The 123,237-nt window shown below is 36.8% G+C and overlaps 26 protein-coding genes and 1 long non-coding RNA gene across 35 annotated transcripts in view; 10 read left to right on the top strand and 17 right to left on the bottom strand.

The window, feature by feature from the left end:
* Positions 1-3,147: 3,147 nt before the first annotated feature.
* Positions 3,148-5,161, bottom strand: LOC9329484 (3-ketoacyl-CoA synthase 5). Its single transcript, XM_021014443.1, has 2 exons — positions 3,958-5,161; positions 3,148-3,832 (listed from the first exon to the last, which is right to left on the bottom strand). The coding sequence occupies exons 1-2, from the start codon at positions 4,985-4,987 to the stop codon at positions 3,384-3,386; spliced, it is 1,479 nt and encodes a 492-aa protein (XP_020870102.1). The 5' UTR covers positions 4,988-5,161; the 3' UTR covers positions 3,148-3,383.
* Positions 5,162-6,333: 1,172 nt separating this feature from the next.
* On the top strand, positions 6,334-9,576 carry LOC9326751 (tetraketide alpha-pyrone reductase 2). The gene is given in 7 exon segments (XM_021013943.1): positions 6,334-7,888; positions 7,984-8,159; positions 8,240-8,428; positions 8,514-8,676; positions 8,767-8,924; positions 8,926-8,957; positions 9,046-9,576. Coding segments are annotated over 7 exon segments (966 nt in total). The 5' UTR covers positions 6,334-7,782; the 3' UTR covers positions 9,188-9,576.
* Positions 9,577-9,585: 9 nt separating this feature from the next.
* LOC9329483 (ethylene-responsive transcription factor ERF116) lies at positions 9,586-11,732 on the bottom strand. 3 transcript variants are annotated; one of them, XM_021013944.1, is made up of 3 exons: positions 11,632-11,732; positions 11,022-11,290; positions 9,586-10,928 (listed from the first exon to the last, which is right to left on the bottom strand). In XM_021013944.1, the coding sequence occupies exon 3, from the start codon at positions 10,737-10,739 to the stop codon at positions 9,870-9,872; it is 870 nt and encodes a 289-aa protein (XP_020869603.1). In that variant the 5' UTR covers positions 10,740-10,928; positions 11,022-11,290; positions 11,632-11,732; the 3' UTR covers positions 9,586-9,869. The 3 variants fall into 3 exon arrangements, with proteins under 3 accessions (XP_020869603.1, XP_020869605.1, XP_020869606.1); XM_021013946.1 differs by lacking the exon at positions 11,632-11,732 and adding an exon at positions 11,477-11,625 and having other exon boundaries at positions 11,022-11,295; XM_021013947.1 differs by lacking the exon at positions 11,632-11,732 and adding an exon at positions 11,477-11,625.
* A 9,227-nt stretch (positions 11,733-20,959) lies between these two features.
* LOC9329482 (aluminum-activated malate transporter 4) lies at positions 20,960-23,846 on the top strand. Its single transcript, XM_002893375.2, has 6 exons — positions 20,960-21,434; positions 21,645-21,782; positions 21,892-22,161; positions 22,263-22,399; positions 22,493-22,639; positions 22,967-23,846. The coding sequence occupies exons 1-6, from the start codon at positions 21,095-21,097 to the stop codon at positions 23,636-23,638; spliced, it is 1,704 nt and encodes a 567-aa protein (XP_002893421.1). The 5' UTR covers positions 20,960-21,094; the 3' UTR covers positions 23,639-23,846.
* Positions 23,847-23,955: 109 nt separating this feature from the next.
* Positions 23,956-27,872, top strand: LOC9326750 (serine/threonine-protein phosphatase 2A 65 kDa regulatory subunit A alpha isoform). The gene is made up of 13 exons (XM_021013171.1): positions 23,956-24,072; positions 24,437-24,867; positions 24,963-25,209; positions 25,418-25,530; positions 25,663-25,742; positions 25,966-26,107; positions 26,209-26,289; positions 26,473-26,577; positions 26,666-26,848; positions 26,938-27,030; positions 27,196-27,335; positions 27,433-27,499; positions 27,590-27,872. The coding sequence occupies exons 2-13, from the start codon at positions 24,475-24,477 to the stop codon at positions 27,710-27,712; spliced, it is 1,767 nt and encodes a 588-aa protein (XP_020868830.1). The 5' UTR covers positions 23,956-24,072; positions 24,437-24,474; the 3' UTR covers positions 27,713-27,872.
* Positions 27,873-28,245: 373 nt separating this feature from the next.
* On the bottom strand, positions 28,246-31,084 carry LOC9326749 (CTL-like protein DDB_G0274487). Of its 2 annotated transcripts, none has more exons than XM_002890641.2 (7): positions 30,710-31,084; positions 29,811-30,268; positions 29,540-29,723; positions 29,201-29,428; positions 28,999-29,115; positions 28,671-28,904; positions 28,246-28,580 (listed from the first exon to the last, which is right to left on the bottom strand). In XM_002890641.2, the coding sequence occupies exons 1-7, from the start codon at positions 30,773-30,775 to the stop codon at positions 28,401-28,403; spliced, it is 1,467 nt and encodes a 488-aa protein (XP_002890687.1). In that variant the 5' UTR covers positions 30,776-31,084; the 3' UTR covers positions 28,246-28,400. The 2 variants fall into 2 exon arrangements, with proteins under 2 accessions (XP_002890687.1, XP_020868831.1); XM_021013172.1 differs by lacking the exon at positions 30,710-31,084 and having other exon boundaries at positions 29,811-30,108; positions 30,189-30,240.
* A 950-nt stretch (positions 31,085-32,034) lies between these two features.
* LOC9329481 (protein ASPARTIC PROTEASE IN GUARD CELL 1) lies at positions 32,035-34,267 on the bottom strand. Its single transcript, XM_002890640.2, has one exon. The coding sequence runs from the start codon at positions 33,737-33,739 to the stop codon at positions 32,279-32,281; it is 1,461 nt and encodes a 486-aa protein (XP_002890686.1). The 5' UTR covers positions 33,740-34,267; the 3' UTR covers positions 32,035-32,278.
* Positions 34,268-34,941: 674 nt separating this feature from the next.
* Positions 34,942-37,442, top strand: LOC9326748 (GDT1-like protein 4). Its single transcript, XM_002893373.2, has 13 exons — positions 34,942-35,182; positions 35,282-35,350; positions 35,649-35,708; positions 35,802-35,849; positions 35,946-36,037; positions 36,125-36,161; positions 36,246-36,293; positions 36,373-36,441; positions 36,511-36,555; positions 36,635-36,696; positions 36,795-36,867; positions 36,956-37,038; positions 37,142-37,442. The coding sequence occupies exons 1-12, from the start codon at positions 35,165-35,167 to the stop codon at positions 37,025-37,027; spliced, it is 693 nt and encodes a 230-aa protein (XP_002893419.1). The 5' UTR covers positions 34,942-35,164; the 3' UTR covers positions 37,028-37,038; positions 37,142-37,442.
* Positions 37,443-37,456: 14 nt separating this feature from the next.
* LOC9326747 (lysine histidine transporter-like 6) lies at positions 37,457-40,004 on the bottom strand. Its single transcript, XM_002890639.2, has 7 exons — positions 39,901-40,004; positions 39,675-39,820; positions 39,001-39,384; positions 38,200-38,699; positions 37,998-38,089; positions 37,810-37,878; positions 37,457-37,706 (listed from the first exon to the last, which is right to left on the bottom strand). The coding sequence occupies exons 1-7, from the start codon at positions 39,931-39,933 to the stop codon at positions 37,608-37,610; spliced, it is 1,323 nt and encodes a 440-aa protein (XP_002890685.1). The 5' UTR covers positions 39,934-40,004; the 3' UTR covers positions 37,457-37,607.
* A 1,811-nt stretch (positions 40,005-41,815) lies between these two features.
* LOC9329480 (mediator of RNA polymerase II transcription subunit 25) lies at positions 41,816-47,309 on the bottom strand. The gene is made up of 15 exons (XM_021012759.1): positions 47,001-47,309; positions 46,468-46,498; positions 46,237-46,300; positions 45,986-46,116; positions 45,577-45,780; positions 45,417-45,482; positions 45,052-45,268; positions 44,868-44,935; positions 43,770-44,567; positions 43,642-43,695; positions 43,461-43,489; positions 43,260-43,328; positions 43,080-43,164; positions 42,662-42,748; positions 41,816-42,553 (listed from the first exon to the last, which is right to left on the bottom strand). Exons 1-15 carry the CDS (start codon positions 47,102-47,104, stop codon positions 42,062-42,064), a joined length of 2,499 nt encoding a protein of 832 aa, XP_020868418.1. The 5' UTR covers positions 47,105-47,309; the 3' UTR covers positions 41,816-42,061.
* Positions 47,310-49,222: 1,913 nt separating this feature from the next.
* LOC9326746 (transcription factor HHO3) lies at positions 49,223-50,792 on the top strand. Its single transcript, XM_002893372.2, has 4 exons — positions 49,223-49,531; positions 49,617-50,168; positions 50,252-50,328; positions 50,404-50,792. The coding sequence occupies exons 1-4, from the start codon at positions 49,384-49,386 to the stop codon at positions 50,647-50,649; spliced, it is 1,023 nt and encodes a 340-aa protein (XP_002893418.1). The 5' UTR covers positions 49,223-49,383; the 3' UTR covers positions 50,650-50,792.
* A 4,571-nt stretch (positions 50,793-55,363) lies between these two features.
* Positions 55,364-56,987, bottom strand: LOC9326745 (AP2/ERF and B3 domain-containing transcription repressor TEM1). Its single transcript, XM_002890637.2, has one exon. The coding sequence runs from the start codon at positions 56,644-56,646 to the stop codon at positions 55,573-55,575; it is 1,074 nt and encodes a 357-aa protein (XP_002890683.1). The 5' UTR covers positions 56,647-56,987; the 3' UTR covers positions 55,364-55,572.
* Positions 56,988-65,853: 8,866 nt separating this feature from the next.
* On the bottom strand, positions 65,854-69,562 carry LOC110224987 (putative leucine-rich repeat receptor-like serine/threonine-protein kinase At2g14440). Its single transcript, XM_021013324.1, has 9 exons — positions 69,280-69,562; positions 68,145-69,194; positions 67,879-68,029; positions 67,567-67,638; positions 67,362-67,430; positions 67,070-67,138; positions 66,818-66,895; positions 66,463-66,671; positions 65,854-66,373 (listed from the first exon to the last, which is right to left on the bottom strand). Exons 1-9 carry the CDS (start codon positions 69,356-69,358, stop codon positions 66,264-66,266), a joined length of 1,887 nt encoding a protein of 628 aa, XP_020868983.1. The 5' UTR covers positions 69,359-69,562; the 3' UTR covers positions 65,854-66,263.
* Positions 69,563-70,756: 1,194 nt separating this feature from the next.
* LOC9326744 (SUPPRESSOR OF GAMMA RESPONSE 1) lies at positions 70,757-74,333 on the bottom strand. Its single transcript, XM_002890636.2, has 6 exons — positions 73,679-74,333; positions 72,885-73,026; positions 72,607-72,793; positions 72,003-72,517; positions 71,196-71,669; positions 70,757-71,108 (listed from the first exon to the last, which is right to left on the bottom strand). Exons 1-6 carry the CDS (start codon positions 73,684-73,686, stop codon positions 71,055-71,057), a joined length of 1,380 nt encoding a protein of 459 aa, XP_002890682.1. The 5' UTR covers positions 73,687-74,333; the 3' UTR covers positions 70,757-71,054.
* A 1,295-nt stretch (positions 74,334-75,628) lies between these two features.
* Positions 75,629-76,406, top strand: LOC110225398. The gene is made up of 2 exons (XR_002329746.1): positions 75,629-75,871; positions 75,977-76,406. It is a non-coding gene; the product is annotated as an uncharacterized LOC110225398 (long non-coding RNA).
* Positions 76,407-76,936: 530 nt separating this feature from the next.
* On the bottom strand, positions 76,937-78,664 carry LOC9326743 (probable splicing factor 3A subunit 1). 2 transcript variants are annotated; one of them, XM_021015047.1, is made up of 3 exons: positions 78,542-78,664; positions 77,389-78,085; positions 76,937-77,293 (listed from the first exon to the last, which is right to left on the bottom strand). In XM_021015047.1, exons 2-3 carry the CDS (start codon positions 78,075-78,077, stop codon positions 77,242-77,244), a joined length of 741 nt encoding a protein of 246 aa, XP_020870706.1. In that variant the 5' UTR covers positions 78,078-78,085; positions 78,542-78,664; the 3' UTR covers positions 76,937-77,241. The 2 variants fall into 2 exon arrangements, with proteins under 2 accessions (XP_020870706.1, XP_002890681.1); XM_002890635.2 differs by having other exon boundaries at positions 76,937-78,085.
* A 673-nt stretch (positions 78,665-79,337) lies between these two features.
* On the bottom strand, positions 79,338-81,686 carry LOC9329479 (coiled-coil domain-containing protein 130). Its single transcript, XM_002890634.2, has 6 exons — positions 81,586-81,686; positions 81,019-81,161; positions 80,553-80,661; positions 80,246-80,405; positions 79,950-80,113; positions 79,338-79,868 (listed from the first exon to the last, which is right to left on the bottom strand). The coding sequence occupies exons 1-6, from the start codon at positions 81,586-81,588 to the stop codon at positions 79,506-79,508; spliced, it is 942 nt and encodes a 313-aa protein (XP_002890680.1). The 5' UTR covers positions 81,589-81,686; the 3' UTR covers positions 79,338-79,505.
* A 160-nt stretch (positions 81,687-81,846) lies between these two features.
* LOC9326742 (uncharacterized protein At1g26090, chloroplastic) lies at positions 81,847-84,271 on the top strand. Its single transcript, XM_002893371.2, has 7 exons — positions 81,847-82,239; positions 82,464-82,607; positions 82,704-82,778; positions 82,880-83,073; positions 83,164-83,335; positions 83,415-83,825; positions 83,988-84,271. The coding sequence occupies exons 1-7, from the start codon at positions 82,006-82,008 to the stop codon at positions 84,117-84,119; spliced, it is 1,362 nt and encodes a 453-aa protein (XP_002893417.1). The 5' UTR covers positions 81,847-82,005; the 3' UTR covers positions 84,120-84,271.
* Positions 84,042-85,648, bottom strand: LOC9326741 (probable transmembrane ascorbate ferrireductase 4). Its single transcript, XM_002890633.2, has 4 exons — positions 85,387-85,648; positions 85,264-85,315; positions 84,978-85,174; positions 84,042-84,555 (listed from the first exon to the last, which is right to left on the bottom strand). The coding sequence occupies exons 1-4, from the start codon at positions 85,507-85,509 to the stop codon at positions 84,217-84,219; spliced, it is 711 nt and encodes a 236-aa protein (XP_002890679.1). The 5' UTR covers positions 85,510-85,648; the 3' UTR covers positions 84,042-84,216.
* An 88-nt stretch (positions 85,649-85,736) lies between these two features.
* Positions 85,737-89,325, bottom strand: LOC9329478 (protein decapping 5). The gene is made up of 8 exons (XM_002890632.2): positions 88,793-89,325; positions 88,367-88,467; positions 88,212-88,286; positions 87,172-88,119; positions 86,804-86,875; positions 86,500-86,673; positions 86,306-86,416; positions 85,737-86,170 (listed from the first exon to the last, which is right to left on the bottom strand). The coding sequence occupies exons 1-8, from the start codon at positions 88,941-88,943 to the stop codon at positions 85,988-85,990; spliced, it is 1,815 nt and encodes a 604-aa protein (XP_002890678.1). The 5' UTR covers positions 88,944-89,325; the 3' UTR covers positions 85,737-85,987.
* A 12,414-nt stretch (positions 89,326-101,739) lies between these two features.
* On the top strand, positions 101,740-107,896 carry LOC9326740 (phosphoenolpyruvate carboxylase 4). Of its 2 annotated transcripts, none has more exons than XM_021010708.1 (20): positions 101,740-102,027; positions 102,461-102,624; positions 102,805-102,919; positions 103,074-103,151; positions 103,254-103,322; positions 103,400-103,478; positions 103,568-103,644; positions 103,770-103,865; positions 104,041-104,182; positions 104,272-104,400; positions 104,476-104,543; positions 104,678-104,941; positions 105,164-105,289; positions 105,368-105,469; positions 105,540-105,686; positions 105,928-106,026; positions 106,117-106,205; positions 106,364-106,490; positions 106,573-106,779; positions 106,858-107,896. In XM_021010708.1, the coding sequence occupies exons 1-20, from the start codon at positions 101,872-101,874 to the stop codon at positions 107,680-107,682; spliced, it is 3,159 nt and encodes a 1,052-aa protein (XP_020866367.1). In that variant the 5' UTR covers positions 101,740-101,871; the 3' UTR covers positions 107,683-107,896. The 2 variants fall into 2 exon arrangements, with proteins under 2 accessions (XP_020866367.1, XP_020866365.1); XM_021010706.1 differs by having other exon boundaries at positions 104,269-104,400.
* Positions 107,897-108,013: 117 nt separating this feature from the next.
* LOC9326739 (probable isoprenylcysteine alpha-carbonyl methylesterase ICMEL1) lies at positions 108,014-111,111 on the bottom strand. The gene is made up of 11 exons (XM_002890631.2): positions 110,576-111,111; positions 110,361-110,437; positions 110,195-110,264; positions 110,002-110,082; positions 109,827-109,901; positions 109,595-109,696; positions 109,366-109,506; positions 108,958-109,023; positions 108,705-108,848; positions 108,515-108,605; positions 108,014-108,428 (listed from the first exon to the last, which is right to left on the bottom strand). Exons 1-11 carry the CDS (start codon positions 111,010-111,012, stop codon positions 108,276-108,278), a joined length of 1,437 nt encoding a protein of 478 aa, XP_002890677.1. The 5' UTR covers positions 111,013-111,111; the 3' UTR covers positions 108,014-108,275.
* Positions 111,112-111,194: 83 nt separating this feature from the next.
* On the bottom strand, positions 111,195-112,535 carry LOC9329477 (nucleolin 1). Its single transcript, XM_021010709.1, has 7 exons — positions 112,494-112,535; positions 112,307-112,360; positions 112,018-112,125; positions 111,755-111,834; positions 111,545-111,665; positions 111,360-111,463; positions 111,195-111,279 (listed from the first exon to the last, which is right to left on the bottom strand). Exons 4-7 carry the CDS (start codon positions 111,829-111,831, stop codon positions 111,225-111,227), a joined length of 357 nt encoding a protein of 118 aa, XP_020866368.1. The 5' UTR covers positions 111,832-111,834; positions 112,018-112,125; positions 112,307-112,360; positions 112,494-112,535; the 3' UTR covers positions 111,195-111,224.
* A 604-nt stretch (positions 112,536-113,139) lies between these two features.
* LOC9329476 (F-box/kelch-repeat protein At1g24800) lies at positions 113,140-114,589 on the top strand. Its single transcript, XM_002893369.2, has one exon. It carries the CDS (start codon positions 113,152-113,154, stop codon positions 114,352-114,354), a length of 1,203 nt encoding a protein of 400 aa, XP_002893415.1. The 5' UTR covers positions 113,140-113,151; the 3' UTR covers positions 114,355-114,589.
* Positions 114,590-114,639: 50 nt separating this feature from the next.
* On the top strand, positions 114,640-120,930 carry LOC9326738 (probable phospholipid-transporting ATPase 12). Of its 2 annotated transcripts, none has more exons than XM_021015328.1 (12): positions 114,640-114,956; positions 115,159-115,582; positions 115,865-117,210; positions 117,291-117,401; positions 117,476-117,752; positions 117,838-117,926; positions 118,029-118,137; positions 118,235-118,444; positions 118,527-118,652; positions 118,736-118,834; positions 118,935-119,126; positions 119,218-120,930. In XM_021015328.1, the coding sequence occupies exons 2-12, from the start codon at positions 115,178-115,180 to the stop codon at positions 119,809-119,811; spliced, it is 3,558 nt and encodes a 1,185-aa protein (XP_020870987.1). In that variant the 5' UTR covers positions 114,640-114,956; positions 115,159-115,177; the 3' UTR covers positions 119,812-120,930. The 2 variants fall into 2 exon arrangements, with proteins under 2 accessions (XP_020870987.1, XP_002893414.1); XM_002893368.2 differs by having other exon boundaries at positions 114,748-114,956; positions 115,155-115,582; positions 119,218-120,082.
* Positions 120,238-120,824, bottom strand: LOC9326737. The gene is made up of 2 exons (XM_021015333.1): positions 120,716-120,824; positions 120,238-120,615 (listed from the first exon to the last, which is right to left on the bottom strand). Exon 2 carries the CDS (start codon positions 120,611-120,613, stop codon positions 120,257-120,259), a length of 357 nt encoding a protein of 118 aa, XP_020870992.1. The 5' UTR covers positions 120,614-120,615; positions 120,716-120,824; the 3' UTR covers positions 120,238-120,256.
* Positions 120,931-121,143: 213 nt separating the features above from the next.
* LOC9326736 (proline-rich receptor-like protein kinase PERK10) overlaps positions 121,144-123,237 on the bottom strand; it is a 5,367-nt gene continuing 3,273 nt past the window's right edge. For all 3 annotated transcript variants that reach the window (XM_021015331.1, XM_021015329.1, XM_021015330.1), the window contains exons 2-9: positions 123,230-123,237; positions 122,553-122,963; positions 122,390-122,476; positions 122,197-122,267; positions 122,032-122,108; positions 121,783-121,930; positions 121,544-121,705; positions 121,144-121,452 (exon numbers count right to left, since the gene is read on the bottom strand). The exon at positions 123,230-123,237 is cut by the window's right edge. In XM_021015331.1, coding sequence (XP_020870990.1) covers positions 121,258-121,452; positions 121,544-121,705; positions 121,783-121,930; positions 122,032-122,108; positions 122,197-122,267; positions 122,390-122,476; positions 122,553-122,963; positions 123,230-123,237 — 1,159 coding nt within the window. In that variant the 3' untranslated portion in view covers positions 121,144-121,257. The remainder of the gene's footprint in view (positions 121,453-121,543; positions 121,706-121,782; positions 121,931-122,031; positions 122,109-122,196; positions 122,268-122,389; positions 122,477-122,552; positions 122,964-123,229) is intronic.

Genomic DNA, 123,237 nt, shown 5'->3' with positions numbered 1-123,237 from the left:
TATACAAGTAATGCAAAAGGTAACTTAAATGTGATAAGAAACAAACTTTGGTTTAGATAAATAATTAATTATATGTAAGTTTTATTTAGTAAATAACTTTTAAAACGCAATTTAAAATTTATTTCCATCAAAATAATAGTTTCACATGTGATATTAACATATATGAATTTTTTTAGTTACACGTTTTATTCATAATGTCATGTTATTACATTCAATGACAAGTTATTTGCAACCCTATCACATATATATGACATCATGTCAACTACCCACTCATTAGCATAAGAAAAAAAAAACCATTAGTGAGCATATCGGTAACATGATCAACGAGATATTTAATGAAGACAATATTTCATTTTGTTAGGGTTATAACTAAGTATAGGATTAGAGTTATAAATTTTCATTTGCATTCACATTGTATCTTAACTGCTTATGTTACTGATATAAATGTACATTTGATGCACACAATTGAATGTCGGAAGCATCATTCTCATAAGAAGAACGAGCAGCCACTATTAGTAGGATTTAAAAATCGAAAAATTATATTTAAATGACAATTTTACCTATTTTGATAGCGAAGTGACAAAAAAAACTCAAATGGAGTTAATACTACTAAACTACGATTATCTTAATCATTATGGATCCACTAATATTGAAGGCTATTCACTATTCAGTTTGTTTACAAAGTAAAACATTAATTCTCACTTGTTATTTTACATGATGACACGTAATTTTGGATGGTATTTCTGTAAAAAAAAAAAAAAAGATAAAAAAGTGAAGAACATATCGTTGTTTATTAAGAGGCCTAAAGATGAGGGAGGACTCATCATCGAGTTACATAAGAGGCCTTTATCGCCGGGCTAGATAATGTGTCGGCTCAAAACTCAAATATATGTGGTCTGAAATCGAACTTTACTTTATAAAATTTAATACAAGCCCCATAATTCGAGCCCACGAATCCCTACAAATTCTTATGGAAACTGTAGACCTCACTTTTTGGCTCGATTCTTAGTTTTAATTTATCTTACAGAGTATGATTATTAGTAATCTAGTTTTCTATGTTGGGAGACAGTTGCGGTTTATGTATGCGTCGGTCTGCAAACTTGGATTTCTTGGAAAAAATTAAAGCCATATGTAAATTAGTTATCATCGAGATTCCACCATTGATATTAAGCAATGGTTGAAAAACATTGTCTTGTCTCTTGGATCTATCTCATGCCGTGAGAATGTGCGATCATACGCCAAAAGTGTACAAAACTTAGATTTCCACGTCATCAGACAACGTTATTAAAGCCTGTGATTCTTTGGAATATATTTATATCCCTTGTACATTGGACACAAAAGAACCAAAATAAAAGAAGGAGAAATGAATATTGAGCTTTGATGTTTGTTTGCAAGCCCATGATACCAAGTTCTTTCGACTAGTAATCTAGTGTTGTTCTTGGTTGATTCTACGTCATTCTAGATAAACTACAATTTTTTAATGTATTTAACCTCTACAAACATTATATATCTTCTTCAAATAAATGATGATTTTTCATATCTAACTAAATCCTAAAATTGAAACCGAAACAGATGTAGGTTCCAAGACCCTCGTTAATAGAAATAAAAAAATTGGATCTATACCGTTCGATTTCACGGATTACCTTCCGTATTAAAAGCATTGGACATAGAAGAACAAAAAAAGAAATGGAGAAAAGCGAGATATGATAGAAGATGGGCCTAGCTAGGTAATAAGCAGAAAGTAAAATAAAGCATTGGGTAGAGAGTAAAAGCATGAATCACATGCATAGACTACGTACAGTCTACGTAACAACAAATTGCTGCTTTCAGTTATTACAAAATTAAAAGAACCGCCCAATCCTATTGCAGTTGCCTATCCCAAATCCAAATTATAGTTGTGAGACATGACACCGTATTTTATTCTTACGCCTTCTATAAGTTTCATATATTCAATCTTTTTCGGTAAATTAGAGGTGGGCTGATAGCTCATTTGGTTATCAGAAACTCTTTAAAAAGAAAGTTAAGCCCTTATTTCTAAATCCCAATCTTCGTTGGAGAGAGATGGTTTAGCACTTCTGAAGATTGATTATTGCATCAAACCTATCCTATTTATAAACTAATTATTTATATCTAAATAAGAATCTAAGTCATCTCAAAATGGTGCGGTTTGGACACAGCCCACTAACTTTTTACCTTTTATATATCCAACAATTTTACTTTACGTTTCAGTATTATATATGAAGATGATCAGTCACCCAACATTGATTTTTTTTTTTTTTTTTTGATAAACTCTATCGGCTATCCGGTCGGCCCCGGTAGGAACGCACCGAAGTGCTACATAGTGGACTAGTCAACCGTGTTAACGGTTAGGCCCTTACGGGCTACCACTCTACCTATCCCGAGTTTGGAATGCCTTCCGACTAAGTGCCATGGGTAGTCAGGCCGCCTGCATTTCTGGCTACCAGGTAAACCAATTGGGCTAAGGCCCAACTGACAGACTTCTCAAACAAATGTGTTTTTGTTTCCAGGGAGAATCGAACTCAGGTTTGGGAGTTTCACCCTTTCCCAAAGCTTCCTCTGCCACTAGACCACAGATGCTTAGGCAGTCACCCAACATTGATACATCATTTAGTTATCAACAACTCATTTTGATGTAGATTGAGTTTTCGTTTACAAGTGTTTTATATCTTGACGGAGAGATGATTTACACCTTAACATGTATAATCGAAAATTGGTCCAATAATATGGAACTTTCTAATTAGAAGAAAATGAAGATGGGTCATAAATTAAAAGATGAATTTGAATGTGATGGATATTTTCAGGAGTTAACTCATTTAACCTGTGGCATTCGTGTACCCAATCACAAATTTGTAAGAAAAAATAGGGGATATCAAAACCAAACAGAAAGTTAAATTAAATACAAATTAAAAAAAAAAAAAAAAAAAAAAACGTAAAGAAAACGATTACACATTAAGGTTCTCACCAAATTCCCGAGTGTAAAGTCAACTCGATCGGATTTAAGTAGGCTTTCAATAATATCAACTGCATGACCACATGGCTTCATTATCCATATTTATTACAAAGCCGTTGTTGGTCAACTCTAAATACGCTTTTCCTTTTTTATTGGTGAGAACCCAAAATATATACTACTTTAAAATCTGCTTTGCTCTGTTCTGGTATTTTTATAGCCTTTATCACCACAATCTACCACTAAAACATAAGAAATAAAATGTAGTATTTCATACATCACACAAATCACATCATTAGAAACAAAAAGAAAAAATACTCCAAATGAAAAAATTGAGACAAATATTAGCACATTTGTCGTAACTTATAGTCTTTTGCCCTTTTCTCTATTTTTCCAATCTTTTAAAAGTATATTTTCATAGTTTGACAACTTCAGGGATAAAGACAGGATATCGTTCGATACAATCCGACCATGCTCCATCCGTTGGTGTCTTGATCGTACGGTTACATTTCCAAACGGCGGAGTTACACTTGAATCCACTCCCGAACGCGATCTGCCAAACCCTATCACTTCTCTTCATTCTCCCTTTAGCCTCTATGTAGCTAAGCTCATACCACAATGATGACGACGAGGTATTACCAAACCTATGTAGTGTCATTCTTGAAGCTTCCACGTGCTCTCCCGACAGCTGCAGATTCTTTTGTAGCTCATCGATCACCGCTCTTCCTCCTGCGTGGATGCAGAAATGCTCGAAGGCTTGCTTGAAATCTGGTATGTACGGCTTCCACTTTGGATTGAATATTTTACGTCCAATAAGGGATGAGAGGAAGAGAAGCTGCTCCGATGCTGGAAGGACCAAAGGACCTATTCAACCCAATGAGTGTGTTAATCTTTTTTAGAAGAAAAGTAATTCCAACAAAGAGATCTCACTGATTATAGAGATAAAGTCATAGATGAAAGCGTGTTTTATATACAACATTGTTAGTTACCTATAGTAGTGATGTTAGACTTCAAGGCTTCTCCGGCGATGGTCATGAGATCTTTAGACAAGTTGATTCCCACGTTACCGTTTTTGTCTTCCTGCTCCATAACACAGTTGTAAGACTTGTCATCCGCACCGCGATGGGTCCTGACAAGGTGACATAGCTTGTACTTAGCTCGCCACCTGTCGGATTTGCGGTTAGAGAGGAGAATGGCGGCGCCTCCCATACGGAAAAGGCAATTTGGGAGCAACATGGCTCTCTCATTACCCTTATAGTAATTAGGAGTAATGATCTCAGTGCTAATTATGACTGCGTTGGAGTTAGGATGGACTTGTAACAAGTCACGTACTACATCGACGGAGATAAGACTGGCGCTACATCCCATCCCAGAAAGGTTATAACTTTTGATGTTACTCCTAAGCTTGTACTTGTTGATAATCATAGCGGAGAGAGAAGGCGTTGGTGAGAACAGAGAGCAGTTAACAATGAGGATGTCAATGTCTTTAGGTTTAAGACCTGTATTCTTAAAGAGATCTTCCATGGCGGTGAAGATAACCATTTGTGCCTCGTTTCTTGCGGATTCCATGGTCGGAGTTGGAGGGATGTAATGAATAGCTGGCGGGAGACAAGTCTCTTCTCCTAGACCAGATCGCTCGAGGATTCTCATTTGGAATTCGACGCTCTTGGGATTGTCTTTGAGGATGAGACGAGAGTGTTCCATGAAGGAAGAGAACGGGACACGGCACGTGACAGGAGGTTTGTAGCAAGAGTAGTCTACAAGGTAGACGGTGCGTGGCTTGGACATGAAGTAAACGGTTGAAACAAAGATAATAAGGAAAGAGGAACAAAGGATATGAAGGAGCTCGAAGTGGAGTGAGTTCAAGACACTGAGAATCTCTTCGGGACCCATTCGGAGAAGCTCAATGACGATGGTCGCTATGACTGGAATCAGAAGGACAGTAAGGAAGTTGTTGATAAGGTATTGGTAACCGAGTTTCACATATTTAAGCTTCACGGAGCTCGAGAAATCAGACATTTTGGAAGAGTTTTGCTATGCCTATGATGAGGTTTGGATGGAGAATAGGTTTGAGATATAAAGGAGAAACAGAGGAAAGTTGGCAGATGAGAGGAGTTAATGTTCGGACTCAAACTCTCACGCCACTCAACGGTCTCTCTCTCGCTTCGTCTTTCTATTTAATTTTGTTTTTTTATGATTTGCGTTCCTATCTTTCTTTTTTTTTATCTATTTTTGTGTTTCCAGTTGTAGCCAGACAACGTCATTTATGGAGCAAATGATTATGGAGAAAAAGACTTTTACCCACCTTTTGCTCTTTTAATTCATCTCATCTAGCCTGAATGCTGTTTTTCCTACAAAGAATATGTAACAAGAGTAGGAAAAGAGATGCATGTGTCAGTTGACTCAGTATTCATGTTCGGTCTGATGGAGATCAATGTGTTTTGTAATAAAAGGTTCAGAGATGCAGCCAGGTACAAGACTTCTTTATACCCTTGAATTAATTTTTTCCGTTAAAATCTACTTAGAATGACAAAATAAAATTATTACTTATGAAACATCTTCCATAGTGGGTTTACTACATCAACACAAACTTTGAGAAATATATCATGTAACCCTATTTGAAATTAACTCATTATCTATATGGTGTCGAAAAAAAAAAAAAAAAAAAACTCATTATCTATATGGTATTATGATTTATATTTTAACAAAAACCAAAACAAAAAACTTACAAAAGCTAAAAGATAAATCTTGATTTCCATTTTTTTCTTCGTACTCTCCTTTTCTCCCTGCCGTTGCCTTTCTCGTTTTCTTCTTTCTGTCCAACTCTCTATCGCACCTTCTTTTCTCTACCGTCTCGTCTCTCTCCGATGCCTCTTTCTCTCCCGCTATCCATCGTATACATTTGTGGATGTTCAATATATTATGTTGCTTGATGTTCAAAATGTTTTACCACCAACAGTGAAGACCATGACACAGATTTGTAGTAAAAAATGAAAAATCGCATATGGAAGTTCATGGAGCAAATTTTAATAATAATAAAAAGTTCATATGGAAATAAGACATTTAACGTTTATTGTAATTTTAAACATTACTCCCTCCGTTTTAGTTTAGTTGTCGTTTTAGGATTTAAATTATGTTTCATAATAGTTGTCGTTTTAGGTTTTCAATGCAAATGTTTTGTAAAAATTCCAGTTTTATCCATATTGTTTTAATATTTTGACCAATGAAAAATTATAAAATATCTTAATAAAGGGTAAAACATAACATTTAATGGTTTTCTTAATTTGTGTGAGAAAACTTTAAACGACAACTAAAACGAAACGGATGGAATATTAAATTCTGCAATTAATATAATGTAGTATAAAGTCTACAAATTGTGTTTACTACAAAAAATTGAAAGTTTATCATATCCCTATCTTGATTTAATTTATAAAAAGTCATCAGATTAAATGCACAACCTAATCTTGGCGATATTGAAGATCACCAACTTGAAGAGCAATAAAAACTTGCCACTCGAGCATTCGTTCACGTGAATTCTGTCACATTACATATTTAGACTTATAATTAATGTCTACTCAATAAAACTCGATTTTTTACAAGTTTTGTAGTAATATAGAGTGGATTTACTTATCGTTTTCTTGTGGGGAAGTGAGTAAATGACTAAATGTTTAACAGTTTATACGGCTTTAAATTGTTGCACCGGATGGCGATATATCCAAAACCGCCCCATATCATTGCGGGAAAATAGTAAGTGGGATACAAAAACAAACATTTTAGTTTTACCATTTTTATGTCCCGGGCTTAAATTGGTGTTTCGTGAATTATATAATAGATACCAGTGCAGTACAAGTTATATACTTGGTGTAGACTCTGCATACGTTACATATACACGTATAGAGTAGTCTCATATGAAACAATGGTCCTTCATACGGATAATGAGTATAATGATACAAAATTAAAATCTATAGGGTGTCAGACCAACCAGCGGCTAACCATATTTTTTTATTTGAAAAAGTAAATATATATATTCACGGCAACTCTCAACTATGTGACAGTTTGATATTTATACTTTTCATTTACATAAACTAATCTTCCTTGGATTGCTTTCGGTTGCGATGCATTATTTTATTTGGTTGGTTTTAATGTTAAGGCGGTTGGGATGTTGACGATTGATATTTCAACTTTCAGCTTTGGCACTTTGTTCCTTGTACTAGTAACTTAGTAAACCTGCCACAAAATGACATCCTAGACACAATGCAAAAATGCTAAATATCTCCAATCAAGGACAAACATCATATTTTTTCCTTTCCACCTTCCTTTGTATCCCTTAAGAGAATATTGGACAAGAAAGAGTGTTTCTCTCTCTCTCTTTTTGTTTCCTATCAATCTTTGTCTCACTCTTTACCTAACATTCTTATCGATGCAACATCAAGTTTTCATTGAGGCCTTCTTGTCAAGGTCTCTAAGAGAGCCTGCAAACTGCCAATGGATTGCAGACCAATTATCAGGAGATTGAAGACCATTCACAGTATCACATTTCATAAACCACAATGGATACTTTCAAAAGCCCACATTCAGTTCATTATCTTTTGCTTCAAGCCCAAGGCTAATATTAGAGTTATCCCAATCCAAGTTATACTTTATGAATTAGTTAGATGTAACAAGTATTATTCAAAGACTACAAAAAGCAAGTCAAACATAAACTAAATTAACCAGGATTAAACATCCTTTTTTAACCCAATTTAGACCCTCTAATCGCATGATCTAGTTTGTCAATATTACACCAAATCAGAAGAGAAGAGAGCCTTAATAAAATGGCAGAGTACTTGGTTACTGGAGGAACCAGCTTTATAGCCTCTCACGTCATCAAGACACTTCTCGAATTTGGTCATTACGTAAGAACAACTGTTAGAGACTCAGGTACTTTACCTAGATTCCTCACCAAAATTCTCAGGTTTTGCTCCAACGGTTTTTTGTTTCTTATTATTCTTGGACTTTTTCTTGTGGTAAAGCAGGAGATGAAGAAAAGGACGTTGGTTTTCTATGGGAGTTAAAAGGAGCAAAAGAAAGGTTGAAGATCTTTGAAGCTGATCTAACGGTAGAAGGAAGCTTTGATGATGCAGTCAACGGTGTTGATGGAGTCTTCCACATCGCATCCCGAGTTTCTGTTGGTCGAGATAACAACAATCTGGTCAAAACACATTCTCATGTTTTTATTGTCAGATCATTTTTCATTGAAACTCGCTGATGTTTATTTTTTGTTTTCCTTAGGAGAAATTTGATCCGAATATAAGTGGAACAATGAATGTGATGAACTCTTGTGCAAAGTCAAGAAACACTGTGAAGAGGATTGTTCTCACATCTTCTTCAACTACAATACGTTACCGTTTTGACGCTACACAAGTCTCTCCACTTAACGAATCGCATTGGACTGATCTTGAATACTGCAAACGCTTCAAAGTGAGAAACTTTACTCATTGTTGCTTGCATCCGTTTTAGACAAATCCCTTATCTTCTTCATGAATGTCTGAAAATATGTGTGTAGATTTGGTATGGCTATAAAAAGACTTTAGGGGAGAAAGAAGCGTGGAGGATCGCAGCTGATAAGAAGCTAAACCTAGTTGTCGTAATCCCATCATTTTGTATTGGTCCAATACCTAGTCCAAAACCCACAAGCTCCCCTCGAATTTTTCTGTCCATTATCAAAGGTTAGAGAATCTAATCATTTTCATAGTTACATTTTCAATTTCATCGAAGAACCTTTTTGTGTCCATTTGAGCTGATCTTGTGTTAACTAGGGACTCGTGGAGCGTACCCTAATTTCAGGGGAGGTTTTGTGCACATAGAAGATGTAGTAGCTGCACAAATCTTAGCAATGGAAGATCCTAAAGCATCGGGAAGAATCTTATGTTCGAGTTCAGTGGCTCACTGGTCAGAGATCATTGAGATGCTAAGAACTAAAATACCCATTATACCCATTTGAGACTAAGTACTTACTATATATCCTCTGCTCTAATCTCCAGATTTGACACTTTTTAAGACATATTTTTGATATATCAAAATAAAACTTGTAACAGGTGTGGTAGTGAAGAAGGGAGAGATATGCCTCATAGCTTGAACACAACAAAGATACATGAACTTGGCTTTGCCTCCTTCAAGTCATTACCAGAGATGTTTGATGACTGTATCAAGTGTTTCCAAGACATGGGTCTACTCTGAAACACAAATTAATCAAGCTAATATTTAAACATAAACGAGATCTAAAATGATTCCAGACTATGTATGTAATGTGCCCATCCATATTGGACTTTAATAAATTATATCATCTTGCTCATGTCTTGGAGAGTTTCTTTGGTCTGATAGTGTCACGTGCTTAGCACATACAAATGTCCGTACCAAGAAAGGTACAGGAGCGCGTGTCAGGTCTCTTTAGTACTCTTTACATTAAAAGGTAGTGGAGAATGCAACTTTGGAGAGTCGTCTTACATTTCATTTTTGTTCGCTCAGAAGTCACAATCACCATTAGCCACCTTCAAACGCATAAATGCGATCCAACTGTTATGTACTATGCAAGTGTAGTAATTAAATTCAACCCATGCCTTATTAAATTCTTTCAGTGGTTTAGATTTTCTGTCCTGATTAGACAACATTAAAAGAGAGTACGACACGAAGAGACAAAAGAGATACGAAGACGAACAAAGAACAATGCACAAGGAAATAGATTAAAAACATAGAAATTGAAGAAAGTAAAACCAACATCCATGAAAAATGTTGTGCAAATAACTCCTTTGGACTGCTCTAAAAGCACATGAAAAATCCATAGGAGATTAGACCGCAAGGATCATACTTTCTAGCTTATTTCATCATGTTCCCGTGAAACAGAAAACGAAGCTAACAAGTCTTAAACACAACCGAACTCGAGAGGCGGTGTTGTCAGTTGATCTGCATAGACAAATTTGAAATCATCAAGCTCGCGTTCCATTTCAGTGAAATCGCAGTCAGGTAGCTCACTTGGAAGACTGTTTTCAAACCCGCTGATGTTGAAATCATTATCGAGCAAAGAGTAATCATCCAGCAGAAGGTTACACTCGGCAGAAAGAATACAATCAAAGTCTAGCTCTGCACCATTTGCATCAGAAACCATAGAATCCTCTTCTGCTGCTAAGAATCTCAGATCAGGGATTTTCAGATCGGAAAAGTCGAAAGTGGTGAACACTTCCATGGGTGAATCATCACCAGACGCAGCAACATCTTTGTTCAGAGACGTCTTTTCTTTAGACAAATCATCAGCACTGACACAAGAAACAGAAGCAGAAGCAGGAGAACGCAAGCACTGGCTAGTCACTGAGACAACCGATGAGGAAACAGCAGAACCTGAAGAGGCCAATGCATCATACTCAACCTTCTTGTCAACATAAGCCTTCTCAGCTTCTGCAGGAGTTTCATAAGTACCCAACCATTTCTTAGTTTTAGTGAATGGGTTCATAATCTCAGCAGCAAATTTGCCTGATGGCCTCGGCCTAACTCCCACAGGATACTTTAACTGCCTGGTATTCTTTCTAGGGGTTTTGACAGCATTGCTACGATCCTGAGAACTCTCGGAGACCTGAGAGAGGAAAGTAATCTCATGGACAAAACGCTTTACCTTTCGAGGTTTAGGTAACCATTCATCGCTAGAGGAAGAGGAATCATCAGTAGCATCAGGATCAGTGAAAATAATACGGACTGTTCTCAACAAAGAGTCTTTCTCAGGTTTCACAAAGGACTTCATATCTTCTGATTCACACTTCAAACAAACCAAGAACACAGCAAAAACCCACTCAAAACTTCTGATCAAAACTGCTAAATCGGATGAGGGTTCTCTAAGAAAAAACTCAAGCTTTTGTTTCAGCGAACTATGAAAAAGGGTATTTTTTGCTTTTCGTGAAAACCGCCAAATACTTCAACACCAGAACAAGTCCTGCACAAAATCATAATCCAGAACCAATACTTAAAACCTTTAGATTCTCCTTTACCAACACAAGAAAGATAAAGAAGAAAGAAAAGGCCAAACCTTTTTAGCCTTAAGCCCATGGAAATGGAAGGAACCTCAAGAATAAGCCTCTGTTCCGAGCAGAAGCGAAGAGCGTTAAGAACAGCGGTCAGACTCAGACCAAAGAACAAGACAGACGACGAAGACGACGATTGAATTGCGAAGGAGATTAGAAACAGAGACGAAATCACAGCCGATTCAGACACAGCCGACATAAAATCCGCGTTACAAACGCCGTTGTTGTTCTCCGATTGCTTCTCAAAAACCCAAAAATCCGACTTTTACTGTTCCTGTTCTTCAAAAGAGACACAACCCAGAAGAGATAAGTGAGAAACACACTCGCAGATGAAACCCAGAGAAAGAAACAAACAAACACAGCTAGAACCTAAAACCCTAGAAGAAAGAAATCAAAGAGCGGCGGATTTTTTCTTTCCCAACGAATATGTAAAAACGAAAGATCCGTGATTTTTAGTTACCAGAAGAAATAAGTGTAAAAAAGGTTCTTGATTTTTACTCCGATTCAAAGAACACGCAAATCTTTCGAGAGTAAAACACATAAACTACAGTCACATAAGCAAATCTAAGGGAACAAATCAGGTTGTGGATGGAAAAAAACAAATCTTTCGCCGACCTTTATGAGCTTACTCTGAATTTTATCTTTCTCTGGAATCTGGATAAAGGTTTCACCCCCTTTATATTCCGTTGAAGCGTGATATTCACTCTCCGATCTCCTCTAATTTTTCGTTTTTTTTTTTTTTTACGGCTGGTCAAAAGGATCTATTTTGAGATTTTTTTTTTTTTTTAACTTCGTAGAATCATTCAAACAACAATAAATAAAAATAATATACTTGGGAAAAATATACAAATACTCAGTTTGATAAATATATTATGGATAATAATGTATTAAGATTAAAGTTAATACATATTTCAATTTGACAAAAAAATATTTAATACATATTTTAGTTGACAAAAATAATAATACATACAATATATGCATTTTTATAATATTACATGAAGCATTTAACCCATGTTTAAGTTGTTTATTATTTAATGCATTATATTTGGAATAATTGTAAATATTTTAGTCACTTTTTCATTTATCATTTTGCATAATATCGTTAAACAGAACTATCGTTAGATTGTGCATGTGTATAATTGACTTTTGAAACCTTTAAATAAGTTAGAAAATAATAAGCTTACAAAGATTTTGTAATGAGGTCACATATTCAATCCACTTTGAGAGGGATTTGCTTTTCATAGTAGAGTTAAATTAATAGTATGAGCCCCGCCTCACGAATGCATGAGTCCATAATCTTGAATCTCTTAGTCATAAAAAACAATTAATGAGATAAATATAAATATAATCAAATTATTTGAAAATTGTTTCAGTTTCGCAACACATCCAATATTTTTCTACATATGTTATCATGTAAGTTTTTTTCTTCCAAAATATATACCCTCTCTATTTCATTTATTTTATTTTAAGTGATATTTAAGGTGTTTGCACACATATTAAGAAATCAAAACATTTCATTTAATTTATCCCCTTTACATAAAAACATCATCAACTCCAACTAATAAGAAAATATACCGTAAAATATCATTGGTCAACAAATATTAAATATATTTAATTTTTACATAGAAAGTTAAAAACATCACTTAAAATGAAACAAATTTTTTTTCTAAAACATCATTTAAAATGATACAGAAGGAGTATAGAAGGAGTACAGTTTTATCAAAATGATTCTGAATGTAAACATGTCATTTCTATACAGAATTATAATTTTTAATAAATAGTGTCTAGTTTTAAAAATTCACACCATAAATATTTGGGATAAATTCACTGGATTAGCTTATATGAATCTCTTAACATCATGTATAATTAATCACTGCAAAAAGTGATTTATGTTGCTTATTTTTTACATTAATTGATAGTTAATACTTAATAGTTCCTTCATTTGGTGCTAGCCATTTAGTCTCGTCCTACTTATTACTACATCTACATTTAAAAAAGTACTCGCTTTGTTTCATATTATATGTTGTTTAAGAGATTTTTTTTGGTTTAAAATATATGACGTTTTACAATTTACATGCATTTTAAAATACATTGGATATCTTATGACTATTTATATTCTACAGTCTTTAATATCATTGGTTGAATTTTTTAAAGTTAAATATTAAATGGTAAGTTTTTAAGAAAAATAAATTTTCTTAAAATGTGTGCTTTTAACTCAAACATCCTATATTTTGAAACGGAGAGAGTAGTTCTTGGTTCGTCGCCACAAACAATTACCATCACTCACTCACTTGTTAGACTGTTTTATACTATCTTACTGGTGGTCTAATTGAACCATGGTCTAATTGAACCATTCTTATTTGTATTGAACCATTCAAACAAAATGTAACATATTTGAAAGAATCATACATATGTCCTTTTTTATAATATTATATTGATTGATAATGTCAAATTTTTTATTTATGATTGATAAAATATACTATTGACTGATAATGTCAAATTGTCAAAATAATGTATTCCATGGACTCATAATTTCTATACAAATGAATAAGTTATTCATAAAACTCATATGACTTATAATATTCTAAAATATTTTTTTTTTACATATAAAACCCTTTGTCATTTAAAAAAATAATGTCCATATTTTAAAATTCAAACTGTATCATATGCGGAAAAAATTAGGTTTATATCGTAAGATTGAATCAAACTATATACAAATTATATCCAAAAGAATCAGATAGAGCATAAATTTTTTTGTCCTCATAAGAAAAAGAAAATGGAGTTAAAAAGGAAGAAAAGAGGGTTAGTTTAGTCTATTCTCTCATCTACACAATGCGTAAACGGTACAAAACTAATTAGTCAAATATATTGTAATGTAGGTGTTAATTTTTAGTTTATCAGCTCAAATTTGATTATATCACCGAATAGCCTTAAGAATATTGGATTTACATAAAGAGATAAAATTTTGATCGAGAGGAAGAAGACGATATTCATTCAACTGAAGCATCCAAATAAAAAATGTTCCATAATTCAGTTCAAGGACAAATGAAGTGAATGTTTTGAACTGAATGTTGCACAACAAGAATAACTAGTGATCTTTCTTCATCTTCGCCTTCTCGACATTCTTTTTATACACATGGTTGTCACAAAATTTCACAATAAAAGAGTCAAATATTAATTTTAGACCTTTGATTAATAATATTATTTTCCATTTCTGTTTACGCAAAATATCATACATAAGACGTCCACCAATTATAGTCAAAGTTATAATTTAAGACAAGAGATCTAGAACCGATTATCAACTCAAATCGCTCTTGCTAAGATTCTGAAATCAGCTGTTGAAACTTCTCATTCAACATATTGACATTTCACATCATATAAAACATGAAAACTCAATTCTTCTTTTGCAATTATATGTTTTTCTTAGAATAGTCATATTTCATTTACAGAATAAAATTATATCAATTCTCTGTTTTACCAAAATACAATCATACTTACATCACAAATATAAAATGAAGGATACTATTTATTTACCTTACTCTGAATTTTATCTTTCTCTCACGATAAAAGGTTTCACCCTCTTTATATTCCGTTGATATTCACTTCTCCGATTTTTCTCTAATTTGTTAGTTGTTTTTTATTTTTTCTTTTACGGCTGGTCAAAAGGATCCATTTTGAGCCATTCTTTTTTTTTTCCTTTTAACTCCGTAGAATCAGTCGAACAAAAACAAATAAAAGTAATATACTTGAGAGAAAAATATACAAATATTCAGTTTGATAGAAAATTTTTTATGGATAATAATGTTTTAAGATTAAAGTTAATACATATTTTAATTTGACAAAAAATATTTAATACATATTTTAGCTGACAAAAATAATAATACATACAGTATATGCATTTTTATAATATAACATGAAGCATTTAACACATGTTTAAGTTGTTTATTTCATAATGCATTATATTTGGAACAACTGTAAATATTTTAGTCACTTTTTCATTTATCATTTTGCATAATATTGTGCATGTGTATAATTGACTTTTGAAACCTTTAAATAAGTTAGAAAATAATAAGTGTACAAAGATTTTTCAATGAGGTCACAGATTCAATCTGCATTGAGAAGGATTTGCTTTTCATAGTAGAGTTAAATTAATAGTATGAGCCCCGCCTCACGAATGCACGAGTCCATAAACCCGAACCTCCTAGTCATAAAAAATAATAATTAATGAGATATATATATATATATATATATATATAAATATAATCAAATTATTTGAAAATTGCTTCAATTTCGCAACACATCCAATATTTTTCTACATATTTCATCGTCTAAGTCTTTTTTCCAAAATATATACTCCCTCTATTTCATTTTAAGTGATGTTTAAGGTTTTTGCACACATATTAGAAAATCACAAACTCGTTTTTATAAAAACATTATTAACTCTACCTAATTCAACCAATAAGAAAATATACAGTAAAATATCATCAACAAATATGAAATACATTTAATTTTACATAGAAAATTGAAAACATCACTTAAAATGAAATACTTTTTTCTTTCTAAAACATCATTTAAAATCATAGAGAGGGAGTATAATTTTATCTAAATGATTCTAAATGTAAACACGTCATATCTATATCTATATATACATTTTTGGATCACAATTAGCAAATAAATCCTGAAGTTGAGAAGTATTTACAATGACATGCCATTAGCATTAATTATTTAGATTTGTTTTATTTAAGTAAAATTTTTTAATTGAAATTCATTTCTCATATATTTAGCAAAAGTCTCTACAAAATCTTTCCTTATCTATTTAAGTAAAGATTTTGAAATCAAATATGTTCTCAACAATTTACCAAAAATCTCTACACAATCTTTTTAAAAATCTCGACTTAGTTAACTTCTGATTTTTATCTGCAAAAAAAAAAAATTAATTGTAACGAGTGATGTAAAAATCGGGAATGTTGATACTACAATTTCTTCTACTTCTTTTTTTTTTCATATAATAAAAATTATTTTTTAGGGATATTTTCTTAAAACTTCTAAACAAAACAAAGGGTTTCAAAAGATAGCTTCCCTTTTGGCGGGTCGACCCGCAAACCCGCAACTCTCTACGGGCTTATCCGCATGAACCTGCGACCCGTAATGGATAAAAATATTATTCAAAAAAAATAACAAATGATGTTTAATTTTACGGGACGGGGTTATATGGTGCAACGGGTTTAGATCAATATTAATATTAAACAATATACTATGGATGAAATCCTAGAATTAAAAATCAAAATTTAATTATAAATCAGAAACACTAAACAAAATAAACAATATTAACAAAACAAATACAACTTAAAACTTTGCAAAATAATTTTTTAGTTATAAAAAAATCGACCCGCGGTGTACCACGGGGTAAAATCTAGATTTGGAAGTTTAAGGAAGAAAAATCTTTTTTAAAAAATAATAGCTCCGCGGTGTACCGCAAGAAAAATCTTTCTCCTAAACTGAGGCAAGAAGAAGAAGAAAGTCAAATGTCGTTTAAGTGTATATATAAATATCTCATTTAAACCTAAAACACAATTAATATACTCAAAACTATTAATATAGATATATGGATGGTACATTTATAAAATAAGTCGAAATATTATATTATACTCTCTACTAATAAACAAAACTAATTATATTTAGATTTTTTTAAAAAAAATTATAGCCCCGCGGTGTACCGCGGGTTCAAATCTAGTATCTATATATACATTTTTGGATCACAATTAGCAAATAAATCCTGAAGTTGAGAAGTATTTACAATGACATGCCATTAGCATTAATTATTTAGATTTGTTTATTTAAGTAAAATTTTTTAATTGAAATTCATTTCTCATATATTTAGCAAAAGTCTCTACAAAATCTTTCCTTATCTATTTAAGTAAAGATTTTGAAATCAAATATGTTCTCAACAATTTACCAAAAATCTCTACACAATCTTTTTAAAAATCTCGACTTAGTTAACTTCTGATTTTTATCTGCAAAAAAAAAAAATTAATTGTAACGAGTGATGTAAAAATCGGGAATGTTGATACTACAATTTCTTCTACTTCTTTTTTTTTTTCATATAATGAAAATTATTTTTTAGGGATATTTTCTTAAAACTTCTAAACAAAACAAAGGGTTTCAAAAGATAGCTTCCCTTTTGGCGGGTCGACCCGCAAACCCGCAACTCTCTACGGGCTTATCCGCATGAACCTGCGACCCGTAATGGATAAAAATATTATTCAAAAAAAATAACAAATGATGTTTAATTTTACGGGACGGGGTTATATGGTGCAACGGGTTTAGATCAATATTAATATTAAACAATATACTATGGATGAAATCCTAGAATTAAAAATCAAAATTTAATTATAAATCAGAAACACTAAACAAAATAAACAATATTAACAAAACAAATACAACTTAAAACTTTGCAAAATAATTTTTTAGTTATAAAAAAATCGACCCGCGGTGTACCACGGGGTAAAATCTAGATTTGGAAGTTTAAGGAAGAAAAATCTTTTTTAAAAAATAATAGCTCCGCGGTGTACCGCAAGAAAAATCTTTCTCCTAAACTGAGGCAAGAAGAAGAAGAAAGTCAAATGTCGTTTAAGTGTATATATAAATATCTCATTTAAACCTAAAACACAATTAATATACTCAAAACTATTAATATAGATATATGGATGGTACATTTATAAAATAAGTCGAAATATTATATTATACTCTCTACTAATAAACAAAACTAATTATATTTAGATTTTTTTAAAAAAAATTATAGCCCCGCGGTGTACCGCGAGTTCAAATCTAGTAGAATTATAATTTTAAATAAATGGTGTCTAGTTTTTAAAATTCACACCATAAATATTTGGGATAAATTCACTGTATTAGCTTAAACGAATCTCTTAACATCATGTGTAATTAATCACAATAAAAATAAGAAATGTCCCAGAATTTAGTTCAAGGACAAATGAAGTGAACGTTGCACAACAAGAATCACTAGTGATCTTTCTTCATATTCGCCTTTTCAACATTTTTTTATACACATGGTTGTCACTAAATTTCACAATGAAAGAGTCGAATATTAATTTTAGACTTTTGATCCCTAATATTCTCTTACATTTCTGTTTAGACGAAATATCATACATGAGAGATATCTACCAATTATAGTCAAAGCGATAATTTGGGATAAGAGATCTAGAACTGATTATCATCTCAAATAACTCTTGCCAAAATTCGGAAATCTTTTTTTTTTTTTTTTTTTTGACACCAAAACACCATTATTATTAAGCTAGTTCGAAAAGGTTAGCCTCGTGAGCCAACCACTCCGGAACTTGGGAGCTTACATGGGAAAAAACTAGACCTCATACTCGAGCGCTCTTTGCAAGACGATCGGCACGGACATTATTGTTTCTAGAGATATGAGAAATCGAAAACAGAACAAATCGGGCTCTAAAACCTTTAAAAATATCTAACTCCGAAGAAAACACTGGCCAATCTTCTGGTTCCTCAAGGACACTAATGATCCCCAAGCAGTCAGTCTCAAAATGGACTGAAACCAACCCATTGAGAAGGGCACCTTCCATCGCCCAGAGGAGTGCACCAAATTCAGCATGTAGAGCATTCCGGTACCGGTTTATACCTCTTAGTCCAAAGAGCTTGATGGGGCTATTTATAACGAAGCCAAATCCAGAAAGTGGGTCATTACCTTCCCACGACGCATCCAGCTGACAAGTTATCTCTCCTCTCGGATTTTGAGTAGCCTCCATCTCGTCCGTATCTTCGTCTTCAGACTCTTCATGAGTTTCCATAACTTGCGCCAATTGCCAGCTTTTTGTCTCTGACAGGGCTAATGCAAGCGTCTCTGGAGGTTGATTATCTTTGTTAGAGAAAACTTTGTCGTTCCTAGCCTTCCAGATGTACCAAACAATCCAAGAGAAAGATTCTAATTATTCCGCTGTTACTCCTTGCTTCTTTGCCTCCCAAAGGAGGTAGTCGAAGTTGGAGAAGAGAGAACTACACGGGAACAGCCCCGGAGAGGTCGGAACAGGCGATAGAGCCCATACTTGTAGAGCCGGAGGGCACTCAAAAAGCACATGGTTAATCGATTCCTCAATCGCACCACATCTTGGACATGATCTATCTGAGCCGCAGTGCCTGTCTGCAAGACGGCTGCTAGTAGCCACACAGCCAGCTAACGCTTGCCAAAGGAAGCGCTTGATCTTTCTAGGAGCCTTTAATTTCCAGACTTGGCTTTTAAGTTTTGTAGTACTCGGCTCGAGGACTTCAGCACTGCTTTGGAGGGCCTGTTTCGCTAAGGCATAGCCAGATTTTACTGTGTATTGACCATTCTTCGTGTGAACCCAAATGTAATCATCCACCTTGAAAGTTCTGCTCGGTTTTAGACCTGTGATCAAAGGTATATCACTCGGCTCAATGAGCTCATTAATCAGATCCAATTTCCACTCTTTTGTATTAAAGTCTATAAGATGGTTGACATATAGGTTCGGGTCTCGGTATACTCCATTGTCATTTGCCGGCCTTGCTGGAATAGTAGGGATCCAGTTATCACACCATACCTTTGTACTGAAGCCAGAAAGAACATTTTTCCGGAGGCCATCTTGTAGTAAGGGCTTTGCTGCCATCATACTTTTCCACCCATACGATGGGGAATTTGCTTTCTTTGCCTCTAAAGGATTTGAGTACCGAAAATACTGACCTTTCAAAACGCGGCAAAGAAGAGAATCTGGATATCTGAGTAGACGCCATACTTGTTTAGCTAGAAGGGCTAAGTTGAACTCCTTTAAATCTCGGAAACCCAAACCTCCATCTGATAGTGGGAAACTGATCTTTTCCCAGGCCAACCAATGTAGCTTATTTGTGACATTTTGAGGCAGAATGAAACATGACATGACGTATGTTGGTAAAGCTTGTGCCACCGATTTGATTAAAACTTCCTTCCCTCCTCTAGAAAGAAATTTTGCCGTCCAAGAATTGATTCTTGCATTTAGCCGATCCTGCACGAATGCAAAGACTTGTTGTTTGGAGCCACAAATCATTTCTGGTAGTCCTAGATACATCCCCATACCTCCTTCTTTCGAAATTCCTATGGCGTTTTTTAGCGAAGCTTTTATCTCAGGTGCCACTCTATTTCCAAAGAGGATTGCGGATTTGTCACGATTGAGTTGTTGTCCCGAAGCTAGCCCATATATATTAATAATCTTCAAGAGCTCAGCAAACTGCTGGATTTCTGCTTTACAGAAGAAAAGACTATAATCTGCAAAGAGTAAGTGTGAAACAGGTGGGCTACCTTGCGCAATTTTTAGCCCCGTTAGTCGCCCTTCTTCTTCCGCTCCACGGAGCTGAGCTATCAAAGCTTCAGTACAAATAATGAAGAGGAACGGGGACAGCGGGTCACCTTGGCGGAGTCCCCTTATAGGGATAATATTACCTTTTGGTACTGTTGAAATACAGCACCAAAATTCGGAAATCATCCGTTGAAACTTATCATTCAACATATTATCATTTCACATCATATAAAATATGAAGACTCAATTGTTCTTTTGCAATTATATGTTTTTCTTTTGTTAAAATATAAAATTATGTCATGTCTATTTTGTATACGAAGACCACTATATTATCTCTTTTTATTTTTGTGTAAAACGTTACCAAATTATATTTAAAAAATAATAATTTCAAAAACATAATAATTACCAAAAAAATAGAATTTTTTTTGACTATATCGTAAGAAACAATTCACATATAGAACAAGAAACATCTTTTATATAGCTAAATCAATAATGTTTGTTTTTGCTCTACAAATGAAAATCACTATTTAAATATTTTTATTGATAATTTGTCTGTAGCTTCGGAATCTTTTTAAACATGATTCATCCCTTTTCATGACAGGGACCCTACTATAATTAAGCTTTCTTTCTTCTTCTAAACTTAACTTTTATGTGGGATCCATCTGATCGAACCATCTCATCCTTCACTCTCAGTTTATGAAATCGTGAATTCGGAATTGTGATCTTTGGAAGAAGAAATCAAGGAAAAAATGGCTGACCAAACCAGAGAAGCTCTTCTCTCTCGAAAAGGTTGCTCAGATTTCGGATTCAATGATTCAAGCATCATCGATGACCGTCGTTCCAAGTTCCGTTGTTTCCGATTTTGCTCCGACGGGATCACCGCTTCCTGGAAAGCTTTATACGACATCGCCGCTAAATTATACGAGATGGGTCGTTCCGATCGTCGGAAAGTTTACTTCTCCGTCAAGATGGGCATGGCTCTCGCACTCTGTTCTTTCGTCATCTACCTCAAAGAACCACTCCGTGACGCTAGCAAGTACGCCGTTTGGGCGATCCTTACTGTTGTCGTCGTCTTCGAATATAGTATAGGTACTGTGACTCACGAATTGTGTAGATTCAGATCGATTCGAGAGATGTTGTTCTTCGATCAAATCTTCCGGATTTGATTAAAAATCAAAACTTTCTTCTTCTTCTCTATTCAAATCTCATCTGATCTGTCTTGTTTGATCTAACTCCACTTGTATTTAGAGATCTCTGATCTGAGTTTTTCTAATTTGGCTCTAACTCTGTTTTTTGAAGGAGCAACATTGGTCAAAGGATTCAATAGAGCTGTTGGAACACTCTCTGCTGGAGGACTTGCTCTTGGCATAGCTAGACTCTCTGTTTCAGCTGGAGAATTCGAAGAACTCATTATCATTATCAGTATTTTCATTGCAGGTTCCACCAATTCTCTCAATCTATATTAGAAATGAACCTTTTTTTAGAAAAAAAAATACTAACTGTTTTCTCTCTTGATACTTTTGAATTTGTTGGTTTCGTCTATCAGGTTTTTCTGCAAGTTATTTGAAACTATACCCGGCGATGAAGTCGTATGAATATGCATTCAGGGTGTTTTTGTTGACATACTGCATTGTTCTTGTGTCTGGAAACAACTCTAGAGATTTTTTTAGCACTGCTTATTACAGGTTTTTGCTTATTCTGGTTGGTGCTGGTATATGTTTGGGTGTGAACATATTTATACTTCCCATTTGGGCTGGAGAAGACCTCCATAAACTAGTGGTTAAGAATTTCAAGAGTGTGGCCAATTCCCTTGAAGGTAGATATATACGTAATATGGCTTTTTTCTCTTGTTTCGTTTTGGGTTTTGGCTGATTTTTTCTTCTCCTGGTTTTGTTTGTGCTTTCCTAAAACTTTCAGGATGTGTTAATGGGTACTTGCAATGTGTTGAATACGAAAGGATTCCTTCGAAGATTCTCACTTACCAAGCTTCGGATGATCCATTATACAGTGGATACAGGTCTGTAGTCCAATCTACGAGCCAAGAAGATTCTCTGGTGTGTTTTCTGTATGACTTTTTTTTGTTGAGCAGCACTAGATAACTTAAAAAGAACTTGGATGATAATAAACAAGTACCTCTTTTTTCGCAGCTTGATTTTGCAGTATGGGAGCCTCCACATGGACCATACAAGACTTTCCACCATCCGTGGGCAAACTATGTCAAACTTAGTGGTGCGGTAAGGCATTGCGCTTTCATGGTCATGGCAATGCATGGCTGCATTCTTTCGGAAATTCAGGTAACTAACCATATTTCTTGTAATACAACTCTATCTATCATAAGTTCATAACAAATGAGATGCTATGATGATTATTAGAGACGATACCAACCTGCTTCAAATGCTACTAGGTTACTCTTCTTGATTAACTAGACTCTGTTACTCTGAGAAAGAAGTCGGATATTTGTCATTCAATTGTTGAAAAAGTGCTTGAAACCAAGAAAATATGCAAATTGGGATCTCCTAGTATACTGTTGTTACTAGTGAATGGTTGTCAGTAGGCTTTGCATTCAGTGCTTATCGTCTACCCTATAAGACTTGTGATATCAATTGGTGTGGGATTTGCAGGCAGCTCCAGAAAAAAGGCAGGCTTTTCGTCAAGAACTTCAGAGAGTTGGGAACGAAGGAGCCAAAGTCTTGAGATTGTTTGGAGAAAAAGTGGATAAAATGGAGAAGCTAAGTCCAGGAAACGTTCTCAATGAAGTTCAGCGAGCAGCAGAGGAACTGCAGATGAAAATAGACAGTAACTCCTTCCTTCTTGTCAACTCAGAAAGTTGGGCTGCTATGAAAGAGAAAGCCGAAGCTGAAGAAGCGCAACAAAACTATCACGAAGCCAAAGACGACGAGTCCAAAGTGATCCAATCCCTCAGCCAGATTTGGGACAATAACAACAACCATCATCATCAGAATCCACACGCTGGTAATGATTCTCAGCTATGGATTTCAACAGAGAGTATGATGCTTAGGAACCGCGAAAACTGGCCAAGCGTCTCATTCATAGGTGGTTCTATGATCAACGAGATAGAATCCAAAGTATATGAAAGCGCGAGTTCTTTGTCGCTAGCCACATTTGCGTCTCTTTTGATCGAGTTTGTTGCAAGGCTCCAGAATATTGTTAACGCGTTTGAGGAGCTAAGCACTAAAGCCGATTTCAAAGAACAAGTTAGCGAGACACAGAAGGACATAGAAAAAGCTGGATTGTGGACCAGATTCAGTAGCTGCTTCAGCTCCAGGGATTAACAGAAGCATTTGCAGTTAATCTTGTGGTGATATAGTTGATTTTGTATAGACAATTAAATATATATTTTCTCTGTTTGTCTTGAAATAAGTTCCTAATTCCTTTTTTTTTTTTTTGGCATGTCATAAACTCAACTGGAAAGTTTTGTTCTCAGATTTTTTTTTTTCTTTCATTGTATGATTTGTATCAATTGAATCAACTGTTTGATTATTTTATTAAAACGAATTGTTTTTTTGTCAAAAAAAGAAAGATTAATAGCAAGCACAAGAAAGCCCAATAGGGCCCAATCAGCAATTTTTTTGTCATTTTATGTCTTCTAAAATCCATCGTAAAAATCAAACGGAGAATATTATTTTTCTCGCTCGCAATTCCTCTTTCTCACCTTTTCTCGCCCATCGGAATCTGAAGAAGCAGCTCTTCTACGACGCCTGGATCGGTAAGATGATTTTCCAGTTTCTTCTTACGCATCATAAGATCTCATCTCTTAATCTTCATTTTCCGATTCACATTCCCTTTAATCTAACTTCGAACCAGTGAATCTGAGGCCGTTTCTCGCTTCTTCTGTTTTATTCACACCAGATTCATTTCAAAATCTGCGATATTTTCTTAATCTTTTTTGTGCAAGTAGAGAAAAATCGATAAAGCCGAAGCTAACAATCGAGTGGCCATAGTTTTTTTTTCCCAGGATCTGGAAATGATTAATCGTATTTATTTCTAAATATTTTAATCGAGATCCGAAATCTATTGTTTGGTCTCTTATAGCAAGAGCTCATAGGAATTATTTTGGTGATGTATTGCAGTGACTTGATTCGAACTTTCACATAAGGTGGATTTTAAGATGGCTATGGTAGATGAACCGTTGTATCCCATTGCTGTGCTCATAGATGAGCTTAAAAATGATGATATTCAGCTTCGTTTGAACTCGATCCGTCGCTTATCTACTATAGCTCGTGCCCTTGGTGAGGAGCGTACAAGGAAGGAATTAATCCCTTTTTTGAGTGAGAATAGTGATGATGACGATGAGGTGCTTCTCGCAATGGCTGAGGAATTGGGAGTTTTTATTCCGTTTGTCGGAGGAATTGAGTATGCGCATGTTCTTCTTCCTCCTTTGGAATCTCTCTGTACTGTTGAAGAGACTTGTGTGAGAGAAAAAGCTGTGGAATCGCTTTGTAAGATCGGATCTCAAATGAAAGAGAATGATCTTGTTGAATCATTTGTCCCTCTTGTGAAGGTTAGATAAGGAGATTTATGTAGCAGTAAATTATGCCTTTTTATTAGTTCGCTCGATCAGAGCTTATTTTTTTTGTTCTGTTGTTTGTCTTGTAGAGACTAGCAGCTGGTGAATGGTTTGCAGCAAGAGTTTCTGCATGTGGTATATTTCATGTTGCATACCAAGGTTGCACTGATGTGTTGAAGACAGAGTTACGGGCTACTTATAGCCAGTTGTGCCAAGATGATATGCCTATGGTGCGAAGAGCGGCTGCATCTAACCTGGGGAAATTTGCTACAACTGTGGAGTCTACGTTTTTGATTGCCGAGATCATGACTATGTTTGATGATCTTACTAAAGATGGTACTTAATTCTTGAAATATGTTATGTCTTACTATATGTGCTCATCACTTAGAAATAGTTTGCATAGACCCCAGAGCATGGTAAAGAGATCATATTTAAATTATGAAACACGGTTTGATGAAAAAACCAGTTATACTGGATACGTACCTTTTCAGAAACGTTTGTTTTATCTGTGCTTATATTGTTCAAACTTTAACCTTCATTTCAGACCAAGATTCTGTGAGACTATTGGCTGTTGAAGGGTGTGCAGCTCTTGGAAAGTTGCTGGAACCTCAGGATTGTGTTGCACGCATTTTACCTGTTATTGTTAATTTCTCTCAGGTGAATTGAGCTTTGTTTTTTCATTCATGGATTTTTCAGTAAATGGTCTGCTAGTGCATGTTTAGTTTTCATTGGTAAAAGCTTGCTGTTCTGATATTTTTCTATGGGGTTTTTATTGTTTTCTGAGAGCAGGATAAATCTTGGAGGGTGCGCTACATGGTTGCTAATCAGCTATATGAACTTTGTGAGGCAGTGGGTCCTGATTGCACGAGGTATGTGTTTTGTGACATTGTGGAATTTTTTTTTTTCATCCTTGCTAATGTAGGCTTTCTTTCTCGTAAAACAGTTTTATGACCATCAAACAAATATACATCTAATAGCGTCTATTGGAAGTTTTCGTTATTCTGATTCGTTGTAAGAACCTTGTATGGTAGTTCTATGTTTGTACTTGTATCCTTTTATTTTGACACAAAATTTATGTTGTAATATCTCTAGGACGGATTTGGTTCCAGCATATGTGAGATTGCTAAGGGACAATGAGGCTGAAGTGCGAATAGCAGCAGCGGGAAAAGTGACCAAGTTCTGTCGGCTTTTGAATCCAGAGCTTGCGATTCAGCACATCCTTCCTTGCGTGAAGGTACATTATCTCTGCTGATTAAAACTCCTTAAATTTCATATAAACGAGCTGTTTGATGTCCCCTGTCTCGTAATATTCTAATTCGAACTCATATCTGGCAGGAATTATCATCTGATTCTTCTCAACATGTCCGCTCTGCTCTAGCTTCAGTAATAATGGGGATGGCTCCTATCCTTGGGAAGGTACGAACTGAAGATAGCCAACAATTTCGTATCTTGTGATTATTTTCTGAGCTTTAATTTGCTTTTATGGTTTTCATCAACAAAATCAGCCACACCATGTGTTATGGCGTGGCTATACCAGCTTCAACAGATGTTGCATACCTTATCAAAAAAGTATTAACATACTAAAAAATTTCAATACAGGACTCAACCATTGAGCATCTGTTACCAATTTTTCTTTCCCTTCTGAAAGATGAATTTCCTGATGTGCGCCTCAACATCATAAGCAAGTTAGATCAAGTCAACCAGGTTTGTTGCGTCTCTCTTGTGTTCTTTAGATTTAGCTACTTTTATTGCTTCCGTATTTAGTTGGTGACTGAATTATCTTTTACGGCAGGTTATTGGAATTGATCTACTATCTCAATCCTTGTTACCGGCCATTGTGGAGCTTGCTGAGGATCGGCACTGGAGAGTCCGACTTGCGATAATAGAGTATGTTCCTCTGTTGGCCAGCCAGTTAGGTATAGGATTTTTCGATGACAAGCTTGGAGCCCTTTGCATGCAATGGCTGCAAGACAAGGTTTACTTTGAATCCTTGATTTTGAATCATTGATGTTCGCATAAATTTCTCATCCACTTGTGGATATTGACATTGTTCTCTTCCTTCAGGTCTACTCTATCCGTGAAGCTGCAGCAAACAACCTAAAGCGCCTCGCAGAGGAGTTTGGTCCTGAATGGGCAATGCAGCACTTAGTTCCCCAGGTATTCGTTGAGCATTTTATACGAAAACCTTCTGTCTGATTATCTTATTGTTGATCTATGTCCAGTAACACGCCTATAACATCTAATCTCCATCTTTGGTTCAATTTCTTTGAAATCGCTAGCATATACTGAGATTTCCAGATTGGCCCTTTATAATCTAAACAGGTATTGGACATGGTCAACAATCCGCACTACCTACATAGGATGATGGTTCTACGTGCAATATCTCTCATGGCTCCTGTAATGGGATCAGAAATCACATGCTCTAAGTTTCTTCCTGTGGTCGTTGAAGCATCAAAAGACAGGTACGATAGATAGATTAGAGGGTATGAATTAGCCAAACTACTTTAAGAACACTTTCTTAGCTTTTAATGTGTTACTGCACATATCTAATCTCTGCAGAGTTCCAAACATCAAGTTCAATGTTGCAAAACTTCTGCAATCCCTCATCCCCATAGTCGACCAATCAGTAAGATCAAAACAAATCTAACTCAATTATATCAAAAAGTAATGGAGATTGTTGAACATTAATGTTTTTTGCCGTGTCAAAAATTTGTAGGTGGTGGACAAAACAATCCGTCAGTGTTTGGTAGACCTTAGCGAAGACCCTGATGTTGATGTTCGCTATTTTGCAAACCAAGCGCTTAATTCCATCGATGGTACCACAGCAGCACAATCCTGAATTGATTTTTTTTCATATGTATGATCGTTAAGTTAAGTTTCTTATTCGTGTTCTTTCTGCAGTTTATTTGGTTTGTTTTGTGTAAAACGCCATTTTGGTTGCTGGCTATGAACTGCAACTATATTTGTTAGTAAAATTGTATTCCCTTTCTTACATTTTCTATTGTTCCAAGCTTTATACATTCTTCTTAGTTTACTAATGCTAACACTATTATTCTCTTTGTGATCTGACGAATAGTTAAATATTTAAATTTGGACAAATGTTCATATGTATTGCCTTGCCTATTCTTAAATAAGTTTATTAGAAATTTGTATTTTTGTGCAACAACTATGTATGATAGATTTTTTATAGCCATAACTATGTCTCAGATTTATGGGTCTCGAACGTTGATGATGTTGTAGTGGTTATATTAGACTGATTCCTTTTCTACTTTGGAAAGATAAGAGTGAAATGCGTGTGGCTTTGTTTGGTTTAAACTTGATCCATCCTTTCTTAACTAACTTTGTTCTTTTCCATTGATTTTGTTTTTCTACTAAACACAAAATCAATATATTAGATTTTAGCAAATGGAAAGCATAAATCATTTGACAAAATAGTTCTAGCCAGACGGGTTAGGCCGCTTTTAGCACCCTCTAATAGCATAATATTCTACAGTTATATCTCCTATTTTCCAAGAGGCATGGGCTAATCAAGCGGTAGTCGAAACTTCACGGGCTCGAGAGCTACGATGTTGGAGACGGCGATGAAGCACCTCAGACATCTCAGTGTAGAAATCAGCATCCCATCTTTGAATCAACAAAGGATCTTCAGCAAAACATATGTATATTGACGTCACCGCGCTCTCCACTACCACCATTCCTAAACCCACCTGAAAACCACATTGGACCAATGAAACAAAGTGAACAGTTTGGTCATGTAATTTTGTGTGTGACTAAAGAGTGCACAAAAGAAAACTCACAAGAACCATTCCCATCAACATAGCCGTAGATGCAACCATTATAACTCGGTCACTGTACTTGATCCAAGCCCATATACCAATGCAAGAGCCTGTGATGAGTCCTCCAAAGATGGTTCCCATCAGAAGTACAGCACCAGAGCAGTCATATGCAACAAGTGCCTCTACACCTGTCGACTGAAACAATTCCCACGCGTCTCTTGCTGATTTGTTAAATCCTTTTCCATACACCGCAATCTGATAATTAACCAAAAGTTATTTCATTTTGAGTCTCATTGCTCATAGGAGGGAGATGATGATCTCGTTAAAAAAACTGTCCATATTTATGTACCTGGACGTATGCATACTTGTTAAAAAACCGGACTAGAGTTTCAACTAGATGAAACAGGAAATCAACACAGCAAAGTAGACATTCGTTTCCACAAATCTTGGACCGGAATCCCCTTATCTGCAAAAGAATGTTGCAGACCAATTTTATCAAGAAGTCGAGCAACGATAATGTTTTACGGACAGCAAAGGAAGCTGGAGACTACCTCCCAGCGAAGTGTTCTAATGGCAGCAGTGAAGAGTGACCCGTAACATATGCTCCCAAATGATGTTGTCACTGCATACCTAAGTGAGTCTATCAAAGAGCTAGGAGGTACCGATGATGACTCTTCTTGACCACAGTGAAAGAGAACATGAAACACCATCCCAGAAACTATAACATGGACAGTGTTACATAGCACAGCGCCTGTCCAGAATAAGCTAACCGAAAGAACCTGCAAATATATTATCTGCTCCAATGATTGAATGAAATCTAAACATGTTTACTTTCAGACCCTAGAAGAAAACAGAAACCGTAAGGAAAAATGCAAAACTTGCCAGCTCACCACAAGAAGCCACCATCGTCCCTCATCACCCATGCTCGATGCCACAACACCAGCTGCTCCAAAAGACCATAGAGACATCCACAAAAGCATTACTACTGTGAAAGCATGTGCCACCATTATCACCTTAGGAAGTCCCCAAACTAATTTCAGCGCTTTCCGCAGAACAAGCATCGTGAAGGGAAGTCTACACATGAACAACTCGAATCATCAGAATTAAAAAGTTGTCGCCATTTGACCATAGCGGTTCAATCATATTCAACCTTGCACGCACCTGTCTATAACTGAAATAACATACAAGAACTGTAACAGAGCTCCAACAGCGAATGCACCGCCCCAAAAGAACTGTCTGCACCAGAAACACAGTACACTAACTACAGCTAGATAGGTTGTCAAGATGTGAACCGAAACTTTCATCATCTCATTGGCGTAAGAGCCAAGCAGCAATGACCAAACCCAACTGATAAAGACTCCAATCCCACCAGCAACAGCATAGAGAGGCCAGTAATCCTCAGTCAGACCTTTATGATTCTCCAAGAACCCTTGAGTGTACCTATCGATGTTTAACCTATCTGATATTCTAAACCTATTGAGTCCAAGCACGGCGAGCACAAATCCCAAACAAATCATGTGGATCACAAAGATAGCTGACCAGAATACATCATGCCAGTGGCGAGACTCACGGACAATGGCTCGGTTTCCATCTCCACTCCTTCGACTCCGCTGAAGACTCTGCAAATCAAAATGAAAACGTTGGTTGCCTATGACTGGTTCACTCAAAATTAACATCGTGGACGAGTCTGAGACCAACAAAAACTATTCTTTAACATAAGCAACGACCCTGAAACTTCGTATCAGTACAATGCAAATACATAAAGTGATCAAACTCACACAAGACACAAGTTTCCTACTAAAAAGAAAAAACTTTGCGACTGACCCGTGATTTAAGTTACAAAGCCAAAGTAACCAATCCCACTCTTAACATGTAAGAAACAAATCCAGATGTGAGTTCATCAAGATCCCACTCGTAAAGGAAATGACTTTATGAAACGAAATGTTCTAAAAAACAAAACCCAGAAAGGGATTCTCAAAACAACTTCGCTTGTACATAAATTTACAAGAGAAAGAGATTCGTCGGAAAATTCAAAAACCCAGATCGAAACTGAGAAAAACCTGGTCGCCGGAGGAGATGGAGGCGTAATCAGAGGAAGGAGAGACGCTGTTAGTGGAGTCACTCATGATGGAGTAAGAAGAGAAGATTCACTGAGCAGAACCAAATTTCATGGAAGCATCTTTGAATAAATATCACAAGAGTTGAGAGAGAGAGATACGAGGGCGAATAGTCAATGAGAGATAAAAGAAAAGGAAAACGTGAATCAAAGAAAGGGTTTATGAGAGTCAAGATATGAAAAATGATCAGAGGAGAGAGTGAGGCAAAGAAGTTTTGTCAGAGCGGTTCTTCTTCTTCTTCGTCTTCTTTCTTTTTATTGGATAACAAGCGAAGATAGTTTTTGCAGTGGTCGTTTTCAGACCACACTTTCTCCCTCCGTAACTATTCACGTTTTTTTTTTTTTTTTTTGGATCATTGCTTTATTTCTGATTATTATTTAAAAAGGAACCATAATGCAACTACTACTCATACATGATTTTTGTTCAGTTATAGAAATCAAAATTTAAATATGTGATACCTGCATTGTAGAGACGCATGGTAATTTTTTTGTCGGATAATATCCAAGATTCAAAATTATAACTTTTACCTATGGTAAATGTTTGATGTACTTTATGCATTGTAGACCTCACGTATGTAAGAAATAGTTAGATATTTAAAAGGACCGGTCAAAAGAATATACAACTCTTTTAATGCTGGAAAATATTCCTCATGTTTGTTCAAAATCATTGAAATTTTCCAGGTTTTTTTGCTCTTATGGCATAGGTTTTATTTGTAGCATGTTTTTGGATGAACAAAGGAGAAAGTAAAAGGTTGACATAGAAAAAGGAGAAAGAAAATAATAAAGCTTTGTTTTTTTAAGGACAAAATGATTGAACCCATAGCTGCCACTTCATTTCTTGTGATGGCAAGTAGTGGCACCATGACTTCGCCAACTCTCTTTGTGCCATGTTTTTCTCTTTTCTCTTTTGGGCAAAATCTCTTTGTGCCATGTTACTCTTGTTAAAAAATATATTCAATAGAATATGACTAGAGTTTATTTGTGTATCGAATAAAATCGCCAAACATTATTAATCACAAAAGAAAAACAGAGCATAAGGTAACCAAACATTTAAGTTAAGTGTAATTCATCTTCCATTAACATATCAGTTTTTCTTTGTTTCATATAGTTAGTACTAGGGTCTAGGGATTACAATTTCTTGATCATAAGAGATTATTTTACAACCATTCGTTTCTTGTTTTTCAAAGATGTTATTTTGTTTCACATTTAGCATATTTTTGGGCTTAACTTCTTCGATCACACATTGTATTTGGGCTTTAACTCTCAACGTCACAGAAAATTGACCTGTAACAAGGCCCCTCAAGGGTTCATTGTGTAGTATTACTCTTTGATCATAAAATTAACAAAAACAAATTCCATCTTTTTTTACTCTTTTTTCACTCTATGCAAAGTTGCAAACAACAAGAACAAGAAACAAACAAAACCAAACAGTACTCTAATTTAACATTTAGCTTTAAGTGACGACTTTTCCTTTTCATTGTCACTCAAATATATTATAAAAAAAAAAAACAGCTTAGCATTTATTAGACGAGAATCCAATGAGAGAATTTGCCAAATCGAACGTGACACGTGTCCCTTGTTGCTGCACGTTTCCAATGATCGCTAGCGAACTCGCCGTCGGTGCAAACGCCAAACAAAAAGTCCCCACCGAGTCTACCGGAATCATGTAATTCTTCGCCGGCAAAGCTAACATCTTCCCGCCGGGGAAGTGAAAAGCCACCGTCGGGACTTCTATCGTCGTCTTAGCAGAAAGATTGTAACACGTATCGAACATGGCCACTCCGGCAGCTTTTTCCAAGTCCGACGTCCCTTTCAAGAACGAGTCTCTAAGAGAGTTATAGATTCCGGTCTGGAGACGAGTCACGGCGGTTCCTGAGTCGATGATGATCCCACCACTTCCTGACTCGTCCATCTCGAAAGAAGACTGAGGAATCTGAAGCAACTCGCCGCCAACGCTTATTCCGGTGAGGCCTAGGTAGTAAAACGTGTCGAGCTGGTGATTACGTAGCAACGGAGCCACGACGGCGTCAGGAGGAAGAGAAGTCCCGAACTCAACGGTTGAAGCCGAGTCTGAGTCACGGTCAACAAGGCAGTACGAAAACGACGTCGTGTTAAGCTGCGACGGAAGAGCCAGCAAACCACCGCCGAGTCCGAGCAAACCGGCGGCGCCGACGAACAACCCTTCGTTGCTGTGTCCACATCCAACGGCGACGTTTTGGACTAAAGTTGAGCCGATTGTAAGAGTCTCGGTGGCGAAATCTCCGACGGTGTAAGAACCGTCACCGTAGGAAACCTCATAAAGACACGTGGCGTTTCTACATTCTGAGACTTCAAGGGCATTACACTGTGGAGTGTCACAAGAGAGAGGCTCGTAAGAAGAGGACGACGATGGCTCGAAGATTGGTTCGGTTTGGTGGTAACAATCAGCGCAAGGAGTGCATTGTAGCCAGTTAACGTCACTTCCAGTATCGAGAACCATGTAGACTTCACGCGCCGGGTTTCCGATACCGACGCGTGTGAAGTACTCGCCGCTTCCTTGAGTCGTGCCGGAGATTAAAGGAGCTTCGATATCTTCCTCCTCAGTAGTAGTGTACATTGTGGTAACTGGCTTGAGATCCGCTTTGGATATGTTGTTGATGGCTAGATCTAAACGAGTTATGAGAGACTTGACTCGGGCTGTGTCACGGTTGAGTCTGGCTAGTGTTAGAGACTTGTAGTCTGAGTGTTCAGTTCCACGGACGGAAACTCGTGAATGAAGCTGCAAGCTGAAAGAGGAAGAACGAGAGTGAGTCTGTTCTTCTTGCTGGTTTAATCGAAACGACGACGTATACTTAGTTCTGTGAATGGAGTCGGCGACATTGAGAATTGAGGTAGTGGTTACAGAGGTCTTTGGTAAGATTCTGGAGAAAACAAAAGAGTGTGAAGTGAGGAAGAAGACGAAGAAGAAGAGGAAGGAGCAGTGAGGAGGAGACATTTTTTAGTTTCCGACCGTTAACAGTGGAGAAGATGAAGTGAAAGAAGTTATTAAAGAGAAGACAAAAGTGTGTTTGGTGGGGAAGGGAAAATGAGACAAAAGCTTCTTTTAATTAAAACAAAGACAAGCTGTGTTTTGGGGTTTTGCAGTTTTCGAGGAGATTTATATATCTCTTGAAGAACTAATCCAAAGATTAGATAAATGGTTAAAGAGGAAGAGGAGGTTTCTTCATCGTCTTTAAGTGTGAGGATTTAAATAAACTTGTTTTATGATCTCAATGCGCTTAGTGTGGAGATTCTTGTTTTAGATTAAAGTCCGCCACTTTTGAGTGTTTCTCATCTTTGCACTTTGACAAATTTGCCAATGCGCTTAGCTTTGTTAATGACTTTCCATTTAACAGCTCACTTATTTCATTTAATCCAGACCTATGTCTATAAAGCGTATGATATTAAACAATGAATCTAAGAAAGTGAAAAAGATATAACTCTAAACCAATTACATACATATGCATTCTGACAACAACAAAAAAAACATACATATGCATATCATATTAACAATGTGGAGGAAATATGCTAACCTAAAAATTAAAAAATGTGAAGTCTTGTTTCCTCATGGGCCTGTGGGTTACTCTTATTTAGGCTTTGTACTTGAATGTTTGGGCCCTTTTACACTCCAAGTCTACTACATTAACTCATTAACCTTGCTGCCTAATTCTAAACTATAAATTCTAGTTCAATTTGACCTTTGGATTTAGCAACGTTATTTTACAATATCGGCACCTGATTTTAGTTATTTCATTAATTTTAGAATTAGATAAAATCGGATTAAAATAAGTGGAGTTGGATCAAATCAAATAAAATTACGTACGGTTGCGAATCAATTGATCACCAATGAGAAATCGGTCAATTTCTATTTCTGTATAAAATAGGTAGTAGGATAAAACAAAATTAAATTGAGTTGAGATTAGCGAAACATTCTAATCTCCAATCAGATTTGAGAATCTTTCAAAAACTTACGTGTTATAATATTCTCAATGTGACGTCTCAATCGTGATCGCGACAAGGTATCAAAGAAATTAAAGTCTCTAATCGTTTTGCTCGAGCAAGTGACGCAAACTCAAAATTAACTCAAGTTGGGTTTTCTGGGACCCACACATCAAAAATCGTTGGTTGTTATTTATCTACGTGGCAAGATCTCAAGGGTTAAAGAATCAGAATCAAATTCACCTCCAATCCCCAAAAAAAATGATTCATCTTTAGCTCTTCAGCGAGTGTTCGTCTCTTCTCTTTCTATCGACGACTGTTTGCTAACTCCGGCGATATATCACTCCGTCGTCTTTGTAACAGCCGGAGAAAGATCGAAAGTTTCGTTTTTTTTCCTTCTCCTTCGTAGCTGATTCGCTGTCGATCTTATAATTCGGCAGCCATGAGCTCGGTTTTGCAGGTAGAGTAAAAGATATATGTTTTCAGAGAAGGAACCTCGATTTTCTTTCACGGATCGTGAGTGGAGCTAATCTGGGTTTATGATTGATGGGTTTTATAGGGTTTTACGAAGTCACTTGCTTTGACGTTTGTATCGGAGATTGGTGACAAGACGTTTTTCGCTGCAGCTGTAAGTGTTCCTCTTCGCTTTAGTCTCTTAGGGGTTTTAAGGTCGACGAAGTCAATGGCTCTAACATGAATCGAAGTCTAAATTCCTGTTCATTTGATTGTCTTTTCCTAATTGGGAATCTAGATGGCATCTTTAGATCCTTTGTTCTTCTAGCAAGCTCATGGTTTCTTTTATCTAATTCTAAAATTTCATAGTGTTTTGGTAGTTTATAATCTACTACAGTCTCCTTGAAGGTGTGTTAGAGACTTCTGTTGTTATCTTGATTTGCAAGCTTAATCTCTTTTTTTTGTTATATCAGATTTTGGCTATGCGTTATCCTAGGAGACTTGTGTTGGCTGGTTGTCTATCTGCCCTGATTGTAAGTTTATCCGAGTCCTTTTGACTTTTGAGTATTTGTTATACGTGACCTCTCTCTCAGATTTGGAAGTTCATGTCTATACTAAAATTATAGGTCATGACTATCCTCTCTGCTACTCTTGGATGGGCTGCTCCAAATCTGGTATGGTAGTTCGACATAAGCCTTTTCCATATTACCTGGACTAGTTCCTTTTATGACAATCTCTTACTAAATGCTGATTCAAACCCTCACTTTCAGATCTCTCGCAAATGGACTCATCACATAACAACATTGTTGTTCTTTGGTTTTGGGCTATGGTCTTTGTGGGACGGTTTCAAAGAAGGAGGAGGGTAATAATTCTTCATCAAATTTTGTTTTTTCATAAGGACGATTTAAATCCAAGAAATTCAGGTTATCTGATTCTACTTTGTTGGCAGGGGATCGGAAGAATTGGCTGAAGTCGAAGCAGAACTGGTTTGTTTCTTCTTTTTACACGTTCGCCCTCATGTTTAGAGAAATGCTTTTGTGGCTTTATGTTCTTGTGTTTTTTTATCATAGGATGCTGATTTGAAGGCTAATGGTAAATCTCCAAAAGACAGTAGTAAGGTATTGAACTAAAACGACAAGATCAGAGCAAGTGGGAATTGCCTGTGCTAAGTTTTCAAATCATTTGTTGTCCTTGTAGATTGAAGATGAAAACAAAAAGCAGAAAAGGGCGTTTCTCACGCAATTCTTCTCTCCAATTTTTCTCAAGGTAAATAAAAGATCCTCTCAGAATTTACCCACCAAAGCACGAGACTTTTCTGAATTTAATTTCTTGCAGGCATTTTCGATTAATTTCTTTGGAGAATGGGGTGACAAGAGTCAGGTAACTTTCACTTACTTACTCGATTGATTCAATCTAAATGCTTCACATTCACATACTCACCATAACTCTTTTTGTCTAGCTTGCTACAATTGGTTTGGCCGCAGATGAAAATCCGCTTGGTGTGGTTCTTGGTGGAGTTGTGTAAGTTTCACTGTAAAACTGCCACAATCGTTTTGTGTCTGCATCACAAAACTAATATGTTTGAATCGATGTTTCTGGCTAATCTTATGCCTATACAGGGCACAGTTTTTGTGCACCACTGCTGCTGTAATTGGAGGAAAGAGCTTAGCGTCTCAGATTTCCGAAAAAATAGTAAATACCTCTCATTATCCCTTTCTGCATTTGAGATCAAAAGACTCATTATCCCTTTCTGCATTAATTTCGTGTAATGTTGTTGCAGGTTGCTCTTTCTGGTGGAATGCTTTTCATCATTTTTGGCATACAATCGTATCTTACTTCTGTTGAGGCCTAATGCTTCTTATGGTAATGATTCTAAATCTTAATGTATTTCTTATGTTCATCAATTTCATTTCAACCCTAGTCTTCTGTCTTACTCTATAGTTTTTTTTTTGTGAAAAAAATGCAGGTTTGTAGGGAGACTGATGAAGACGAAGAACGTTACTATCCATACTGTGTTAGATATTTAATCTTGATATTAGACGTTTACACAAGTGATTACAAAACAAATCCGAGAGCTTGTCGACAGTGAAAACATTGAAATGGGCTGAAGCAGCCATCTGACTTCAATAAAGTTTTGGTTTTCACTTTTTTCTTTTCTTTTCTTTTCTTTTGGAGTCATTTAGATTTTGAAGTTGTGTGGAAGAATTTGATTCAACGGGATACAAAAAACATGGTTTTGTTTTATGGGATAAGTGTGGATGATGGCATCGAAGATCAATTCTTTAGTAGTAATATGGTCTTATTGAATAAGTAGCATTTTACATCACTCTCTAACTCGATCTGACCAACCATTTAGATGATTTATTCCTACACTTTTTAATTAGATGATCCAATGATTCATACTTTAGTGTACAAGCTAGATCTATTACATATTAAGCGTAGAAACTATAAGTAGAAGAATCTGCGATGATGTTCCTCAACCCTCCAATTGTTGACGCCAGCATTATGAACACTCCTACGAAAATGGAGATCTGCCAAATAAAAAACAAAACCAAAGATATACAGATAACGTCTTCTTCATTTTTCACAAGAATATACACAAGTATCGAAATAAATGTTGATTTAGATGTTTACCCAATTGACAAACCAGGTGACGCTAAATCTCCTTGGTTTCTTGATGATAAGCCACATTATACTTGGGAGCTGCATGAAGCATAATGATCAATCATATATCCATAACAAGATTATCAAATTACTTTTATTCATAAATTTGGATTTTAATTTAGTCTATACTATAAATAGAGAAGCAAAAATGGACTTACGAAGAAAGAAGTAGGTGCAAAACCAAATCCTCCAAAGAACCCTAGAAGGTCTCCAAAGAAGGGGAAACTCACTCCAATAAATAATGTAAATGCTGAAACATTCCAATCACAAAGACCCAATTTATATAATTAGCTTTCTCTTAATAAGACACACATACTTACTATATATCATGATTCATGAGAAACAAAAGTAAAGTCTTACCGACATAAATAGTTCGAGTGAAAAACCTCAGAGCAACGCCATGCTTAAAACCGAATTTGTAAACCATCATCCTCTCCAAAAGATCAAAGACAGGCATAGCAAACACTTGGTAGCTACCGATGACATGGACAACAACCATGAGATTAGCAGAAGCAATGAGCCAAGCTGGTCTCTGTAGATTCATCAGCACATTGTCGTCCACGTCTTGACCAAAGGCCCAATAGCAAATCAGAGCCACAGGAAAATAGCAAACGGCGTTGACCACGTAAGCTCCGATCACGCCTTGCCACATGGGCACCTTGGATGGTCTCTCAGGAGTGGAAGGCATTGTGGCTTGAATCTCTAGAGCCACAGCGTGGCCGGCGAAAGCGAATGAGATCTGACCTAACGCATTGAAGACTCGGAACGTGAAGTCACTCGCATTCGTGGCCTTGTAATCGTAGCTCACATCAGGCATTCTTCCATGTGCGATACTTCCTCCCCAAGCTATCGTCGAGTAGCTACAGTACGTACATAACAAATTTCACAAGTCTCATCAGTCTTGACCTAGTTAATTATTGTTTTTTCAAAATATTCGCATTAATAAGTTCTTGACTGAATCATTCTAGGCATGATTATGGCTTATATAAAATGGTATACATAGTTCTAGCATTTCTGTGTGTGTTATACCAGATTTTGTTACTATAGGTCATGTAATTTTATGTCATATTTTCCAAAAACTGAAATTACCATCTACTAACAAATTCTACTTTGCACCAACATGGTAAAATAATATTGTGGTCATAAGGTGGAGAGAGAGACCAGAGGGACATGATGGCTGCGGCCAAGGAGACTCCGGCGACGGAGTTGAAGTTAGGGAGCTGGGAGAGGATAAAGTGGACTCCACCGAAGGCGAGGATCCAGTACGACTGTCGGACCGGCCTACAGGTGGAGCAAGTGATCTCCACGAACTGCTTCAAGCACTTGCCTCCTGTCACCATGTAAACGATGTTGCAGCCAACCTGGACGATGAGCTGCTGAGGGAGGACAATCCATGGGCCAAGTTTTGGGCCAAAAGCATACCGGCCTAGATCGATATACCGGTCAAACCGAGTTCCCGGTACGCACTCATGGAGCTGCACCATTTGCCACATAGTGTTTAGGGTCAGTCCCCATGTCATTACCAACACAAAGGTCCCTGGTCCCCTGTTTTCACCACATATCACATCATCATTTTTTTATTTTACAAACCAAACCAAACAAAAATTGCATGTCGTTTTTATTTTTTCCTTTTTCTTTTGACATGTTCTTTGAATCTAAATTGCAACTAGTTTTAAATCAATAGTTTAGACTTTAGAGTAACGAAATCTTTTTCCAGATTTAAAAAAGTATTTATAAGAAAGATCCAAACGTGAATTTCCATTTACTTGCATGTTTTAATTTTACACACATAGGGCATAAATTTGTAATTATGATTGAAGAAAGAGTATCCGTACCAGCCAAGGTAAGCCATGGCATAAGGGAGGCTGAGGACTCCGGCACCGATCATGGCGGTGACGGTGTGGAAGGTGGAGTACCACCACTTGGCTGGCCGTGATGGATCTCCCGCCGTCCATTTCTCACCGGTCTTCCGGTCAGTTTCCTGCAAACACAAATTAACTAATAAGAAAAAAGAAAAAGAAAGAAAGAAGTGAGAAAGTGGATAATAATATGGAGAAGTACCTTAGACGGAGAAACCGGAGAAGTAGAGACCATTGTGTGTCTTTTTTGCAAGTGTAGTGAGACAATCTCAATTCCTTAAAAATGTGGACAACTTGGAGCTTTTAAGCGGTGTTTTGAGTTTTTCTTTTTCTATAATAATAAAGTTTATGTAATTTTCTTTAAAACCCTTTACCTAAATTAAATTAAGGTCACTTGTTGGGCTTTTCTTTTTTCCCGGCTTATTATATGTCGGATACTCATGTAAAGTAACTTTAATTTTCCGCACTGTGATCATTTAGAAATTGGAGAAGTTTATCAAAATTACGATACGTGTAAAACTGTCCAATCCAAGAAATGTATAACTGTATAAGCATAAAATTGTTACCAATATACTCACACAATTTGAAGCAATATCCAACGTGAGAAGTGAGATCACTAAATAGTTCATATCCATAGACCATAGTCCATATATATTGTTCTTCCATATTTTCTTTTTTTCTATAGTCTCTGTCATATAACCCACGATTGTTTCAAGCCGTTTACGTTTGCATCTCTAAACTATGATGGTTATAGCATTATAAACACAACAAGGGTACACGCAAAAAAATAATAAACCAATCCGTCCTAATCTCACTATTTTAGACACTCCAAGTAATCGGACTCTTCAAGACTAATATAATTTGTGACATTAATCGTTGAAATATGTGATTTACCTACCATTTTGCATATAAGAGAGTGATCTAGCCCACACCAACCCACCCACCCACAAAGAGTTAAAGTGTCCCTATTTAGACAATCTCAATTCCCTAAATAAAATAAAAAATAAAAAAAGTGGGAAATTAAATTTGAAAATCAGCTTTTCAGTTTTTATATATAATCCAATTTGCATCTTTGCTTTAACAGATCCCACTTAACGGTGCATTACTCTCAAGTCTAAGCTTATGAGGATTAAAAAAATTGAGAGAAAAAGTTCAGTGCTGGCATTTTCTTTCGATATCAGTCTCTCATCTTTTAAGAAAAGGGCCTTTGGTTATTTTGTTCTCATGATGATTCGATGAAGAAAAGCTACGGGTGCGATGAATCGTATCACCGCTTGAAATTGGTGCAAAGTTTTACCATATTTATGTGCCACGTGAATGGGACCCTCCTCCTCAAAGTTACTCACCTCGATTCAAACAAATGACTCAATGAGTGAGCTCTAGCTAGAGTGGAGATCGAAGAGAAGTCATGTTTCTTGTCTTTGATTTCCAAAAAGCACAGTCGATTTCGAATTAGTGCGCGTCATAGTTACTATGTCTTATCAAAAATATTAATAATTGAGTTTTCTTCTTTTGTTTCTAGACAACAACTTATTAAATAGTTTTGGTGGTCAAAGCTATGTATAATTTATTTCTAAAATTCAAGAATGTTATGATAAACAGTAATTGTTCCAAATAATACTTAGTATGACTTTATCGGAACTAAAACAAAAGATGATCTGTTCCAAAAGAGAAAATTAAGAAAAGAGCTACAACATGAGAAGCATTTTTGTGTAACATTTATGGTAGAGCTAGGGGTTTCTGTTTCTTGGTTTCCAAAATGAAATTTGATTTATATGATAATATAAAATTTAAAAGATTTTAAAATTCCTAGTTTGTCAATGATGTAATTTTGGGTTAGTTTTCTAATGCAATATGCAGTTTAAAAATGGTATATTTAGATAAGTTTGTTAAACTAAATTATCGACTATCATCAACCATAAACCTGTTCAACAGAAGTAAGAAAGTTTATAGAATTATTGGCTGATATATATATATATGTATGTATCTTTCTTACCTGCAAATAAACACAAAGTCCAATCACGACCCAACTATGAAATGGTTTTGATCCTTTATTTCCTTGTCAATCAAATAAAAAGCTAGATAAAAAGTTCTTATCAGCCTGTAGAAACAACAACAAAATAGAAATCATCCACTTTTTTCTCTTTATCTAAAGAACATAACAAAATAGTTTGGTGCCGTAGCTAAATGGTCAGACCCATAATAGGACATGCCATTTTCAGGCTCAAAAGAACAGAGAGAGGAAGGACAACTAAACAGAGTCTAAAACCATGGCGACGATCGAGATGACCAAAGAAGAAAGAAAAAAATTTAAGTTATGATGAATCTAACTAATTAATTAGCACTGAAGATGATATTTTTATTTATCCCATGAAGCCAGCTCCCGGCATGTTAGGCTGTCCTCCTCCACCACCTTGTTGTGATCTTCCCGCGGCTTGAGCAAAAGCTTGACCACCCATTACCATCTGTTGAGGCTGCTGTTGCTGCTGCATCTGATTCAGTGGAGAGGTCTGCTGCTGCATCTGATTCAGCGGCGACGTCTGCTGCTGCTGATGATGGTGTTGAAGCTGTGTCAATTGATGCTGCTGCTGCTGCTGCTGTTGTTGTTGTTGCTGCTGCTGATGATGTTGGAGCTGTGACAACTGATGCTGCTGCTGCTGCTGGAGTTGTGGCATCTGTTGCTGCTGGTGTTGCTGTTGTTGTTGCTGCTGGAGTTGTGGCATCTGTTGCTGTTGGAGGTGTTGTTGTTGTTGCTGCTGCTGCTGGATCTGCTGTTGTTGCTGGTGCTGCTGTTGGAGCTGTTGTTGCTGCTGCTGTTGCGGATTTGGAATTTGTGGTTTAAACACAACCATATCCTGGGAGAAACCATCATAGAAAACAAAACAAAACTCAAGAGTCAGTCACTAATGCTAAGCAAAACATCTATAGACATCTTAGTAGGTACAAACTTGGTACTTCCTTACCCCTGGGAAAAGCATTCCAATCAAGCGGCAAGCCTTGTCAGAGACAGAGAGAAGAAGCGTCTGCGATGGCAACTGGATGACTGCACACTGCACTTTGGAGGATGACAAAGTTATTATCATATACAACTCCACAAAGCGTGAAGATGAAAAATAGTGTGGCACACGATTTGGCTAAGCAAAACAAGGCTACAAGTTTAGGCGTCGTAAAGTGTATGGTGAACATAGCAAGAGATTGATAGATTCACCAAGAACAAGTTTACAGATGTAAGTCCATATATTTTTTCAAGGATTTCATTCTTAACATCTAATTCGCCCTGATATCAAATAAACCAGTATCATTTGGTTATTAAATTTGAACAAACGAGTGAAATTATTAGGAAAACGAGACAAGTGGCATAAAAATATCAACAATACTTACAAGCTTTTTATCCTGAAGTTGTCCTAAGAACCCATGTTGACTCATGGCCCGAAACACAAGGAAGTCAGCTTTGCCAACATATTGCCTGATGCAAAGTCAGGTGAAATATTTAGTGGCATGAAATCAACATCCACCCAAGAGCCAATTGGAATAAGGAAGGCTATAGCAAGAAGAAATTACTTGTTATTCATATGATCCTGGGAAATGAGACGAACAATCTGCATAGTTGGTGGCCAATTTGCTGCCAACCTGGGGAGATGCACAAAAAGAGAAAGCAAAAATTAGTTTAGCAGCTACAATCATTTCTTAAGGAGTAGACTGCTCTCCTGGCGAGGGTTAATAAGAAAGCAGTTTTCATATTTCAATTAGTTATAAACTTACGAATCAGAGGCAGAAGCACTTCGGTAACCCTGTCAAATATAAACAAAGACGTTACTATTTACTAGGAGCAACTCAACAAAGTTCTACAGAGGAAGATGTGCTTAAGCATTAACCAAGCATGTGATCCCAGTAAATATACAAAGGGGGAAAGAAAAGTGCATAGTAAGTGCCCTAAACACACCTCAAGTCTGGTGATAAGAACAGGCTGCCCTTGCCTTTGCCCAGATAAATTTCCCTACATGAATTTGAAAATGTAAGTTACGTTAGCATAAGCCCACCGATATTTTAGACAAGGTAAACTGACATTACCTCCCAGACTTTTACATATTTGGATTGTGAAGTCTGTAGAGCCCCCGATGAGGGCTGTGACAACTGCATATTAGGAGCTGAGCTGTTACTTCCACCAAGTTGTTGTATTCCTGATTGCGCTTGTTGGCCAACTCCTGGAGTAGGCATCATTCCACCTGTTCCAGAGGAGACATTTCCTTGACCGAGACCACTCACAATGTTTTGGTTCATGGAAATTCCACCTTGCATCATTGCTCCAGAATGACTTCCTTGGTTCATCCCTTGCATTGGTTGTGAAACACCAAGGTTTGAAGCAACATTTGGCGTTGTTTGAGGACTAAAGGCATTATTAGGACCCGGGCTTTGTCCCGTTTGTGCAGATCCCATTAGTGCACCTGAACCAGCCATTGAAGTAATTCCCTGCTGTCCAGTTGAAAACACAGTTTGTGAAGGAGGCAAAGATGTAGCCATTCCTGTTGATATCATATTTGACATATGCATTGCAACCGCACTTTGCCCAGCCGATGAGGCTGCACCTGCCAGAGCTGCAGAGCTCATGACTTGTCGAACTTGAGAAAGATTATTAAGCAGATTTACATTGGCTCCACCAGGAGGACCAGTACGCAATGGTGGCGTCATTCCACCCACCACCACAGGCTTAATATCTGGTGCATTCTCAGCGTTGGTGACCATATCTTGAGAAACTGGTGATGCTGAAGATGTTTGAATTGAAGGAATTGGTTGTGTAGCAGGCCGAGCTACAGACGGGATATGGGGAAAATTAGGAACTGGTGCCATAGAAGTTACGGTGCTAGGCTCCTGCAATTTCATTCCAAAAATCCGATTAACAAGCTTCTACTAATGTGATGATATGTTATCTAATAAGTTGATTGAGTATACAATATTATATCACATCTTAAAATGGGATATTCATATGAACTTAACATTAAATCAATTTAATTAACATAAAAATATTTGTAATGTCTTATCAAGCAGCAGAGAATAATTTACAATTCATTTTCGGTTAATATCTAGTATATAACTCTTATAAAACAAACAGGAGTTGGTTGCCAATAAAGCTGACTCCTCCAACTGACTAAGAAGATCAAATAGACTTACAACTTTCACAGTAGCAGTTGGCACTGGTCCAACGGAAACTGGTTGCCGATTCTGAATAGGTCCATTGGCTGGAAATCATACAAAAAAAGGTCTTCACATAGAGAAGCAGGATAAAATTCAAAGAACCACAAAGAGAAATCAAGATGGTTTAACCAAGAAAAATGGGTGTTGTCGGTAGAAGAACCTGATGTCACAGGAGCTGGAGGTTGCCCAGTGACTGGAAGAGATGGAGCAACAGTGGCCCGATCCACTTTCACAGGGCTCTGGGTCTGTGGCAAATTTGTAGCAGAATGACTTAAGGCAGCACGTGCCTCCACAAAATTCTCTGAGATTAGGACAAGATAGAATGTGTTCTTAGCCGTGTCAATCGACAAGTCAGCACTTTGTGGATTGAGCTTTCCCTGCATTTAAAACAGTATAAAACAAAGCTTACACCGGTCTATAGCATTGAGAATAAAGACAGCCTTTGAAAGAGCTGTCTGACAAAAAAAAAAAAAGACTTATGATAGCTGTACATCTAGTGAATTGCAAATAGAAATGCAGTCTCACCGCATTGTATAGTGCTCTAATCTTTGGAAGCTGCTTTGGACACACAACAGACAAAGAAACAGAACACTGCACAACAATATGGCAGGTTAGTGATTTCCCAATTAAAAGGAGTAATGATAGCTAGTCGTAATACATGGAGAAATCAGTTCAAAAAAAGTACCTTAGCAAAATATGAAGCCACTGTCTCAGCATCTGATAATCGACTTTCAGCTTGCGCATCACCATTTTCATTCCGTTCCACACTTTGCAATCGTGGACGAAATACAGGTGTTGGCAATGTGTGAGGGTTGCTGGCTGTGATTAGGATACAGTGTCTTTTCAGATCGTTACTTGGTTGAGCTTGGCCTGAAGGAGGAGAAAACATCTGTTTCATGAAGTCAGAAGAAAACTGTGAGGGTTAAGGATTGGAAATATCGCTGACAGAAGCAACACAATATAAACTGAAGCCATGGAAAGAAAAATAATAATTTCATCGAGAAAGTAAATTAGTCAAAATTCGCTTGAAAGACAGTAGCCCAAACATATGTACTCTAGTTGTGTCACAGATGATAAAAGATCAAGTTTCCCACCATCAATGCTTCGGCGAGCCCTTCAGCTGTGGCAACCTCATTGAAACCACCACCACCAAATTGTATGGACGAAAGCCAATGCAAGAAAATATCAACATCTCTTGTCCAGCCACTCCGTTGTACCAAGCAAGCTAAGAAGAAAGAAACATAAGAACAACATAATCAAGATAAAACGGAATAACCAGAGCCATGAAAAAGGACCCAAACAATGTTTGTAATTAGACATCATGGAAATGGAGCACAATACATACCACAGTATGAACCATGAGAATTGAAGATCACCAGTGATAGCTCAACAGTAGAAACAGGGTTCCTCTGCAAGTTTAGTGAATATAAAAAGACTCATCAAACATCGAATCAGACATATCAAAGTATCTATTTGCTCTCTTGATATTTGTGTCGCAATGATATGACAGATAACAGTTGTATACGAGTTTGCTCAAGAATGAAAACGTAGTTTGCTAAAAAACGAGGATGAGTACCTCTCCATTTAACTCACTGCCACAGAAAGACCTGGACAAATGCAAAGAATGCATTAACAAATGATGTAATTTTAACAGACAATAATATGAAAATCTCCAGCTTTTGAAATACAATAATATGAAAATCTTGCTGGCAGAGTTTGTTTAGTGGATATTAAGAATAGCCACCAACGATTACTTAAAAATTATACAGGCGATTATAGAACACTATACTAAATACTCTGTAATCACATCTTAATACACATTCTACGTGAGAGAAGTGAGAATTTACAAATTCATTGCTTTATGGATGCTTTGTATCAAAAAGTATATCCTAAAACAGAATCAACACGAATGTAGGAACCATAAGTCAGGTTAAGTGATTGAAACACAGAACATCAATACATAAACACAGTAATAATAACTCAAGGTTTGATCTAATCAATTGAAATTAAGGCCTGATTCGAACGAAACCCTAACTTCAAATTGGAAAAAGGGAAAATCAAATAACGAGGATTAGGAGATAGAAGGTTCATTAAAAAAAAAAAAAAAACCTGATGATTTTCTCGAGATAGTCGGAGACGATGGTTTGCCAATAAGGACCCAAAGCGGCGGTGCCTTCAGCAACGACGATCAGCTGCTTCACCTCCGACGACATAGTCTCTGAGCGTTGTGACGTGAATCAAAAGCAAATACAATCTCTCGCCTTGGAATTGATTAGATCAAACCTTGCGAAATGTTTAATTTTGCTAAAATTCCTTCTTCTCCGGCTGGAGAATAAAAATTAGATTTGACAAAATTTGGTTTCGAGGCTCCGAATAGAAAATGGGATATAGAAAGACTTGGTCGTTGCAATTTTGGCTTCCTTGTTTTTTCTTTCTTTTAATTTTGTGTGAACTTTTTTATTTGTGTAAAATAAAAACAATTTGGGCAATGGATTTACTCTGATTACATTGTTTATCTTTTATGAAGTAGTACATAACTATATGTGGATTAAATGCATATTTTCTTGTGAGGTGTGTAGTAATTTGGATGTTCATCGAACCGACGGACAATAGCCAAAAATAACAACAGCTTAAGGTCGATCACCTACCTAAAAGATGAAATCTTTAAGGAGTAAAATTCTAGCATATGTGGATAAACAATTTTAGCTGCGAGAAACTTGGGCATGGGCCGCATGGCCTTTTATAAAAGTTTTGTATATCTTTATTGGGTTTTTCTTTTTCTTTTTCCAATGGGCCTCTTGGAAAATAGGATCATATTTCATCTTAGTTGATATCAATGACTTTTTGCGGAAGATATGAGTCATAGAAGACGGCTACAAAAGCCGTAGTAGATGTTGCTCTTCCCGATCGTTGATATGGTAGCATTGGTAGTACTCAGGGGGAACACATTTGTAAAGTGCCATGCAATGCTGTGGAAACGTGAGTTTGTGACAAGTGATTGAGAACCAAATATGAACATGGACATGATCCATAACTCAAAGAAATTTCATCACAAATGATCAATTATTAGGACTAGCTAGCTCCCGTTGTGTGTATTTTTGCAAAGCTCTTGTTCACTGTATGTTTACTTGAGAGGTGGAGGAAAGAGAATAAACTAGTGGTTTGGATGATGATGTTGAATCATGCATAACCACCAATAAGACAAAATGATGCTAGGTTTCCAGAGATATGAATGGCAAAAGAGTGTCATTAGAAATGTACTCATACATTAGGAGTAGCTTTCTACTATGTCTTGAATCTTGATCGATGTGGATCCATGTAAAATCACCGTATCTTTAGGCTTATGGACTTTAAGGTTTTGATCTCGTTTTTTAAATCGCTTATAGAATCTTGACATAAGTTTCTTTAGGCTTATGGACTTTAAGGCTTATAGAATCTTGACATAAGTTTCTACAGTTTGTTAACCGTAACAGACACAGACAGTATAAAAACTTCAATCTCCAAACTATTTATTTAGAGAAATTTCCACTAGAATACGAACTGAAAATTAGACGCTTTTAATTCCGTTTACAGGTGTAACCAATTTGAAACTGTGTCAAGTAAAAGTATTCACGAGAAATGCTTGAAAACCCAACACACAACACGCGCGTGAAAAGAGGCGAGTAGGTTGGGCAGGTGGCTTTACGATAACGTGAAGGGTCAAATTTCAGAAAAGGAATTTAAACAATTCATGAGGAAACAAAGATCTGGATATGTGTGAATGTCACTCTTCCAAAGATTCTCCTTCCAATTTAATATTTTTTTTTTCAGCTTAGTTTCTCTCCCTACTCTCGAGGAATATTCCTCCACTTTGCCAAAACTAAATTATCTTCTTTTTTTTTTTTCTATCAAAAATGTAATTTGTTATTATGATACCATGATATATTCTAAATTGTAAATCTAATGTAATAAATTTATGCTTAAATGGGAAGTATATTTCTTGCTACATAATATTAAATGGGAAGTATATTCTTCTTCCCTCGTTTGTTTAAATAAAAAATCATGTGTACATTTCTAAAATAGGGAGAAAATAAGGGAAGAAAAAAGAAAGAGTCAGTAATGACTAAAGCTGAGACTCGTCGTCCTTATCTCAACGTCATGAGAAATGCTGACGTCATCGCCAGCTCATCCCCCAGATGCGATTGAAAATGGAAGCTAGGAATCCCAATATCCTCGAATATTCTCCCTGTATCAAACAAACAAAACCCCATCCTATTCGTTTATTTACCATTCTACCCTTTTCCAAGTAAATCCGAATAAATCTTACATCAAAAAGATTCGGTTTTAGGTACGCGACGGCCCGACCTCGATTAGACACCAATCCACAACTTGAACGTCAAAGTTTTATCATCTCTCTCATTTTAGATCCAAAACTTTTCTCTCTCTCTCTCTCTCAAGATTTATGTTTTTATAACTCAGAATCACCAGAAAATCAGTCTTAGATCTGTGTATAATGATGATGTTCAAGAGCGGTGACATGGAGGATCACACCCAGAAAATGAAGAGATGTCACGAATACGTAGAAGCTCTCGAAGTAGAACAAAAAAAGATTCAAGTCTTCCAACGTGAGCTCCCTTTATGTTTAGAACTTGTAACCCAAGGTAATGTTTTACACATCCTCTTCTGATATTTTTTTATATATACTGGATTCCATATTTTCTTAATTGTTTATATATTCTCTTATAGCTATTGAGTCGTGTCGGAAGGAGCTATCGGAATCGTCGGAACATGTTGGCGGCCAATCAGAGTGTTCTGAGCGGACGACGAGTGAGTGCGGCGGCGGTGGCGGTGTCGTGTTTGAAGAGTTTATTCCGATTAAGTGGACTTCCTCTTCATCCGATGAAACCGATAAAGATGAAGAAGCTGAGAATAACGGTGGAGATAAGAAGAAATCGGATTGGCTTAGATCTGTTCAATTATGGAACCAATCGCCAGATCCAAAACCTAAAGAGGATCATGTCATTAATAAGAAGACGAACGTAATTGAGGTCAAACGCAACGCTGGTGCGTTTCAACCGTTTCAAAAGGAGAAACCTAAGGCTGCAGATTCTCAACCGCTAAAAACAATCACTCCGACGTCGACGACGACATCTAGTTCCACGGCGGAAACAGTCGGAGGTAAAAGTGAGCTTGAGGATCCGAAACAATCTCATTCGAATAGGAAGCAAAGACGTTGCTGGTCGCCGGAGTTACACCGGAGATTCTTGCACGCCCTTCAACAACTTGGTGGATCACATGGTAAAAAATTAAATCCTTTGATTTTTCGAATCATAGTTTTACGACAAGTAAATATTTATTTTGGTTTATTGCCAAATTTGCAGTTGCTACACCTAAGCAGATTAGAGATCTCATGAAGGTCGATGGTTTAACTAATGACGAAGTTAAAAGCCATTTACAGGTAACAAATAGTATAATCATTTTACGTTCTCACTATATCATAGATTCATAATTCTAACTTTCTTGATTTTTACAGAAATATAGATTGCACACAAGAAGACCAGCTACTCCGGTAATAACAAACGCTGGTGAAAATCCACAACAACGGCAATTCATGGTGGTGGAAGGAATTTGGGTGCCGTCGCACGATACAACGAATAATAGAGTTTATGCTCCGGTGGCGGTTCAATCTTCACCGTCGGGAGAGAGAAGTAGCCGGCGTTGCAAATCGCCGACAACATCTTCTTCTACACACACACCACACCGTCTTCCTCTTTCATAGATAGTTCACGATTTGTATGAAAATTAGTTTTCTTCATAAATTACCAAGAATGTTCGTTCGAGGTTTAAGATATTTGAATAAATTTGTAACGATAGAGATTTATTACACACAATTGAATAAAGTAAGAGTTTTGATCTTCTTCAGATACAACGTCTTGATATGGCTAGATATCAGAAAATGATCTTATATTTGTAGTATATAGAAATCAACATCTGATTTGGTGAATTATAGTATTTGTAATACGTGGAATTATGCAATTTAATACAAACACGTAACTTTAACAAAGATTATAAATAAATAACAAAGACGTAAGAATATTCTGGTCCAATGGTGGTAACGCGCTTTCATAACGTTTCCACGTAGCAACGTGTTCATGAGGGAATGGAGGACCAACGACCATTTAAGAGAGAAAGCATACTCATTTTTTTCCAGGGCGGTGATTAATCAAATAATTAATAATGCTCAAAATAATCAATAAGTGACTATTATACAAATAATCTGAGTCGTCGTTGCTAGAATTTTCTAAAATTCCATTTTTCGTTTGTTTTCATTTTGTGGTGTGTGGTCCCCGTGGCCGAATATTCTGGGTTTCAAAAAAAAAAGAAGCATATATTTTCTTTGGCATTTTTCATGCAACTGATTAAAGAAGAATCACAAGAAAAATGATTCCTTACCAAAAACCATATTCTTTTTTTTTTTATAATGATAATATGATATCGGTGCTGTCCAAAAGTATATTCTCTGCGTTTTTTAAAAAAAGTTTCGATATTCTCTACCGTTTCTTGTATAAATAAAATAAAAAGACAGAAATTTTTTAGGTATCATTGTAAACTAAACATCGAACCTTTTTTTTTCTAAAAATAGTTGGTCCTTTTTCGTTTGGCAAGCTCTTTTCTTAACATGACATACTGATTGTTCATGTTTTAAAAGATTGATCAACGTTTTTGAATACTGATTATATACTAAAATTATATATATATTTTTTAAAAACTATCGATAATTCTCTTAGCATTTCATGATAATTCACAAGATTTTTGTTCAGCTCACTACTAATCCATTATTTCACTATTCATTACCCAACTATATATATATCAAAATACAAGTCATCACCCAATGGTAATGAGTTGTTGAACATATACTACTATATTACTATAACAAAAATGTACATCTGTATAACTGTATTAAAATACAATTTCAGAAAATAGTTCTTACTTAATTTGAAATACAAAGACAGTGATCCATGTAATCAGGAGATAAATATCATCGGATTCAAATATCTTGAAATTGCAAGTAAACACCCCTCTAAAAGAGGTTGGATTAACAAAGGTAGGTGGCCCTTACCTTCTCCTAAAGGCCAAGTGGCCCTCCCTTTACCTCAAATACAGCTAACCATCACCTGTTTATTTATTTATGAAGATATGTTTTGATATTAGATATTTTTGGGTTTCAAATTGAATCTTTTCTTCGGAAATGTAGACAAGATTGTCAGCCCTCCCTTAAGCAAATTGTGACAAAAATAATAGCATCCACTTTGTTGATTCAATAACATTTTTTGGTATCTTATACTAGTCACTAGGGTGAGTCAATGGATTCTAAATTACGTTAATGCACTCTTCTAGCTATTGGTCTTATAATTTGCTGAGATGTGGCATATCATTAATTGGCTTGGAATTCTAGTCTATTTAATTAGTTATACGATTTTTGTCATAGTCTAGGTCCTTTTAGGATGGTTCGGTTCCTTTGATGTTGAATTAATTAGTTAGATAACTTATCTAAAATTATTTAATTAGGTAAAGGCCAATTGCAATTCACGTGAACACATTATGACCAAAAATATGGATTATTGAGAAATTAAACATAAAAATTGCTTCTCGGTAAAAAGAAAGTAATTTTTAATACTTATTTGTTACATCGTTATTTATACCAGTCTCTATTTGAAATCCTAGGTAACAAATTTCTTATGTTTATATTCTCTTATTACATAGCATAATTTGAGATGTTGCGAACTCAAAAAAGAAGTTATATCTAGAAAGGATGAAAAATGTTCCCATGAGAAGTCATTCCAATGGCATCAAACCACCTGAGGAAAGATAATACAAGACCTCGAGTACAATTTTGCGCATCCATGCATCATGAAATTACAATATCTCATCAAGCAAAGTTTTGTTAATACAGAAGCTATACTGTAGATGCTAACGAAAACTAGTAATGCATGACCGACAAACATAGACGTATTTTTATGTTGAAGGGGAGCTACTACGTATATGTTATAGACTTATAGTAAAAATTACATTGAAAATGTGTAGTTAGCTATTATGGTTCGACCAAAAGTTTACAAACAAAATAAAAAGTGATACAATATGCTCATATGTTGTACTGTTCGAGCGATGAACACTTATGTCGATATATTGTAAGGCTTTTGCTTCTTTCAGATTCCATAAGGCCAAGTATTGTTTTTTTTTTTTTTTTGTCACTCTCAGAAATTCATCAGAATGTTTAATACATCATATATTTTGATGTTTCTTGTAAAATTTGGACCAAGAAAAGACGTCAAAATGAGTCACAAATTTAACTAACAATGAGCTGGGCTATTTTATATGTGTCAACTCACTTTCTACCATTACCCACAAGCTTTTAAGTTTCAAGTTCGCTAACATGAGATAATCAACAAACGTTTTGACTTTAATGAGCATGGGCTTTTTGTACATCATGGGCTTTAAGTCACGACTATGTAGGGGATTCGACTGGTTTTAGAACATTTAACCATGTTTTCATGTTTAATTAGGAAAATCATTAGTTATTTACGTTAATTAGGATTAATCTTTTAACAAAATTATGTTAAATTTTTAGTAATTAGTACTAAATATGTATGCTCACGATGATAAATTCTTAATACAAATCATTTTTTATATTTTATTTTATTTTTGATATTCTGAAATACATTTACTAAATTTCAACATTACTAAACTGAATATAAATATCTTGCCAGTGCATGTTTGAAAAACAATCCATGAACCAGTGTCCACATACATATGTGTTATGTGTAGCATCTAATTGATTCTTTTTAAATACAACTATACTTGGTGAAATAAATAAGATGCATGAATCTTAAGGCATAAGACAAATAATTATCAACTTCGAGATGTACTTCTATTAAATATAACAATGGTTCTTAAATCGTAATCTAGATTCCGTGCATGTTCTTAATTATTTTGGTCAGTATTTTTTCCCCAAATCGTACACGAAAAAACAGTTTTTATACTTAGTTTAAGAAACGTACAAAATCTTTGAACGATCGACGTTGTTCTCCGCTTAAGCATCTCAACCACATAAATAGATTTTTCGTATCGCACCCACGTTTTAATTGGACATGTTGACATTTAATTATACTACTAGATAAATTTCCAGCACATGAAATGACAATTAAAGAAGTGCATTGTAGTTTTAGTTATAAAAATTATTGTATTATTATCCGGAATCCAAAATCTGTTAGTGTATTATAAAACATGTTAAAAAAAAGTTTTATATTTCAATCATCGATTTTTCGTATCGGAATTCGTTTTACCCGTAAAATAACTAAAGACGAAAATTTCTTTTCTAACGTAACTTAAATAACAAACACATATACATCTTTGTAAAAGAGTTGATGAAGATTTACAAAATTTAGATTGCTCGAAAACTAAGAAGATGTGTGTTTGGTAAATTTGAGAGGATGAAGATGATATCAGGGAATATATTTTTAGAGAAATATTTTTGTAGGGTTCCGTTTAATTTTTAAAATTTGGATTGCCTTCAAAATTTGAAAAATTAATTTATTGTTGATTTTATGATAGATTTAGTTTTGAGAATTAATTTTATAAATGTAGTTTGGATTTATGAACCTAGGAAAATTTGTACTTACAAAAGTTATAAAAATATATTCTAATATATTAATTTACATGAATTATACGCTTACATGTTTGAGTTGTTATATATAATATGTTAGTCTGGATTTAAAAATATAGACCTTAGATCAATTTAATATATATACATATACACAAATTCTTTATGTATAGATAAAGATATGATGTTTGTATTACTGATGTTTAATATTAATTAACGAAATAATTAGAATATCATGGCACCTTTGTAACTAATCTAGTAATATATAGACCATTAGTTTGCTCGATTTATGAAATAAAAAATGTCTGTTTGATTTTAAGTTTAAGCTTGGACGTAGCATGTCTTAAATTTTAATATTAGATAATACAGATTTGTTATTTGTTATGCATATATAGAAAAAATGTAACATTTGTTATGTGTTTGCTAATATAGAAATAATAAAGTTTGTCTAGTATACATTGTGTTTTTTTTTTTAATTTTTAATTAGAAATTCGTTTTTGATTAGTGGGATATATGGATATATGAGACTAATGGCAAATTCTGTAAATAGTCTAATAAATCTTGGGTAATTATATAAATAGAAGCCAAATCATTGTAAGAGCGACACATCAGCGTGACAATCTTGTTAATAACACATGATGGTAAGGTTTTTTTTTAAAAATGTTTCTCTATTAATATATAGGGGATTCCTTTTGATCGTATAAGATATTTTACTCCAATAATGTATACATATAAGTAAATGTATAAATATTAGTGTGGGATTATATACTCATAAGTCATAACAATTATATTTCAATTGAAAAATATGCAATAAAGTGCGCTATAACCAAGATTAGATTAAATAAGATTATTAGATTAAGGAGGAAAACACATATCATATTCCAGCAAGGTTGAAAAACAAACCCTAAATTAGATGTAAACAAAAACTATTTTGTCTAGTTGTCATATTTCTTGTCTTGTCCTAATTTACAACTTGCCAATTTAATAGAAAATATTGAACAAGGAGAAAAAAATTGAAAAAAAGAAAAAAAGAAAAAATTGTCACAAGACATTGATAATCGCCTGCTTCTTGGAACACCCTAACGAAAACAAATCAACTTCCCGAGATCTCTTGCCACCGCACTCTACTGCGACGTCGTTTGGTTTCTCGTTACTCACATTAAAAATGTTGACTCCGAATAGCCTAACCACAGTCTGTACCGGACTAGACCGGACTTTCCAGTCGATATACAATTGCCGGTCTGGTCCGGTTGATCTCTCGAAGCAAACCACATCACCGGCTCTGAGATTCTTCTCTTTAACGAACCGGCTCCAGCCCTTGGTCAACACGTAACTTTGACTGCTGTTCCAGTAACTGTAACGGAACCGCCACACTTTCCCTGTTCTGTCTTCCAAGTTAATCAAAACGCCTTTCGTCGGAGACGGACTCATCCCCATCGCCGTCGTCGTCGCCGGTAACGGAAAATGCTTCTCCGCGTGTTGTTTCGGTATCACTAAACGATTCAGCTTCCCGACGTCACTCGGCGTTACAGTCTTCTCGAACAAAACCTCACGCGCTCTCAAAACTGCGTCGTTTCCTTGCATCGCCGTCTCCGATCCACAGTGTCTTCCCTTACCGTTAACAAATTTCCGTTTGCTCTGCTCAAACTCATCGGCGTAAGTGTGTTTCCTCAACATATCAACGATCTCAGCTTTAGAATGAGCGTCAAGAAAAGCCGATTCGGCTTCGTTTCCATCAACTTGAGATTTGAAATTAGTGACGGCGTCACGGCCACGGAATCTCCTAGCGGCGATGTCGTAAGAAGTCGCGGCTTCTTCTTCTTCGTTGAAAGTACCGAGCCAAACTCGCTGATGCTTCTCGTAAATCTGAGCTCCCCATCTTCCGTTAGGTTGAGGCACAACACCTTTGTATTTCGACGACGGGAGCTTTCGTGACTCGGTCTCGACGCCGTTCTCTGAATCCAAAACGACGCTGCTTCCGCCGCTTCCCATTCTGTAGAGACGCATCGTGGCCGGAGGAGAAGAGAGTTTCTCCGTCGTCGTTGTCGGCTTCGGAGTAGAGATGGAGAGAGATTCTGACGTTGTACTACTGTCGTCTACACAGCTGTAATCCATTTTTGTTTGAGTTTCTGAGAGAGAGAAGAACAATTAAAGAAAGAAATAAAGAGAAATGGGTTAAGTTTTTGTTGCTTTATGAAGAGATGGGGTTGGAGTTTATATATACACAAGGAAGTGCATGTACGTTGATATTTGTTTTGTGGAAATTTTATAGGATAATGAGAGATAAATGTAAAATGTGGGTAATGTATTTATGAAAGAAAGGTGAAAATAAAAATTAAATTGATTGAATTATAAAAGAGAAAGGGGAAGGTGCAGAAGAGTAGGGTCAAGTCTTGCAAGAATGGCAAAATGTGTTTTGTAGAGGAAGTTTCGTCGGAAGAGTCCAAAAATATGGGTACTACTAGTGTTATTTTTTTTTTTAATTTTTTTTTATTACATTCGTACTAATTTTGGTACCTTTTAATTAGTCCTTTTTTTAAATATGGGTACTCTTGTTGATGTTGTTGCTATAATTAGTTCTTTATATGGTAATAAGCTAATAATATATTAACGTGTAATATGCGTCTATAACAAATGTATATGAAAAGTGAACATTAAAATATAAGAATTTTTCACTAAAAGACAAAGAATAATTACATACAAAACTAGCAATGAGATTGGTTAAGAATGGTAAATACGGCTAAGAAAAACCACATTTGACATTTCGTCCGATATTATAGATGTTTTTTTGGAGAAAAGAAGTTTCCAAAAATCGAATGGTCCATAGAAGAATAGTAGTAGAAAGAAATGTAATTGTATAGAGTTGACTCGTTGAGAGATAGAAAAATGAGTAATGGGCGATGTGTAATAGCATAAAGGAATAGAGGGCCAAGTGGGAAGGGGGTTCACATGAGATTGAGACCTCTTTATTTTTTTTTTGTGATTCTCTAATTAAATAGTGCATCCCCCCTTTGAGGCTTTTCTTGAAACTATATTCGTCCTTCCATATTTGGAACATGACGTGTCTCTTTACATATTTTGCTTTAGTTGGAGAGTCTTGATCATTAGGTTCTCATATGTTTCCTATAAGTCCTTACCTAGTTTGGTTTTTATCCACTAAGAACTTCTTTGTACGTAGAATCATAGTACTTATTGTTGCCTTTCCTAAGCATTGTCTTCCTATACCACACTCAACTATGATATGTTTCCTATCCTAACGTGAGTTTTTCGAATCATATATAGGAAAAATTATTATTTTGAGAGGTGTGAAATTGAGACATGTAATAATATTTATAAGACATTGACTAATATATTATTGCTAATTAGGTTTGAATTACAAACCCATAAATATAACGTTTAGTATAAGATATAACTAAACTCATGAAGATACGCCTTCGTTTGTGATTATCCTCGTTCAAATCATTAATCAAATCAATTACACATTATTAATACAACGACCGAATACGCCAGCAAAGCCAAGACGACTCATGATCACTAATTTCGGGTTTACAAAGATAAGCAACATATATCTTTGATCCTTCTATAGTGACTAGTTCCTTTTTATATATGCATGAATCTTTGTTTAATAAAGGATCACATATTTTGATAAAGAGAAATACATCAACGACGTCCTAATAATATATTGGGATGTATTGTTTAGTTTTAGAAGCAGCATCAAACGGTTAGATTTAGTTCTTCGTGGCTTCGTTATTTCATCATAAAAACTTAAACCTTCTATGATCCATCAAACATATATATAACATTTATTAAATTATACTATTTGATATTATATACACATATAACAGAGTACTGCATGCAGATTTAGTCGACTATTTTAAAATGTGGTGAGACTTAGTTGATGTTCCCACTTGCATGAGAACTATGCTTTATTGGTTGAACTAAACAAACCAGATTCGTCCTAAACCATCAAACTTTCCTCTGTTTCTCTTTTGTTTCATTATATAGTTTTTTTCTTCTATTTATACATATATTTATTATTATACCCATACAATTTAATAAACATATATCCACGTCATCAGAGATCAAATTAACACAGTTGGCCTAGTTTGAATGCAAAACTTAAAACGTCAACTTTTTGTTGTTTTGATCAGTTTTCATAAGCAATAACTATAAGTAATGAGTTCAAATACAATTATTGCTCAATTATATGAATTGGAATTAAATATATAAGATAGCAAGAATGGGGACAATAAGATCAACAGGATAATACATTGTACATATGTGAAGGGGAGATGAATCATGAACCCATCGTATTGCCCAAAGCCATATTCTTGTACGGAGCAGAGTACCTAATTTTTCCACTTTTCTTGGTCCTACCTTTATCAAATGTTTATCCATTTTGTTTGAAACAAAAGTAATACTTATCCCCTATTTAAAAGATGGGCATATATATTTGTTGAATAATAACCCTATCATTTCTTCAAAAAATAGTATAAGTCTTCTGTTGAAGATAATGATCTCAAGGACTTAAAGCTTAAAACCGAGCTAGTCTGTGACCCATTTGATTAGTGGGTCACAGACTCATCAGAGCTCCATAGTTATTCTCAATTGAAAATTTAAATTCAGATTTTGAAATATGAAATAGTCCATGTGTGACATTAACAGATTAGTTTATTTCAGTGATTTCATATTATCGTGGATTTTTTTTTTATCAAACAACAAAAGTTGATATGAGTTTGGTGTGCATATTTTAATTTCGAACTTTTTTAAGGATATCTTAAATCTAGTAATACCGGACACAAGTTTAAATTTAAGCAAATTTCTGTATCACGTCTCATTACCATGATGCATGCAATTGGTTATCATCCACATCATTGACCTTGTTATATCGAAACTTTATAATAGTAGGCTCTTTGTTTTTTGTCTGATTTTTCCTTATTTTATCTAAAAAATTAAACAGTAATTTGAGTTTGCCTAACAATACAATACAATACAATACAATGTTGGTCCGTCTCAATTATTATCAAAAGTAATATAACTTTTGGTGGAAAACAAATCGGAAGATAGATAAAGTCATGTGTTTAATACATGTAATTAACATGCAAGATTGCCACATAACATAAATTAGTTGAAAGTGGGTTTGGTGTAACTGAAAACGGTGTCGTTTAAATGAAGAATTGGGCCATGCAATATTGCAAGTGGGAAGACAACGAGTGAAATTGTTTTCAAATACGAAAAGGTCAGCACCATCCTCCTCATTTCTTCTATCTGGACCCAAACTTCATCCTATTTTTAGTAATATTCCAATTCCATCTCAGCCGTTCATTTTAGATTCTTATCTTCCATTTTGGTATAATTAAGAGAATAATATATCCATATACCCACAGATATATCTGTCTATAATAACATCAAAGTATTTTTGTATTGGGGATAATCAGGTTGGCCTAACAAATTAACTCAAATCCAGTGGAGTAGTAATTTAATAACATGGCCTAACTTAGGCCATCTTACCAAAACTAATTAAGTAGTATTAAATCAATTAATTTTGTGGCTCCCCCCCACATTTTCTTAATTAGAAATAAAGGAAAACGTGATATTAACCAACTCACTGGAGACCTAATTTTTAAATATCATAATTGCAAACCTAATTGATGTGATTATATTATTTCTCGATCAAATCAGTTCCTTATATTATGAAACTATATAAATTTTGGCGGATTAATTTGTGGGGAAGTTTTACGAATATCACTAGGCAAATTATTAGTAATTAGTTGATCATTTTTGCAGATTTTAATGGTTTTAATCAAGACAATTGACCTCCTTTTTGTTTTTCCTCTTTAAAATTTTTTAACCATTTATATCAATTAAATAGATGAATTGTTGGCGACATGTCTTTTGCAACAGAAAAAATATTAGTTGCCCGAACTGTTTTTTCCATAAGATGATGCTTTTAGGCGCATACCGCATACTATAGCCATCTTTTGGCCAACTTTTATGATATGATTGACCAATATATATAATAATATGGTTTAGATAAAATCAGTTTTTCCTAAGGTCTCATGCTTAATATAATGAAAGTATATATGTTCATCTTACTAACATATATATTACTCCCTGTGTATTGTAATGCAAAATAGATATCATCGAACTAATTAACCATCTGAATTTGCATAATTAATGAGAAAATTTTACCATAGAATAACTAATTTATAGCCTAACGTTTAGCTATTTAAGTCGCTACAAAAAATAGTATTAATATTTTTGGGTACAGTAGTTAGTAATAAGAAGAAGATTATTACTATAAAAAAAGGCAGATATGACAAGCTGACCCTTAAAATGAATGAAAACACCCCGTCCTGAGATAGAATAGTATGTAATTAAACTAAATATATTACTAATATTAAAATTAGAATAGTGCTGAGCAATTAACAATTATTTATAAAAAAAAAAACACATGTGAGAATAAAAAAGGAGACTGCTTTTGTTGACCAGTACTAAAGGAACACTTATCGAGAGAATCGTAATTCATTGGTGCGTTCCACGACAGCTCCTGATCCGACCTGAATGCCACATAATTACTTAAACCCATTGGCTTTGTTTTCGCCTTTGGATTTTTTTTTGCCAACTCGCCATTGGTTTAAGATTTTTAGTGACACTCTTTGTTTTCGTTTTAGACTTGAATCGTATCGAAACCATTTTGAAATTACAGATAAAAAAATCAGGAAATTTTATTTGAAACATATATAGTATAACTGCATAACATGAACACATAATATAGCTGAATTAATAAACTGTAAGAACAACGTAGCATATATTTTCGTTATTCACATCATGGCATGCTTAAATAATAGAATGTCATAGTAAATTGACAGCTTCTTACTTATATGTACTGAAATAACTATGAATTATCTATTATTAGGGGAAACACCTTTTTTTTTTTTTTTTAGGAGAAGCATTTTAAGTAGGGCGGTGAGAGTGATATTGGATTTGGACATCTATTTCTTTATTATAACAATTATTTGAATAATTTTCAAGTAAATAACATGTTATTTTATTTCGATAAAACGTAATATACCTTGAAATCACACTATTTTATTCATATATTAACTAATACTATTTTACACTATCACATATAAATTTGTACGTTACTTAGTAAAATAACAACAAATATGTTTGAACGAAAAAATCATTTTGGTCAAACCATGCAAAAATAAGAGTTCTGTTTACTTTTAAGATCATTTAACAAATTCATCAATAGTATATATATATCCACTAGTATGATATTACTTCAAATCTATACATGACATAGTATATAATATCCGCCGTTATAGGTTTGAACAAGATATATTTTGTGGGAATGCGCTGCCTGCTGCCGACACGGTATACGCACAACCCAACATGTATGAAGTCAAATAAATTTATTTTAAACCAATTGGCTTGCTATTTCATAAGCGACAAATAGCCTTTTTATTTTTATTTTTTAGTTCTTTAAGCAACTATATAGTTTATCTCTTACGTATTCTTTCTTCTAATTATTTTAGTTTCTTCTGAAGTTCTGATCTAGTTTGTAAAGATAAGATTGCTTTTTTTTTTCTTGCTACTTGTTACTCCTAGTTGCTCACTTTAAACCCTACAGAGAGAGAGATGTGTTACAAAGATGTATATCTACACAATTACATGTAATGCATAAATATATATTTTTGTCATAACATTTAATATAATGCGTATATATATGTTTCAATTTATCTAAAAATTTGTCTTCGTGGATATATTATATATATGGGTGTGTATGTATATATCTATCACATATTATGGCATTTACTCCAAACAAAAAAAAGTCTTATCACATGATTTTGCGGGTACTGATCGATGATATCCCAAGCTTAGGGTTTTCGTTATGCAATATTACACGAACAAGTAAATATTTATTGACATGTAGATTGATTTCCTTATGTCGATTTCGTAATCCTTTTTGTGTACGTGGCAATGATCTGAACCATAATTTAATTACTAAACTTATGAGTCAATAGCGCTAAATGATGTACTCTATTAGATTAATCACGAGTGGCAAAGAGTTAAGTAACCCAAAAGACCCGGAGACAATTAGCTAACGTACATCGAGGTCAACGAAGTCAATAGAATTGCCAAATAAGTGAAGTCAATTTACATAATATCGCCAATTATATATCTCCCAAAATAAATTTAGATAAATTGCAAATCACGACTGTATATTACGGTGCTCTACTAATTAAAAAGAACTACACTTTCAGAATCTATAATTGTTTTCAATCTCAGATTTATTGCACATTTGCTAGAAAAAAAGAAATCAAAGCACTATATAGATTTATTATAACTTCCATTCGAAACGTGTTATTTTCGCTGTTTTCTTTGCTCATTGCATTATTAGGGATGAAAAACAAATTAAACTCATCTTAATACTTTGCCTTTACAAAGTCAACGAACAGGAACAGCTATATCTATTGACTTGAAAAAACGTTGTGCGGTAAACAAATAATATATTTTACAATGATAAGTACTTGATAATATAAATTACGTCAATTTTTCTTCTGAATTTAATTACGATTAGATTTATATCCAGCAGTGCACCGCGGCTTAGTTACCTCCATTTGAAAATCAACACGAGAATACTTTTTTGCAATGTACATTTAACGTAGAAAGTTCAAATCACGTGAAAGATATCAAATCGAAGACAATTATCAATTAGTTTATTGTAGTAATTATTAATACATGCGTCCTCATATCCGGTCATTATGACTTATAGAGAGACGAAATTTCAATATATATAGAAGTTTAAGTTATTCAAATAATATATAGCTTGGACGAATTGAATACACATTATATTTGAGCTTCTTTCTAAATTCGAACAACTAGCTAGTTGGAGCTCCGATATATCATAAATTGATAACATAATCCATGCATGAGTGATTAATGTTATTTTCAAGGAGTGTGAAGATAGTCATGGACGTGGTTTTACACTTAAATCTACTTATAAACTAAAACATAGGTGTGGAAGCCCCTTTGGCCCATTGGTTGACCAAGGGTTGATTAATGCTTCTACACTAAAAAGTCTGGGGTTCGAGTCCCAGGTATTGCGATTTATTAACAAATTTGCAGATTAATGGATGCAAGTGTGCAAGAGATCTCCAGCGATGTACAATTATAGCCGTTCGCCAGGATTCTACGCAGAGAAGGAAGTGTAGCGAGGTCATGGATCATTGAAGGTATTCATCAAGATTACGAAGAATGAAGTGTAGTCTGTCGTGAATCTAGTAAGGGTCGGAAGGAATTGTCAGTTGTAGAATCGTCTATGTAACAGTTCTCATAATTTGCAATTAATAATAAATCTAGACGACAAAAAAAAAAAAAACTAAAACATAGGTAAATATGCATATATGGAAATAAGATTATTAGGGGTAGGGTTAGTGTCCAAATAAGCATTATAGACGTAAATACTACTACACAACATAAGACCCTTAACACGCGGGACCTGCATGCAGTTAGGCAGCTTAGGCTCCAGGGTCAAATATTCAACAATTTTCCAATTGGCCACCCGTCAAATATTCCAATTTCAAGTGGAAACATAAAATCAAAAGAAAAGAAATTAATAGAAGAAGTGTGAATGGTACTTAATTAACAGAGGGAAATGTATTATTAGTTACAACTTACAATTCAAAGCTTTAAAAGAAGAAAAAACAAAAAAAAAACGTTACAAGTCAAACGAGAGAGACGGATACACGAGCCAAGACTGCAAACATAATGAAGCACAGAACTTAATACTAGTATTATCGTTAATTTTCAAACAACTTCGAGAAGGAGAAGATGATATCGAGATAAGTATGAAAAGTCTCGAGGTCGTAAGAGTTAACAAAAGTCAGAAGATCAACATTAATTAAAAACAACAAGTGAAATGAGAATAAAAATCCTCACGGGCTTCAGTTGACAAACTTTGCAGCTCATCTTTGTCAGGAGAGAATATTTAATTATTTTCCTTTTCCAAGTGTTCTATGAAATGTTTAGAGATTGTTTCTTTCTTGAATTTATAATTTTGTATTTTAATATAATGGTCAAAAGGTTCACAAAAAAAAAAAGGGATTATTGTTGATTTTGCCATTTTTTACCAAAATCTTTTGAAAATGCCATTTTTGCAAAAATTTTATGGATTTGCCATTTTCTAACACTTAAAAATGTACGTATTTCGGATTTTTTTTTGGTAAAAATACGTAGTTTATACAAAATACTAAACCCTAAGAACAACCACAACCGACTAAACCCAAACATAACGAATAAAACGCATGTTTCCGTAGCCTGAAAAAGGGTAAAATCCATAAACTATTCAAAAAAGGGCAAAATCCACAAATGCCATCCCAAAAAATGGCAAATCCGTAATTGATTCAAAATATATATATATATATATATATATATATATATATATATATAATGGTCAAAAGTTTAGTTTGGAATCAATTATGGATTTGCCTATTTTTTGGGATGACATTTGTGGATTTTACCATTTTTTGAATAATTTATGTATTTTGCCCCTTTTCAGGTTACAGAAATATGATTTAACATGCGTTTTATTCGTTATGTTTGGGTTTAGTCGGTTGTTGTTGTTTATAGGGTTTAATATTTTGTATAAACTACGTATTTTTACCAAAAAAAATCCGAAATACGTATATTTTTAAGTGTTAAAAAATGGCATATCCGTAAGATTTTAGTAAAAATGACAATTTCAAAAGATTTATATGAAAAATGGCAAAATCAACAATAATCCCGTTAGTTTGAGACCATTTGATACAGCTTAGCCAAAAGTTGCGGTTAAACCTCAAGTTTCTTCTGATTTTATTTTTTTTTGTTAAAAGAAGATTCTTCGTTCTATTAATTCATTCTTGATCACAATGTATTTTTTCTTTCAGTTTCAATGAAATATTTGGGTATATAACACAATAAAATCTTTAAAAGTGAAGTCGCAGACACAGTCCCGTGCTCTGTCAATTATGTTGGGAGGACGAACACAAAAAATTATTGTCTGTGCCGTTATGGGCTGATCGGTGGCCTATCTAGAAATAGATATCAGTGTTTTTTTACCATTTTTTATGCTCTTATATGGAAGAATCATCTGATGTTTCAGTTTCACTATTGTGGATATCAATACTCGATACTGTATTTACTATTTACCTTCATATATATATTGGGACTGATTTTGCTAAGGCCTACCATGTTATTAAGCACTTGTTTAGAAAAGAAGAGTATTGTTTAATTAGAAGAAACTAGAACTAAATTCCAACCCCATAAAAGGAAAAGAAAACTAGAACATAGACTTCTCATTATAGAGACAAGTTTGGTTAATCCTCCACATATGGTGATATCCATTAAACTCAAAAAAAAAAAAAAAAAAAACTATGTGCATGCTACATTGCAACAGAGATACAGGGGAGGGCGTAAGTAAGAATGTTTTATCAATTAATATTATCATATCATATATCTAATAGAGACCCAAAAAAAAAATGAATTACAATGAAGGAAGATTGAGTTCTTTACTTCTTTGGTGAATATTTGCACACTCTTTGATCCATTGCCCTTCTTTAATGTTTATTTGTTGTCTTCTTGAGGAGTAATGGTTCGTATACTAATTACACATAACAAACCTCTAATCCTCATTTCATCTCGTTGCTCTGTCCAAGTCAAATCTCTTCCTATTTTCTCTTTCTCAGCTATTGCGAATTCAGGGGAAGTGTGGGCATTCCTTTTGCGTGTTGGCTCTCCATTTCCAGTAGCATCAACGACTTTTGCCTCTGGTATCTGTTTCTCTTTGCTGCTAGCGCTGCACCACACATACAAAGAGAGATATCAAGATTCGAGAATTTTCTTAGATCTTCTTCAGCCAAGAGTAAGTTGCGGAATTTTACTCACATGTTAAATCGTGAGGAGGGGCAAAGTCATAATCATGTCTTCCTCTCCAGATGCAACACAAGTAAATGACCAAGAGAACCAGAATGAGAAACACCACACATGATATGGCTATGGCTATTTTACCCCCTTTGGATAAGTGGCCATTCTCCCATAATAGTGGACATGTCGGAAGAGATGGTACACCGCATAATCCTTTGTTTCCAGAAAGACTGTAAAAAGATGGAGATTATTGTAACTGAGTTTGAGATATTGGACCAAAGAACAAAGCCATTGATCATGAGAAGGAAGGTAATATTTTGTCACTGATAAAACAAAAGAGACTGTTATCATATGTGGACTTTCGACATCAACGTACTCGATAATTCCACCATGAACACCAACTGAATAGACCTCCTCTGGTACCTTTCCTTGTAATTCATTGCCATTCAGAAGCCTAACAACACATCATAGATAAATCAATCAGAGTTTGTGTTAACATCAATAAAGTTGGTTGTCATTAAAACCTTGTTAGGCATACTCTACTGGTTAATCATCTAATATATTAACATTTATCAACATTTCCTTGTCTCTTAAATAAAAAGTGGTTGATGACGAAGCAGCTTCTTACACGAGCTTTAAGCTTGACAAGGTTAGACTTTCAGGTATTGGTCCTGTGAGCTGATTGTTTGACAAGTCACTGCAATCCAAATAGGCAAACAATAAGCACAAATGTACAGAGCCAGAATTGTTTCTTAAGTTTCTCTAAACCATCCTTACACGCCAATATCATTTTTTATCTTCATCTTTATGGCATGCATTTATAAGAAATGATCTACAATTTGAAGAAGTAACAAGGTCGAAAGATTCCCATTTATGATAAAATTTGGCAACTGATCATGAACTGAAGTGTGTCAACTTACAGACTCACAAGGGATTTATGACCAAGACCCAAAGGTAGTTGACCAGTTAAGGTATTTGAACTCAAGTTCCTGCAAGAAAAACAAAAGAAAAGTTCATAAATGCCTTCGTGTCTCTCTAGCGAAATCACTATGCCGACACATGCATCCAGTTGCATTATAATGAGCTATGAAGTCTGAGATAATAAACAAAGTCAATGGTACTTACAGGCTATTCAAATTTGTTAGCAGACTTATTTGCTCACTGATAAATCCTTTCAAGCCTTGGCTTCCAAGGTCTCTGAAACAGGAAAAGAACTATATGAGAAAACTCCCTATATTAAGCATTACATGATAACACATTAATAGTAGGAAACCACAATGCATGCATAAGAAATAATAACTAAGTTTCCAAATCAAGTTCTTTGCTCTTTCTGAATATATTTTTCTAATCAACTTTACTAATTGTCAGCTTGGAGACACAATGTGCAAGAGAAAAGACAAGCAAGTTCTGGTTACTGTCTGCATTAGTGAGACTCACATTTGAAATATCACAAGAGCAGATCCTTCCGAGTTTGGCCGGCATGAGACTCCCTCCCAAGCGTCCCAGCTAGTAGGAGCACAAGGATCACCATTCCAACCCATTCTATCAGGAACACGTAGCGAATCCTTCAATGCTTTCATAGCAGTTACTGTAAAACAAACAGAGACTCAAACAAAATACGCCACAGACTAGCTTTTCTCAAAGCTATTCTCTGAATTCCAATCAAATACGCCACAGTAGTGAGTATCCTTAACTTGACATACCTTGTTCAGGCACTGTAGCCATATCAGCAGGAACAATGGCGTAATTCTCAAGCCCACTGATTATCGGTGGACCCGAAACAGAAGACAATTTCACTGTCACAATAGTACTACTCAGATTCTTCACAGTATAGTTTAAACTATAAGCTGCAAATCCTCCAACCTCATGGAATACATCAACTCTGCTGACATTGTTATCATTCACCATCAAATCAAACACTCTTTGACCAGCCTTCTTCACCGTAGAATCAATCTCAGAAAAATGAAACCAAAGCAAGTAATCAAGCTTCGCATCAACCTCAAGCTCATATACCAACGAACCACCACCAGAAACTGTAACCGCCGTTTGATAAAGCTTCATCGGGAAATAATTCGGCGCCTGATCCACTCCTTTGATTTTCTCCAACGTCGACAACGACCTAGCCACCGATCTCGAGTCTTCCGATCGAAAATCTTCATCGGATTGCCACGACCGCCCGAAATTATCGGTGTGGTTAGTGAACCCAGGTCCCCACTGATCTGAACCACAAGAGAGCCTCCCATAGTTAACCAACAAAACATTCTGACCAGTCCCATCGGCGTCGTACGACGAAGGATCAACTTGTAAGACTTCCAACGAACCAATAATGGGAGGATCAGTCGCGATGCTATAAAAGCACAAATCGAGCTCACCGTCACCGATAAACGCAAAGAGATCAGAATAAGAGCCATCGCGAAGGAGAGTCTCCGGCCAAGGAGATCTCCAAGAGAAAACAAGAGTGCCTTCGACGGAGACATCGAAAGACGGGGAATGAGATTTACCGTCGTAGTTATCATAAACGGTGAAAGTTCTGAGATAGTAACGACCAGGAGGGAGAGGAACAACGTAGCAATTCTTCTTTCCGAAGGAAAGAGGGAAGTATCTGATGGTTTTCTCGGCGATTAGATGGAATCGAAGAGGCTCGGAGACAACGGCGGTGCTTCCGCCAGAGTAAAATTGATCAGGAAGCCATGTACGGTTGAATACGTCTGTAGAAGTTTCGGGACTTCCACAGTCAATGAAGAAAGAAGTATCTGCAAAAAGAAAAAAACAGAGGAATTCAGTTTCAGTTCATAGTCAGATCTAGACGGAGAGGAGAGAGAGAGGAAGGAGACGTACTGAATGGAGAGGAGAGAGAGAGGTGGAGGAGGAGGAAGAAGGAAGACAGAGAGAGGAAGAAGGAAGGAGATAGGGGCATTTTGGGAATTAGTTGAATTTAGGAATTGAGAGAGTTGCAGAGTAATGTAATGGACTAATGGGCACTCACTACTGTGATTGAGAAGAAGGAAGAAACCAATTTTGTTTGTAAAGAAAAAAAAAAAAAAAAAAGAGAGAGGCGAGATTAGCGGGTGGAGGACTGAGATGAGTCATTTAAGGACATTTACACACTTCTGGCTGACTTTTAATTTCACTTTTATTATCCCTATATTTTATTTTATGGGCCGCTTTTTACTATTTTTTGCTTTTTAATATTCTGTTTTTGACTAATAATGCAAATTATGCAATGGCATAATACAAGAAAAATAAAATCAGTGTTACCTTTCAAATCGATTGAGAAAGGTACACACAGGATACGAGTAGATAGATAGTGTTACAATTGTAGTAAATGAGAGGGTGTGTCTCGCGAGAAGAGGCAATTAAAAAAAAAAAAAACAAAAGAGTTACTACGTCGTCAGTGAAAGAAGTAAATAGTCATCGTGACGTGGCCACCATGCACTACTGGACAAATATTCTCATTCACTAGTCACTACCTAAAAATTCACCATAAATCTAACTAAACCCCAACCAAAACATTAACTTTATTTTCAGTACACACTTGCTACATCTGAAAATTCAGTTCTAGTAGTTGGCAACAAAGTCAAACCGATCTAGACTCCTAGTTTAGTTAAAAACCAAAATAAACTCAGCCGGATTTGTGATCATGGTGCCCACTTTGTTATTAAATGGGGTTTGGATTAAATGTATATTGGTCAACCCAATGATAAATTGCTACTAGTTTTGATTTATAATGAACAATGGAATGAAGAACAAAAGAGCAACGTGGTTAGTGGTTAGTTACAGAGTGACTGTGTGTAATCCAGCCAACGCGACCGGAGTAAAATGTTAAATATTAAAAGCTCTGAGAATCCGTGACTCCCATCTACTTGTCGTTTTCCTTCACAGACACTACAATAAGAATAGACAAAACCCCGGTCTAACTCACCAACTCCCCGGTTTTCTCTGATGACAATAGATAGACTGTTTCAATGGGCTTTAAAGCCCAGCCCATTACTTTGATACATACGTTTCCAGAGTTCGACGAGCCCGTCGTGTTCTTCGGATATGATTTTTGATCTTTCCCTTCTCGCCGTAGAATATTACTGTGGCAACGAATTTGATAGATCTAATCTTAACATATTTGATAGATCTCTGATATATACGAATCTTATAATATCTATACTAATACAGAACACTGAGCACTAGAGCCACGATTGTTTCCAAACGTTTTGTGTGATTACTACAGTACTGTAACATTTAAAAGCAAACACAAAATGTTGTATTTACGTTTAAAATGGCCTAGGTGGGGATTCGGTGTTAGTTGAGCAAGTAACGAGAGTTCAGTCAAAAAGTTTCGTAGTGAAATTCTGGATATAATCCTTACATCCATATTTTTGGACTCATAAAACCCATCAAAAGGATCATATTTACATACGGACATTGCAAGTTAGCTCAGAAATACGTTCCAAAAGTAGTTATTCTAAATCCCAAAACAAAAGAAAACAAAAAAAAAACAGTTTGAATCAAGCCCTTGAGGCGCAAAGGAAACTACCATATTACAGCAGCGCAGTACCGTTTTGCCAACCAAAAAGTATCAATGAGTTCCAAGGTCTTGAGCTCGTGGTAGTTTTGTTTAGTCAATCAGTCTTTCCAGTTCCCCACGCGAGAAAGCTGTCCTGTGATCCAAATTCCTAAACAGGGACATAACAAAACCCATTTGGCTTTTGTACCTTATAGCATTCAAACAAGTTTAAGAGAAGAAAGGGATCTAAATTTACCAGCTGGCTCAGACGAAACTCAGGTGGAGTATCAAGCTCTATGTTGGAGGGATCAAGAACGATTTTCTGACATTCCTCCAGATCACGTTTGAAGTCTTCTGTTCCTAGATCTGCGTAATCCGCAAAACATGGTTGTTTATTCTTTAAGCTTCCACTGTTTGGGTTTTCTTCCCTGTCCTGTGATCCCACTTGCAAGAAATCATCGCAAAGAGACAAGGCTTCCACAAGCTGTTGCGAGTTCAAGATAAACTGAGATTCATTGTCAAACCAAGTCGGCTCTTCCTCAGCTTGGTTTTCATCGTCTCTATCCTTCTCTTGCTCCTCTTTATCATCTATCATTTCTTTTGCTCCGTTTTCAAGTCCGGTCTCGGGCTCGGGCTCAAGCTCAGGCTCAGGCTCATATTCAGAACTTAGTCTTTCATGATTAGCTTGAATACTCTGAACCTCATCTTCCATATACATTACCTCAGATGTCTTAGGTACCGGAAACAAAGGAAAAAGTGTCAGTTAGTGCAATATCTCCTTTATTCACTTCATCAAGAGCTTATACTTGATTAATGAGTGAATCTCCACCCTTGACCCAAATCTCAAACCTAAACCATAGAATAATCCTGAACACACAACTCTCCCTGCCTAAACTTCCATTTCATTAGTTAACTCTGTAGCTAACCAACTCAACAATAGTTACTGAACAGTCACCACAGCTATAATCCAGTACAAACCACCTACGGTAATCACACTGCTCTTGCACTAGGCTACCAGTACCACAAGGACTTATCAATAGAAAGCAAATACAAAGATTTTTACCTCGGCAAGAGAAACCTCATGGGCAGTTACATAGTCATGGGGAGTAACATAGTCACTGGCAATGTGAGAATCAGAGCAAATTCGCACAGCATGTCGAGGCTCAGGTGTGGCTAATTTTGGAGTGACAGGATCCGCTTTTGGAGTCATTGCAGCAAAGATATCCTCAGAGACATCCTGGTCAACTTTATCACCTTGCTTGACTACTAGCTGCTGTGGCTGCTGGTAGAATATCTTAGAAACAACATAATCACCTTCCTTCTCGTCTTCTTCAATTCCCAAGTGATATTGGTGCATCACCCAGTTCGTTTTCACAGCTTTTCCGCCATAGAGAACCATAATTTTCTTGCAACCTCTTTGAACACCATCCAACACAACCGGTTTCGTTCTTCCTGTCTTATGCCAGCGCACATCGCCAAAATCATCGTCGTGAATCTTTCTACGCTTTCGAGTTCCTGTGCTATAAGCTTTGATTGCTTTATGGAAGAAGTGGGACACCGTTCCATCGTTCTTAACACCTAAAATGTTTCAATGTAAGAGAGATACAATAAATTTCGGAACTTCTTTGATTACTGAAAACAGAAAGAAGAAACCTGTATTGCCTAACCTGGCAAATTCTTAGGATGAGTGTAACAGATTCCATCATCTTGATTGACGGTTGGGATGAACTCATCAATGAAAGGGTGGGAACTTAACCCTGACAAACCAGATTTGGCTAGCAAATGCCATATGATCTCTGGATCAGATGGATCAAATTTCACACCTCGAGGCAATCCCGGCCAATCATCAACAACCTGAAAATGTAAAAAAAAACTTGTGTTTACAACAACATAGAAATATAATATCAGAGACTAGACATCAAATGAAACGAAAGAGCAGACATACATCACTGTTGTCAATGACGTGTTGACAGTTGGGACAATGTCTTGTAGGATTGCTCTTCCACACCACTTGGCGCGGGTCGGAACTAGCCGATGCACACATAATCTTTGTTGCAATCCGGTTGCTATCGATCAGCCATGATCGTCTGCATACAGCAAGAAAACCATCCATTAGTCAAGACACTAGTTCCATATATATTCTACACAAAGCAGAACTATCAGAAAGATGATTTCAAACTCATAGATCTAAAGTTCAGAATCAGTTTCCAGTGACATTCCCAAATACAGGTTAAGAAAACGTGGTCACATAGAAACAAAACTAAAAAGCCAGTTTCTTGAAAGACCAAACATGTTGTCTGCAGAATACTTGTGTCTGTTGTCCTCACGAAACAAATAGGAACTGAAAGATGGAATCTGTTCCACCATACAAAACCAAGGATATCTATCTACTTGGATAAATTGCAAACAACTAAGTTTGATACATGTAAATGCTATAAGAAAGCGAATGATTCACGAAATTGAAGCTCTTTTCTGGGAGAAAAAAGCATCATAGGAATGGAAACTTGAAAAACCCCAACCTAGCAGTGAAAGACCCAAATGCAGATTTTCAAATTAACCCCCTTTCGCGCTTAACTCAATTTTGATATACAATCAAACGCAGAGAAAAAAAAGATTCAAACTTTAGTTTCTCTTTCGAAATTGCAATCGGCAGGAATCGTACTTAGGGTTTAGAGTCTCAACTAAAAACTCCATGACATAGTCAAAATCCAGAACATTTGGAAGAAAAGAGGTGCTTACCCAGCCATTAGAGCTCGATGAAGTAAAGATTAGAGCAAAGGAGAAGTAGAATCCGAGAAAAAAAAAACCCTAGACAAGTCTCTCTTTCTCTCTCGGCGCTAACAAAAAGTAAAATTGACAGTATTTCAAAGTAAGGATATTCTCAAAACTCGAGTCCAAATACTGTTTGCTTAGGTACGAAATAAAGTTTTATCTTTTAATTTTTTTATTTATTTTGGGGGAGAGAAAAGAAAAGGGAAAGATTTTGGGAGACAATAAAAACTCGTCCCGAAATAACTGGGAAGTGGAGAAGAAGAAGAGAGAGGCGCCAGTTTATGTTTTTTTTTCGAAGTGTGAGGTTTTTTATTGGGTGTGACTCGGTTTTTCGCATACATACGACGACTTTTCATTGACTTCCATCGTAGCACTCTTTTCGTGTAGATCAACGGTTGTGATGATAACTTCGATGGGTCTAATTATTTAATTAAGTATACTTTTATATTTAATAATACAGAGATTAGGATGGCTGGATGCTATTATGCGACAATATTTGGTGCACTTTCTAGAGACTGAATTAAATTAGTATTTATCAGAAAGAAAAAAAAAAGAAGCAAAAAAAAAAAAAACACTAGTGTTTACCATCATCATCATTATCTCCTCATGTGCTTTTCACATACTTTTGCCATTGAATATTGATCCCAAAATCTCTTATGACATTCATGCTTTAAAGACAAGAAAACATGGTTTTCCCGACTACATAAGTAGTCGCCAAAATTTACGACTACATAGCGACTATTCGGCGACTATTTTACGACTACAAATATTTAGTCGTCTATTAGTCGCTTTTTTACGACCAAAGACAGTAGTCGGTAATTTAGTCGTAATTTAGCGACTATTTTATGACTACATTGCATACAAAAACTAATAGACGCAAAATAGTCGTTAATTTGGTGACTAATAAACACGTGTTAACCGTTTTGGTGTTGGTATACCGGTTTTATGCGACTACAAAGCGTAGTCGCCATTTGGTAGCTTTGTAGTCGCTATTTAGTCGCCATAAATATCTATACAATCAAAATTCACCCATTTCTCTAAACCTAAAACACAAAACTCTAAATCTCTAAACTCAAAAAACTATCTACTTAGTATAATATATCCAAAAACTGAGGTCTAATACTTAAAAAAAATTATAGTTTTCAAAATCTTATTTGTTTTAATCAAAATTTAACCCCAAATTTTAAACCTAAATCCCAAACCCTATACTTCAAACCCTAAACCTTAAATTTTTAACTCTTGTAATGTATATATATATAAAAATTAAATCGTAAACCATTCAACCAAAATATAACCATTATTGTATAATAATAAAAAAATATGTAAAACTATTTATTATTTACATATAAATTAATCTTTCCAAAAACTATTTAGTTATAAATATATGATGTTAATTAATAGTTTTGAAATTTCTTTAAACAGAATTTGAACCCTAAAATAAACTCTAAACCTTAAATCTTTAAACTTTTAATCATATAAATTAAATCATAAACCACAAAATCAAAATAAAACCATTTTAAACTATATACAAATATTTTGTTTAAATTTATTCACTTTTTAAATTATAAATCACAATATACCTCTAAACGAATAATGTAACCGACAAAAAAAAAACGGATGATGTAACTATTATATATATAATGTTTTGAATTTATAAATCTGAAAATTGCGAATTTGTTTTAAAGTGTTTGATTTAATTTTTTAAAAGTCCCATAATATGTTTATATTCAAAACTGAAATTAAACACTTAAAAATATCAAAATTTTCAGATTTAAAAATATAAATGATTTTAAATCTAAATCATATCTAATACTTTACAAATCTTAAACCCCTACATCTAAATTATAACATAAAAACTATAGTACAATAACAAAATTTATCAAAAAAAAAAAGAGAAAAGCCTCTCATTGGTTGATCCTAAATGACAAGGATTCCCTTTGGTTTATCATCAACCGTTGATAGAGTCAATCCAATGGACATAATCCTCTAATTATTTTCCTTTCTTTTTTCCTCCTCTCCTCATCTTGTCTTTCCTTTCCACGCAAATCACTTCTTTTTTCTTTTCTGTTTTTCTTCTCTTCTCTCGTTGTCTCCTTCTTCTTTTCGTCAAGTTGAAGAAAAATTGCAAAGCCCAGAAGATTAATCGATGAGTTCTAGAAGGTATGTTTCATGAATTCATCAGATCGCTAGATTTCCCAACACATCGTTATTCAAATATGGAGATAGATCTGGGGAAGTTTGATAATTAAATAGGTTTCATCGCAGATCTGTGTCAATGACGAGGCCGAACATCGACGGACGCACATGACTGCCACGGCGACACCACTACTTAGCCGAGAGACGCCGTTAAAGTACTAAGGAGACAGAAAAATAAATCCGGCGACGGAAGAGTTCTAAGGAGACGGTGGCGGAGCAAAAGGCTTGTACCGCGGGTGGAGTGCCGGTTCTAACCCTCCACCGGTTAGGTTGCAGCCGGCAACTGGACTCGTCGGCAAACGAAATCCGGCTGAAGACACGGGCGGCGGCTGAAGACTGAAGCGGCGGCTAAAGACTGTTATGTGTGATTAGGGTTTTTTTTTGTGTTTTTAGCATCCGGTTCAACCGGGGTTTTGTAATTGATTCAATTTGGTAACTCTTAACCATTCCCGGTTTGGGTTCTTTATTAATACAAATATATTTATTAATTAAAAAAAAATCTTTTCACGAAATCTATAAATATATATATATATATGAATAAAAAAAATTTATTTTTATTTTGTTTGATTTGTATAAATAAGATCACAGTCGTAAAATAGTCGTCAAATAGTCATTAAATTTGGCGACTACTTTTACGACTACGAATATTAGTCGTAAAATAGTCGTTAATTAGCGACTATTTTTACGACTATTTATTTTAGCGACTCTCGATTTACGACTACATGAATTAGTCGCTATTTAGTCGTAACCCACCATTTAGCGACTATTTAGTGACTTTTAGTGTAGTCGCTAAAATCTAGTTTTCTTGTAGTGAATTTAGTAGACAAACCAAAAAATCTGTCAAACTATTCTTGTGGCAAATCCATTAATTGTGGCACTAACAAGTAACAACGATGACCAAACCAAAGCCCAAGCCCCAAGCAGCCAAACTACAAAGTACAAGGTAAATATTCCAATGTCTAATATAATGAGATCTTGATGAAAAAGTAAAAAGAAACTTCGATGATTTTCTTCATCTGGACAGTCATGGGAAAATTAAAGATTTAGCAAAAAAATTAATTTTTGATCAACTGCTAAAACATTTCTCTAATACAAAATATCTTTATTTGATGTGCAGAGCAGAATTATCATCATTTCTCTTCTACCTCAGCTAAAAAGAAAAAGAAAAAAGAAGACATATCTAGTAGCTAGGAGCCCGAAGGAAACATTACCGGGTGGCAAACTCATCAAACTTTTGTTTCTTTGGCTCAGGTTCATCATCCTACTCGTTAGCAAAATCTTTCTCGAGAGAAGCATGCCAATTAACCATTGACATCACCCCTCCCTCCCGCCATTCAAGCGGCTGGAAAACATCCCACTGAAGAAGACGGAAAAAACCATCCTGAATGGCTGCTGCATAAGCGTCACTCTTCCTCATCTTTTCTCCCAAATCTTTTGGGGGCGTAAATACTTTGGAATACTCGAGAAGAAACCGAAAGAAACAGTCGAAGTTGCTATCAGTTTCATTCGTGAACTCGAAGCCAGGTATTTTTCTCAATTTCAGCCAAAAACGGTTACCATACCAAGCCGCAAACTGCGCTGTGAGCTTCATAGTATTAAACTCCTTGATCTTCATCCCTTTAGGAAGACAGATTGCCATGAGACCAGGCAGACGAATGAACTGATCCTGAGGCTTAACAAGAACTTTCTCATCAGTAGCAGCAGCATCATATCCCTGATTAGCTCCATTTTGTTGATTCCTAGAACGGCATTCGGTAAGCATCTTCCGGAAAAACGCGTGATGGCGATGTGAGCTCTTCAAAAATCCGAAAGATCCTGGTTTGTTTATAAAGGAGTCCATCATCTCCCTTTCATCCTCCAACCCCTTTCTAGAAATTAGATGTGCCACCGTCTTGATAAGATATCTTCTGGAAGAAGTTGCAGGTGACTCAATGAATTCGGTATTTGTGTCATCTTGGTATTCAGTGAGCTTTTGCTTGTAGTATCCGTGTAAAGGATCTTCTGAGCTCTTCAAAAAGTTGAAGTTGATTCTTTCATCATGGGGTTTAATGTTCATGATACTCTTCTCATACTCCGACCCGTGTCTCGAAACGAAACGTGCCGCCATCTCCACGAGATTTCTCATTCTCATATCTGGAGGTGTTAGGTTTTGCACATCCTTCCTAGACATTTTGTTTTCTACAAACAAAAACACAGAAAAAAAACCAAATCAGATTCTTCGTTTAAAAAAGAAAATCAATATTTACTGGTTCCGCAACAAACTATCAAAATCTACCAGAAAAAAAAAAATTGATTACGGCACAGATAAACTCATGAGTATTTTCCATTCTGGGGAAAAAAAACAAGAAATCGGTTGGATATAATTTAGGGTTTTGGAGATAAATTCATGAATATTTTCCATGGGAAAAACAAGAAATCGATCGATCCAACGACAATTTAGGGGTTTGGAGATAAATTCATGAATAATTTCCATGGAAAAAAACAAGACATTGATAGATCCAACGACAGTTTAGGGTTTTGGAGATAAATTCATGAATAATTTCCATGGAAAAAACAAGAAATCGATCGACCCGACGAATATTTAGGGTTCTGGAGATAAATTCATGAAATAAACAAGAAATGGTAGATCCGTACCTCAGTCGGGAAGAATCAGCCCTGCCGTGACGTCGTGAAGAAGCAATATGATCCCTCCTAAGATAATAACGCTACCTAAAACTCGTCGTTACTCGTTAGTGTTCAGATTTTCCAATGGGCCTGTCTTATTTGGGCCTCTGATTTTGGTCCATGATACTGGACGCGTGAACAACCATCAATTCTCGTTTTCTCTTTTTTCATACGAAATACATTAACCATTCCATTCTGATTATGTCATTTTTTTTAAGTCTACGACGATATCGGTGGTGCCACAAAAATTAACGGATAAATTGAATCCGTCAACAGAAATATTTGTTTTTCATTATAAATACTAACATTGCTTTACTTATTTTTTTTATTTTAGTAAAAAATAATTTTAATCAAATTTTCTGTCTATCATTAATAATATATTTTAAAATTATACAAAAATAAAAAAACATTTTTGTTTTGGATAAATAAAGTTTGCATACATTTCATGCCGAAAATTATTGCTCACACAGCTAGATCATAAAATAAGGTTCTTGGCATGAAAATTTTAAAAGATTTTTAAATTTTATTAAAATAAAATTAATTATTAAACCACGGCATTATTTATAACGGAAAAACATATTTCTGTTGACGGAATCAATTTTTCTCTTAATTTATGTAATCCATGATCACAAATGTCACTTTGAAGGTTTAAATTAACAAAATGTTATTTTGATGGTTTATTGTAAGAGTTCAAAACCTTAAATATTTAAAGTGTAAGTGGTTATCACCGGTTTTTTATGATATTTTGATTTCCTAATAGAGCTTGTATGTGTGACTGGCAACTATTATTATAAGACAACTGACAAAGAACAAGACCAAAAGCCAGGGTCAAGTTTCTTTGTTTTTCCAGACGTCGAAACATCTTCACTGATAAACAAACATCTTCACTGATAAACAAACATCTTCTCAAACGATTCTAGTACATTTGCTACAACTACAGTTTCCTTACAGAAACTGATGAAACCTTGGACTTGCTTGCTGATGGGTTTGTAGATAAAGCTGAAGCTTTGAATCCTCCTCTCAACAGATTTGATGCCGATGCTGCACTTATTTTCCTTCTTTTTGCTTCCAGCTCCATTCTTTTCTTGCTCGATGATGACATCGAGTAAGACGACTCGGGAAAAATGGAAGATGCATGGATCAATGCTCGTTTGTCCTTTCGATTCTTATCAAACTTGGTCTTGAATTTCACGTTTGAGGCAGCTTTAATATCTTCTTCACTTTTTGGAAGAAGTCTTATCCCCAAGCCTAGCTTCCTTGAAGCAGCCTCTTCTTCTGCTACACGTTTTCTGTGCCCCTGGCAAATGAGAACAAAGTTAGAAGAAGGAGTCGAAAATCGGACTGCAAGCAGAGAAAAATTTGCAAACTTGGAACTAACCCTAAGTTGTGCACGCAGAGCTTTGTTTAGGGAGTAATCATCAGCATGTCTTGCATCTGAGACTCGCTGGAGCCGGACCAAAAGCGGTTCTGCTGCTTTCTTCTTCTGTAAATCTACTTCCTGGTGCTCTAGACGATAAAAGGGGTCTGCAAGCTTTCCCTTCTCTGCAAAAGTTTATCCCAAAGCATGTCAAGAATGGTCGGGCAGAAGAAATAACAAGAGTAAAAATACAAACAGCTATTGAGAGATCTATAGAGCTTCTAAGAGCAAACTCGTAGAAGAAGGTAGATACCAACCTTGCTCAGCAGTGAGCTCCATTGTTTCTGCATCTTCTGCTTCATATTCCTCAACCTTCTTCTGGGCACCACTGGTGATTACATACTCGCAGTTCTGAGGATCTGTCTGAATGACTATCTCATGTTTACAGCATGGTGATTTCATTGCAAAGCTCCATATCTGACCATGATAAGATATAAATCCTCAGCCACAGTTCCATAGCAAAGAGGATAAAGAATGCAGTGAACATGTATTTGTGAGCAGAAACAGAAATTGAAGATGTCATATTTTAGTGATCATAGAGAAAGGAGAGACTCTCAATAGTACCTTTGTAGAATAATAGTTCCCAACTTGCTTCTTTTCTGCATTAAATCGAACACCCTTGGCGATCATAGAATTGCAGCCACCACACCATATATTATAGGGCATCTCGAACCTGAACAAATAAAAGCACATATGAAAATTAAACTAAAAGAGAGTAACAAAAACAAAGCTTCTGATCGATCAACAAAATGTACACCAGGGATAGACTTTAACATGGAGACATACCAACACGCTGACAGAAAGTCAAGCCATATACACACTTAAGTTACATTTGATCATCAAAATAGGTTCTTTCATGTTATACTTAGGTTTAGCCTCATCTCTCTATTCATGTATCACAGTAGCAATCTAATGAACAACAACTAGTGTGAATCCAACCAAAAGTAGCATCTCCCTCACGATGTTACAACTTGGGAACTAGGCAGTCACTAGAATGAGCTAATATAGTATATGATTATATATATTTTACCTTATGACCAAAATTCCCTCGCCAATTTTCTTTGCCCTCTCTCTCAGAGGATGCTGTCCTTGAAACTTGTTCAAGGAACCCTGATCCGGAGTCCATTCTGGGGGATAGTAAAAGTTATCTGCCCTCGCAGCTGACAGAGTCGACTGTAATAAAAAGGGAACAAATTGAAAAGTGTTAACAAATGCAAAACCATAGAGAAAATTTCGATAACTAGCTAAAACATCGCAATTATCAAAACGAATCAAGACATCAACAGAAATTTTCAAATTACCAACGAACCATAAGATAATCGAGTGAGACAATCACGAAAGATCAAATTAATCCGAAGAAATCATTCTAAAACAAACCCTAGAACCAAATCCTAGCATCGAAAACCATAAATCTCCAAAGAGATTCATACTGAACGCAATCAAAAATACTTTTAGGGCTTCGGGGATCCATTACAACAACAAACAAACATGGTTTATCCCCAATTTACCACCTCAAGGAGCAGAAGATAAATCAAGCGATTGACAAATAGGACAAGTAATTGAATAGAAAGATGAACTTAGAAACAATAAAACGAACCATCTTGTTCAATCGAGATTGATCAAATCGATCTTCCTAATCTCCTCCTCCTCCTCCTCCTTGTCTCTGGTATTCAATCGCAAAACTCTTGGTGAAAGACTTGTAATCCCAGGTAACGAATCTTCTTCTTCTACCTCAGCAAAACGAGGCCGTATTTTCCAACGCGGTCGCGGATTTGTAACATTTAATTGGTTCACCGGCTAATTCTTTTTTTTCTGTGGTCAATGTCGGTTTTGTACTTAATTTTAATGAAGACTTTTAATTTGTCCGTGAAAAAATGCGAAGGGCGTTTAAAATTAATTCGGTGAGTAGAACGCAAACGTGAATTGTGTTAGCTCCGATCACTCCTTTTATCACAAGCGGCTCTAGTGGAGCTCCGGCCAATCTGATCTTTTGAATTTTACACCCAAAACAAAAAAAATGGTGGCTTTGGTCGCTTCTTCATGCTCAAGCCTAACTCTGAATCTCCTTCCCATCCTTCGTACGGAAGCACCTTCACTCTCCAGGAAGCGTCGAGCAGCTTCTGTGGTGGCAACATCTTCTAGAGATGATAACGATACCGTCGCTGATTCTTCTCAGAAACCCACCAAATTCGTCACATTTCTCGGCAAAGGGGGCTCCGGCAAGACCACCGCCGCTGTTTTCGCCGCTCAGGTAACACAAATAAAAAACTCATTTTTCTGATTTCTTTCTCGTTGCATTCATCAATCTTTACTCAAGTCCTGAATTTTCCTCGGCATTGAATTCTGAATCCTATAATGTTTAGAACTGAGTGTTGTATTGATCTCATCTCTGCTTAGATTGATTCTTTTGCTGTCTATAGAGATTGAATGTGTTGTTGCTAATTATTTGTCTTTAAAAAATGGCTATGCACATAGCATTACGCATTGGCTGGGCTCAGTACATGTTTAGTGGTACATAATCAAGACCCTTCTGCTGATTTCCTCCTTGGAAGCAAGATTGGGACTTCTCCTACCTTGATCAACGACAATCTCTCGGTTATTAGGCTAGAAACCACAAAAGTATGCCCCTTTTTTTTTTGGTTTTGGATCTTTGTATACTTTAAGTCTGGTTCAAGGTTTGAACTTACTTAACAATGGTTTCTGGAAACACTGCAGATGCTTCTAGAACCTCTTAAACAACTGAAGCAAGCAGATGCTCGACTTAATATGACCCAAGGGGTTCTTGAAGGGGTAGGTATGTGACACAACTTCATATCTGTCAATTTCGATTTTTAAAAAAGTATATTTTGGATTTAAAGTTCTCGTTTATTTTGGCTGTTGCTGTGTAGTAGGTGGTTGGAGAAGAGCTAGGAGTGCTTCCAGGTATGGATTCCATCTTCTCAATGCTTGAACTTGAGAGGCTTGCTGGTTTCTTTAGGCAAGCAACCCGAAAGAACCACAAGGGGGAACCTTTTAACGTTATCATTTACGATGGCGTTAGCACTGAGGAAACGCTTCGGATGATAGGTCTAAGCAGTAAAACAAGGTCTATCTCATTATGTTGTGCTTTTCTTTCTGTTTTTTTTCTGGTGCTTCTTTCCCTTTTTGCAACTCTTAGAAAGTATGTTTTTTCCAGATTGTATGTGAAATATCTGAGAAGTTTGGCCGAGAAGACAGATTTGGGGAGGCTAACAAGTCCTTCCATTATGAGATTTGTTGATGAGTCAATGAACATAAGCGGCAATAAGTCGCCTTTCGATGGTATGACAAGTCCTGCCATGTGGGATACTTTGGAACGTTTCTTGGAGGTAGCTGTTTATCCCATAACTCAGTGTCTTCAACTAATTTAGCTCCACGAAATTACATATGGACTTTTGCAAACTGTAGAACGGCGCTTCTGCTTGGAGAGATCCAGAGAGATTCAGGAGTTTTCTTGTAATGGACCCAAATAATCCTATCTCTGTTAAAGCCGCATTACGGTATTGGGGATGTACAGTACAAGCAGGATCTCATGCTTCTGGGGTGTTTGCTATTTCTTCTTCTCATCTGACAAGCAAAATCCCAGAAGAAGATTTTGTGCCGCTGCCCTTTGCATCTGCATCAGTTCCATTTACTATAACTGGTCTGGATTGGGACAAAATCCTGCGGGACCAAGCGAATTCAAGTATCCGGGAACTTCTTTCTGAAACTGCTAGCCATGGAACCAGCTTGACACAAACAGTCATGTTTGATTCAGCAAAGAAATTGGTGACTCTTTTCATGCCGGGGTTTGAAAAATCGGAAATCAAACTGTATCAGGTAAAAAAACTTCTCATCTCCCTCAAGACTCGTCAGTTCTTGTAAAGCTCCCATTTCTTCTATCTCATCCATGATTGCATAATGTGATTGCTCGGAAAGATCTTCTGTTCATATGCAATTAAGAACTGCGAATGATTTTTGGTTTTCATAATGAATCTGCAGTACAGAGGAGGTTCTGAGCTCTTAATAGAAGCCGGGGACCAAAGACGTGTGATACATTTACCTCCTCAGATTCAAGGAAAAGTTGGTGGAGCAAAGTTTCTGGACAGAAGTCTCATCATCACAATGCGGTAATACATTTTGGAAGAACTAATTTGTTCTTTTTGTACACCAGAGATGTGTAGTTTGTCCCCAAAACCAATACAAACTAAAAAGAATGAAAATTAAAAACTCAAGAAGACAAACATTTGGGACGATCTTGAGATGAATAAACGAGTTTCTCATTACCAGAATGGCTCTGATACTTTGGCAAAACAGCAGCACTTATAACGATACCACAGAGTAGAGCCAAGCCGAGCCCTAAACCATTAACAGTCATTGATTCAGAACCGCGTCTGGGGACATTCCTCTTGGTCTGAAGGAACGTCAGTTTCTCAAGCAGTCCGGTCTCAGCGGTGGCAATGGCTAAACCATAGGTATAGAGTCCGATGAATACATGCCACGGAAGAAACGTGGTTCTTGTTGTCCGTACTTCTCCTCTATGCCAGAAACTCATGAACCCAGTAACCCACTGCAACACAACGCCATTACTATCAATCGTCAAAACTATGACAACCCCCAATAAAATATTTAGGACATAGAGCAGAGGTTGAAGTGACAGTAATAAGTGGGTCGAATTAATAATTCGTTTTTATAATCGTTTAGGGGAATCTTGTCAGCTTAAGCTTCCGTAAACAAATTAGAAACTAATCCCAAGTGGGTTATACAGTTTCTTCCTTTGTCATTCTTTGCATTATTGATGGCAAACACTTTCAAAAGAGAGAGAGAAAATATAATGACAGTAACGTGTAATCCGACCTTTTGAAATAATTTAAATCTTGGAAAGAATCTAGTTCTTTTTCGATGATGCATTAAAAGTTTATCTCAGAGGCTTAATACTATAATATGGTAATAAAAATAATATTGGTTGGTGGAAATAGGAAAAAGACGAACCTGGGCAGCGAAGAGAGAAACAGAGAGTAAACCCATCCAAGAATGGAGACTGTAGAAATTGGCGAAAACTCCACGTTGGTAATGGAACTTTGTCCAAATTCCAAACACAGCAGAAGCCAATGCCACTCCTTGTAGCCATAAATGAACAGCTTTCTTCGTTTTCCTTGAACCAGGCAACCATCTGTGTATCAGAATCGCTGCAGATCAAAACCCCAAATTCTTGATGAAATATTCAAGAAGGAGAGAGGAAATCTTCAAAAGGGGCATGAAGAGGGATTATCAGTACCTTCTCCACTTACAAGAATGAAGCCAATCACCATCAGCAGAGGATGAAGAGTCTACAAAGGTAGAAAACTTTATTAGAGAGAGATCCAATTGAAAACAACGAGGAAGAGAGTGTGATAGTTACAGAGTAGCTGAGTCCTTGATTAGGGAGGAAGAGAGCCCAGTACAGAACCGAAACTGCGACTACTAAACCGGACAGTCTCGCAAAGAAGACAAGTGGTAGTCTTGAAGAATCCACACTTCCCATTCTATTATCTCTCTTCAAAGTTAAGTACTACAGTAGAGTACACTCAGAGTTGCCGACAAAATGATGTCTTGAGAAACAAAAGAGGACATTTATGTATGTATATAAAGAACTCTCTATCTCTTAATAAGGCCCATTTGATTTAAGGCTGCTGGTAGTGGGTTCAAAGTCAAAATATTGACTTTACAATTACTGACCATTGAACAGCTACAAGCTATTGAGTATTGAAATTTAAAAAAAAAAAAGCATTTCACCAAAGTCTACAAAAGTTGAAAATAACACTGAATATAAGAAGAACGACGCTATTACCATGTCTTAAAAACAAGGATCCGAAATCAAATTGATACACTCGAAAACCACACAAGGGGGGTTCTATAACAGAAAACATTACATGAGACTCGGTTTTTGTTTTATTGCCACATACCAAAAGCACTCAAAGCATGAGCTCCCATTGGATTTTGAGTTTTTAGAGCAGAACGTTTTAGGAAGGACGATTTGATACGCCTCTCCCCTGGCCACGTCCACCATACCCATAGCCACCACCGCCTCGGCCACCATAACCGCCATACCCACGCCCGCCATAACCGCCACGTGAATAACCGTTTCGACCATAACCACCACGCCCTCCTCGACCTCCTCTGAATCTAGAGAACTCACCAAATGTCTGAAATCAAAGCAATACCTTTTGTTAGTCAACAGGTTTCTCTTAAGATTCTAGGAAATTGAGCATCTCCAGTAACGAGAGGGGACAATATAAGCACAGTCTGCTATTCAGAGAGTGGAAATATATATATATTACCTCAGTATCTAGTTTCCGTTGCTCTGAGAACCTAGGCCTTGCATTTTGGGACTCTCGGTCAATGGTGTTTGATGAGAGGCTATCGAAAAAGTCATCTTTGTTGTAAACAGGCTACATCAATAAACAATGTGTATGAGACCAGAGAGGGAGAATATGGTGGTGGCTTTACATGATTATAAGTCTACTTCACTTACTTTGACCTCGATCTTAGGAAGCTCAGCCTCATCTACAATCGGGGAATCATCATCTTCATCACCATCTAATGTGGTACTCTTCCCAAGATGACCCCATACTTCATCCTTATTGAACTTTTCGTTCATTGCTGTGAAATCAAAATCTTCAGTGAACTTCATTACCTGGTGTGATCTCTGCCAACAAGAAGAATTATTAGCATTCATGGCTTAGTTCATGAGCTATTTTTAAACTAGTAGATCTTTTCCTTGGTATAAACAAATAAATGCCTCGTCACATTCTACAAATGAGTGAGAAGAATAGTACCCCTGCTCCTCTTCCTCTTCCTCTTCCACGTCCCCTGTAACCATTATGATTTGGGAAAGAATGCCCGTTTGGCTGAGAAAAAAAATCAGTAAATGAATTCAATTTATTATCACCATGAAGAGTTATAGGCAGACATGCAAAGAAAAACTCTTATACACTAAGAAACCCAGAGAGATTTTCATGCATCTTTGACAAAAAAAAGAGGCATAGCATGGAAGACTAAAACGACTAATTTAGACATCAGCAAATGCAAGATCATTTCACTAGTCCTCAAAAACTCTTAATCTAGAATTCAAGGTTCTTTGTTATATCAATAAGAGAGGTACTAAAATCGTTGGAGGATTTGGCAATTTATGTTAGTTAAAAACCTTCTGAGTAGGCCTTGCAGAGGAAGGCAATGGCAGTATTGGAGGTTGAGCTTCAGATGTAACTGGAACAGATTGTTCCAACCCAGCTGATGATGATACTTGAACTACCTCGACATCTTTATCCGCATTTGTAGAGGGTGGGGACAAAGAGACTGCAGAAGATCCAGACTGGAGCAGTTGGCCAGGAGTAACCAACAAAGGTTTTGGCTTATCTTGGCTAATGGAACTAGAAACTCCCGCAACAGGAGCAGATGTCAATGGTGTTGTCTGCGGCAGAGAAATTGGACCAGTAACTACACTAGGCTTGTTAGACAGTGAAATGGCAGCACTTGCTTCTGTGGCTCTCGTAGTAGATAGAGAAAAGGGAAGCAAATTAGTATCCTGAGGTAGGGTAGGAGGCGCAGTAATAGGAGCTTTGTTTGACAGCAAAGGAGGTGCCATCTCTGAAGCTAGTGAAGGAGATGGTGCTGATTGCAGTGTAGATTGCAGGCTAGACGACAACGTCACAGGTGGTAGACCAGGGAAAGGCAATGAACTAGGTGCTAGGATTTGAGAGCTAGTACTAAAAGGAAACAATGAAGAGGGTGCTTCTGGCAAGCTTGAACCCTGCAAATTTGATGAACCAGTAGGTGGAGGGGTATTAAAGTTAGGATATTGCATGGGTTGCTGAAGAGAATTGGGCATTGGCAGCCCATGAGGGGGTCGAATCAGAGACTGTTGATGCAATTGGGGAAGGCCATTGGGAGGTGGGGTGTAAAAACCTTGCCAATACATTGGTGGTTGTGGTGAAGCTCCCCACGAACCAAGATTTCCACCAGGCTGATACAAAGGCATCGCGTTTTGAAATCCCATCCCAGGTTGTCCATTATGAGAACTAATGTCAGGCAGTGACCCGCTCGCAGTAGAAGGCAAGCTACCAGATGTTGGCATCGGGCTAGGGTAGTGGGACTGCAAAACAAACAAAAAAAGTGGAGGATGAGGATACATCAACTGACTCTAAATCACAGACAATATTATCCTACAACTTTTCTAACAATCACCTGAATTATAGCAGGGTCATTATTTATAGTAGGTGGAGGAGGCTGGACTGGTGGAGAAGCTTTGACTTGCAAATCCTGCCAACAACAAGAACAATTAGAGTCCAAAATGGGCAGGGTGACGACACTGATTACATTAGTATAATCCTGCTGGGTACCTTGATATCAGTTCCACGGAACAATATGTACTCATAAACTTTGTCACTAGGAGGAACTTGCGGACCATCTTTTTTCCTTCCTTCAGTTCCAAATGATCGAACTACACACAAGAAATTCCAGGGATCAGAACATATCAATCTCACAAAAATCTACCCCATCGACCACTAAGACTGATCTTTTTATGCTCAAAAAATAGTTTCAAGACATCAATTACAATATGATGAGTCAAGCAATAGACATGAACAGTTAATTTTAATGAATTCCAAGCACTAAAACAATATATATATCTTTCAAATCGAGCTAAACAGTTCAATATTAGAGAAAAAATTCACAAGAATTAACAAAAGAAACCATGAGTTTCGACCAAATCAGAAAGAAATAACACTACAAATCTAAATTATCCACAAACGGAAGTGGAAGCGTACCGTTTTGAAGTCCGATACTGGATTCATCTGTATTAATATTGTAAAGGATCCCTTCGTATCTGATCTCGCTCTTAGACGTCAAACTAATCAAGCTCCCAACGTAAGAATCCGCAGCGGAGCTCGATTTCGCACCCGTATTATCAGCCGCCATATCCGATCTATATCTCTCTTCGCCGACGAAATCACAGCCAAAGAGAGAAAAAAACTAAAAGTCAAGAGAAGGCAAACACACTCACACTTCGAGTTCCTTGATCTCCTTCTTCTTCTTCTTCGCGAGAGAGAGAGAGAGAGAAAGCTACAGAAACAATTAGGGTTTACTCTAATTTGGGGAGATCGAGCATCTCTTTTTTATTATCCATTCCTGTAAAAGCCCAATTCAGAAAAAAAAAAAAGAAATCTATCTGACCATTATAGCCTAGTGTAGTTCCATTGACTTCGATCTAATCACTAATCGTAGACTGCCACGTGTCTAAGTGCAGGGCCTATTTCGTAATTCACCTCCAATGGTGTCTGTTTAGGCGAGTAGCTACTAGCCTACGAGCCATTCCAATCGCACGGCTCGTGTTCGGATAGCTTACTCTGGTTAGAGTTTATTATTTACATATTTAATCCTTGCATTTTAAAAATTTGCTCTCGTGGCATGTTCGTTAGTTTCGTATTTCGACCTTGTAATTTGCTTTGAATTTGGTTTCCGTTTCGGTTTATATGGGAATCTATCTTATTAGAATTCAAATATATAAAATTAAAATAAAATTGAAATAGATAGTTAAAGACTAAAGTGTATATCAAAATGGTATGTATAAGAGAAAAATTTGGTTTAAAACAAAAAATTATTAAACTAAACTAAATCAGACCATAATTTTGGGTCGGATTCAGATCTATCGGTTTGTCTAATGCGACGCACTCGTCTGACTATTTAGGTCTTTCTGTATTTGGTAGCCCATAACAGCATGTCTACACCCCTAAATGGCTTCACATATAGACTCGCTTGGACCTTAACGGAAAGACACAAACTCCTCAAGAGTTTGCCACACTAGACGTCATATCATTTGATCAAATTATAGGAGCGGATGTATCCCAAACTATATAAATCAAATTAACAATGTATTTTCACTACGTTTGTTCTAATCATATTTTACCATTCACATTACTTATTAATTATTGGGTGATTCATCCGTCTTTTGCATGCAATAAAAAATATATAAATTTGGTTTTGATATTGGATTTTTTGATATCTATTTTTGTGAGTTTTATTCTAAATATTCAAATCATAAAGATCCATTTGTATATCGGTTTGGTTGTAGTTTGGAATCACCAGTTTAGAAATGTATGTTAATTAAGTTTGATATCGAGAATTTGGAGAGACGATTTGATATTCGGTTTATGTTTGGATAAACAATTTGCTTATTTGCTATCCTTCTATGTTATGTTTGTTTTATAAAAACTAAAACCGTGTAATTTCTTTTGGTTTTGGTTTGGTTTCGGTTTCTAACAGTTATTAGGATTAGACTCTTAGGATAGCTTGATCACTGATTAGCAATCTATAGCTTGGGGTATGCCATTTTTTGGTTGTCTCTTATGAAGCATGTGTTGAATACTTTTATGCTTACTTTCATACATAAATTTTCATTTCATGTTTTGGCTTTTCTGGGAAAGAAGTTATCTTCCACATCACATATCAATACGGGTAACTCTTTAGTGTTAAATATGGGTCTCGTCTTATGTTTCATTGTTTCTTAAGTTGCTTCATTTTGTAGGGTCTTAAATATTTATTTATCAAATGTATATTTATTGTTTCTAATTGATAGATTGAAATGACTTTGAACTTTAATTCATTACATGATTGTATTTACAACAAGAACATATGGTGATGAAGTGTAATTGTGAGTCTAAGTTAGGTGAAGCAAATGCTTTGGTTGGTGTTGGTATTGATGGAAATTATTTAGATGTGAAAGAAAGAGGCTCACAGATGAAGAGAAATGGAAGAGGGTTACATATATTGAAGCTGAGAATGAGCTAAAGTACTCAAAAAGGGTAACATACACGATCGAGTGAAAATCCACATAACAATACAAGAAGAAGGAAGACTATCATGACATGAAAGAAAAATGATGTGTTCTCGTTGCAAAAAAAAATGATATAGTATCAAAACTTGCAAAAATGCACCAGTAATAGGATTACTTGTAGAAAATAGATAACGAAGTCGGCCGAAAAAATAATGCAGTAAAATTACTTTCACTTTTGCGTTCACACTTCTCATTTGAGTTTCATTCTTGGTTTCAACTTGCAATCCGATAAACTTTTGTTGTCCCTTCAATTGTTAAATCCAAAATCAAGAAATAAGGAAAGAAAACTAAGAGACATACCTCACTTCAAGTCGCCTACGTTTTAACGAAAACAATCGTCGAATCGCACAATGGTCTTTTCCAGCTCAGTTTCATTAATTTTGGTGATTGGAGAAGAATAAGACATTGTAGTCGACTAACAACGGTCAACGAACATATTTTGAAATCAAGTCAAAGATGCTCATTTAGAGAGTTTTTTTAAGAAAGGAAACGTTTTATTTAATGGTTTCATTAAATTAATTTTCTGTTTTAATGATTAAGACCAATGTGGATGTGAGAATCACCATTGTGGCCTTGTGGGTTGGGTTAATACTTAATACTAGATGAAACTGGGGGACATAAATGACATATAATCAAATTGGACAAAGAAAATGAAAGAACGATGTGTAAAAGTGTTTGTTTATTGATGATCTTGGAAGAGTGCAATATAATAGTAAATCAAAAGTTTTATAGTTTTTTTTTTTGTGGCAAGGAGAAGATATCTTCTCAGTTCTCATAGTAACCTACGATCTCCAATTCATAACTTCGTTTCCCCTCTTAATGTGCCATGACATTCAGGTCATTATTAGTTTGAGAATAAAATCTCACAAATTGATCATGTTGACCATTCAAAAGCTAAATATGTGAATCTGTTTGGACCTCATGAGATGATGACAAACTTAATAATGAACGAGTCGAGTTATGCAGTTATCCAACACTAACAATTAATGTCCAACTTATTTTAAAACATAGAAATTACATACTCCATCTGTTCCTAGTTATTTGATGTTCTGTAAAAATATCATTATTACTTTTGTTTGTGACTTTTAAAGAAATGAAAGAAATAAAATTAACATTATTTAATTAAAAAACATTAAAAACTAAAAAAGTTATTTTTTTTTTTAATTTGTGTGTAAAACTCAAAACATCATTAATATATTTTACGTTCCAATATTTTCAAAATTAATTTTTGTCACTCTCTTAAGGATTTGGATTTATATTTATATTCATGATCAAGGAGACTAGGACGATAGTTTGATCATATATGGTATGTGTACCGAGAAATGACGTATGTTATTCAAGTGGGAATAATAGTTAGTCTATAGTTTATCCAAAAGAATAGTACTAAGAGGATTACATCATTACTTGACGGATTAAAAAACAATCATCTATGATTACAACCTTTAAATAATTGAGCAAAAGCTTAACATAATGGATGTATATAAAATACTACCTTTAATTTTTTTTTTTTTAGGTAAAATGTGAAGAACCACCTTTAATTTTTTTAATTGTAAATCCGTCTATTTGATTAAGAACTGATCTACTACTTCATATACTCGATCAAACGGAAATCAAGAAATCCCTCTTTTGGGCTTAGGACCCTCTTTTCTGATAGAGTATCTCTTTCTATAGAAAATAGAGCTTTGGACAGGAGAAACTTTCTCCCTTTAGGCTAAACTCACCGTTTTATCACTTTTGGTTATCATATTTCGCTGAATTCTTCTTGACGGCTAGGGTTTGTTCTTGCCTCTCTTCGTCGTTCTTCAGTTCGGTCCCGCTTTTGCTTGGTTTCCCTGATTTTCTAGCGTTTGCTCTGCTAAGCCTCCTTCGCTTTGGCTCTGCTCCTCCTTGGTTGAATCGGCTTTGGTCTGTGGAGCTTTTCTCCTTGTTTCGGTTCGGTCTCTGCAGAAGAAGATGTCGGCAGCAATGGACAAGGCCTTGATGGCCATGTCTTTGGAAGATGAGGATGTTCCATTCGAAATGCCGGATTTGCCTCAGTTTAGCTCGTGTGAAAAGAATGTCCTGAGTTTGATTGGAAGACTGCTTAATCCGCAAAGTCAAAGCATGTCGAGTTTGGTGTTTAACATGCCAAGAAAGTGGCAGAAGATAGGAAGGGTTCGTGGGGTGGCTCTTTCTAATGAGAGATTCCAATTCATTTTCAATTCTGAGCATGATTTGATTGAAGTCCTTGAAAAAGGGTTTCAAACGTACAGCGAGTGGGGGCTGGTGATGGAGCGTTGGTCTCTCTATCCTCCTCCTGATTCTCTGCAATTTATTGAGCTGTGGGTGCAGATAAGGAACATTCCTGTGAATTACTACACAGAACAAGCTATCACTCTACTAGGAGACCTTGTGGGGCAAGTGATTGCTGTGGTTTTTGACCCAAACAAACCACAAAACAAAGAGTTCGTCCGTGTCCTGATCAAGTTCGATGTGTCTAAACCCCTAAAGAAGTCTAAAGTGATTAACCTACCTGGGGGGCTTTTCGACGACAGTCTACTATTTCTATGAAAAGGTTCAGAAGAGATGCTACAGTTGTCAGCGCCTTACTCATGGAAAAGAAGATTGTCCATTGCTGTTAAAACAAATACAAGATCAAGCCATCGAGCGAAAGTTGGGAAGACAAGTAGAAAAACTAAAAGCTCATCTGGTTTTAAAAGAAGGTGATCCGCTGTTTGGGGTCCTCAAAGAAGAACAAGTGGGCATCCATCCAGTTTTGGGAAGACCAAGGATTGCTAATGATGTCTTAGATGGTATGAGGCAATATCTCAAGATTGCTACAGGGGAAGAAAGAAGTCTTAGAGAAGAAAAAGTGAAGAGATCGGTGGCTGATGCAGAAAATGATCCCTTTACCCAAAAGACGGTTCTTAGGATGAAACCTCCTCCTATCATCTCTAATGATTTAGGCCGTGGGAAAGGTCTTGTTTTTGATTATGAATCTTCTGAGGCCTCCTCCAGAATCATTCCTCCTCTCTCAAGGAGTCAGCCACTTAAAGGAATTGAAGATTCTGTTTCTGAAAGTTTGATTCTTAAGCTTGGTCACGCATCAGCTAGTTTTGAAGGTATGGCTCTAGTGGATTACTCTCAAAACTCCTCCTTCTCGCTGCCATGTTCAACGGCTTATGTGGCTGGCTTCTCTGAGGCTAGCCCTTCCGGAACAAAGCCGAGAAAGAGTCGAGGCAGAAGACGTCCTTATATCAGCAAGAGAAAACAAAAACCAGCTGGCCCTTCTGGAGATTTGGTCTTGATACCAAAAAAGGCTGGGTTACAAGAAGGAGTCTTGGATAAGAGGAAAGGAATAATGGTTGAAGGTAATGGAGAGAGTCAAAAAGTCGCGAGACGCAAAAAAACTGAGGTGGTCCCAAATGAGGGACCGTCCAATATCTAATGAGCATTATGAGCTGGAACTGTCAAGGATTGGGGCGGCCTCAAGACTTGACGGTTCAGCGTCTCCTGGAGATGCGTAAGAAACATTTCCCGGAGATTTTGTTCTTGATGGAGACGATGAACATACGGAATGTGCTTGTAGATATCCAGGTCTGGTTGGGTTATGACAGAGTCTTCACAGTGGACCCGGTGGGTAGATGTGGAGGCTTGGCTTTGTTATGGAAGAAGGGAGTCGAGATTAAGTTTTTGTCTGTAGATAAAAATCTGTTGGACCTTCATGTAAATATGGGAGTCTCAAGTTTTTTCATGTCTTGTGTCTATGGCAATCCTAACAGCAGTCTGAGATACCAAGTTTGGGAAAAGCTCCTCCGGATTGGTATTCCAAGGAAGGATTGCTGGTGCATGGTAGGGGATTTTAATGAAATTTTGCACAATGGAGAGAAACTGGGTGGACCAAGACGAAGTGAATCATCCTTTGCTGACTTTGGGAACATGCTTAAAGGTTGTGAGATGTTAGAGCTCTCAAGCACTGGTAATAGCTTCACCTGGAGTGGTAGAAGAATGGATTTATGGATTCAATGCAAGCTGGACCGATGTTTTGGAAATAAATCTTGGTTTAGATCATTTCCAGTCTCAAATCAAGCTTTCCTTGAAAAAAAAGGGTCTGACCATAGACCTGTTTTGGTTAAGTTGGTGTCATCTCAAGAAGCTTACAGGGGCTCTTTCAGATTTGACAAGAGGATGTTGCACAAGCCTTTGGTCAGAGAATCGGTTTTAAATGCTTGGCAGGCCTCCTCTTCAGTTTTTGGTCAATCGGTCTTTGAGAGGCTGAGAAGATGCCGTAGATCCCTCAGTAAATGGAAAAGAGAGAATGTTACCAATGCTCAGACAAAGATCAACAAGATTCAAGAGGAGATTGAGTCTGAACATGCTGCTGTGTTTCCTTCCTTTTCCAGGATGGCGACGCTTAAGAGAGACATGGTTTTAGCCCACAGAGAGGAGGAGAGTTTCTGGTCTCAAAAATCTCGTCAGAAATGGATGCATTCGGGAGACAAAAATACCAAGTATTTTCATGCATCTGTCAAGGCGGAAAGAAACAGGAATGGCTTAGACAAACTTATCGATGATCAGGGTGCTTCTCACTGTTCTGAGGTGTCTAAGGGGAATGTGGCTGCAGATTATTTTCAAAAATTGTTCTCCTCTTCTTATCCTGCAGAGTCTGACCTGCAGTTTTTCCAAGACTTTGTTCCGCGGGTTACTTCTGAGATGAATGACTCCCTGCTGGCTGAGGTCACCAAAGAGGAAGTAAAAGCTGCAGTTTTCTCCATAGTGCCCCTGGGGCTGATGGCATGACTGGCTGTTTTTTTCAGCAATATTGGGACATCGTGGGTGGTCAGATTACTGAAGAAGTCATTGGTTTTTTCAAGCATGGTGTCTTCCAGAATGAATGAAATCTTACTCAGTTGTGTCTAATCCCTAAGAAAGTGAATGCTTCGACTATGGTAGATTTGAGACCGATTAGCTTATGCTCTGTGATGTACAAGGTCATATCAAAGATTCCGGTCTCAAGACTCAAGCCCCTGCTGTCTGTTATCATTTCTCCTAATCAATCCGCTTTTGTGGAGGAAAGACTTATCTCAGACAACATCTTAATTGCACATGAAGTTGTTCATAGTTTGAGAACCCATGCCAACACTGCTAAAGACTTCATGGCAATCAAGACTGATATGTCAAAAGCAAATTAATGGAGTTATTTGAGGGCTTTGTTATCTGCTCTAGGGTTTCATACTACTTGGATTGATTTGGTAATGGTTTGTGTCACCACTGTCTCTTATTCTATTTTGATTAATGGTCAAGCTTTTGGAATGGTAATGCCACAAAGAGGTTTGCGTCAGGGAGATCCTCTTTCTCCTTTTCTCTTTGTCTTGTGCACCGAAGGTTTGTCCCATTTGTTGAACAAAGCTGAAATGGATGGAAAAATAAATGGGCTGCAGTTCTCCCCCCATGGTCCATCTATCCATCACCTCTTATTCGCTGATGACACCTTGTTTGTCTGCAAAGCAGAAGTTTCTCAGTGTGCTGCTATACAGGAGATTCTTGAGATTTATGGAAGAGCTACGGGTCAGATCATCAACAAAGATAAATCTAGTATCACCTTTGGGGATAAAGTTGATAACTCCATTAAAGTGCTGATTAAGGACAAGCTGTTGATCAATAATGAAGGTGGTGCAGGCACTTATTTGGGTCTCCCCGAGTGTTTCAGTGGCTCAAAAAAAGACATGCTTGAGTATATCAACGAAAGACTGAAAAACAAGCTGTCGGGATGGTTTGCTAGGACACTGTCACAGGGTGGCAAAGAGATTTTGATCAAATCTGTGGCAATGTCCATGCCTGTTTACGCCATGTCCTGTTTTAAGCTACCTAAGTCTACTTGCACAGCTTTGTCTAGTGTTATCTCCTCATTTTGGTGGGATACAATGGAAAACAACAAAAAGATCCATTGGGTGGCCTGGGACAGGATGTGTCTTCCCAAAGATTTGGGTGGTTTTGGGTTTAAAGACATTGAGGTCTTCAATCAAGCACTTTTAGCCAAGCAGGCCTGGAGACTACTAAACAATTCTACCTATCTGTTTTCTCTTTTCTTCAAGAGCAGATATTTTCCAGATTCAGGCTTTCTTCAAGCGATCACGGGCAGCAGACCCTCCTTTGCTTGGAGGAGCATTCTCCATGGTAAGCTGCTCCTGGAAAAAGGGCTCAGGCTGTGCATTGGTGATGGTAGGTCTACTAGTGTTTGGACGGGTCAGTGGCTTCTTGATGGAAGAATGAGAGCCCCTCTTATGAAAAACATTTTGATTAATTTGGATTTGATGGTTAATGAGCTGATTAACCCTATCTCAAAATCTTGGGACATGGAGACCCTTGATGAGCTCTTTTTTTCCAGCAGATATTGAGATCATTTGCAAGTCAAAGCCTCTGGTTTCTGAGCCGGATTATAGGGTTTGGTGTCACAACAAAAGTGGAGAGTATTCGGTTAGATCTGGGTATTGGCTTGCAAATCGTGACCAGAACCATGCTTCTCTTATGGTAGCTGATGCTCAGCCCTCCATAAATCCCATTAAAATTCTGATTTGGGAAATTTTGGCTCCTTCCAAGATCAAGGTCTTCATGTGGAAAGCTGTGAGTGGAGCAATCCCAGTGGCTGAGAAATTGGCTAGTAGGGGTGTCTCTTTGGACCAGAGATGTCAGTTGTGTGGTCTCGAGGGTGAAACTATCAATCATCTTCTCTTTGTGTGCACTCTTGCTAGGCAGGTTTGGGCTTTGTCTAATTTACCCTCTCCGGAAGATGGCTTTGGTGGTCACTCTCTATACTTCAACATGTTCTTTATCTTAAATCTGGCAAAGAATTCCCATATCCAAGCTGAAAAAAGAAGAGCTATCCCATGGATCCTTTGGAGGCTTTGGAAAAATCGCAACATTCTAGTCTTTGAGGGTTTGATTTTTCAGGTTTTGGACTTGATTCAAAAGATTCAGGATGATGCAGATGAATGGTTCCTTGCACAGCAAGTTGATCAGGAGTTTCAGGCCATTGATCGTAAGAACAGCCATACGGCAAACTCGATATGGCGACCCCCTGAAAAACCATGGCTTAAGTGTAATCTGGCTTCTTCCTGAGACAGAGGTAAGAGAACGGGTGGTGCTGCTTGGGTTTTGAGGAACTGCAATGGCACTGTCCTTCTCCACAGCCGCTGCTCCTTCTCCTCTGTGGTCTCTAAGGATGCTGCTGATCTTCTCTGCTGGCTTTGGGCCATTGATAGCATGACAAGTCTAAAAATCAGAAATGTGTGCTTTGCTGTGGAGTCTAATGATCTTTTGCAGCTGTCCAAAGACCAGCGGCTTGGCCATCTTTTACGCATCAGTCTAAGATTCTTTTGAAGGCTTTACTCCTTATTCCTTGTTGGAAGTTTGTTAAAGAGAATAGGAAATCAAATCAAGGCGCCTTTCGTATTGCTAAAAGCGTAACTAATGAGGATCGCAGACAATCATAAGTGGCTTCAGGCTACCCCTTTTGGTTGAAGGATTTGTTCACTGAAGAGATGTGTATTGCCTAGTGTAATGCGTTTTTTGTTTTCTCTGATGGTGATTGTCTCTGATCCTATTTTTTGAGTTACTGCTTTCTCTCAGTTTGTAATGCTAACGGTTCTCATTATAATGGAATTACTCAGTCGAAAAAAAAAAAAAAAAACTTCATATACTCGAAAATAGGGGTGGGCATTCGGGTATGCGGGTCGGGTTCGGGTAAAACCCGATCGGGTACGGGTCTTTCGGGTAGAGGAGTTTAGGACCCAATAGGGTAAATCTAAAATATCGGTTCGGTTTCGGTTCGGGTCTAATCGGGTTCGGGTCGGTTCGGGTTTAGATTTTTAGAACCGCTAAATACCCGAAAAAATCGGGCACCCATCGGGTTCGGATATTTTATACCCAAATACCCAAAATTTTACCAAATACCCGAATTTTACCCGAAATTTTACTCTAATATCCGAATTTTATCCGCAATTTTACTCAAATATCCGAGTTTCATCCAAAAATTTATCCGAATAACCGGAATTTTGTCCAAATATTTAAAAAATTTACAAGCATCTCGCGTATAAATATATTTAGTCTTAAATATATAAATATAAGTGCATTTAATTTTGGTAATTACTCTCGGATATTTGGATATAAATGTATTTAGCTCAAATATTACATATATATAAAGTTTTTATATGTATAAGTATAAGTAATTTCGGGTAATCGGGTACCCGTTCGGGTATCGGGTTCGGATCGGGTTTTACCCTATACCCACGGGTACGACAATACAAGACCCAATAGGATAAATAGCTAATACCCGTACCCGCACCGAACCGGTTTTTTTGGGTCGGTTTCGGTTCGGGTACTCGGGTACGGTTTTTTTGCCCAGGCCTACTCGAAAATCTAAACTCTATAGGCCGAAAAAGGGAAAAATGTCGTTTAATTGCTGAACTTTCAAAAAATGGCCGTTTAATACGTGAACTTCTCATGTGGCCAGTTTAAACATGAACTTAACGTTGACCGGCCATTTTAACTAAATGTAGTCGTTGACTACGCCAAAAAGCCACACCGTTAGCAGTCACTAACTGAGCCGATAACGGCCGTTTAACCCTCGTTAATGAGTCTCCGTTAGACCGAAAACGACGTCGTTTTACTCTTAAACCAAACCCCAAAATCGAAATCGATTTTATCCCCTTTCATAAACCTCAAATCCCTAAATTTCAATTCTTTGAGCTTTCAATCTCTCACTTCATCGTTCCCAATTTTAATTTCTTTGAGCTTTCAATCTCAATCTTCATCGAATTCTCGAGAGTGAGCTCAAGAAATGAGTTGCAGTTCTGGGAATTCTTGTGTTAAAGACGGTGGATGTGGCTTCCGTGGGTTTCCTTCGAAGTGTCATTGCGGGCTAGACGTCGTCATCTATACATCGGCGACGAAGCAGAACCCTGGAAGACCTTTCTTCCGTTGTCCAACCAAACAAGATGTAAGTAGATTTGATTTTATATCTTCTTGTGTTTTGAAAATTGTTCATAATTTGTTTGTAAATGTACAGGATCATTTGTTTAAATGGGTCGAAGATGGTGTATACGAGGAGGTTGTTGATGCTCTTCCAAAATTCTCCATCATTGACAGCAAAATAGAGAATGCCAAATCTGAAGTTGCTGTCGAGATTGAAGAGTTAAAGGTCATGATCAAAGAATTGAAGGACGAAGGAATGTGGAGCAAAAGGGAAATAAAGAAATGGAAAACGATGATCAAAGTGTGTTTAGTGAGCCTTTGTGTTGCTGTCATTGTCTTTGTTATCCTACTGTTTGGTGTTGGAGACAAAAGACATAAGTTAGTTCTTGGTTACTAGGTGTGCATTAGTGTCTTATTTGGTTTGTGTCTTTGTCTTTGGTCTTGGTTCATGTTTCTCTTGTTTGTGGCTTCTCTTGTTTTAGTTTTGTGTTGTGTCTTGTTTGTGTCGTGTCTTGTATGAGTTTGTATCTTTTGCAATGAAATGGTATTTCTGAAAATGAGAAGTTAAGAGAGAACCATTGATAGAACCATTCATACATTACAACAATGATGTCATAGACACAAAAAGAAAGCCGAGTGGAGGATCATGTCATAAAGACAAGTTCAAAAAACAAAAAAGAAAGCTGAGTGGAAGATCATGTCATAAAGACAAGTTCAAACAACAACAAAAGAAAGCCGAGACTAAGCTTATGTCAGCCAACAAAAAATTGAGACTAAGCTTAAGAGGAACACTGAAACCATGATGCCAATCCACCAAGTCCTTGTGCTTGTCCTTGTGCTTGTGCTTGTGCTTGGGGTTGTGCTGCTGCTTGTGCTTGTGCAGATCCATGTCTGCATCATCATCGCTATCTCCACCACCTGTTGCATCAACTCCACCACCTGTTGCATCAACACCACCATTATCATCGTTACCTTCACCAGCTGCTACATCGACTTGAGTTTCAACTCCAGCATCCACATCATCACCGCCTACTGCGTCATCAACAGCATCGCAGTCTTCATCACCATACACCGCACAGTCATCTTCTTTGTCGGGGACGGGGTCAGGTTCATTTCCAGGATCTTCATCAACCTCTAAAGCTCTGACTTTTCTTCGTTTTCGACGCCTGCCTGGACCACGAGCTGTCTCTGAAACGCCTTCCGCCGGTGGAGCTTGAACTTCGTCCCCGACGACCATCTCCGATTCGACTCGAGCTTCAGCTTCAACACTCTCTGCTTCGCCTCGTATAGGAGATCCAATCCTCGTTATGGCGCCATTCTTCCGAACTAAGACCATTTGGGAAAACAATTTGAAGTTTGGGGATTTCTAGGATTAGGGTTCTTAATTTGGGGTTTTGAGAAATATTAGGGATTTCAAAATCGATTTGGGAATTTGACTTTGGTTAGGTGTAAAACGACATCGTTTATATTAATAACGGAATGGTTAACGAGTGTAAACGTCCGTTAGCGGATCTGTTAACGACAGATAACGGTGTGGCGTTTTGGCCTGGTCAACGCGTTCATCTTGTTAAAATGGCCAGTCAACTTTAAGTTTATGATTAAATTGGCTATATCAGAAGTTCACGTATTAAACGGCCATTTTTTGAAAGTTCGGCTATTAAACGACATTTTTCCCGGCCGAAAAACCATTCATCTAATTCCTCCATTTTTTTTTTTTATAACGTTTGAAATCTGTAACGACTCTTATTATTTTTAATTGAATTTTCGTTTTGGTTTTCAGCTAAAATATTGGGAAGAGCAGAAGCAAATTCACACCAATTGGCACCGCCATAATTCATACACCACGTGTCAGCATATTACGGAGCGTATGTAGGGCCCACTTCCAACAGACCAGTGACCAGATATATCACTCGCTTTGTACGGCAATTTGTGCACCAAAAATATCTCTCTCTTCTTCACACTCTCTCCCACACAGTTTTCTTCTCCAGGTCTAGTCAACGACGGTCAAAGCAAATTCTTCCGTCGTCGTCTCTTATTTTTTTTTCTCAGAAACCGATAACGATGACGGATACGACGGACGATATCGCAGAGGAGATTTCATTTCAGAGCTTCGAGGATGACTGTAAATTGCTCGGAAGTCTCTTTAACGACGTCTTGCAGAGAGAAGTCGGCACCGATTTCATGGAGAAAATCGAACGGACTCGGGTTCTCGCTCAGGTTTTTTGCTTTCTATTTGACTTCACTCTCTGTTTCGAAGCTTTGTTGTGTTTTTTTTCCGTCTTCTGTTCGAGAACCTGTACCGTTCTTCTCCGATCCGTCGGAGAACTGAAAATGGATTCTAACGAATGATTTATGTAGGCTACGATCGGTTTGTTTGTAAAGGAAATGGAAATATAGGAGAGATCTTTTACGAATTGCTTGTGGTTGACGATAAGTGTTTGGTTGTTCTCCGATATTTACTGTTTGTGTTTGATTTATACTGTCGAGAATCATCGTTTTGTTTTAGATCTGGAGTATGCGCTTTAGTTATCGTCTTTCACTAGTTGGAGACTGGATTCTGGAATTTTTACGATGAAGTTTCTTGCTAGATATTAGATAAAGAGTTATAGACCCTGTGATGATACTATTTTTATTTGGCTTTAACTTTCAGAGTGCTTTAAATCTTCGTTTGGCTGGTATTGAAGATACAGCAGAGCTTTTGGAGAAGCAACTGACTTCTGAAATATCAAAGATGTCACTGGAGGAAGCATTGACACTGGCTCGTGCGTTCAGCCATTTTCTGAATCTGATGGGCATTGCCGAAACCCATCACAGGTGACCTATAATTGACCTCCATATGTCAAAAGAATGAAAACATTTAGTCTATGATCTCTGTCACATAATGAAGTCTGGATACTTGGGACGATTTTATGTTTTGCTTTGCTTAATCAGTTAATCCTCTTTGAAGCCTGAAAGATTGCTTAATCATTTAGGCAAAATGTTTACTATTTTCAGAGTTCGTAAAGTCTGTAACGTTCCACAACTTTCAAGATCATGCAACGATGTATTCAGTAAGCTATTGCAAGGTGGAATTTCCCCAGATGAGCTTTACGACACAGTTTGCAAGCAGGTATACTTCATTGTTCTTCTTTACCAGTTACTTGATATATCTCGTTTTGGTATTTCTGATAGATTGATAACTTGTAACTGCAAGATTGAGCTCATAGAATGCCATTTCAATCCGAATTAAATCCTATTTGCGTACTAAACTTTAATAAATACAGGAAGTTGAAATTGTTCTTACTGCGCACCCCACTCAAATCAACCGGCGAACCTTGCAGTACAAACATATTAGAATGGCTGTAAGTTGTTGCTAATTATGACATTTATTGCTATACTTGTTTCAAGAAATCTTAGGTTTATGGGCTTTGTACTTTTGAATTGCAATAAAATACTACTTGCAGCATCTTCTAGAATACAACGATAGACCAGACCTTGGACTTGAAGATCGAGAAACGGTTATTGAGGATCTGGTACTATCTTCCTAAATACATTCCCAAGAATTTCTATGCTGAAGCAGTACAGCTAATACTTTCATTTCGTTTAAAAGGTTAGGGAGATAACTTCATTGTGGCAGACTGATGAACTTAGACGTCAGAAACCTACTCCTGTTGATGAAGCTAGGTCTGGTATGTTAATTAAAGGTTGTAAATGTCTTAGAACTTTACTTTGATAAACCAAGGTATTGCTACAAGTATGTGTAATTCCCCTGTGTCAGGTCTGAACATTGTTGAGCAATCTCTTTGGAAAGCTGTACCACATTACTTGCGTCGTGTCAGCAGTTCTTTGAAGAAGGTTTTTCTTGTTTTTCTCATTTATTACTAATTTTGAATGCTAAAGTGACTTGATACTGATTTATTTGCCCAAAAAAAAAAAATCACTTGATACTGACACAATGATATTCTCTATGTCCTCTTCAGCTCACGGGGAAACCACTCCCATTAACTTGCACCCCAATAAAGTTTGGTTCCTGGATGGGTGGTGATAGAGATGGAAATCCAAATGTCAAGGCAAAGGTGAGCCTTCTATAAAATTTCTTCCCCCCTGAATAATCAGTTTATGTAGGGGTGAGAATGCGAGCTTTACTTGGGATTTCTACGTTGTTTTAAGATAGGATTATTATTTTGCTGGTATAGAGAAATTTTAGTATTAAGTTGCTAACACACATGGTTTTTATCAATAAATTTTCAGGTCACCAAAGAAGTATCACTCATGTCTAGATGGATGGCTATTGATCTGTACATAAGAGAGATCGATAGCTTAAGATTTGAATTGTCTATGAATCGATGCAGCGATAGATTGTCCAGATTGGCAGATGAAATTCTAGAAAAAGGTATGCTTCTGGGGGACATCTCATGTCTCAGTTTTCTCTTGATTTTTGAGAACACAAAACTTCAAGATGTGCTTTTTTCTCCTCAGAAGCTTCTGGTCAAGATCACCTTGAATGTTGGGGTCCGAATGCTGGTAGAAGCCAACAAAAATTTCCAAGCCAGCAGGGCTTATCCCTACCCACCCAACTTCCACCTAGAGCTGACCTTCCCTCATGCACTGGTATACAAGCATGCGTACATATTTTCTTCTATATTCACCCCTCATCTTACTAAGTTTCCGATGTCCTACTTGCAGAATGTGGTGAATCACAGTATCCCAAACTTGAAGTTCCTGTGACAGATTATACGCCCCTCAATCGTCAGGTGAAGCATAGCTCTAAAGATTCTGACATATGCCTCATTTGTTTTGTTACTTATGGTTTTATCCAGTATTGAAATAAACTTTGGCTGAGTTTGTCTGTTTTTGAAATTTCGTTTGATTTTCTTCCTTTAAATAGGATGTTCAGGGAATTTCTAGTAATGGCTCAGGCCAAAGTTTGCAAATAAGGATAGCTAACGGAACTTCCGTCAACTCTAATGGCTCTCAGCAAAGTCTTACTCCGCGAGGTTCTTCCTCCTCGAGTTCTCAACTTCTTCAGAAAAAACTATTTGCAGAGTCTCAGAATGGGAGGACCAGTTTTCAGAAGCTATTAGAACCAACTCCACCCAAACGGGCTGGAATAGCTCCTTATCGGATTGTTCTTGGCGAAGTAAAGGAAAAGGTGCTGATCCTTCTAAACTTTTTGTCATTAAGCTCATGTAAAGAGCCGGATTTAGCATCATCAAAAAAGTGAAAAAATTCATGTCTATATTGGCCAGAGCATTTATCTTGAGCAACTTGTTCTTAATTTACAATCTTCTCACTATTACGAATTTATAACCATCTTGATAAATTCTATTATCTTGAGTAAATGATGCTTACACGTAATAATCTGTGATTACAGCTTCTGAAGACGCGGAGACTTCTGGAACTTCTTCTTGAGGGTCTTCCTTGTGAATATGATCCTTGGGATTACTATGAAACATCGGACCAACTTCTAGAACCGCTACTCCTCTGCTATGAATCTCTGGTAAGGCCTTGATTCATTCGAAATTGTCTTTGCATTAAAAATCATGAACTGCATACGTAAAAATCATTTTTTTCTCAGCAATCATCTGATGCCGGAGTATTAGCTGATGGCCGGCTTTCCGATCTGATCCGTAGAGTTGCTACCTTTGGCATGGTTTTGATGAAACTTGATTTGCGCCAGGTGCGTTTTTCTCCTTCTTGTTTTGGCTCTCTGTTTGTGATACCTGTATGATATAGGATTCATTAATCAGGAAGCTGCAAGGCATTCTGAAGCTTTGGATGCAATTACGACATACTTGGACATGGGCACATATAGTGAATGGAATGAAGAGAAGAAACTAGAGTTTTTGACTAGAGAATTGAAAGGGAAACGACCCCTTGTCCCTCCAAATATTGAGGTCAGCAAACACTGACTTTGAATTTCTTTTAATGTTAGGCTCATGTCTCTGAAAATAATTATGAATTTTAACTAGTAATTGCAACGTATCTTACTGATAGACCAAATGGAGTGATCAATAACTTGTCTGTTTCTGCGTTTACTTAAGGAAGGCCAGTGTGATGATACAAAAGTGATCTCTGATTATATCTCCTGTACTTTTATGTTTTAACACCATTAAGAAAACTATTGAACCTTTTCAGGTTGGTCCTGAAGTAAAAGAAGTACTAGACACCTTCCGGGTTGCTGCTGAGCTAGGAAGTGAATCACTTGGAGCTTACGTGATTTCCATGGCCTCAAATGTATGACAGCTTTAAGTCTTTCACAATCACTTCTTTGCTGAAGCTATTGTGGACGAGTAGCTGATGACATTGATTTTTTGCTACTTGTAGGCAAGTGATGTCCTCGCTGTGGAACTTCTGCAGAAAGATGCTCGTCTTGCCGTCAGTGGTGATCTGGGAAGGCCATGTCCTGCTGGAACGTGAGTTTAATTTCTTGTATGAATACTTCATTGTTAATCATCTTTCCCTCTGCATACTTTTATATACTGGTGACCTCTTCTAGAGGTTAAGTCTATGTATCTTATATTTTGATGGCATAAGTTATTGGTGTGCTGATTTTAATTTTGTTATATGATAGACTGCGAGTGGTGCCTCTTTTTGAAACGGTGAAAGATTTAAGAGACGCTGGCTCCGTGATTAGAAAATTGCTATCAATCGATTGGTACAGAGAACACATCCAAAAGAACCACACCGGCCACCAAGAGGTAGATATACTTAAAATTTCAACCATTTCTAAATTTAGAGTATGCTCTGTCTCGAAAGAAATGCAACGTTATTTATGTGCAGGTGATGGTTGGATATTCGGATTCTGGAAAAGATGCTGGACGGTTTGCTGCAGCATGGGAACTCTACAAAGCCCAGGAGGATGTTGTGGCTGCTTGCAATGAATTTGGAATCAAAATTACCTTATTCCATGGACGAGGAGGGAGTATTGGCCGAGGTGGTGGCCCAACTTATCTTGCCATACAATCCCAACCTCCTGGGTCTGTAATGGTAAGTTAATTACCCATATGGACAGTCTTTCTCTTTTCAGCAAAAGTCCTCACGTACAATCTTGCATTGACTTTGCAGGGTACTCTCCGTTCCACAGAGCAAGGCGAGATGGTGCAAGCCAAGTTTGGGCTACCACAGACGGCTGTTAGGCAGCTAGAGATTTACACAACCGCAGTGCTGCTTGCTACATTGCAGCCTCCTCAGCCACCAAGAGAAGAGAAATGGCGGAGCCTAATGGAAGATATCTCAAACATCAGCTGCCAAAACTACAGGAGCACGGTCTATGAAAACCCAGAATTCCTCTCCTACTTCCAAGAGGCAACACCTCAGGCCGAGCTCGGTTTCCTCAACATAGGAAGCCGGCCAACACGAAGAAAGAGCTCATCAGGGATTGGACATCTCAGAGCTATCCCTTGGGTTTTCGCCTGGACACAGACAAGGTTTGTCCTTCCAGCTTGGCTCGGTGTAGGAGCTGGTCTGAAAGGAGTCTGCGAGAAGGGTCACGCTGATGACCTCCAAGCAATGTACAAAGAATGGCCCTTCTTTCAGTCGACCATAGACCTTATAGAGATGGTGTTAGCTAAAGCAGATATCCCAATAGCCAAACACTACGATGAAGAGCTTGTCTCAGAGAACAGAAGAGGAATTGGTAGTGAGCTCAGGAAGGAATTGCTGACGACTGAGAAGTATGTGCTTGTGATAAGCGGTCATGAAAAGCTCTCGGAGAACAACCGGAGCCTGAAAAAGCTGATAGAGAGTAGACTTCCGTATCTAAACCCCATGAACATGCTGCAGGTAGAGATCCTCAAGAGGCTAAGACGTGATGACGACAACAACAAGCTCAGGGATGCATTGCTCATCACCATTAACGGTATTGCAGCTGGAATGAGGAACACTGGTTAAGGCACTATCAAAACACACTTTGGTTTGATTTTGCTTTGTTTTGAACTATACTTTGTGCTCGCAGAAAACCTCTGCATATGACTCCTTTTCGTCTTTTCATCTATCTGCATCTTTGCCTATTGCTATTCTATACTTCAAACCGTTGGATCTTAAGTAGTAGAGTGTAATAATCAATATAAATCACGAACTGCTTACGTCACCTTATTTTGTTAAATATCACTGGTTTGGTTTGGCACTTTGTATATTGGTAGAAAAGTCAACTGATTTTAAGAAATAGGTGCAACCAATGATTAATAATGATCAGAGAAGGAGAACATCAAAGACAGTCTAATGTGAAAAAGTTAATAAAGACTTGTTTCTTTAATGCACTTTTTTAGTGTTCTACAAATAACACAAACAGGGAATGACGAAATAATCAGAGTATATTGCAAACCGGGATACAATATCATCATCATCAAAGTTCAAAATTATCTGTTTCGTCAAAGTATAGTGGGATCTGTTTCCTTGTTAAGTAATATGCACAATGACCCGTCTGTATCACTGGAAGAAAGAATGTGATTCATCTGATCTTCTGGGAGATAAGAGTGTAGGAGTTAGAACGGACTGACCCAGTGAGCCAACTTCAACATGAATTCAGGTACAAGACGCCTTCTGTCTACACTTTTACCAATCAGTTCTTGATTGTCTCCCAGAACCACTGATACTATATCTTCAAACATCTCATCTTTTCCACCTCTCATTGGATCCTAACATAGATAACCAAGTTTCTAGATCAAAATTCAGGTTCTTGTACGACCAGACATTCATACCTCAAAAAGACTGGCTTTTGTACCTGAAGAAACAAATCCGTGTGTGTTTTCCCCTCGTAAAGGATCACTTTTGCTTTGGCCCCAAGCCTCTGGAGGGTTTCCGCAAAAGATTTACTGGATAGATTATGTAACAAAAGTTCAATCATCATATTAACCTTCTGATATACATAAGACAGACAAATACCCACAAGGCTACGAAAATTTTAACCATACCTTGCATCTGAAGGGATGGAGTAGTCATCAGTACCATGGAATAAAATAAAAGGTGGGAGGCGATCAATGATGTGTTTGAGATTCGGGTTTTGCACTACTAATTCAGGAGAAAACTGCCTTAATGATTCCTCTCCTTCCATGATGCTGAGGAAAAACAAAAGTCACACGTTAAACCGTAAAATTTCAGGCTGCTCTACTGGCCAATGTGAGTAATGTAAGCTATACCAAGATTCGAAAAGAGAAAATGCTATACCTCAGAAAGATGGAACGGTACAGCCCCCTGCTATGGAAGTGGTCCACAAGGCTCAAAAGGTTGTATCTGTAGATCACGATCACAAAGTTTGTTAAGAATAGCCAAACATATGATGGGAGGCCTTACATTCAAAATTTATGTGGCTATAGTTGGATAGAAGGCAGGAATCTACTTGCTTCGTTACGCTAATATTTGACCATTTCTTCAGGGTTCTACGAATTGCCTAGCATTTCTACAAAAGACCTTGGTGGCTAGATAGAAACTGGAGTTACACATATATGTATACTAAGGCAAGTAAAGAAACTTGTGTTAATCAAGTTCTTGACAGAAATCTGCATTCCAATGTAGCGCCATTGTCCTAATAACTGTTATTCGAACTCTGGGACCACAAGAAAGAATTTTGCTTACCCTCCAGATAGACCAAAATAAGCATTTATTTGTGAACTACTCCAAGAGACACTGTCCCCCTCCCCTGACTCTTTAATGACCTGCTCTACAATGGTGCAAGCTGCAATATGTGCACCAGCAGACTGACCCATCAGATAAATTCTACACAGGAAAAAGATCAGAAATCAGTGAGCAAGAAATCTAAAACTCAAGAACTTCGATGTCTAAGCATTGTTGACAAAAATAGTACCTGTCTGGATCACCTCCATACTCAGCAATATGATTGCAAACAAATGAGATGCCAGAAGAAGCATCCTTGACCATGTCACTAATAGAACCCTGCGGAAAATTCCTGTGTAAGAGGAGATATTGCCAATGAGATTGCGAAACACTAAATGAAAACTGATGGAATATGAGAGGAAACAACCACATTCATTCTGCCAGAAAAAAAAAAAAAAAAAACTCAAAGCATGCATAATTACCTGTAATCAATGCATGCCACAATAATATCTCTTTCTGATAACTGCTGTCCTAAGAGAGAACCCCACGCCTTATAACTGTATCAACACAAGACATTCTGTAAGATATTTGCAGTTCTTTCTCCTCGTCCTCCAATGCTTTAGAATGAAAATAGTGTCCATTGGGTATCATACTCACCCAATAATCCAGGCTCCCCCAGTGACAAACGCCACAACTGGTTTTGGTCCGTTAGAGTTTTTAGGTAGATACAAGTCAAGCCTAAAGAAACCAAAAAAAACTTATATCAACAAACAAAACACAAACCATCTACTAGTCTCTAGAGCAATCTACACATGATTAGAACGAATAATAACCAGTAAACAATTATGACCTGTTTCTTGGTTGATCTCCATAAACTATACTTCTGCGAACGTAAGGAGAGAAGAAATAGTAATATCCGACTGCAAAGTAAAGTCCAAACCTTTAGCAATGAAACTTATAGTTACTATCTCAAAAAAGAGAGCGATAGATCCCTAATTAGTAGATGTCAAACAAACCTTGAATAAAGCCTGGCATTAGAAGAAATGCATAACATCCAAGTGCCATAAATCTTGTAATCCATCTATAACCTACCCTGAATAATAGTTTGTGATCAGTGATCAATCAAATCAATAATCTTGCAAACCAAAGATCATCCCTTTTTATGAGCCAATGTCGCTGGATTCAGAAAATGTAACAGATAACGGATCTAAAATAGGAAATAGATAGATACCCAAGATAGCTAAGGAGCTTCAAACAAAGACGAGTCAACAAAAACGTCTCCGCAGCAGCGTGGCCAACCTCCAGACCAATAGTAGTTTGACGGTCGCCGCTATTACTACCACCGTCGGTTCCATTAGTACCATCGGGAAACGCAGAGAGACAGTTATCGCTGTTAGATCGTCGCCATCTATTCTGATACCAACCAGCTAATCCACCACCAGAAGACGAAGACGTCTTCTTCGCCGTGACGCCGCCGTTGTAGCTGGAAGAGCGGGAGAGGAGAGGCTTAACGGTAGCAGAAATGGTGTGGTGGTCATCACAAAATCGAGAAGAAGAAGAAAGAAGGGTCGTTGAAGGATCATCGTAAATCAAAGACTTGAACATCATTTCCGTGGATGGTGAAGATTTAGGTGGAAGATGTGAGATTTGGAGAATCTGCGACGGCATTTTTTCTCACTTCCTCCTGATCCCGATTTTTTTTTGGACTATTTTTAGGTTTTTGAAGTAATTTCCGACAAAATCGGAAGAATCCACAAGGGAGATGACAAAATTGGAGAATCAAAAATGAATTTGGTTCAAACTTTTAATATTGCTTCTTTTAAATTAAAATAAGTAACTAGAAGAAAATAACAAGTACATTGAAAACAAAAGTTACTGTGTCAGTCTTGTTTTCGTAACCAAAAAGGAGGCCAATCGAATCCACCGGTGAAAGTACTGCAAATCCATTGCAGGAGATAGGTAAATATAACATCCATAGTCTCTTAATACGTATGGCAAAAAATACAATCGATTACCTATCAGGAGTGCGTAGTACTCGTCCATCGGGACCCATATCAACAGACACATCAAGACGGATTTTGCGACCGAGTAACTCTTTACGTTGAAATTCCACAAGGGCCTAGACACAAAAGATTATATCTGTGATCATACTTTCAATTACACTAGTTATAATTTTCACAAAAAAAAGAAGTATTCTCACCTTCTGTGCTTCTTCAGAAGAAGAAAACTCAGCATAGCCATAGTTCATGAAACTACCATCTTTTTTACTAGTAACCAATCGAACATCAACAACTCTGCCAGCTGTTTCAAAGAACTTCTCGCTGTAATTAAACCATAAATATTTTATCAGGTCATGAAAATCTTTCCCCAAAGAAAGAGAGAGGAGGAATTATGTATTGGTGCTACTTACATATCAGATTTTTCAACATTGGATGCGAGATTGCCCATAAAGAGTGTCTTAGTTCCTCCCGTTGATGATGGTGGCATTGCCTGAAAGTCATAATCATAACACAAAAATTAACTACAAACTAGAAAGAGAGACTAGAACAACTAGAGTTAGCAAAAAGTTATGTACTAAGAGATAAATAAGCTTCTAGCTACAACAATAGCACATTATGCACACCCAGAGGTATACGAATTATCAAGAAAGCAACAATAAGAATCGATCCACACCTTTTTATTTGCCTCTCCATCAGATTCATTATCGCTAGAATCATCACTACTACTCTGTCTTGTATCTGCTTTAGCCTTTTTCTGTGGAGGTTTGTCATCTTCACTATCCTGCCAAAATAAACATCATGCTCATGGTTAATGTCAATGACTAGCTAAAACATAGGACATCAAAAGTCGCTCGAAAAAGATTCAACATAGGACAAATAAAATCAAGTTGTATTATTAGTACATATATATAAAGCTAATATCTGAATAAACTTGATAATCTCATAAAAGTACATAAACTAACCTCATCAGAATCTTCATCAGAGCTTGTAGCCTTGCTAGTAGCAGGAGCAGTTTTCTATTGTCATGGATAAGAGGTAATTAGAGACCAGTTTGAAAGTCATATACATGATAAAGAAAAACAACTGCTAGTAAACAACACTAGCTAGGCGGCTAGGCCAATAGAAAACCAAAGATAATAAATTTACCACCTTCCCATCTTCCAAGGATGAAGAATCATTAGCCGCAGGTTTAAGTGCAGTAAATTCCTAGTTATTTACCCATAAACAAACACACAAATAAGTATACGTAGTAACTAAATGAAAATACAGAAGAAACAGTCAAAAATACTTATGAGGTGCTTAATTGCCTCATCAGAGTCATCTTTTGAGGTCACAGAAAGAGCTGCTTCAACCTGAAAATCCGAAACACAATAAAGTTATATTAAATTTGTAGAACAAACAGGAACAGTACGTAAGATGAAGAACGAAGAAGAGAGAGTAACAAGGAGAAGCTAGAAGTTTTACTTTGGTGGTGGCCATGGAGAATTTTAGAAGAAAAGAGAAGAGCGATGATAGGTTAACTTTCGAGGGAGCTGCGTAAGATAGATTTATTTATTTCCTAGAACCGCGGCTGCAACAATATATATAGTCTTTTAGTTTAGGGCATATTTTTTAATCCTCTTTTTGCCCCGTTTCTTCGTCCGCAAGTTATTGGCCTTAGTCTCTAAGCCCAGATCCGAAAATAGAGTAATCAAGAAAGGAAAGAGTTTTTGTTTTTTTTCTTTCCGGAACCTAGCTCTCTATATAAAAAGAAGAGTAAAAGACAAAACCCTAATTTATATTGCGTCGTTTGGTGAAACTTTGGAGAATGACGATGATATGCGATCTTCCACCGGAATTGGTAGGGGAAATATTCACCAAGATTCCGATAACATCTCTGAGAACAGTTCGATCCACTTGCAAATTATGGAACGCTTTAACCAAAGAATGGGTTTTGGGCAAAGCAGTGGCAAGGCAGCCGTGTGCGGGGTTCATGACTAGGTATTCTAGGGTTTTGTCAGTAAGATTTGATCTCCAAGGAATCCGCAAAACCGATGGCGAGCTGGTGGATCCATCTAGAAAGCAGTTAGATGTATTTAATCAAGTCGAGATAATTAAAGTCTTTCACTGCCACGGCTTATTGTTATGCATCCTCAAGGACAAGTCGAGGCTCGTGGTGTGGAACCCTTATTTGGGGCAAACAAGGAGGATTAGACCGAGAACAGATTTTCACAGACACGACAGATATGCTCTCGGATACGACATCAATCATAACCACAAAATCTTGAGGTTTTTGGATGATGACCATAAAAACCTTCTTGAGTACGAAATCTACGACTTGAGCTCTAAGTCATGGAGGGTTCTCAAGATCACTCCCGACTGGTATGTAAATTTCAATCACCGCGGCGTGTCTGTGAATGGAAATACCTACTTTTTTGGTCATGAGAAAGAAGGACCTTCTTGGAAAGATTTCTTACTTTGTTTTGATTTCACAAAAGAGAGATTTGGACCGCGGCTGCCTCTTCCGTCTGGAGAACCTTATAATGAAGAGACAGTGACTCTCTCATGTGTTAGAGAAGAGCAGCTCGCAGTGCTATATGAGATGGATTGTCATGATGTCATATTGGAGATTTGGGTTACCACTAGGATTGAGTCAAACGCTTTGTCTTGGAGCAAGTTTTTGAAAGTGGATATGACACCACACTTAGTCAGTGATAGTAATGATCGGTTTACCGCTCGGTTTAACGAAGAAATTGGGAGCTTTTTCATTGACGAGGAAGAGAAAGTAGCTGTGGTTTTTGGTGTAGACGGATATGTAAAAACCAAGACCACTGGGTGCCCCACAGCTTTTATCAGTGGAGATGACGGATACTTTAAAACTGTGAGTCTCCGAGGCGCTCCCAATGTCAAGGAACCTAGTTGCAAGAAGTCCCGGACTGAGTGTTTTCCCCCACTCGTGTGTTCTTCTTTTTATCTTCCAAGTTTAGTGCAAATCAACAAACCACGCAAAAGGAAAAAAAGAGATAATTAAATAATGCATTAGTTTCTTATTCCAGTCGTCAATTATTGGTTTCGTTTCTATTTATCATGATCTAATGAAGACCTCAATTGTTTCATGTTTTTCCCAGTCGTCAAATAGTTTTTTAATTAGGAAATTGATTTGCAATACTGTCAAATGTTGATTATGTCAAGAAAATCTTGGCATTTATTCGTTCGTTGTTTCTTTCTTCCTCGTTTGGAAATACGGAGAAAAAAAATCGATTCTAGAAAACGAAATCTTCTTTCGAAAAGGTCAACCAATAAAAAAATTCAAAAAGTCTATAAATGTTGAAACTCTGGTTAAAAACCCCAAGACTTTTGGTTCTTTCATTTAAAACCCCAAGACTTTTGGTTCATGATTTTAAACCCCAGTTTCCAAAAATAGTGGATTACAATTTTAATTCTTACAGATTTTTGCATTCTCTCTTGAGATTTCTTTCTGCTATAAATTTTGACAAAATCTAAAACTCTGATATAACCCCCACTAGATTCTCTTCCTTGTTTCCTCACCAGATTTTCCGAGAAATTTGTCAGTTTCTCGGAGAATCGAAAGGTGAAAGGACTCATAAACTACGACGTCTGACACAATCAAAGGTAAATTAATCGTCTCTCCTTCTCTCTTTATCCATTTCCCCACAAAGTTTCATTTTTTCAACAATTTAGTTTTCTGGGTTTCTTTGTTTTCGTATGTTCTCGTAGGTTTTGCAAATCAATCGGCATTTTATACCAAAAAAATTCCAACTTTCTTATTCAGGGTTTTAGAGATTCTGAAAGTCTGAATCTTTTTTCCAGTCAGGTGTTGAAATTGAGAGACAATGGCGACAGTGAGTGGAAGGAGACGCAAAAGGAAGATACAATTTAGCAAGCTTTTCACATTGACAGGTGCTAAAGCTTGTTTCAAGCCAGACCATTCGAAAATTGGACGATCTGGTTTCTCTCGTGTGGTTTTCTGCAACCAACCTGATTCCCCTGAAGCTGAATCAAAAAACTACTGTGACAACTATGTGAGGACCACTAAGTATACTCTCACCACTTTCCTTCCTAAATCATTGTTTGAGCAGTTCAGGAGAGTTGCCAATTTCTACTTCCTTGTTGTTGGGATCTTGTCTTTTACTCCTCTTGCGCCATATACCGCTGTGAGCGCCATTGTTCCGCTGACTTTCGTCATTCTCGCTACTATGTTTAAAGAGGGTGTAGAAGATTGGCGCCGGAAACAGCAGGTACTTTGATTGATTGATGTTGTACTTTGAATGATTTTGCCTGGGTCGTTGTTGATTGATTAGAGTTGGATTAGATGATCTTAATAGGATGTTTTGTGTCTAAACATTGTTTGTTATCTTGTTCCGAATCAGTAGTTCTATGCTGGATTAAGCTACATTGCTCAGAACTGGAATTGACATATCATTGAATAGTTGTCTTGCTTCTGCATTAGGTTGGATTACTCTTAAATTCATTTGTAGATTGAAAAACTTCTCATTATTTGGAAATTATCATTCTTTTAGGATATTGAAGTGAATAGCAGAAAAGTTAGAGTGCACCGAGGCAATGGGAATTTCGATCTTAGGGAATGGAAGACACTAAGAGTTGGGGATATATTGAAGGTAGAGAAAAACGAGTTTTTTCCGGCAGACCTTGTCCTGCTTTCTTCTAGCTACGAGGATGCTGTTTGCTATGTAGAGACAATGAACCTTGACGGGGAAACAAATCTGAAACTTAAACAAGGACTAGAAGTAACATTGTCATTGCGTGAAGAGCTCAATTTCAGGGATTTTGATGCTTTTATCAAATGTGAGGACCCGAATGCTAACTTATACTCGTTTGTTGGTACTATGGATCTTAAGGGAGCAAAGTACCCTCTCTCACCACAGCAGCTTCTTCTGAGGGGCTCAAAACTCAGGAACACAGACTATATCTATGGGGTTGTTATCTTCACAGGACCTGATACAAAGGTTGTCCAGAATTCAACAGAGCCTCCGTCTAAGAGAAGCATGATCGAGAGGAAGATGGATAAGATTATATACCTGATGTTCCTTATGGTATTTTCATTAGCTTTTTTTGGTTCGGTTTTATTTGGAATATCAACGAGAGATGATTTCCAGAATGGCGTAATGAAAAGATGGTATCTGAAACCGGATGATTCCAGCATCTTCTTTGACCCAAAGAGGGCACCTATGGCTGCGATATATCACTTTCTAACGGCCCTAATGTTAAACAGTTATTTTATTCCTATATCCTTGTATGTGTCGATAGAGATTGTTAAAGTTCTTCAGAGTATCTTCATCAATCAGGATATCCATATGTATTATGAGGAAGCTGACAAACCAGCGCATGCACGTACTTCCAATCTAAATGAAGAACTTGGGCAAGTGGGTACAATTCTTTCAGATAAGACGGGAACATTGACTTGTAACTCCATGGAGTTCATCAAGTGTTCTATTGCTGGGACAGCCTATGGACGTGGTGTTACAGAGGTGGAGATGGCTATGGATAGGAGAAAAGGTTCTGCTTTGGTGAATCAGAGCAATGGAAATAGTACTGATGATGCTGTTGCTGCAGAACCGGCTGTGAAAGGATTCAACTTTAGAGATGAAAGGATAATGGATGGAAACTGGGTCACGGAAACGCGTGCTGGTGTCATTCAGAAATTCTTTCAATTACTGGCAGTATGTCATACAGTCATACCTGAAGTGGATGAAGATACAGGAAAGATCTCCTACGAGGCTGAATCACCGGATGAGGCAGCATTTGTTATTGCAGCAAGGGAGCTTGGGTTTGAATTTTTCACTCGAACTCAAACAACAATATCCGTCAGAGAGCTAGACCTGGTGACTGGGGAACGAGTTGAAAGGTAGGTTCATCTTTTCTTATTTGTTGTATATCATAAGCTTCTGTCCCTTTCTTACTTTTGTGAAAGTGTTCCCTTTGCAGGTTGTATAAAGTCCTGAACGTTCTTGAATTCAGTAGCTCAAGGAAAAGAATGTCAGTAATAGTGCAGGATCAAGATGGCAAACTGCTTTTACTTTGTAAAGGGGCAGACAGGTATGAATCCTGACTTTAGAAATTCAGATATAAATCTCTTTTCGAACTTAGTTTCAACTTCTTTTATCATCCAGTGTCATGTTTGAAAGACTTTCCGAAAGCGGTAGAAAGTATGAAAAGGAAACCCGGGACCATGTGAACGAGTATGCTGATGCTGGATTGAGAACTTTGATACTTGCCTATCGTGAACTCGACGAAAATGAATACGAGGTATTCACTGAGAGAATCAGTGAAGCCAAGAATTCAGTTAGTGCTGATCGAGAAGCACTGATAGATGAAGTAACAGAGAAGATTGAAAAAAACTTGGTTCTTCTTGGAGCTACTGCTGTTGAGGATAAACTTCAAAATGGGGTAAGCTAATTTATAGATAGGTGAACTTTCCAGAGTCGAACAAGAAAATTGAAATTCTTTTTTCTTTCTCTTACCTTTTATTCAGGTCCCTGATTGCATTGATAAGCTTGCTCAAGCAGGAATAAAGATTTGGGTTTTGACTGGAGACAAGATGGAGACTGCCATCAATATTGGGTATTGATTTCTTGGTACAATCTGATTATATTTACTCTTGAGCCTTGTGCATACAATCTTAGTCACTCTCTAAACCCACCTGTATATGTATATCTTTGACAGCTTTGCTTGTAGTTTGCTCAGACGAGACATGAAGCAGATCATAATTAACTTGGAGACTCCTGAAATCCAGCAGTTGGAAAAATCCGGAGAGAAAGATGCCATTGCAGCGGTAATACAAATTTTCTGAAACACTGATATGATGGGAATGGAACAGTATTACTAGTGATTATGTAGCTGAACGAATCCATTTGGCTAATTTTTTGCAGGCTTTAAAGGAAAATGTACTGCATCAGATAACTAGTGGAAAGGCTCAGCTGAAAGCGTCTGGTGGAAACGCCAAGGCTTTTGCTTTAATCATTGATGGGAAATCACTTGCTTATGCATTGGACGAAGATATGAAAGGCATCTTCCTTGAGCTGGCCATTGGTTGTGCTTCAGTGATTTGCTGCCGTTCATCACCAAAACAGAAGACACTGGTCAGTTCTTACTCTATCTTCCATCACAATTGTCATATACTTAGTGGCTAGCTAGCTTTTTCTCAACAGTCATATTGCATAGGTAACAAGACTAGTCAAAACTGGAAGTGGTCAGACGACATTGGCAATTGGTGATGGCGCAAATGATGTTGGAATGCTCCAGGAAGCAGATATAGGAGTTGGGATCAGCGGCGTGGAAGGAATGCAGGTTCGACAAAAGAATTACAAAACAACTATTTTCATCTCTTGTTGGTAAGATTTTTTCCTTGACTAATCCTAATAATTTTCCAGGCTGTAATGTCCAGCGACATTGCCATTGCTCAGTTCAGATATCTGGAGCGTTTATTACTGGTCCATGGACACTGGTGTTACAGACGGATCGCAAAAATGGTATAAGTCTAATCTACAAATTTAGATTGACACTGACCTTTAGTCTCATTATCTTTTACTCTGACTAGTTTTATCAATATTTGTCTGTTGTTATATGCAGATTTGTTATTTCTTCTACAAGAACATCACATTTGGTTTCACTCTCTTCTTATATGAGGCATACACATCATTCTCAGCGACACCGGCTTACAATGACTGGTATCTATCTCTATATAGTGTCCTTTTCACGTCTCTTCCTGTAATTTGTTTGGGCATCTTCGACCAGGATGTATCTGCACCGTTTTGTCTCAAGGTATATAATTATTCAAATCAAAACAGCTGCTTGATCTTTCAGCGATCAAGTGAATTTCTTAACCAAAGTTTTGCTTTGTTTGCTGTCACAGTTCCCCGTATTGTACCAAGAAGGTGTACAAAATCTCCTTTTTAGTTGGCGCCGGATACTCAGCTGGATGTTCCATGGCTTCTGCAGCGCAATAATCATTTTCTTTCTCTGCAAAACCTCTCTTGAATCTCAAGCTTTCAACCACGAAGGGAAAACCGCAGGGAGAGATATTCTAGGGGGAACAATGTACACATGTGTGGTGTGGGTTGTGAGTTTGCAGATGGTCTTGACGATCAGTTACTTCACACTAATCCAACATGTCGTCATTTGGGGATCCATTGTTATATGGTACCTTTTTCTGATGGTGTACGGATCCCTTCCAATAAGAGTATCTACAGATGCCTATATGGTCTTTCTTGAAGCTCTTGCGCCTGCACCTTCTTACTGGATCACCACTCTCTTTGTAGTGCTATCCACAATGATGCCTTACTTCATCTTCTGTGCTATTCAGATGAGGTTTTTCCCAATGTCCCATGGAACCATACAGCTGCTTAGATACGAGGATCAGTGCAGCAACTCTGGGAACTTTGAAATGGGGAGGCAGAGATCAGTAAGGCCTACATTGGTCATGAGGTCTCATCAGCCAGAATCTTGATAATTGATGAACGAATACCGATATTTATCTCCTCAGATGATTTGGGCTTTAGTGACTTTGCAGGATGTAAATAAGACTAATCAAAGTGTAGACTGGAGGAGATCCGGTACAAGACTGAAGAACAGAGGCTCTTTAACTGGTTTGTATAGCATAAGCGTGTAAATTCTGATTATTGCGGCCTTGACCAGTAAAAATAAAACAAGAGTTTATAGAGTTTGTCTGTCAAGAAACATCTAATTATATTAGAAATCAGGGGAAGATTTTCAGTTTAGATAAGAGCAGACAAAAAAAAAAACAATACATTTTTTTGTCTTTGTTACATTTCTCTTCTTTTGAGAAACAATGAGACTTGCTTTTGTATTCCTTAACGCTTCTTTTATTGATTCTTGATTGAATAACATAACGAACGCGGCCAGCAAATACGAGGAGTATAACCTCTGCTTTGTTATGATTTGAAATCGAAAATGTCAGAAGAATCTTCATGACGCCAGAAGCTTCCAAACAAGAACCCTTTGTTCATGGACAGTTCCTCCAACATTCCTTCAATATCTTCCATGCAATTTAGTCTTGATGAGCCATCTTCAAAGGCAAACCCATTCCCAGACCAATGCTCCTCTTTGACATTTTCCATTGTTGGTTGCAAGGTTTTTCCACATCTTCTCTTCACAAACTTCTTCATCTTCTTGGCAACTTTACGAGGGATCTTGAAGAAGACGAAGACACTGACTTGTAAGACAAGGCATTGACAGCAACATGACAGGACAACACAGTCTGCTGCAAATGCACCACAATCTTCTTCCATTACTGTGATATGCACAAAACTGCAAGGTTACAAAGATACTATAGATAGATGATATACATAGAAATGTATATCAGTATCACATGGGGTTCGAGACATATTTACCGGCATATTTAGGAATCTTGGACGTCAAAAGAACTGTAGCTTTTTAAGTTCTTGTTCCCTCTAAGACTATTCCCCAACATGAATGTGGTTCGGAGAAGGGTGCATCGGTCTTTTCTCATCTTATATTTGGCAAATCGAGTCATTTGACCAGATGTATCATGTGGCAGGTGACACACGTAATGAAAAGTTTGGTGATAACATAAAGAAGCTTGCTGTTTTATTATTAGCGTAACATTGAGAGGACGTGATAATAAGCAGTGTTACATCACAGCAGGAAGATAATAGAATCCGCATTTGTGTCCGACATAACATTTTTCTCGTCCCATTTCTCTTCTTGTTTATCCACAGATTCAGACAAGACGAAGCTGAGGACCGGCATTAATGTTTGAATCTTTTGCGGTGATCGGAAATGGTTCTACTTTGAGATATGTTTTGTGGCACAATCACTATGCTTAACCTCTGCAATATGTTCATCCACATGTATCGGCAGAGAGGAAACAGAGGATCCCAATTTGAATCAAGAAAGGTTTTGTTTCTGATATTCACACGTTTTCATCTTTGCTTATATTACTATTACGAGTGAAAGAATCTGTACTGTAGTTTTGGCTGCCAAAAGCCATTCTTCTAAACAATCTGATTTCTGCAGACTGCTGAGCTGAGTTGATGATTTCGCTTTCGCCTAGTCTCATTCCATTGGTGAGGTCTTCCTCAGCTAGACTGTCGAAAGCTCTCACAATCTGTAAAAAAATTCAATTAAGAGCTTGTTATGTGAAATTCGATTTGTAGTGAAGAAGAAAAATCTGGCTTTTAAAAAGAAAATGTCTGTACTTGACTCATTTGAGGTCTCTTTGCAGCTGAATGGCGAATACAAGCTGCTGCTGCTTCAATCATTCTGAACATTTCAACACCAACATAGTTTCTACCTAGCTTGGGATCTGCTAAAGTTGTAAACTCTTCGGTTTCAATGGCATGACTAAGCAAAGGACGAGCCTGAAACATTCAACATAAACGTTGGATTGAAGAAACAGTTCCATTCTCAAAAGTTTAAATGCTTATTTATACCATACCCATTCAACAAGGCTCTCATCTCCCAGAGGTTGGGATGTATCCACGGGCTTACGTCCAGTGATTAACTCCAGTAGAACAACGCCAAAGGAGAATACATCTGATTTTTCGGTTAATTTTCCACTTGATGCATATTCAGGAGCCATGTATCTGAAAGACATTACCAATCGTTTATTAGATGCAAGATTTGCAACATAGACAGAAAGACGTTTTGCTCCTCATGAGCAATGTCTTATGGGACCAGCACCTACCCGAATGTTCCCATAACCCGAGTTGTAATATGTGTGTTACAGTCGAGAGCTAGCTTTGCAAGGCCGAAGTCAGAAACCTACGAATAAGATTTTAAACACTGTTAAAACCCATGATCTTAATTAATCAGCAGCTTTGCAAATTCAGAAGAGCAGATGAATGTATACCAGAGCGTGGAAGTTATCCTCTAAGAGAATGTTGGATGATTTAATGTCCCTGTGTATGATACGAGGATGACCTGTCAAATTTTACCATCAAGATCATTCAAATCATATAGTCCAAGAACCATAAACTAACATCAGAGAGAATTTGATTTGGGAACTTTTATCCATAAATTTTGGAAGAGTTGCAGCAACCTACAATCTTCATGGAGATAAGCTAGTCCACGAGCCGCACCAGCAGCAATTTTTACACGTATTGCCCAGTCTAGACCCGGAGTTCCTGCGGCTAAAGACCATAGAAAGATAGTATAAGTAACTGTGGTTTGTGTTTATGATTATATCTGTCTTGAAATCTCACTTACCGTGAAGATGGAAGTAAAGGTTGTTGTTAGGGACATAATCATATATAAGCAATCTCCGGTTCTCGGAAATGCAGTATCCAACCATAGAAAGCAAATTCCGGTGATGTACCCTGCTTATGGTCTCAACCTCGGCTTTGAACTCTCGGTCACCTTGTCCTCCACCTAATTTTAATTGTTTCACAGCAACCACTCTTTCATCTGGTAAGACTCCTTTATACACACGACCAAATCCACCTTCACCCAATAGATTTTCATCTGAGAATCCATTTGTTGCTATGACAAGTTCTTCATATGAGAACAGTTCCCTCGATTGACCAAAACCACCAGGCTCTGATTGTGAAAAATATGTTTGATTGCTAGAACGATTTCCCACTAGAGGTGCGGATGACTGCGTCTTCAGAAGCCCTGAATCTGTATAACAAATATATGGAGATGAAAATCCAGAAATAATGATGATAATCAAAAATATACATAGCAATATCCATAATTATGAACTCTTGACACAAACCATCTTAATCTTTAGATAACTATGAACTCTTAGTTTAAAGTAACATGTCTTATATAAGATTCAAACCATCAATACATACAAGGAGACTACTTTCTGTCATGCTTGCCAAGCCACTTTTAAGGATGGCAAAGACTAACTTCCTAATAAAATTAGATGGGATTAAGGTTACCTGATCTT

This window comes from Arabidopsis lyrata (genome assembly GCF_000004255.2).
Source record: "Arabidopsis lyrata subsp. lyrata unplaced genomic scaffold ARALYscaffold_1, whole genome shotgun sequence".
In the NCBI taxonomy this organism is placed as follows: Eukaryota; Viridiplantae; Streptophyta; class Magnoliopsida; order Brassicales; family Brassicaceae; genus Arabidopsis; species Arabidopsis lyrata.
The sequence above is the reverse complement of the archived record's forward strand: the minus strand, read 5'-3'. Positions and strand labels throughout refer to the sequence as shown.

What these genes read in the sequence shown, in the direction of transcription:
- LOC9329479 (XM_002890634.2), bottom strand. An exon ending in GGAACTATTATTCTACAAAG is followed by an intron (nt 80,406 to 80,552) that starts GTACTATTGAGA and finishes TATCATGGTCAG; the next exon opens with ATATGGAGCTTTGCAATGAA. An exon ending in CTCTGCGTGCACAACTTAGG is followed by an intron (nt 79,869 to 79,949) that starts GTTAGTTCCAAG and finishes CTCATTTGCCAG; the next exon opens with GGGCACAGAAAACGTGTAGC.
- LOC9326738 (XM_021015328.1), top strand. Translation starts at nt 115,178, where the DNA reads ATGGCGACAGTGAGTGGAAGGAGACGCAAAAGGAAGATACAATTTAGC. An exon ending in CTTTGTAAAGGGGCAGACAG is followed by an intron (nt 117,402 to 117,475) that starts GTATGAATCCTG and finishes TTTATCATCCAG; the next exon opens with TGTCATGTTTGAAAGACTTT. An exon ending in CTGCACCGTTTTGTCTCAAG is followed by an intron (nt 119,127 to 119,217) that starts GTATATAATTAT and finishes TTGCTGTCACAG; the next exon opens with TTCCCCGTATTGTACCAAGA.
- LOC9326744 (XM_002890636.2), bottom strand. An exon ending in ACGTCATTGACAACAGTGAT is followed by an intron (nt 72,794 to 72,884) that starts GTATGTCTGCTC and finishes TTACATTTTCAG; the next exon opens with GTTGTTGATGATTGGCCGGG. An exon ending in AGTTTCGTCTGAGCCAGCTG is followed by an intron (nt 71,109 to 71,195) that starts GTAAATTTAGAT and finishes GTCCCTGTTTAG; the next exon opens with GAATTTGGATCACAGGACAG.
- LOC9329481 (XM_002890640.2), bottom strand. Translation starts at nt 33,739, where the DNA reads ATGTCTCCTCCTCACTGCTCCTTCCTCTTCTTCTTCGTCTTCTTCCTC.
- LOC9329484 (XM_021014443.1), bottom strand. Translation starts at nt 4,987, where the DNA reads ATGTCTGATTTCTCGAGCTCCGTGAAGCTTAAATATGTGAAACTCGGT. An exon ending in GTCTAACATCACTACTATAG is followed by an intron (nt 3,833 to 3,957) that starts GTAACTAACAAT and finishes TGGGTTGAATAG; the next exon opens with GTCCTTTGGTCCTTCCAGCA.
- LOC9329480 (XM_021012759.1), bottom strand. Translation starts at nt 47,104, where the DNA reads ATGTCGTCGGAGGTGAAGCAGCTGATCGTCGTTGCTGAAGGCACCGCC. An exon ending in TATCTCGAGAAAATCATCAG is followed by an intron (nt 46,499 to 47,000) that starts GTTTTTTTTTTT and finishes GCATTTGTCCAG; the next exon opens with GTCTTTCTGTGGCAGTGAGT. An exon ending in AACTTCAGGATAAAAAGCTT is followed by an intron (nt 42,749 to 43,079) that starts GTAAGTATTGTT and finishes TCCAAAGTGCAG; the next exon opens with TGTGCAGTCATCCAGTTGCC.
- LOC9326737 (XM_021015333.1), bottom strand. Translation starts at nt 120,613, where the DNA reads ATGGAAGAAGATTGTGGTGCATTTGCAGCAGACTGTGTTGTCCTGTCA.
- LOC9326748 (XM_002893373.2), top strand. An exon ending in GGTTTCAAAGAAGGAGGAGG is followed by an intron (nt 36,038 to 36,124) that starts GTAATAATTCTT and finishes CTTTGTTGGCAG; the next exon opens with GGGATCGGAAGAATTGGCTG. An exon ending in CTCCAAAAGACAGTAGTAAG is followed by an intron (nt 36,294 to 36,372) that starts GTATTGAACTAA and finishes TTGTCCTTGTAG; the next exon opens with ATTGAAGATGAAAACAAAAA.
- LOC9326747 (XM_002890639.2), bottom strand. Translation starts at nt 39,933, where the DNA reads ATGGTCTCTACTTCTCCGGTTTCTCCGTCTAAG. An exon ending in GCCATGGCTTACCTTGGCTG is followed by an intron (nt 39,385 to 39,674) that starts GTACGGATACTC and finishes TGGTGAAAACAG; the next exon opens with GGGACCAGGGACCTTTGTGT. An exon ending in TTGCACCTACTTCTTTCTTC is followed by an intron (nt 37,879 to 37,997) that starts GTAAGTCCATTT and finishes TGCTTCATGCAG; the next exon opens with CTCCCAAGTATAATGTGGCT.
- LOC9326740 (XM_021010706.1), top strand. Translation starts at nt 101,872, where the DNA reads ATGACGGATACGACGGACGATATCGCAGAGGAGATTTCATTTCAGAGC. An exon ending in TGAAACTTGATTTGCGCCAG is followed by an intron (nt 105,470 to 105,539) that starts GTGCGTTTTTCT and finishes TTCATTAATCAG; the next exon opens with GAAGCTGCAAGGCATTCTGA. An exon ending in TTGTCCCTCCAAATATTGAG is followed by an intron (nt 105,687 to 105,927) that starts GTCAGCAAACAC and finishes GAACCTTTTCAG; the next exon opens with GTTGGTCCTGAAGTAAAAGA.
- LOC9326749 (XM_002890641.2), bottom strand. Translation starts at nt 30,775, where the DNA reads ATGAGTGACTCCACTAACAGCGTCTCTCCTTCCTCTGATTACGCCTCC. An exon ending in GTTATTTCAGTTATAGACAG is followed by an intron (nt 29,724 to 29,810) that starts GTGCGTGCAAGG and finishes GTTCATGTGTAG; the next exon opens with ACTTCCCTTCACGATGCTTG. An exon ending in GACGATGGTGGCTTCTTGTG is followed by an intron (nt 29,429 to 29,539) that starts GTGAGCTGGCAA and finishes ATATATTTGCAG; the next exon opens with GTTCTTTCGGTTAGCTTATT.
- LOC9329476 (XM_002893369.2), top strand. Translation starts at nt 113,152, where the DNA reads ATGACGATGATATGCGATCTTCCACCGGAATTGGTAGGGGAAATATTC.
- LOC9326741 (XM_002890633.2), bottom strand. Translation starts at nt 85,509, where the DNA reads ATGGGAAGTGTGGATTCTTCAAGACTACCACTTGTCTTCTTTGCGAGA. An exon ending in ATCAAGGACTCAGCTACTCT is followed by an intron (nt 85,316 to 85,386) that starts GTAACTATCACA and finishes CTACCTTTGTAG; the next exon opens with ACTCTTCATCCTCTGCTGAT. An exon ending in TTTCTCTCTTCGCTGCCCAG is followed by an intron (nt 84,556 to 84,977) that starts GTTCGTCTTTTT and finishes GTTGTGTTGCAG; the next exon opens with TGGGTTACTGGGTTCATGAG.
- LOC9326742 (XM_002893371.2), top strand. Translation starts at nt 82,006, where the DNA reads ATGGTGGCTTTGGTCGCTTCTTCATGCTCAAGCCTAACTCTGAATCTC. An exon ending in CCGCTGTTTTCGCCGCTCAG is followed by an intron (nt 82,240 to 82,463) that starts GTAACACAAATA and finishes CTATGCACATAG; the next exon opens with CATTACGCATTGGCTGGGCT. An exon ending in GGTCTAAGCAGTAAAACAAG is followed by an intron (nt 83,074 to 83,163) that starts GTCTATCTCATT and finishes TGTTTTTTCCAG; the next exon opens with ATTGTATGTGAAATATCTGA.
- LOC9329483 (XM_021013944.1), bottom strand. Translation starts at nt 10,739, where the DNA reads ATGAAGTCCTTTGTGAAACCTGAGAAAGACTCTTTGTTGAGAACAGTC.
- LOC9326746 (XM_002893372.2), top strand. Translation starts at nt 49,384, where the DNA reads ATGATGATGTTCAAGAGCGGTGACATGGAGGATCACACCCAGAAAATG. An exon ending in TTTAGAACTTGTAACCCAAG is followed by an intron (nt 49,532 to 49,616) that starts GTAATGTTTTAC and finishes ATTCTCTTATAG; the next exon opens with CTATTGAGTCGTGTCGGAAG. An exon ending in ACAACTTGGTGGATCACATG is followed by an intron (nt 50,169 to 50,251) that starts GTAAAAAATTAA and finishes CCAAATTTGCAG; the next exon opens with TTGCTACACCTAAGCAGATT.
- LOC9329482 (XM_002893375.2), top strand. Translation starts at nt 21,095, where the DNA reads ATGGCTGACCAAACCAGAGAAGCTCTTCTCTCTCGAAAAGGTTGCTCA. An exon ending in TGTGGCCAATTCCCTTGAAG is followed by an intron (nt 22,162 to 22,262) that starts GTAGATATATAC and finishes TAAAACTTTCAG; the next exon opens with GATGTGTTAATGGGTACTTG. An exon ending in CGAGCCAAGAAGATTCTCTG is followed by an intron (nt 22,400 to 22,492) that starts GTGTGTTTTCTG and finishes CTTTTTTCGCAG; the next exon opens with CTTGATTTTGCAGTATGGGA.
- LOC9326743 (XM_002890635.2), bottom strand. Translation starts at nt 78,077, where the DNA reads ATGTCTAGGAAGGATGTGCAAAACCTAACACCTCCAGATATGAGAATG.
- LOC9326750 (XM_021013171.1), top strand. Translation starts at nt 24,475, where the DNA reads ATGGCTATGGTAGATGAACCGTTGTATCCCATTGCTGTGCTCATAGAT. An exon ending in GTGGGTCCTGATTGCACGAG is followed by an intron (nt 25,743 to 25,965) that starts GTATGTGTTTTG and finishes TAATATCTCTAG; the next exon opens with GACGGATTTGGTTCCAGCAT. An exon ending in AGTTAGATCAAGTCAACCAG is followed by an intron (nt 26,578 to 26,665) that starts GTTTGTTGCGTC and finishes CTTTTACGGCAG; the next exon opens with GTTATTGGAATTGATCTACT.
- LOC110224987 (XM_021013324.1), bottom strand. Translation starts at nt 69,358, where the DNA reads ATGCCCCTATCTCCTTCCTTCTTCCTCTCTCTGTCTTCCTTCTTCCTC. An exon ending in CTCTCTCTCCTCTCCATTCA is followed by an intron (nt 69,195 to 69,279) that starts GTACGTCTCCTT and finishes TTCTTTTTGCAG; the next exon opens with ATACTTCTTTCTTCATTGAC. An exon ending in TTGTCAAGCTTAAAGCTCGT is followed by an intron (nt 66,896 to 67,069) that starts GTAAGAAGCTGC and finishes ATGTGTTGTTAG; the next exon opens with GCTTCTGAATGGCAATGAAT.
- LOC9326739 (XM_002890631.2), bottom strand. Translation starts at nt 111,012, where the DNA reads ATGCCGTCGCAGATTCTCCAAATCTCACATCTTCCACCTAAATCTTCA. An exon ending in GGGGGAGCCTGGATTATTGG is followed by an intron (nt 109,902 to 110,001) that starts GTGAGTATGATA and finishes GTGTTGATACAG; the next exon opens with TTATAAGGCGTGGGGTTCTC. An exon ending in TACCGTTCCATCTTTCTGAG is followed by an intron (nt 108,849 to 108,957) that starts GTATAGCATTTT and finishes GTTTTTCCTCAG; the next exon opens with CATCATGGAAGGAGAGGAAT.
- LOC9326745 (XM_002890637.2), bottom strand. Translation starts at nt 56,646, where the DNA reads ATGGATTACAGCTGTGTAGACGACAGTAGTACAACGTCAGAATCTCTC.
- LOC9329478 (XM_002890632.2), bottom strand. Translation starts at nt 88,943, where the DNA reads ATGGCGGCTGATAATACGGGTGCGAAATCGAGCTCCGCTGCGGATTCT. An exon ending in GAAGAGGAAGAGGAGCAGGG is followed by an intron (nt 86,674 to 86,803) that starts GTACTATTCTTC and finishes TCTTGTTGGCAG; the next exon opens with AGATCACACCAGGTAATGAA. An exon ending in AACGGAAACTAGATACTGAG is followed by an intron (nt 86,171 to 86,305) that starts GTAATATATATA and finishes CTTTGATTTCAG; the next exon opens with ACATTTGGTGAGTTCTCTAG.
- LOC9329477 (XM_021010709.1), bottom strand. Translation starts at nt 111,831, where the DNA reads ATGCCACCATCATCAACGGGAGGAACTAAGACACTCTTTATGGGCAAT. An exon ending in AATGTTGAAAAATCTGATAT is followed by an intron (nt 111,666 to 111,754) that starts GTAAGTAGCACC and finishes GTTTAATTACAG; the next exon opens with CGAGAAGTTCTTTGAAACAG. An exon ending in GTACTACGCACTCCTGATAG is followed by an intron (nt 111,280 to 111,359) that starts GTAATCGATTGT and finishes ATGGATTTGCAG; the next exon opens with TACTTTCACCGGTGGATTCG.